We start from the raw sequence: 107,858 nt of genomic DNA on the forward strand, positions 1-107,858 counted from the left end.
TATGTAAAGACAATGACCATTGTTAAAAATGCCATCTAAATAGAACTGAATTGAACTGAATTACAAGGCCATAATCAAAGTTAATAGCAGTCAATGAAATATGAATAAAGTTTGCAACTTTTTTGACAAGACAAGGTAAAGTATATGGCTTAAAGTTTATGGATACCCCCACCATCACACCTTTATCTACTTGTTGAACATTCCATTTCAAAACTATGTGTACTTATATGGACTGTGTCCCTCTTTTGCTCTTATAGAAACCTCCAGTCTTTATTTGGGGATCTCCACAAATTTATAGCTATTCGTCCACAAAAGTATGAATGATTCTGTTCACTGATGTCGGGTGAGGAGCCCTGGCATGTAGTCAGAGTAAAAAAAATTGTCCCAAAAGTGGTTAGTAAATTTTAGGCCAGAGGTCTGTGCAACGGATTTAAATTTCTTCCACACCAGCCTTGCCAAACCATGACTTTATGAACTGCAGCATTGTCATGTTGGAACAGGTCTGGGTCTCTTAGTTCCAGTAAAGGGAATTTCTAATGCATCGCCATTGTCTGCTTCCAACTTTGTGGCCACAGTTTGGAAAAGGCCCACACATGGTGTGATGTTAAGGTGTCTATTGACTTTACGTAATAAAAAAAAAAACCTTGAGTGTACACATAACACAATTTTAAACTCTTTAATTCACTTCATCGGTGTCAATCCAATTTATTCCAGCTTTCGTATAATTTTCAGCATGTTATATTTGGTGTAGAATAATTTATAGACAGATCGCTTCTAAAAATACAGGTCATGATTACAGGGGACTCATTTTCTGAGAATGACTGTCTGGTGAATTTCATTATTGCAGGTTGAGGTGCCTTTTACCTACACACCATTTTCCAGGTCTATATCCCAGAACAGATATAGTTTGTTTAATTGTCAAATTACTTAATAAATTCCTTGACCACTCTGGTCCACTGTGACTATAGAGAATCATAGGAACATTTACTGTGGTTTGGTGTATTGGGTCTATTTTTCTTCTCTGTGGGTTTAACTTGTCTCACATGGGCTGTGGATCTGGCACTGTATCCACCACAATCACTGAAGTGGACTCAGCACAAACTGGCCCAATCCTGATGTCATACCACTTATGGAAGTAACTGGACTGCCTGTGGGTTTCACGAGTCTGGTCTTTCCTAAAAGGGCAGCGTTAGTGTTAAAGCGTAAGAGTACTATAAGATATCATCATCTCTACAGTGATACAGAAAAATACACAATGTGTGGTTTATCTTACATGAAGCTCTAGCGATTCATGGGCATGTAATTTCCCAGACTGCAGATGGCAGTGAGTTGATATGTGGTCAGGCTTTTGCTGGAAACACAAACAGTGTTGTGACCACGTTAAAACAAGCAAATGCTGCTCTTTGGACGTGAAATGTTTGTCTTGGTCTGGAAGGGCAGTGGGGTAAAGGCCCGTTTACAACCTTCTCTGGACTGAAGGAGAACTTACATAAGAAAAGGTGAGGTCAGGATGAAAGAAGAAGTTCTTTGTTAACCACAGTAACTTGCGATAGAGCATCCATTTAAAATGCACAGATGCTCCTTTGGGCCTTTGGATTTTGAGGCTTTTGTTTCATTGCTCGGTTTTTGGGGGGCATTTTGTTCAGAAATGGTGTGCAAATATGGACTAGAAATTTGTAAGTTAATGCTAAATTCCTTGTGGTTGCAAGGTCTATATATTAGTATCTTGTAATTGCTGAATATGATGGCTGATATGTTTTGCTTTGAGGCTTGATTTCAACCTCTGTCTCTCAGGAGCACTTTTGCTCTCAGACAAATCTTTCTCAGTGTCTCATTTCTGCTGTGCTCTGGGCCCATAAGGATGAAACTTCTCACGGTGCATGTTTGACACTGCGTATGCCAGATGTAAGTGCTCAATGTCAGGAACTTCTGCTACATCTCAATTAATTATCCGATTCTCTACCCACACATATCCAACGTTCCAAGAACAATATTCAATTCTCGGTCGATCTGCACTTGCTCAGAATTGATGGTGTTCAAATGATTCAGAGCTATAGATGTGCAGTTCCTCAGAGCTGGTGTAATAGTGTAATACTGTAGCTCAGGGCAGTGTAGGGTAACGCCACGTGCACTACATTACATTCTCCTGGATTAGGTTTAATGGCAGCCGTTCCTTCTCATTAAATTCAGTTTAAACAGGAGCTTTAACAACACCATGCTCGAGATGAGCTTCAAAGTCATGGCCGCTCGTGCCTTACATGTCTGCAGATGTGTTCACACTTGCAAGTAATCTCCTGAAATTAAGTCACCTAAGCCTTAAAACAAAACTTTACACTACACACTAAATAGAGGATGTTTAGTTGTCACTAATTATAAGATATGACTGGCAAGAGGTTTCTAAAGTTGAGTACATTTTATGCAATTTTTTATTAATATGCTTTTAAAATATAAATGCAGTATTTTAGTCATTATTATAAAGATGAATTATGTGCTTCCCTTTCAATCGATACAGAGCTGACTCCTTATGCTGACTCTAAAACTTTGTTTTAAAGTAAAAAAAAAAAATGGACCAGCTTTATTTTACGGGTGAAAAAGATACCATTGAGCTTTTTGTGAATGAATGAATGAATAAATGAATGAAGCTTAGCTAATAACATTGTCTTTCTAAACCCCATGCCATGTGCTCGAAAGATGTAAGACCGCAACCAGAAAAGCAGCTCATTTATGCTGACAGGCTGAAGACCTTTTTCCTGTTGTGAAACACTTTTTCGTCTCAGGATACTCCACATTAGTTCTTGTCTTCGCTTGGAACACGGGTTGTTTTGCGAATCTTTCTTCTGAGCCCGAATGGGACATGCCTTAGTTCCCGTCAATATGTGGGAGCAATAAAGCATGACCTACAGCTCATCCATGGCATTGAAATCACTTTCTGGACTCGGTTTGGTCACATCTTTGGCAAGGTTTTCCAGGATTTGGGGCTTGATAAGCGTCGGAATCAAATGTGTTACCATGCTAGTGAAATGATGCAGCAGTGAACTGTGCACTACTTGTCATAAGTAGTGAGCATGATTATCAGACAGCTATGACAAAAAATTTCATTTGTGCAGCTGTGGTTTATATAATGCTGCACTCAAAACGAGAGAAATATAGCAATCACAATATTTCTATCCAGAAAATCCCCTATGTCTTGGTGGTCTGGCCCACAACTCACAGCTATTATTGTAACTAAAAACATGGGAAGATATTATGTACTTAAGGGTTCCGCTGTATGCTCAGATTCCATAGCAAAAAACAGCTGATATCTATATCACTCTCAAATAAATATCTTGTTATTTTACTGTATACATTATGTTTTGTTTCTTTACAGACATGTAATTAAAACAGAATTTAGTTCTCCAATGATCTATTGTAACAAACAGAAAAAGAAACGTTTGTGTGTTCATAGCCACAAAGTGCCAAGACTATCATTCTTTATGTGTCTCTTAAATTTTGCTGAGTTATTAACAGTTTTTACTGTTGGGCTGTATTTTTAATCTTCAAATCATGCTTATTATAACTATTTTGCTTGTGGTATGTTTTAGACAAGTTTAGGTTGTCCTGCCCAACTAGGTTTATACAGCCAGAGACATGTCAAATTGAAGCTTTTAAATCATTAAAAGGTTGGAAATGTAGTTTCAGCTTCTCAGGGTGAGGTGTGTACTTTCTCTATGTGCCCTGCTCCATGTGCAGTGCAGATGTCTTTCAGTGTTTGCTGCAATGAGAGGCCCTGTCTGAGTTTGCATTGTTTGCTGGGCCACTTGGCTGAAGTGATAACCCAGGACCAATGACACAGAATACGATATGGCTAGAGTTAGCATTGTGCTCAGAATCAGCAGTTTTGTGATTTATAACCTGTCATGGCCAAGCGGGATGATGAATATCTTATGCAGTAAAAACAAATGTTTGAGTTCATCGCACTTGAAGTATCAAGCAAAGACGCATGTGTCCTGAGATACTGATATGAATTATTTTTCTCATTTTATCTTGGAATAAAAAGTGACTGGGGAGGTGTTTGGCAGTCTCTCTCTCTCTCTCTGTCTCTCTTCCTAAAACCTAGAATAAAGTTTTAGACTCTTCAGTCTTATTTCGGTGTACAATATTATATTGTTGTATAATAATGTAATAGAATATGAACTGAATCTAAATTAAAATATTGTTTGTTATAAACTGATATCAAGAATAGCCAGAATGATTCACAGGGCATTTTGGTGAGACCAGAGGTGTGTATTAGGACTGAGATCTCACTCAAGGCAAAAAAATAAAAATAAAATGTGTATATGTAAGCATGTAGTCAGATACAAGACTCTTAGGACAAAGGAACACCATGTTTATTAACATATTTATCCTGTACGTTTATCACATTTATTAACATAAACACGATACATTCAGAGGATTAATTCATTCATTTGGTAAATAAACTGCCGCTCAGGGATATGTTGGTTTACATTAAGCTAATAAGTTTTTTTATATTTGTGAAAAATGCAACAAGTTTTTAAGAAAGTCTTGCACCGCTAGGTTCTATGCTCGATTTCCGCATTGGGTCTGTTTGCATGATCTCCCTGTGCTTGGTGGGTTTCCTCTGGAATCTCCAGTTTCGTCCCACATTCCAAAGACATGCAGATTAAGCTAATTGGTGCCATAGATGGTCCTCTGGAAAAGGAATTGGCAATCCATTCCAGTTTCCCTTCCAGGAAAACCCCACGGACAGCATCTAGGAAGGCCTGGCGTGCTATAGTTCATGAAGTCATGAATAGTCGGACACGACTGAACGGCTAAACAAACAAATAAACATAATAAAGGTACAGGTAATATTTAAAAACAGGATTTAAAAAACAGTCCCTCACATCTGTAGCTGAGAACAATTATGCAATGAAGTGATGTTGGTCAGGGCAAAAGCCAGAATTCATATTGCATGCTGATGATGAAATTTCTACATCTGGTGTTGGGGACACAGTCATTAATAAGTCAAATAATAATGAAAATGATAGAATATCCAGTTGGGCCACCATCACTTTTCATTACACTCTCACACAGAATTTAGAATCTTTTAAAGTTAAAAAAGGACTGGCAATACAGAAATTTCCAACATCTAAAAAAAGTATGTTCATCTATGAACTCAGTACTTAGTTTGGGATCCTTTAACACAAATTACTGTCTCAGGACGTGAAGGTGATCAGCCAGTGGCAGTGCTGAAGACCAGGTTGCTTTGATATCAGCTTTCAGTTCACTTTGTTCAGGAGTGGCTTGATACTAGGTACATAACAGTTGTAGCCCATTTCCTAAAGACATCTTTGCATAGTAGCCCATGAGACACTAGTTACAAACTCACTCTACTCCTTGTGAGTTCTTGAATTGGCTTTGCTTGATAATCTTAAGTTTGTGGCCCTCCTGTTTGCCTGTGCACTTGTGTTTTCTGACATTTTTAATTATTAACTAAAAATTTATAATATTCAGATTTTTCTAGATTTACTTTATATACAGTACTGTGCAAACATAATAAGCCATACATACTGAGCAATTTAATTAAATATACTGTATATGGTTCTACCCATGATATGTTCTGTGCATTAATTCTTTCAATTTAAAGTATTATTAATTCTTTTAATGCACAGAACATATCTAGGGTAAAACCAGCTTGAAAAATCACTCAGTTGGAAAGCTTTACAATCACTTGTCCAGATATTTGATGACTTTTTACATGAAAACCATCTTGTTATCAAACCGTAACAATTAAGGAAAAATAAAACGCCATGTTTACAGTTAAGTTTTTAGTGCAGTGTTTTACAAGCATCCACTCTGCATTAGTCCTAGCGGTACTGTGCCATGTTTCGGGCATTTTTTCCCTCTTATTCATAGTCTGGGTTGGGGCTCCTCGTTAAGGCTGTTTTTCGTCTCTCCCCGGTCACGGAGACTAGGGAACGCCTGGAAGCAAAAGGCCACACAAAGGTGCAGAGAAATTGGCCAGACATGACTGCTCTGCAGACCACCCTCCCACCACCCAACACACTTGGATGAGAAGCCGCAGGGGGTTCTCTTCTACATACCATTTAAGTATAACTCTTTACAGCAGAGGAGCTACCGCCAGACCTTTATAACAGTCATGAGGAATACATGATGCAAAGCATTTCCTTAACATATACTCATTTAATGTACAACTCTGTATTCATGCAACAGTGGGTTTCCTGTTGCCTACAATAGTATCATAGTTCAATTTAACTTTCAGTTCTGGTATACTTAGTAGATATGGGAATAAGTGTTAGATATAGTGACCAGTTTCTTTAAAAAGAGATTGCATGAAAACAGTATTGTTTTGAAATTTGTATATAGGGTGATGGGTTAAAAGAAATAATCATTAGGGCTAAATGAATTTACAAACACAAACTCAACCAAACATTTTAACTTAGTGAATGTGCTATTAAATGTCTCTGTTGTAAACATTAGAGATTCATTGGACAGTTATTTCACTTTTAATATTTTTCCTATTTGCATGTGTGTGCGTGTGTAATACTTCATTGCAAAAGTTATTATATTTGTTGTCACTCCCGCCATTTGCTCAGTCAGAATGGGTGGGGGAAAACAGAATTTTGTGAGTGTGAGTGTTTGTGTGTGAATGTGTGTGTATTTGTTCAGTGTGTTTAGGAGAATCTGCACAGTTAGGTTTCCAGACAGAACAGCAGTTAAAACAGAAAAGAAAAAAGAAAACAACAGCAACAACATCTGGGGTAATTAGAATTACTTTGGCAAATGTTTTATTGTCTCCCTCAACCATTTAAAGCATTCATTTCCATGTGCAAAAATCAAAATGTCTAAAAACATCAAAAATATTTTTACAATATTGTTGAATGTTTTTATATGAATTTCTGTCATGCTAACTTAAACCCTTACACCTGATCCATGAGCTCATTTAGCACTTTCGTACTCAAGCAAAGTTAAAATAAAAATTAGTTCTTCTTTCAAGAATTTGAATTTTGAAGGTCTAGAGGGTCCTGCGTTCATTATTTTACTGCCTTTGACGTCTAGACACAGACAGGTTTCCTATTCACTGTGACACTGTAAGTGTTTTTCTCAATCGAATGTCTACATGTTAATCACCTTAGCATTCACAGTTTCCCTCTGGAGCAAACCAAACCAAAATTAGGTATGATTCACTATTAAAAAAAAGGCTTCCTTCTTTTAAATGATGCAGTTAGAGGAGAAATGAGCTGCTATGAAAAATTATTGAAACTTAACGAATAGTCTTTTTGTATGCCAGTATTTTACTGGACTTGTGTCAGCGTTCGCCAATTCCGTCTTTTCTTGGGTTCCATGACTCCATCCTTAAATATGTTTGCAGTGACCTGTAATAATTATTGGATTTCATGTGCAGGTTGTGTCAGCATCTGTAACCACAAGCCGTAATATGCCCTGATTTATGTGTTATTAATCATTAGGTAATGTGTCAGTCTTACACATAGCAAGTTTTTTTAAGGAAAATCTGACACGGCAACTTTAAAAAAGCATAAAGTATATTAAAGCAGTTATTTTACACAGTATTATAACGACAAAATCACAAGGCTACTACAAAATGTGTTTTATATTTACATGTAATGGGAGATGCTTAAATTCAGAGTGACTTAATGTGAGGCAGAATGCACTTCAGGCATCTAGCTGTTGAAGAAGTTGACAGTGATAAACATGCTGCAAAGGCAAAAAAAATTTTACCAGACACAAGTGCAAGAAGAACAAAAAAGATTCACTTTTAATGCGGCTTGGAGTGTAAGCTACTCCTAGTGACACGAATGCTAGACAATGGCATCGCTGTCTTCTATATGGCAAGATTTGCTGGTTTGAATTTGTGGAAAATCCCTCCTGATGACACATCCTGGCACTTGAAGTCAATTCTGAAGCCACGTCTGTAAGCATTCTTTTCTCTGTAACTGCATTTCTCCAAATGGCACCCCCTGAACTCTGATTGGATAATAAATCTTGTTCACATGTCTAAATTCACTATACTACAGCACTTGCCTATGGTGTCAGTGGTGTCTGCATCAGGGGCAGAGTAAAACAAACCCAGCTTCAGTGACTACTGTGTGTTTATGACTCATTCCTACCTGAGGTCAGGGTTTAGAAAAGCAGTTCAGTGTAACAAGAGGGAAATTGTTGTGGGATTGTCTTACGACAGCGGCATGTGGCTGTCAGGAAAACATGGCACTGGTGGAACCTATTAGAGATGGACCATTTAAGAGCTGATATTGGCTCTTCCCTGCACAGTATGGCCAGCACATGGGCATCTTTATGAGACAGCTGCACAAACAAGAAATAAAATACTGTGTGTTTCATTTGCTTTTTTAAATCTTTAGTCTCCATTTTTGTCGATTTAGTAGAATACAAGACTGATGGATATTTTTTGCTGATGTATACAAGGGCTGTCCGGAAAGTTTCGAGCCATGTAATAATGGCTGGATTACATGTAATACACTTCAAAATCCAGCAGCACTGTCAATCCCCAATCTTTGCTGATTGCAACCCATACATCTTCTGCATTCACTGGTATTCTGCTTGTGGCAGACTGTCCAGAATGTGGATCACTTTCAGCTTTTCAACAGATTCTCAACCCTCTTCGAAGCATTTGTGCCACTTTTATTTGTGAGGTACTCATTGCATCGTCCTCAGAAGCCTTCTAAATGATCTGAATAGTTTCCGCGAAGGACATTCAAGCTTAACATTTAAGATTTGTTGCCCCACTCACTTAGTCATTTCGAATCCATAGCCACACAGTACACACGTTCGCTCAATAGCATCACACACTCCCGTGCATTTTTGTTGTTCACACATGTGCATTCCAGTCCACCATTCTCAATATATTAACAGTGGCTGGATTTGGTAAAAATACCTCAAATTGTTTAGTAATTGTAGGTTTTGCTTTGTTTTTTACCACAAAAATGCTTTTCGTATTAATTTTAATTTATATTTTTTATAGGTGATCTGTCAGGTGAAACCTGTATGTTAATTATTTATAACTATTATCCAGTCTGAAAAGGTTTATGTACCTAAAAACTAGTTAACATTTGTACAGTACATTCTCTGCTCTAAGGGCAAAACAACCACAGCTACAGATGGCTGTAACTTTGCTCGAGAATCAAACCTGTGATTTCCCAATGATGATGAATATGTTATCGCGGCACCATTTCATTATATCATATCATACAATCTCTTGACTAGTTACTGAAAAAAGTTTAGTAATTTGTTACTTTGGTTCCTAAATAAATAAGTTCTCCCTGAAAAACTATTTGTTTTTTTAGTCCTGCCTACCATAGTCCATAGTTTTTAGTCCCATTGTCATGCAAGATCACAACGCTCTTAGATAGCAGTACCGTGCTTAATCCGAAGTTAACTAATAAGAATCTTACTACAATGAGCACTGTTGATTGTTAAACCTCCTTCCTAAAATTTTAATCCTGATAATTAATATCAATATTAAATACTGGATCTTGGGAATCCCAGAAAACTGTAAGCATAATTTTTTCAGATGATGGATGACTTTTTACCTTTTTCTTGGTCGCAATTGATGAATTTTCAGACTCGTATTGATGAATCCAAGTCTTGTCTCCAGTAATAATTCTCTTTAAGAAATTTTTACCACCATTAGATGATTGGTCTAAATTTTCTTTAAACACTTTCTTCATACTGTGCACAGGTCTTTGATGAATAACGGCACAAGGTACACCCTCAGACCACAAAAAAACGAATCACTGCACGCTGCTGTTCTTCCGTGTAAATCAGAAGTGGAGAATTTCTTTTTGCTTGCACTACAGTTACATGTAAACTGATGTAACACATCCCCACCTGCACTGCAGTGACTGGGAGGAAGTAGCCTTAAATGGAAATTCAAGATGGATAAGATAGCCAACAGAAGTTTTAAAATAACCAGAGTGTGGATCATTTTTGACTCACCCTTGTACATATATGTTACTGTACAGTCAAACAAGAAACCACTGACAACAAAAGAAAAATAACAACAACAACAATTTTAAGAAAGCAAGGAAAATAAAGTATATGGAGCAAACCTGCTGTGGCATGGCTCCTCCCGCATACAGATTCTGATACCTGCATGCTACCTTACCTGCGAACAGAGAGTGCGGGGAACTAGCTGCCGCTTCACACGCTGTTTCAGCAGCCCTAACCACTTGTCTGTCGTATGCGCCAACACTCTGAACTGGGGTTTCAGTAGCTATGAGCCCATCTGATGTATTTTAACGCTGCCTACTGTTACATTCAGTGAGGAACACCTGTGACACGCTCACAATATATAACAAAAGTTGATGATGTATCTAAGCCTTCGAGTGGTGCAGTGGTAAAGGGCTCGCCCTATCATATGAAGATTGTGAATTCGCTGTAACCTTCTGCAGCCGGAGGTCTAGAGAGAGCTGATTGGCTGAGCTCTCTGAGAGGAAAGGGATGAGAGGTACTTAGTGCTCCCACATTAATCACGGTTCTACAGTCATTCAGGGGCGTCTGTGAGCTGGTGGTAGTAATAGCCTTAATGTGGGAGCCCCCTAGTGATGGGGAGGAATTGGACACCACTAAATTAGAAAGAAAATCAGGGAAAAAAAAAAGTTGATGATGATGATGCTGCCTACTGTTATGTCACATTATGACATTAAGGTGGGCCTACTGTTACATTCAGTGAGGAACACCTTGGACACATATGTGGTGGAACTACTTGTGCAAACACACAAAGCCACAAACAGAATTTCTGTTTTATATACTGTATTTGTATAAATAATAATGATAATAATAATAATAATAAATAGTAATAATAATAATAACCGATGCAGTGTGGTGGCTCAGCCCTCAAGGTTCTGGGTTAATGATCTGAAGGTCAGGGGTTCAAGCCTCAGCACCGCCAAACTGCTACTGTTGGGCCCCTGAGCAAGGCCCTTAAGCTGGAACAAGCAAAGAAAACAACTTCACTGAATAAGTGACAATAAAGTTCTTATTTTCACTAACAATATAGCTGTACATAAGTCAAAAGTAAAACCTTCAATCATTAAAACAGTATAAATGTACGTGTTGGCATGTAAAAATTACATAATGTGTGAATATTTATCAAAATTATAAAGAAAAAAATTCCTGACGTTGTCTGTGCTAACGGTTGCCATGTCACCCGCACGGTCGCTTTTGTTCTTCGCCTGACCTAATAAAGTTTTACTTCTTTGAACCGGATCCTTTTACGCGGCCAACATGGCGGAGTACGACCTGACTACAAAAATTGCCCACTTTTTGGACAGACATCTCGTTTTTCCTTTGTTGGAATTCTTGTCTGTTAAAGAGGTAGGTGTGGAATTTGTGTTTTGCGGCTGAAGTTGTTATACTCAAGAACTTATATGTCCAAAGAGTCGGTGTTTTAAGCACGTGTGCGTGGCTGCTGGATTAGCCGAACAGCTAGCGTTAGCAAACTAGCCGGCTAGCGAGCGCGATATAACTAGTTAACTAACTCAGACTTCGAATTGTTAATCCTAGCTATGCTTAATGACGCATATATTACTGAGTAAAACCCTAATTATCATTTTTTTATGTTTTGCTTGTATTGTGTGATAAACCAGGTAAAGTATGGCCCTTCCGGCTAGCCGCTAATTAGCCTCGGTGTTAGCGCGTGTGTCTGTGTGAGATTATCATCTACTGTTCATACATGTTGATTAAAACAGATCTACAATGAGACCGAGCTTCTTCACGGGAAACTCGATCTTCTCAGCGACACCAACATGGTGGACTTCGCCATGGACGTGTACAAGAGTTTGTATCCTGATAAAGATATTCCAAACTGTGAGTATCTTTACACACACACACACACACACACACACACACGTCACAGTCATGCGTTGTTGCTTTGTTGAAGTATATGGGTGTCTAACATCTGAATTACTCATTTCTCTTTGGATGAGTGATGAGTTATTTACTGTCACTACAATCAAAGATGACAAAAGTTTTGGCACTAAGTGTTTCCCACAGATGTAAAATATCCTTGCAGTAGACAGCGGAGAAGGCCCACCTTACCTGCTAGCACAAAAGGGGTCTACTACATACAACAAATACATATAACCGGTTATCCCAATATTTTTATTTATTTTATATTTCTATTAATTTCACATTTCAGAGATCCAACCGACAAACCCTCCACCCCATCTACCAGTATGTGAAGAGTAAGACGTATTAAATGTAAACATGTACAATATTGCCTCATCACTGGAAACGGTGTGTTTTTGATCATCTTTAAGTTTGTTACATAGCAACACAGAATTTAATGTAAAACATCAAACTTAGTTAGCTTTTACACATTTCGGTAAAATTTGAGATAATTTGAGTGAGAATTGTCTTTTTAGACTACGAAATATTTTTTTTTATACCATATGTAACACACACACACGCACGCGCACACACACATACATAGGGGGCCCAAAAAATTGTATATGAACTTCAATTTTGAAAATTTATGCTTCTCTTCTGATGGTCACATAATAGCATCATATCGATGACTACTGACATCTTTAGAGGAAACATAATACTGCACATTGATGTATTTAATTCATTTATATGAAAGGTTTTATCTGTACATTTGCCAGAACATTTCATACATTGGTGGAACTAAAACCAGTCTCTGAAAAATATCTGTCCGTTTGTCTGTCCAGGCAGATTTTGTTACAGCATCACGCAAAACTAGCCAAACAGAATTGAATGAGACTTTGCCATTAGTTGGCTATTTTCCTGAAGCTAAACCTGCGCCATAAATGAAATAAAAAATGTTGAGTAGAAGGGAAGTTATGAGCATTTATGTGCCAGATTATGTCACAGCATCACACAAAACTGGATGGACAGAAATTAATCAAACTTTTGCAGTTCTTAGATATCCACCTGAAGTTTAACCTGCACCATATGTGAAATCAAAATGTTGAGTAAATGCGATGTTATGAACAGTTATGTGCCGAATTTAATAATCTACCTAATAAAATACTAATAAGTTACCTGTTCAATGTAAACAAACACCTGCACCCACAGATATTAATTAGAAAAGCTAAACTGAATATTTTTACTGGGCTTACTTCTATTTTTATTGCTGAAATAACACGGCCGAAATGGTATAAGTGATTTTTAACACACAGGAGTTATTTTAAGACAATCTTTATCCGATCTACTTTTTCGATTTCTCGTCTGAGATTCACTGTCTGATTACCAGACAGGAAGTGTATTTAGCTGACGACGAAAGACGTACAACTAGGCACAAACAAGGCATAAGATCTTCAACCTTACATAATAGATTTTTTTTTTCTAAATAGGTTAGGCAGAGAGTTCTGCATTACAGAAAGACGGGCAGACAAGTACATGGGCTTAAACCTGAAATAATATCACTGATTACATTAAAGTTGTATATTAGAACTCTGAGAAACTTATTAATACAAAGAAATAAAATTTTGTAAGGTTAAGTGTCTTACACCTCGTTTACACAAAGTTGTGTTAGATTAGTTGTGCGCTGGATTAGTTCAGTCAATCTAACACACTGAGAACCGGGGCTGATGATCTACTGTTCACCATGTTAACTCAGAAATGTGTGAAAATGCGCAGCTCGATCATTAAATTTGTTGAAAACAAGACCATGGTGGGTCAGCGTACAGAAAAGTAGTCCATCTGGTAACATATACGGACCCATCAACCTGTCTTTGTAATAAGAGATGATTGTTGACTTCAGCAGAGGACAGAGCACCTTCCACCCACATCATCTGCATGTATACATCTTGGTGTATCACCACCTGTTTGGAAATCACAGTGACTCGGATCACAAAACCCTGCAAAGGGCAATTAAAACAGCTGAGAAGATCGCCAGTGTTTCTCTTCCCTCTGTTGTAGATATTTACACTACATGCAGAATTATTAAATCTGTGAGCACTCAGATGACCATGCACACCCCTCAAATAAACTTTTCCTCACTCTTCTGCCACAGGGAAGGTTTTAAACCAACTGGCCACCAATGTGCAGCCTGTGTATCAAAGCCATCAGTTCAAGCCACCAGACTCTGTTTTCTGTTACTGGACTGACACTGCTAACATGCGCATTGCTCTTTTAAAGTGCTGTTAATAGACTGTAAACAAAATACTCCACTGTAATGACCACCCACATTATTGCAGCTAAGTAGCATGCTTACACTTACGCTGTTTATTATATTGTAATGCGTTCTTGCACTTTAATCACACTAGAACTGCATACTGGTTGGCGGTAGTTATTATAGTCTAGTATAGTAGTTATTATACTCTCCTGCACTAATTGCACACCATGTGCTTTATGTAGTTTTATATGCCACTATAGTAATGGTAATCTACCAGCTCTATATGGTTAAAATTACTATTAAAATGAAACACTTGACTTGACCTGGGAGAAAAATCCTTTTTTTCCTTCTTCTCCCTCCATGTGCAGTTTGAGTAAACACTGTCACCAAATGCTAAGATTGTTTTCACGCTACAGTCCCAGGCACAGATCCAAGCACACTTCACCTCAAAGTCTTGTACATTTGTGTGTTTTGAACACACTGTTCTATGCATGGTTTAAATAAAATATGAAGGCACACCCTAATCTCATCCTTTGAACGACATGGCCATAGTTAATAATGAAGGAAGACATGCTACCTGGGTTGCTTTTGATTATTTTATCTGAAACAATAATAATAATGTTTCAATTCAATACAATATTCATAATTCATTACAATTATATAAAAAAAATCACTAATAAATTGCACAATTAACACCACATATGATGATGTGTTTAGAGTACACACCAGAGAGTGTGAATACCAGAACGCAACTGGGTACAGAACAATATTATCAATGTGAAAGCGGGGAAGGGGGTGCAGTCGTTTTTCGGACATAGTGCCAAGTAGTCACGCCTAGTGTGAAAGCACCTTAGCAAGCTCTGAACATCATGAGTCTACTTTTCACTTAAGTTGTGGTCAGGAGTTATTTTCGTAATTAGATTTGCCATATCAAATTAGAATAGAATGTAAATTACAAAAAAAAACAAATATTTTCACTAGTGTTCTCAGACTTTTGGACCACCCGGCGTATCCCTGTTTATAGGGGCAGATGACACATTGCCTACGTCCGTAACCGCATTCTTACATGCTAAATGCTGGGTTATATGACTTTAGTGATTTGGCTGAGCTTAGTTTCCTTTCCTTTGCTTTAGCGCTGAGAGAGAAGAGGAGTGCGGTTGTGGCCCAGCTGAAGCAGCTGCAGTCTGAGACGGAGCCGATTGTTAAAATGTTTGAGGATCCGGAGACCACCAGACAAATGCAGTCGACAAGGTGAGTTAGTGCTAGTACTCGTGCAGCTCTGCAAACAAACTCGCCCCCACTTGTAAAGAGACAGAGACAGCCACAACTGAGGGCTGGAGTAAGTACCAGTACTCCAAAGTGCTATAAACACCAGCAGTCCACAGAACAGTGGAAATGACAGTGTGGCAGATTTTTCCACCATCATCCAACGTTCCGTTTGCTTGCTTTTATACCAGATCAGCTTGCCAATACGTTCTGGGTTTTAATCCACTTTTCTAGACTTTTTCACAGTAATCAGGTTTTCTGCTGGATGGAATATAACACCTGGGTGAAGCTGGTCCCTTGACTTAAAGATGTACTAATAAATGTAATGCAATACACCTTCAGGTTTGTGCAGGTTTGGGTCGTGTCTGTTGCATGCAAGAGATCAGATTGGTCCAGAATCGATGTCCTAAAATAAGACTAGAGAATAAGCATTTTCACCTTTTTAGGTGCATTTTAGGTGACTCTGCAGTAATGGCAAGTAAATCCTAACAAAAAATAAATCAAGTAGAAGATTCAATGCAGATCAACAACAACAACATCAAGAAATGCGGTATGCAACCACAGATTTGACACTTTAGGGCACAACCTCAGCCTCAGTGCTTTAAGAAGCTGTACAGGGTCAGTAGGTTGTGATGGCTGGGTGAGAGCATCTTTAAAATGTCGGGTCTTATACCTAGGTAATACCTGCCCTAAGTGGTTTAACCAGCTTATTAATATCTGTGTGAACTGACCCAAGGGGCATCATCGGGTTTAAAAATGTGCTGTTTCTTACATGTGCCCTATGAGCTAGCTCCAAAACCAAATTCCCATTTATGGGGGCCAATTTATGGGGAGGTGAAATTTGTATGTAACTCATCAGTTAAAAAATGCCATAAGCCATAAAGTTTTGCATAATTATAGGCATGGAATATATAAGTGACTGCTGCATTGTAGGTGTCAAATCGTTAGCTGCCTGCTTTGCTAACCAGTCAGCTGGAATTGTTGTCCCATAAGAAATGTAATGTTTGACACAGGATGGCATGTAGGGTACGAGTAATGGAGATCAATCAAATGCAAAGAAACATTACAATATGGATTAACGTGGTTCACATTAGCATTTTACCTAAACTAACACTAGCTAGCTTGTGCTACTGAGGTATGTTCAACCAACTGCCAAAATGTTGATGACCAGAGCTCTAACGTTTGAGTTTCATAACTGCTCTTCAGCAAACTAGTAGAAAAGACGCAATACACAAAGTACATTGAAATGCTCTTGCTGTCCCGTGTTCACCACAGAAGGCAACTACAATGGACACATGAACATCAGAATTGGACCATAGAACAAATGTGCGTGTACAGCCCTTTCCTGTGGAAGACACGGCACCAGGTTGCGCTGTGGGGAGAAGGCAAGCCTGGCGGATACAGTAGGATGCTTTGGCTAGTGTGCTGTTGGGAAACCTTAGGCTCTGCCATACAGGTGGATGTCACTTGTACATCAGCCACTCCCATGAACATTGTTGCACACTAAGTAAACCCCATCATGACCAAGTTTAAGGTGTTGATGCAGCCTCTAAATTTCGAAAAACTTAATCTAATTGAACGTTTGTGGAATTTAGAATTAATTGATATCAATGTATTAAAAAAAAAAAACGTTTTCCCTACACTTAAGGAGCTAAACCTGCAGTCTAAGGTCAATCAAAGTATCAGTTAGGTTTGTGCTGTGCAACCTTTCCTAATAATGCAGCGCTTGTGTTCTTTCGCATCTGCTGTACAGTTAAAGGGATCCTGTTCTCAAGTAAACGTATATAATGGTGCTATGAAAATTGAGAGCACGTTTATTTTTGGTGAATAGATTATACCTGAGCTTTCCAGAGTTGCAGTGCTGAAGAACAACAGCAATCTGTTTCAGCCGTTTCTCCAGCAACACTCAAGAATGCAGACTGTGGTTTAGTGCAATTTACATCATGTAGCAGAGGTTCGAGTCGACACGATTAGTGTGATTGACGTGCAATATGCCAATGTAACAATGTTTATACATTCATAATTGAACATAATCAGTTCCTGGCTACTCGTCTTCCCCAAGAATTAAATTTGCACGTTTGCTTTGTGTGTAGTCGAAGAAGCCCAAGTTAGTAATATGGTTCTCCTATTATGCACGGTTTTAAAAAGTTTTTCTTAATGTAACTAAATGTAACACAAAATAACAAGACCACTGATTTAGGAACACTTAATGTGTCAGTGGTTGGTAACTGTGGTTGAAAGTTAAATTTTTTTCTTATGTTTCAGAGAGAGTAAAAGAAGCAATATGCTTAGATTAGGGTAGAGTCCAAGATTACTCTGAAGTTTTATTGGATGCCACATGATACGGTGGTGTCTCAGCATTAAGCATTTTCAATATGATAGGTTATAAAAGTGCAGTAGCTGAAACTTAATAATAGCACTGTTTGTGTGATCTGTTTACTCATAATAGAATATAATGAAACAAAAGCCGTACATTAGAGTATAACAAAGTTAAATATGACTACTCTGAGTGATGCGACTCGTAAGGGGAGGTGTCCGAAGATCAATGCTTCGACTTGTTTGGATTTAACCCGTCACAGCTCTCGGCGTGTTTTTGAATCCTGTGATCTCTACTGCCGAATAACAGCACCCCAGTCTCCATGCTAAATTTTTCAGCCTGCAAAGAAAGACATTCAAATGCAATGTAGTAGGACTGGACAATAATTCAATATCAATATATATCGCGATAGAATTTTTTTCAATAACGGTGATACGCTTTTTAAACACATTTCCGATATTTCGATATACATTTGAATATATTCCGAGTGACACAGTGGTAAAGCGCTCACCCCATTATATGGAGATAGCTGGTTTGAACCTTGGGTGATGCTATTTTCCTCTCACAACCGGAGGCACAGAGAGAGCTGATTGGCCGAGCTCTCTCAGGGGGGAGGGATGAGAGGTACTCGCGCTCCCACATCAATCACGGCTCTACAGCCAATCAGGGGCGTCTGTGAGCTTGTGCACGCGGAAGGAGTGGCTAGCGCTTTCCTCCGATTGTGTTACTTCGCCCCTAACGGTGCGTGAGCAAGCAGTTCGAAAAGATGTGGTCGGCTGACGTCACGCGGTTCGGAGGAAACACGTTATAGTCTTCGGCCCTCCCGGCTGAGTGGTAGTGGTAGGCTTAATGTGGGTGCCCCTAGTGACGGGGAGGAATTGGCCACGACTAAATTAGGGGAGAAAAATTTGAACCCCCCCCCAAAAAAATGCATTTGAATATATGAGCCAATGTTTTTTCTCTCTTTTGTGCTGCGGAATTGTAGGTAATTGTATCTCCTGCTGGGTCTTAGTACGCGTCTCTTACTAGTATAATTAACATCCGTGCACGTGTGTTCTGTTTACTATAACACTGTGACCACATGTGTAAAACATATTTAATTTTGTGTTTGTTAGCGTTGTACAGTGCGCGTATAAAGCAAATGCAAGTCTCATAGAGGGTAAAAATCCATTTTCCTCTCCTCTTGTGTTTCACGACAGAGCGGAGTTTGTGTGTAAGGCAGAAAGTGTGTGTGTCTGTGTGTGTGCGAAGCTGAAAAGTGTGTGTGCGCTTTTTTACCCAAAAGGAGTTGGGAATGAGAGGAGGGCTGTAAAGACAAACACACACACACACACACACACACACACACACACACATCGGAATTATATCGTATCAACCAGAATTAAGAAATATATTGTGATATAAATTTTTGCCATATCGTCCAGCCCTACTATGTCGGTATTTTGGGATCCTAAAAGTAGACAAAGGGTTGAATAAAGGATTTGTCAGATGCATTAGTGCATTCTTTGTTAAAGCTGTAAATGTCTTCACTGATGGGGAAAAAAAAACTCAAAATATGTGTTTTAGTATCTCTACTGTTCTTCAACACAGTACTGTTACATGTTGTTCATATCATCTTCTAAACATTATCCATCAGTCTTTAGTTACAGCTAAAATCCCATTAGGCTCAGACGTAGAGGCTTAGAGTCCTGCTGTGTAACCTGTACATGACATATGTTTCTGGAGCCACGATGGGGAAAGTATACAACATAATTCATAAGCCCATGCATGACACAGAAGGATGACATGAGACCCAATTACCCCACCCCCACCCCCCCCCAGAGTTCTCAGACAATGCCTGGATAAATGGCTTTTAGCTTTAATCGTCTGCCCCATGGTGTAGTTTGACCAAATGTATATGACATCATAACATTTATTTCTTTTAGGAGTTTTATTCATTTTTGCCCGATCCATCAATGATGATGGGAGAGTTGAAACAATCCTTAAATTATTCTCGAGCACATAAGAACTTTTATTGAGGTTAGGGTCAGGTCTCAGTGGTGGTTCATGTGTGGAAGTGATAAAAAATATTACCAATATTACCACTTTTTAACACTTCTGTTTTTGCTACTTTAACCTCACTTAACCTTAATTTATGATTTCTCTTTATGATTTGACAACAAATGCTTTATAAATGAAACTGAAAGTGGCTCCATTTGCTACTTGATACCGTCCTTGATAACATGTAGGGCCGGGGTTAGCTCAGTGGTTAAGGCATTGGACTACGGTTCAGAAGATCCCAGGTTCAAACCCCACAACCACCAAGTTGCCCCTGTTGGGCCCTTGAGCAAGGCCCTTAACCCTCAACTGCTCAGATATGTAATGAGATAAAAATGTAAGTCGCTCTGGATAAGAGCGTCTGCCAAATGACTGTAAATGTAAATGTAGCGCAACCACATAATGGGTTTTTCTAAAGCTGCAGATCATTTTTTTATATGGTGTTGTGTACCTTATCTGTTCCCATATGAGGTAAAAAGATTTTGCAGTGTTTCTGGGGGAATTCATTGCCATTTATTCTGTAGAGCATTTATGAGGTCAGACATTGATGTTGGATGAGATGGACTGGTTCACAATTTCGGTACCAGATCATCCCAAAGGTTCTCGATAAGGTTGAGGTCCGGGTTCTGTGAGGGTCACTCATAAGGGCCTGGTGAAACCTCTTTCTTTTACATCCATATACGGTAGTCGTAGTTTCCTCTGTTGATATTTTTATGATGCAACTTTAAAAGTTTAAGTCATCTCTGTTTCGTCAGAACACACGTCTTTCATAAAGTTGCCAGTCGAGCACCATCCTCCCAGACTTTTATACTGCGTCAGGCATTTCCTAACTAAATTTTGGTAACTCCACCAATATCTTTAGTTGTTTTACTTGATGTGGCCAAAAACTTTCTAAAACACAGTTCTTTCCACGACTAGGGGATATATTCATGAGTTTGTTTGTTTTTTTTGTTTTTTTTAAACAAACCAGACTTTTGATTTGAAGGATTTTTTAGTTCCTGCTTCCTGATTACCAAAAGCTATTTTCCCAAGATTGTATGCTAGTATCGAATCAGATGTTAAGCTCAGCTTAATTTTGAAGAATTAGAGGAAGCAGCTTTTTTCAGAGGAGACAGTATGAGCTTGATTTAAGTTTAAATGTTGATTTTGCCTCAATAATGGTAGGGGCATTTTAGGTGAAAAGGTTATTACACAGAGTGTTGGAGATATTACATTATACAATATACAGATGTATTAAGTTAAGAGCCTTGTATTAAATAACATATAATGTGCCATATTGTAGACTTTTAGTATGCATTAAGTGAGACTGACAGATTTAATGAACTGAACGGCTTGCTTTTCGCTCTTAGTCTTTTAGCACTTTAACTTTTTTATTTTCAGTGTTTTTTTTTTTTTTTTTAAGATTTTGCTCTAGTTTATATGTCATGACTACACATTGTTGGGACTTTGCTAAGTTATTTGGCAAGATATTATTTGGCTAATCACAGAAGGTTCTCTTCATAAGCTGATCAGATTTTTGTTTTGAACACATTTTTTTGATGAAGCGTAATTATTAACCAGACACAAATAATAAAAACTATTAAGTGACAAGGTCTTAACTTTTCCCATCTGTCAGACAGATTTTTCCAGTTATTCATGTCAATTTTATTAGACCTGATAGAATAATTTATTGTATTGTTGATTTTTTAGAAGTAATGAGTTTGAAGCTTTCTTAAAATGCCTCATGGTTATTTTCTGGATGTGTAAGGGTTGGAATGAGCTAGCCGTTATGCTAGTAGGAAGGTATAGGCTCAGTTTTGTGTGCGCCCATCTGTAACGTGATGCGGTCAGTCTTGGGCTGCTTTTCCCTGTATCAATGAAGTGCTTTGTTTCCACAAACTTGTGTTTTCTCAGGAAATCGTGCAGGATGGAAGTTTGCGGCCTCTCCGCCTCGTGTGAGAGCCCTTGATAGGTGGTAGACGTGTTGATTTGCTTTTTCGTTTCTCACACCAAAACACGTTTATCACAGTTGAGGATTAAGCTGTGGCAGTTTTAATTAAGCTACCCAGTGGCTCGTCTGCTCCTCATTAACGAGCGGCTTTGAAGTTTACTTATTCGATCTGAATATATAGGTTTCAAAGGACATTATTTGGTGTCTGGTGTTTTCACGAGTCGAAAACGCAACCAGGAAATGTGGCCTGGGACTTGTATTTATTTGTTCCTGTGCCGAATAGCTGTTTCTGCCTGTCTGCTAGAAGACCGATGCTGGTTAGCAGGTGACTGTCGGGCGGGTGACGATGCAGAGCGTAATGGATGAAGTGGATGCGGGGTTTGTTCGGCAATGCGTGTTAAACCGTTAATTGCAGAATGCGCATACGCGCAGATCCCAGCGGCAGCGGCTTCTCCTCCATAGGGTGTCCCGCTGTGGTCCGTTTGGAATGGACGACCGGGGAGGAGCTGCTATCGTCTGTACGTAGACGAACGTGTAAAGTAGTAATCACGAGCACACAGTAAGGGTAGTGATATTGAATGGAATGTAGAGGGCAGTTGAAAGCAAAGGTGCTCCCAGATTGAGGTTCTTTTTTTAAATGATCATTATGGGAGCGTGTTCTCCACCCGGCGCTGCAGCATGTGCTGGATGACAGTATAATGGCACAGAAGCGGCGCGACAGGAGAACGCCTTTATAAACAGCCTTTGAAGCTTCCCTCAAATAAAATAAACCGACGACCTCCTCTTTCTGTCTGGCTTGTTCAGAGACGCACGGTTTCGTGTGCTGGTTCTGCAGAAGCTAGCCACATTTGGCGGGGGCGGCGGTGCGGAAAACCTGGTTTCCAGTCCCCTCTACCTATTCATCTTTAAGTCACATGAGCAGCAACGAGTCCATGTGGCCAGATAGCGATACGGCCATTTTGTGGCATCGATTTTGATAATTTTTTGCCTTTTCCTCCATAAGCTCGACTTTAAGTGCGAAGTCCTTGGCTTTCCCTTATGGTTCAGATAAAGGGTTTGGCTTGCTTTCCACTTTTCTCCCCTCTCTCTCTTTCCGGCGTAATATCCTTAACAGAAACCATGAGTGTAGCACACTTCGTAAACTGATTACAACTGCAAAAGCATGTAGTATCCTTTAAAACCCTACTCACCACATTTTTATTTATTTATTTCCCTCTTCCAGGGACGGGCGTATGCTGTTCGACTATCTGGCTGAGAAGCACAGTGTAAGTAACTCCACCATCTCCTCTCTTGCTCCGAGCAGTTCTCATGACTCCTGTGTGAACTCGGCCTTGTTTCAGGGGGCCGGTGGGAGGGGCGGCGCGGAGCGCGGAGACGTTAAATGACTTCCCAAAACCTTAACTCATTTTCAGGGCTTTTTATGGCTTGCAGAAATTTTCTGCGGACATTTACATTCTGTGGCGAATTGTTAAGAATAAGCCGAACAGCTCCGAGACCCGTGGGGCTGGCCGCAAAAATGCTTGGGGCTTCTATATTCGTTGTGACGGCATTCCCCTCCCACCCGGCATCCCACTGACCCAGCGCCTGTCCTCAGTGCACCTCAGTTCACGAGCCCCGGTGCCTTTTAAAAAAATAATAATAATTTAAGTGCTCTAACGCAGGGGTTATTCACATTAACAGCCATTGAACGACACACACACTGCCCACACGCCCTACAGCTCTTCCAGCTTTCAAACTGACCTTCAGTTCTATGAGACTTCCTGTATTGTGAAACAGAGTGGTGTGTATGTGTGGGCTTCATTGTCAAAAATTCACATTGTGGGCTTCTCCAAAAACATGATCTTCAGAAGGTTCAAGAGTTCAGTGCCGTCTTCACCATTTTTTTTTTTTACTTGAAGGAAGGCCCTTAGAATAAATTTGAATTCAATGATGTCATTATATGCAGCAGTTAAGCTTTTCCATGCATGGCATTCTTCTTCTTAACCTCATTCATACATATTTACACGTGTGTATATATGTGTGTTATAATTTTTTTTCCATTGCAGTTCCGTCAGGAGTACTTGGACACGCTTTATAGATATGCCAAGTTCCAGTATGAGTGCGGGAATTACTCAGGTGCTGCTGAGTATCTCTACTTCTTCAGGGTCCTGGTAGGTATTTCACAACAGATACATTTTTAATTAATTTATTTATTTTTAAAAAGTATAAATAAATAAATGATGTATGTTGTTTTTCTTTTGTATGTTATCTGTCAGGACATCTGTTTGATTTTGCGTGATGAATGAATGGAAGTTACTTTTGTGTGCTCACTTATGACTGAGTAGTTTGGCGTTTTATTGTCGCCGCTAGTTAAGTTTAGTCTGTCCCACTGTCCTCTCCTTTCTTTACATTGTACCATTTCAGCACTGGACAGTGCCAAGTTATGACTTATTCATGAACTTAGACGTCCATTTTTATGAATGAAGTCATTGCTAAATGGTTTTATTTCTTTTACAGCTTGATGTACTGAACTCATCAATGCTTTATTCTTTTACTGTTTTTGATAGTCATTTAATCCATTATTCGTAGGTTGTTTTTAAACTAAGAAGAGGTTAATTATATTGTTTTAAAATTAACAAGGCTGTGTTAACATTGCTGCGGTTCCTCAGCGCTGGAGAAACCTGTTGTCCAACTTGGCCAAGCAGCTCTGGGGCAGCCTCGATCATGCAACCTCAGTCTTGCAACTAAGAGAATCGCTCTTCATGGGTTTTCCATCAACGTCCAGATCACACTTCATCAGGATTCCCTAACCTTGGAGTACTTAAACGCTGTGTGGTGTTCCACTCGTTTATTACTAGTCTGAAATAGTTGTGTCCAGAAATTTCTATAGATTATAAACTTAAACTTTTTTTCTTTTTTTTTTTTAAATCATGTACATGTGTTTCTCTGGCTTTGTGTTTTGTTAGAGTTGAAAATCCCCAGCTGGACTGGACCCCTTTTGTTTTTGTCTGGTGTAAGATTGAGACAGAGGTGCGCTGAGGACTTCGGATTAAATAATTTTCACCAGCGGAATACTTTGGAAATCAGATAATACCAAAGTAGGTTTGCGGGGGAAGATAATTGCAGTTCACCAAGAGTACTGGCAGTATCCGCGTTACACATGCGTACTTCTTATTTCCTCTATAAACAAAGGGCTCATTGCTCGGGCTCTGGCGTTTGTGGCTTCTCTCCCACCGCTCGGAGAAACGAGTGAAAGATGAACTCGCGCACGAGAGTGGCCGAAACGTATGGCTGCATGCAATTCTGTCTGGTGAACGTGTGTGTGTGTGTGTGTGTGTGTGTGGTGGTGGTGGGGTGGGGGTAGAGCCTGGGAATAGTCAGACTCTGACCTGCTATGAGGGCTTGGGGGCTTGGCTGAAGAGAGATGCCCATTGTCAGAGGTGCTCTAGCTGGGAGTGTGTGAGACCCTGCATGCATCACTGAGTTATCACACTCCCCCCCCCCTCCCCCCCGAAGCAGTGCGTTTCTCCTAGTGCCATTTCGCTTGCCTTCTCACATGTAATGCCCTCATTATACAGACTGCCCATTATCCAGGCCCACACTCGGGGATGATTCATTAGTGCTAAACTACAGAAAATTGTCCTTACATCATGAGCAAATTCAAATAACAAATACTACAATTATTAAAACAAACATATGACCCAGCCGCACGCCTGTATTTATTTGACTTATAATAGATCCTGATTTGTTTAGTTATTTGTTTGCCTATGAGACGGGGGGGGAACACTAGACGAGCCACTAGGCAAGCCTTTGACAGCAGCACAGAGCATTACAGTTTGCTTGCAACATTTGAAAGAGTTGCTTTGTGATACTTTTTCCAATTGGGAAAAGTGATACAGGCTTGTCATTACAATCTGGCTCGGTCTGCCTTCTTGAGGCAAGATAAGTGCACAAAACTGCCAGGTTAACTCTCCTATCTAGTTATCCAATTGTGCATTCTAATAAGCAAAAGATTACATTAGATTTTAAAGCTACCTACCACTTAAGTGCATTGGAAACTCGACACTTGCACTCTGCCTAACGTGCCTCGCTTTCGTGTTGTGCCCCGAGTGGATTGGCACGAGCGCAGACGTCTTCCGTAAACAGTAGTGTGTGTGTATGTATATATATATATTTTTTTTTCCCTTGTTGGATTTCGGGAACAGTACAGTGAGAGGCGTTTTTCATTTGCTCCATGTGAACGTGAGAAGTTGTGGACATAACGAGACCGAACCCCCGTCTAAAGAGAACTTGAAAAATGGCATCAATTTCCATTTAACACACATCAAACGCTTTGAGTAGATGAGACCCCAGTACAGACCAGCCAGACTTGTTTATGGCATTGCAGCTCAGTGTAAATAGACCCAAATTGCTCTAAAGCATACTTCCTTCAACGGCATGATTTTAAGCCCTTCTCGACCCTCATTTACAATTGTAGAACAAAGAGCGTGGAACACCCATGGACACGGCATGTAAAACTGGAGTTAATCACCCCGACCCTCTCTCACTAAATACCTGCCTCAGCTTTACCCCTGCTCTCTCTCGCTCTCTTGTTCTTAGCTGGACCTCCCATGTCCTCGGATGGGTGCTACTATAGGAGAGGTTAGGCTCTGAGAACTCCTTTTAACGTGGGAAACGCGGTCATTTAACGAAGGAAGCCAGGCTTGCAAAATCCAGAGCTGAGGTCCTGTTACAGTGCGAAAAGAGCAACTTATTCATATCATCTCCTAATGCTAGGATTGAATGTTGAGAATAAAGATTGAGTGTCCCGTCGGATCGGCAGCACAGTAAATTTATTGTTGCTGGTCACTGAGTGAAAATGTGCCCGTTTGGGGAAGCAGTGGAAACTTAAGGTAACTGCTGGAAAAACCCAGGTATTGAAACTATTTTCTCATGGCAGGCCCTGAAAGCCAGGCAGTGTACAGAAAGCTGCCATAATGACATGGAGCCTCGCCAGATGTAGCAGGCAGTTTCTTCCAAAAAAAAAAAGGGAAAAAAGAAAACAAACATTTTTAGAAACGAAGTGTTGACCTTTTATATTGGAAACACAGCTGTAGTTTTCAACCTCTCTAAGGTTCTCTATTCTGAAAGGCGGTTGTCACGGTGAGACTTGTGCCTGCCGATGCATACGTTAAATAGATCGAGGTGATTTTAGCTACAAGTGAGAACAGACTCGGTGACAAGTCAATCGGAGGGAGTGAAGGTCCCCCCCCCCCCCTCCCCCAACAACTGGAAAAGATCATTCATGTTTTTGGTTCCATGTTTTCATTCCTACTCATCCCAAGTAACCTCGCAGAGCCGTACTGATTTATTTTCCCCTAAACACAATAGCACAAGTGTTTAAGCTGTTCGACTTTTGTACACAGTATCCTTTATACAGATTAGAAGATGCAGGAGTTTTTAATTTTTTTTTATTTAACATTCTATATTCACACTCCAGTCCAGTAGGTGGCGGTACTAGAGCAAGTGCCCATTAACTTAAAAGAAGAAAAGGCAATAGGAATATTTGCAAAAGATGAAAGCAGTTTGTCTCGTCTGCAAAAGCTACAGTGTAATTTAACGCGAGTCGTCACATTTTGACCGAATACCAGTTGTAAGTTTGCGCAAATAGATAGATAAATTTTTTTTTACTCAATTTAAATTGAAAACAGATTGAATTGTTTTATTACCTCATTCGACTGACTGACTTGATTAGGTTGCATAATCAATTAAAGCGCACAACTCTGATTAGCTCAGCATGAAAGTTTTGTACAGATAAGTAGCTAGAGTCAAACAAAAATCAAGACATGCCATGATGAACACCAGATTTAGTGTAAACAGGAAGCCTTGCGTGAGCAGACACCTGAGCGGAAACCACACTGGTGAGAGTATGTGTGAGCGCACCGTCAGTTAAGTAGACTAGCATTAACAGTCCGTAAAAACAAACCATTACAACTTTTTACAAGTTTCTCCTCATTTGGACCCTTCGGTTCAAAACAACATACTTCCTCATTCATAAGCAGGAAGGTTATTTCTGAATGATTCGAAAGCTGAAAAGGCTGAACTGATTCTTAAAAGGGCTCCTCTTTTACATGTCAAGCCTGTCGGATGTTCTTCATGGCGTGCAACCACAGGACTGGTTCATGTCAACGGATCCGCACGATTCATGTTCCCATGTCCCCATCACAACAGAGCACACATGCTTTTAGAGGTTTGTCTTCCATGGCAGGAATTTGGTTAATTGAAAATGCCATCAGTTTTGTCATGAGGTTTTGAAACCTTATCGTCATGCCCAGTCAGTGCAGTGCAGCCACAGGACCAGCTCCTATAGTGAAAATTTTAATTCGCTTGGACCTGGCTGTAGCTTTGGCCTTGTGGAAATTAAGGGACTTCCAGAAGTGGGATGTCACCCTCCGTCTAAGCTCCAAATACCCCAGGCAGTCATTTTCTCATTTTAGCAGGAGGGAAACAAGCTCTCAGCAAGGCTTTTCTTACAAAAACAAGCGTTGCTTGAGAGTAGTGCCTCATGTGCGCGTGTTGAGGTTTGTGGCGACACAGTTGATCTGCACAGACACCTGCACTGACCTGCTTGAGTCACAGGTTCTCAGCAGTGTGACATTATCACAGCTTCCTCTGTCTCAAAGTCTAGCATTCGGTCTCTTGGCAGTGTGACGTGTCTGCAGTCGATTATCTGCTGCCGTTTTGTTTCCCTTTTGTCTCTTTTGACATAATTAAGAACAGAAGTTTAAATGCCTTTGAAGTTGATTGTGTCTTTAGAGATGAGCCTAGTTAACAAGAGTTTACATTTCAGTAGCTTAGGGAAGTGGCTCTGAATGAGATCGAAACGTGATTTAACAGGAAGCTTTCTCTTCGTGTTAAATTGATAACAGATTATCACAGCTATCAGTCACCCTTACTGTTTAGATTGAATCTTTTTGAAGTGTAGATTTTCAAGACCGGACCTAATGGAAGCTAGATGGTGTCACATGAAATCTTGGTGTTGGTTATGGGATGTGATGTGACCAGTGAAAGGCCTCCTATTAGCTGACTAGGTGAGTGGCCCTGTCATTGTCAAAGCAGCAGTCCACACATGGGGGATTTAAGTAGCTCGTTGAACGTAAACGGTCCTGGCCAGACAGCAGCTCCCCCGACTTGACGTCTGGAGTTAGTCTTTCTATAGCGGAGACGTTGATTAGTGTTCTACTGCTCGCTCAGGCCTTGTTGCAATGCTGATCAAAGCTTTTGCACATGTGTTTAGGCCAGCAGTAGCAGCACACTTCATTAAGGAGACTAAGTGAAGGGATTGTTCTGTGGCCTTCCACTGACCTCAGCACTTCAGAGAGTTTTAGCTTCACTAAAGCTCAAACCTGCACTCTGGATACCTGAACGAGTGTCACTGGGCGATCGTACATATTCTGACTGGTATTGTTTTAATGTAGGCTTATGGACATGCCTTGTGTTTTAAACACGTACAGTGGAACCAGATCAAGTCTTGACTTTAAAAATCTTGTAATTTTTAAAAGTTTAAAGTTTTGTCTTCATGTATTTGTGACTTTTTTTTGTTTGTTGTTGAGTGGTCCTTAACCCTTTGCTGACCCTCTAAACCCTTTTCTGATAATTTGATCTGCTTAACTGAACACTTCCCCTGACTTAACTAGCATTTAACCCTGAGCTTTTTCAGCACTCACTTGTTTAATGCTCGTCACTCCAGACAAGCTGGTCCTTCACCTTTCACCTTGGGGGACCTTTTCAACTTAACCTCGTGCCAGGGAGACTGTTTGGAGTGAAATCAATCCACCATGAGGCCAATCGGATTCTGTCTTGACTAAGTGCTGTGACTCATGATAAATTAAAGTTGAAGTCTTCCACATTTAGAAACCTTTGTGTTCTCCGTCTTGTTTGCAAGTTAAAACACCAAGTAAACAAGAAAACGCACACACACGGATCAAATGTGCTTTCAGTTAACCCAGTAATCTGGATGGATGGTCGAACGGTTGTCCGTGACACAGCGGTTGCTTTATCACAAAGTGCAGCAAATGAGGCTTCATAAGAGGCTAAACGGCCTTTCATGATTCATTTCTCTCCCCGTCAGGCTGCGTTCGCTGAAGATGACTTAATTGAATCTGTTTGTCCACTGCAAATGAATAAATGCTATTATATCCAGAAGTGGTTTCAATTCAGCCAAGTATCAGGGTTTTGTTTTCAGCTATTGCAGGAAGGCATGCTTTTGAAGTTCTCCTGCATTCCAACTAGGCGGCTTCCAAGAATTTCTAACAATGTTTTGTGAAAACTTGAGTCGTATCTGGTGAAAGAATTTCTGCATCAAATTCTGGGTAGGACTGCAAGCGCTCATTTATTTTATTTATTTTTTGCCCTTGAGCAGGGGACTTTACCCCACTTGCTACAGAGGTTTTATAGCATTAGCCCCATCCTCCGTGGTGGCCTTGAAGAGCACTGACCACTCACCTTGACCAGATAAAATCTGTGTGTTTTCTATTAAGCTGCCTCGTTCCTTGTGTATTAAGTGTGTATTGTGTTGTTTGTGCAGGTTCCTGCAACTGATAGAAACGCGCTGAACTCCCTGTGGGGAAAGCTGGCCTCTGAGATTCTGATGCAGAACTGGGAGGCTGCTATGGAGGACCTTACCCGCCTGAGAGAGACTATCGATAACAACGTAATGCCCCACCGCTCAGAATTCAATACTGCACTCAGATTCCCTTACATAGGCCATGATATTGACTGCCTCACATTTCAGCAAAACACTATCACCACTACTATTGCTGAGCTTTGTCTGTCTCTTCCTCATGCTCTCTCTTTCTCACTCTCTTTTTCTAACATGTTCCTTCATGCTTATTCTGCCTTATCTTACTCCGTACCCCCCCCCTAACACCCCGAGCTACAGTAGCACAGTCACAATAATCGAGTTTGATTTTTAACTGGAGCAGCAGATAAGGGGATGCTGTACTGGGGTTGGGCTTGTAGAGAAACGCCTTTTCTCTGACCTCTTAAATGCCCATTTTTAACTTACACTGACAACATAAGTCCAGTTGAAGAAGGTCAGCGGTTCAGCATGTGACTTGAACAAAACAATTAGTCAAACATATCACAGGATCTTATAACCGTAACATGTTTCTCTGGTTTGTCCTTTCATCTTTCTCCCTCTCGCTGTGTGTGTCTTTTCCATCAGACGGTGAGCTCTCCTCTCCAGTCTCTTCAGCAGAGGACATGGCTGATCCACTGGTCTCTCTTCGTGTTCTTCAACCACCCCAAAGGCAGAGACAACATTATCGAGCTGTTCCTGTACCAGCCACAGTAAGCACCTTCAGCAGCTTCACATTGTCATCTGGGGATTTTATTTGGCTTTGCTTCTAATAAAACCGGATGGGGTGAGATGGTTCTCTGTGTGTGTGTGTGTGTGTGTGTGTGTGTGTGTGTGTGTGTGTGGGTCCAGGTTGGAAAGCCCACCACAATCCGCAAATGAAACTGCTGATGTTGTGCCGACTGGTCCAGTGCCTCAGACCACTGCTCCAGGCACTGATACATATACACACGCGCACGCTTGTGTGTGAGCGCACACACATTCAAACAAACATGCACGACCCCAGGGGCCAAAGTGAAAACAAGCGATTGAATTTCTCAGATGAGCCCTGAAAATAATAGATGCCTTAGTAGACGAGCCGTCTTGGACTGGGAATAGGAGCTCTGACTCAGCTGAGGGCTGCATATGAAAAATCAATAGTTTTTACAGCACGGTTCATTATGCAAACAAAACGAAGACTACGTGAAGAAAGAAGTCTTTTTTTTTTTCTTCTGTTATTCCACCTAGCACTTTTGAATTTAGACCTATTGTTTAAAATATATATATATTTTTTTTTTATTGCAATTGAGAAACCTTATCTACCCAAGTTAGACATACACTCTTCCTATTTTAAAAAATATTTCAATGTGTTTATTTTTTCATTGTAAAGCCTGTTGTTGACCCACACAAGATGGGGTTATCTTCCTTTCAGCAACTTTTTTTTTTCCAGCTCAGATGACTGGAAGGCCAGACCAGTAATTAGTAATAAGTGCTTCACCATAGTGGCCGTAGTAAGGATAGCTTGAGGTTACTTGTTGTGCTGTTGTAGGCTGGAAAACCTATGTGAGGCTTGGCCTTTTTCTCCCGATGGTGACCGCTTGCTTCCCTTGGGCCGGGTCCAGTGGGCCGGTGACCTGTGGTTGTTTGACCCGCTGGCTGAGGCCACAGCGACATGCTCCATCAGACCTTATCCACTAACAGCAGCTCCATTCCAAGACGGCTGGCTGTACTACAGCACTTTGGACTTAGATGCTCATTATAACCGTGGACTCATTATACTACAGTAAACGTCTTTAAATAGGTTCTTTTAATTTGTGGTTTGAGTCTTCAAGTCATGCATCTCTGTGTCCCAGCCAGATTCTTTATAGCAGTAAAAAGTTCTCGCGCCTTTCCTGCTATACTCTTGTCGTGTGTGTGTGTATATATTTATATGTATATATATATATATATATATATATATATATAGTATATATATATTTATATGTATATATATATATATATATATATACACACACACACACACACAACCGGTCAAAAGTTTGGGGTCACTTTCTAACTTCATGATCGTTCCTGATTTTTATTTCTTTCTACATTGTAAAGGAATGCTACAGGCGTCCAAAAAATGCATTAATCTCCTTTGAACAGTTAATGGTGAAATATTTCTGCTACTTATGCTCTGTAAAGACTTCACAACGCCTCTAATCTGACGTGCTGTTAATTGGTCATTTTTCGGGCTTATAACTCTAAATGAATGCGACAGAGGTAGGGTTTGGTCTCGCCCTCCTGGGACGGCCTTTATGAGAGCCAGTTTCATTATGGTGCTTGACGGATTTTGCAAATGCACTTGACGATACTGTTCTTGCAAGAACTATTACAGAAAGGCTGACCTCTGTGTAACTGTTGTTTTTGTTGTTATGTAATTACCTAATTCCATATGTGTTATTTTATAGTTTTGAAATCCCCAGGATTGTTGTAGAATGTAAAAAATAAATCACTAAACAAAAACAAAGAAATTTGCAAGTGACCCCAAACTTTTGAACGATAGTGTATGTGGATATAATATAAAATATTAAACTTTCAAAAAAACAAAGCGGTTTTAATGGGCAGTTCATTGCACTTGGATACATTGCTTTTTTTAAATTGTGCTCATATTGATTGGTAATGTTAATTTAGCAAAGAGCAACATCATGCATGATGTAATCTTATAATGACATTTAAATAAGAAATGTTGTGTTCTAAATTGTTTTAACTAGCAAATGTTAAGAGCTCTTGATGATAAAAAAAAAAAATAATGACGAGTTGCACACCTGAAGAGATGGAAACAAACCCAAAGATTATCCAGAAGATTGACTGTCATGTGTGCTCGTTTTATCTCCGGCCTGCTCGAGTAAGAATATTGCTGAAAGATGACCTATGATGTAGGTGCAAACAGGAAATATAATACACAAGTAGATTCTGTGTTGATTTACGTCTAAACCCAGCCCCCCACATGCGTTGTGAAATTGGAACCACGCAGCCATTGGCTTCTCTGCGCTTCCTTCCTTACACCTCGGAGGAGTCTTGCTTTCTTCGACTCCGTTAGTGACAAAGTTGATAGAAACATGCACCCTAAATCTTTCCGTGTTCTCTTTTTTACATGATTTATTGGCCTATTAAGGCGCATTACAGAATGTGAATGCCAGAAATAGCATTGTGACTCATGCGAGCAGACTGGTGATCAGTACCCCCTCTGGAGAGGGAGTAGGTGTAAGTTAATCACAAACACAGTACAAAGTGTTGCGGTTTGCTACGGACTCACGCCACTACAAAGGATGGAGAGAGATGAGGGATAGGGCTTACGCCACTGCTGTTTTTACCCCCGACATCTGAAGTGCCACAGTCCCCTCATCCCTTTAATTGCTTTGACTAATTAAACCATCCGCTAGTCCTCCACCTCTTCAGAACATGTGTTTCTCCGTTCTGACTCGTAAGAGCTTTAGGGGCTGGCCTAGACCGAGTTACTCGACTTCCTCTTTGAAATTTAATTTGATCCTCAGAAGAGAAGGTGGGGGAGGAAGCCGGAGGTCAAAGATGTTGGTTCAGATACTACAGACACGGATATTGTCCTTTGAATCGACTCGATATGTTGAGTGCACCTTAAAAGGAGCTTTTAGGCTTATGAGATGGCATTTCTTGTTTCTTTTTATGAGAGAAGAATACGGTCTGTCCTCAGGCTGGATAGAAGGAACCGTGTTGGATTGTAATAGCAGTGCTTCTCAACGCTCTGTTTCGCACTCAGCCTACTGCCAGTTGACCTGTAGCTTAAAAACAAGCCCCTTGTGGGTAGTATTTCAGCTACTGGCCAGGCCTGTGGCCAGTGATCTGTATCTAGACTGGGGTTTTCCTTGTCTTTCCACCACTGAACAGTGATGCTTTCACCATTGCTCTTTTTTTCCCCCTTTCTTTCTTTTTCCTCCAATACCCATAAAGGGCAGATGACTCTCAATGTGTTTGACCCCTTTTGCTTTTTTTTTTTTTTTTTTTTTTTTTCAGGTATCTAAATGCCATTCAGACCATGTGCCCACACATTCTGCGCTACCTGACCACAGCTGTCATCACTAACAAGGACGTGCGCAAGCGTCGGCAGGTCCTCAAGGACCTGGTCAAAGTTATCCAGCAGGTACTGCACTCTGGACTCTTCCTCCTCTACAGTTAACTCATGATTACTGAACTTAAAGCTTCTTACTTAAATAGCGAGCACCATGCGTCAGATTCATGTAGTTGCTTATTTGTGAGCAACTACATGAATCTGGGAGTGCAGTGTGGACATCGATGTAATCAAGTGTTTTTGTTTCCTTTATATCTAAAATCAATCAGGCTATGGTTTAACAAATACACAAAATCCTGAATTTTATTTCAGGCACAAACACCCATTCCCTTGTACACATACCCTTGTGTGTGTTAAAAATCTCGGTTCATGAGTTCCCACAGATGCTTTTGTCTTTTCTGTAGCTTTGAGCTGGTAAGATTTGATAAATGGAGGTGAATGGCTTGGGTCTAGCTTTGTCATCCATTAGCAGTAGCTTCATTAGTGATCAGTAGCACTAAAATCTGAATATATGAGCCTTTTCCAGCTGTGTAATCTCTTTAACATCTGGCCCAGTGCACTCACCGGGCTGCTCATTGGTTTCTCAAGCATTTCTGGTATTTATATCCAGAGAAGGTCCAAACCTGTATCGCATATCTCATCACTGCTCATCTGCTCGACACATTGGTCTAATCCTTTCATCTTAGACATAGTTGTAGGTTAGGAAGGTATAAAGTGCCTCTCTAAGAATCACTGATGCTGGATAAATGCATCGAGGCACAAAATCATTCAGAATAAACATGTTATCTTTTTTTCTTTCTCTCTGCCTTTTTAAGGAGTCGTACACCTACAAGGACCCCATCACAGAGTTTGTGGAATGCCTGTATGTGAACTTTGATTTTGACGGCGCTCAGAAGAAACTCCGAGAGTGCGAGTCGGTAAGTTTCAAATGCACCATCTTATTTAGTAGCTTGTTTACAAGGTCACTTTTCCAAAGCTGTCATGCTCCTAGGAGATTCTGCAACGCTATAATGTCGCGAGATCTTTTACAGCCTCGGTGGTGCTTAAAACAGATTCTGTTTCCAAAAAGTCTCACAGCCTCTTAACCAGTTGAGTACATGCAGCTTGACTTTTCTGACCACAGAAAGCCTGCAACTTTTCAATTTACTTCCATGACGCCTCGGCTTTAACCTTATGACGAGTCGTAATGAAACCACACACAGCCCAGAGCTGCGGCTGGTCAGTGGAGTCCTGTGAACTTTCCCAAGCTGCGGTGAGAGTCATTACTGATGCTGTATCATGAGCAATGCTGGCCCGCAGATGGTCTTTTCTTTAGCTGGGGTCCTGAAAGGGCTCTGAAAGTGCTCTCTCTCTCTCTCTCTCTCTCTCTCTCTCTCTCTCTCTCTCTCTCTCTCTCTCTCTTTTGTGGCCCACTGTTCTAAAAGAGAGTAGGGGGAAGAGAGAGAGAGGATGCCTGACGGAAAGCCTCTGACTCACCGTCTCTTAACTTTACGATGCCCAGTAATCGTCCATCAATGGCATGGGTAACAAAAAGGCACTTTTGCTGTGTTGAGGTCGACCCATGCGCTGAAAGGAGCCTGCTGTGGTTCAGACGTTTATATTTTCGCTCGGGTTTATAATGGGCCAGCGTGGTGATCTCCTCCACATTAGATTTCGTCCCCTGATTTGCTGCGTCATACACATCTGTGTTTACGGTCAAAGGGGCGTCTTTTAGTGGCAGCAAAACAATTGTAAGGAAAAACCTGATAGCAATGTATAGTGTACAAATAAAAAATCCAAAAACAAATACAACAGAATATCATGTGACATTTTACTCACAGGCACCTTCACACTTTCCAGGGAAGTTTGCTTACATTATATTTTCCCCTCATATTTTGGTTTATCATCGTGTTCATGGAACAGTCTGTAAGTAATAGCTCTTGGCTGCATTTGTTTGGGGTCATGAGCCAGCCTGGCACGTTCACAGTGCTGCACTGACCCTGGAAAACATTACTTTTAAACCTAAATTTGTTTAGTAATGTGCTACATTAAAACTCTGTGGCCAAAATCCTAAATAGGATCACATTCATATATGTCCTTGGAGAATGTTGCTATGACTAAGTCCAGAAACGTTCATGGAAACTCTCGGGTGAAGTAAAGACAACAGCTTTGCAGGCCCGAGGATTCATTTTACTAGACTAGTTAATTTGATCAAGTGCTCATTCTGATTCGTGTTCAAACATTCCTGAAACAACACTGATTATGCTGCCTGCTCACTGCATAATCAATGGCTCTGTTCAATGTTTTTCAACAGTTTTTCAATCTTAGGATCTAGTTAATGCCTTAGGCATATTTAATCAGAGTCATGACTTGTTGCACGTTCGCGCAGCGGCCGGCCTGAACTCTTCACTGTAGGAAAAGTGAGCAAAGCTGGTCCGGGGAAGTGCACTAGCCAGAGGGCTGTGTTACTCCGAAATCAGGCAGGTGTGCTAATTATGGCTATTCTCAGAAGACTTGTCCTGTTAGCATGCAGAGCATAATAGAGATTTCCCTAATGGTTTGATCATTGGACGTGCATGGACATAAAAGGCTTGACTGTGGGTGATTTTAGTCTCATTTTCATCCCCGCTTCTTGACGATAAACGCTTGGAATGAAAAACATCTGGCGTGATTGCATGGGCTTCCTCACAGAAGTAAATGTTTATAAATCATGTCACTGGTTTAGTGAGGGTCTCATTTCTTCATTAAGTTGGGCTATTCGTTTTTATTTATGTATGAAAAAGCCCTTCAGTTTTCCTTGGTTGACTTTTAACAGATGAGGTGCTAGATGCCATGGCAGTTTTCAGAGTTTATTTCAAGCTCAGTAGTACGGCAATCCTGACTCGTCAGCGTGTTTTCTTCTTTGACTGTTAACTGATGGGGTGTTTGATGTTGGGGTGGATTTAAATCGTTATATTTTAAGCTCATTAATACACAAGCTTTGAATAGCCAATTCTTCAAAACAAATCGGCTGAGGGGGGGAAGAAGAACTATATCAAATACCCCCGATTCTTCTTGTACTAATTACTGCTAACAGACTGTGGTTTGGGACTGACCACCTAGAACATAGATTTATAGTTTTTGTTCTCCAAGTTGACTAGTAACACCAGTAGACTGTTCAGTGAACGTGTACGTTTTTTTTTTTTCTTTCTTCTTCTTCTTCTTCTTCTTCCCTCCTCCGCTTAACCTACTTGATCCGGGTCATCAGCTCATTATAAAACTTCTCATGAGCTTGATCGGTGTTGGAGAGAACTCGATGCTGTTCTACAGTATTAAAGCCTGACGTTAAGGACCCCAGCTCTATAAGTCAAAGCAAATTTCCCTCTAGGGCGAGTCTAAAGGACATTTTATGCCTTTAAAAAAATCACTTTGAGGGTCTTTCCTGAAAAACAGATGACAGTAATTATGGCACTTAAGCCATCTGGGGTTCTTTCAGGTTAAGATAAGCATTGATGACAGTAAAACACGCGCCGGCTCATATGGCCATGTAGTTGGGACTTCTTCAGTCAGAACAGCAGAGATAGCAGAGAGCGGAGCCTAAGCAAACAGAACTGGAGGACGAGGACTGTACATGAACCATGCGGCGACAGCAGGAGCTCTTGCATGCCTTTACCGCTGTGGAATGCACGGCACTGAACTGTCAGCGATGCGTCAAAAAATCATATCACGGTTACAAATGGTATACAAGTACTGATGGAAGCAGCAACGAGACCAAAAGAGACTGCTTTAGTGTAGTTTAATGTAACATTTGCATTGTCGTCATGGTTCACACTCTTCTCTGAAGGTCCATGCATGAGTCTTTATCAGAAAAGAGGACACTAAAGCTAATGCATAGAAGCAGGCGGCATACTGTCAGCATACGTGTGCTGATCGGAGTCTGGCTAGTGCGTCTCTCTGGAACGTGGTCACATAGCAGAGGGTCCGTGTGAACGCAGTGGCAGTGTAAATTGGTTCCACCATGAAGCTTGCTGGACCCTGCGGCAGCGGCCGATATGTGCAGTGATAAGTTAAAGCCGCTGTGGCTGATTGGGTGGCTGGCTTTGTTCCTGTTCTGTTTCATGTGGAGACTCTGTGGAATTCCAAGATTTGTGGTTGATTTGGCGTGGTGAGAATGGCCCTAAATCGTTCTTTTATTTCTTTTCCTTTTTTTTTTTAAAACTCCACATGCAAATGGGACTTTCTTCCTTCATAGCAACTGCCAAAGCAAACTTTCTGAGTGAACTTCAGCATAGATGTGTTAAACTGAACCACAGGGGTCTACTTCTATCCGGATACACTCGCATTAATTCTTTATATTTGACTCTCCTTCATTAGCAGTAATTTTCATTAATATCTACACTGCTGTGTACCTGTTGGGCAATGTAAGGGGGCAAAAAAATGCAAAAGCCCAAATTTGATTTTTGTAGTGAGTTACTGTTCTGTTTCTATAAGATGTGCCCTGCTCTTTGTCTGCGTTTATCTTTAAGTGTTTACTTGCACAATCTCTAACTTTGAGGTCAGGTAAAGCTTTCCATCTTTTCTGAACTCCCGCCTTCTGCGTTAGAGTTGGTTACAAGAATTCGGTCTCATTTATGACTTGGTTAGATGTGAAATTGTGAGCAGTCAATGTACCTTCCTTAGCCAAAGATGAACGTCTGAAGTAAAGAATGGAGGGAGAGTTTTTGTTCTCAAAGAGTTTACTAATCAGTAATGGAATTAAAATTACCCTCCCAGAAACTCAAAAAATGTAATGTTACCTCACTTGGGGAGAGAAACGATTAGATAAAGTGATTGAGTTATCAGGTTTACACAACCACTCTTGTTCCAATTGCACCAGATCGGCTTAGACTGTTCTGACTGAGGTGGTTATTTATTATTCCGATTGGATTATTACTTCAGTTATTACTGCAGTATTAGGGTTCATGTAAACATGCCTATAGGTGACGTGTAAAGTTGCTTTATTCTCTCACTTCTGTAGCAGTTTAACCATTTTCCTAATTTGATTGATTTATCCCCCAAAGGTGTTGGTGAATGATTTCTTCCTGGTGGCGTGCCTCGAGGATTTCATTGAAAATGCTCGCTTGTTCATCTTTGAGACCTTCTGCCGAATTCACCAGTGCATCAGCATAAGGTAAGACTCTTAATCTGGCTAGAGTCACCAGCTCATCAATAAATATCTGCTTTCCTGAAGGTGCATTAAGACCAGAACTAGTCTATAAATATATAGACACATCAGCCATTTTTAATTCTTTTTTTTTTTTTTTTTTAAATACCACCCCCTGGAATTTTTCCAGATTTTCTCCGAAATTCAGTTGTACTCATTTCCTACTAGTCATTAGGCCATCAAGGTTACATCTATGAATAAGGGAGGGTGAAGGCTATGTCGCCAGCCAACTGAATCATTTCAAACTGCTTCGCCACACCTCGTCAGGAGCAGCCTAAAACACGCTGAGGATAGAGCTATCCACTACTTCAGTTCCCTTGACTTCCACGATTGACTTGAGCCGCGATTTGATATGAGAACACCAGAGTGCCTCCCATCCCTTCCCCCTGAGAGAGCACAGCCAATCGGGAGCTTGTTACCGCTGTGCCAGTCAGGGGACACATGTCAATTTTTTTTTTATATCTACTGGTTTTACCTCTCCCAACCTCAGAAGCACTTAAAAGTCCAGGCAATGTAGTCCGGTTTCTGTGAACCTGTGTCCACTGTAGCCTCAGAGACCATACTTGGTATTTTGCTGTACCAGCCCAGGCACTTGAATGTTAAATGTGTCGAGATCTTTTTCTTCTTAGCATGCTTGTTAGAGTTACCATAGTCATGGTGGATTGGACCAGTCTGGCTGTTTTCCTTAGGCTGGTCTCATTAACAAGTCATTTGTCTCTGGAGAACAGCCTCTCATTTAGTTTTGTTTTGTTTTGTTTGCATCATATTGTGTAAAGTCCAGAGACAAATCCCAGAATCAACATTTTCTAAAATTCTCAAACAGAGAGCATTTAACAAGCTCATCATTAAAGTCGCCAAGATCCCATTTATCCTGTTCTGTTGTTACAGTAACTGAAGCTCTTGATCTCATTCTGTATAGTTTTATTCATTGCACTGCTGCAGCTTATTGAGCTGATGGGACAAGGGCATAAAAGAGCAGGTAAAGTGACCTAGTCTATAGAAGTTAGTCTGCTTCACCATAGACGTTGAAAGGAAAATATCAGGTCTCTAAATGTGTCCACAATGTGCAACTGCCTGCTGTTTATTCTCAGACCTCCTGCTCCCGTCAGAACCCTTTTTATTAGCCAGTATGCTGGTGGAGGTATGACCAAGAGACTGGCTGCTAGCACGTAGGCCACACATGCACGCAGAACCAGACAACACACACAACTCATCTGTAAGGGTTTGCATAATATCCTCCAGAGGCCTGGTGCTGCTTCCGGACCACTCCTGATACCAAAAGTTCAGCAGTTTAGTCTCTTGTCTTTCAGTACATTCTCTCTGTTTTTTTTTCCCCCCTCTCTTTTTATCTTCTTGAATTCTCTTTAAATAAATTTACAGCCTGGAACTCGGTCCTGAATAGTGCTTGGTTTTAGTCATGGTTCTCGCTGAGTCATGTTTTGTAGACAGCTCACAGGCCTATCCTACATTTGGTTGAGTGTGGCAGGTGTTTTATTGCCACTTTACTCTATTTACTCTGCTTTATTGCTCTTTTTTATGGTATATACACAGCATTGTAGGTTTCCAGTGGAGACATGCAATGGTTTTGGATGCCCATGTTTTTCCATTGGTGGAAAAGAAGCAGTTGGAACGAGAGGGAGGTTTGGGCGGTTGTCATTGGTTTCTCTCCGCCTGGTTCTTATTAGTGCTTCAGTGACAGAATACAGAGCAGGGAAGCAGCTCTACATGCTGGACTGTTTAACAAGCAATTCATAACTAGTAGTCTACGAGCATCTGTCCAGTTTTGCTCTCTTTTTTTTTCTTTTCTTTTTTTTGTCTCTTTTTGTATGTAACGGCAGAAATCACTTGACTTTTTCATTGGCTTTGGCTAACAGTCTGTAAATATCGAAAGAGATTTTACCAGGTCAGCTATAGCGCGTACACGTATAGTGACTCAGTTGTAGGTGTTTAGTCTCCCATACGAAAGGCCCAGGTTTGATTCCCAAACAATGCCAAAACCACAGCCACTGGATGCAGTGCTGGATGGTCTGCTGTGGAGACCCCTTGCCAAGAGCAGCTATAGCTCAGACACACACACAGCTCATAAAAAGTAAGCAACAGAATTAAACAGGTAAATTAAAGCGTGTTCATAATTATAATCGGGTTGACTATCATAGCGTCCTGTATTATATTATCTCACAAATCCAAAGACCTTGTTAGCAACTGCTTGGGACACCTTGATTCCTCCCTCTGATAATTCTGTAAACTCAAGCAAGGTTTGTAGTCAAGGTTGAAGCATGGAATCTGATCAGTCCTTGTCCAAACCTCGAGTTGTCAATAGTCTGGGATTGATTCATAGTCCTGGCTCTTTTTAGCAGCTTTGTTCCAGGAGGATCTGTTTACTTGTTAAAGACCGCAAAGGTTAACGGTAAAGCTCTACTAGAAGTGGAAAGTAGAACCATGATTTACTGTGATCATGCGTGTTCTTTTAGGATCAAAACAGTATGGCTTGGAAGCCGCCGTGGGTTTTAGTGTCTATTGAATGAGATTTGTCGAGAAGCTGAGATTTTCTATTTTTGATTTACGATGTGTGTCCTTAGCACATTATCCAGAAGCCTTTTTCAACAGAGCATGGATTCGTATGAATCTGAGGCTTGTATTATAATGAAGACATTTTTATAGCTGCTGAACATAATAAAACATTTTGCTCGTTTTCACCCTCAGCATTGGCTGAAAGCAGAACGTGTTTAAGAATAGAGGAGTAACTTTATGCAGAAAGGCTCAACGGACGTGTGATGCCACGCTTTATTATTAAGATTGATAATCACAGCCATATACCCCATTTGTTTAGACTTGTGAAATCACCAGTGTTACCTTGTACCCATGGATTTTTTTTTCTTCGCTTTTTGTTTCTCATTTTGTACTTGGTTATCTGATAAGATTATATTACTCAGGGGAATATGAACAGTACTTCATGTTAAATGTACCGGTTATGCGAACTGGATACAAATATTGTTGCATCATCTCTATAAACTTGTCAGCACATGCTTTTCAAGCACCCTTAATTGAAAAGCCCAGCATTTCAATGCGGCCCACGAGTCATTTGGGGTTTTTTCAACAAAAAAAAAAAATCTGAATCAATTCCACAGCATGATCAATTCCACACATATCTCTCGAATGGCCTGGAATCTATTAATGCCTTCATATAGAAGTGTTTATCAATGCATTTGTTAGGTTGAGCCACGTTAAAAAGAAGGCACTTGCATGAAGTTTATCATTCTTCCCGGACCAAGTCTGTTCTCTGCTTAATGCCTGACCTCTCGGCTAAGTGTGAGACTCCCGGGGGGGGGGGGGGGGGAAGGGTCACCTCGGTTCCACCAGCCCACAATTGGAATTGGATAAATCAGGGCTTAGGAGCCAGAGTGGGGAAGGGGGTCAAAATGAAAATGATCCTTACAGCCGCCCCCTTCCATTGCACCCCCCCCCCCCCCCCCCTCTCGAGGATCTGGGTTAGAGCTGCGTAAAATGAGACTACGGCAGGAGAGGGCAGTCAGACTCCAGCAGCTATGTCTGCTACTTGGCACTAAAGGTTTATAAATCCGTTTTGCTTTCTGTTTGTGTGTTCCTGGTTTTCAGTCCCAGCCTACCTTCTATCCCATCTGTTTTGGCGATTCACACTGAAATATGTTTATAATAAGTTCAAGCAGAACCTTGTCTAATAAAGCTGTTTTTTGGTGCGTTCCGCTGGTTCAAATTAGATCAGTGCGTGCTGGATCTCTCCGTGGCTAAACGCAGGGCCTGACCTGGATCTCCGCGCATTCTCTTGCTTTCAGAAGACACGCATTGGTGTTTATTTTGATCCAATCTCTTTCTCTGACTTTGCTGATCAAATGGCTAGGGACATGTTTGCTTCCTTTTCCCGTAATCAGGCATCTCTGAAATGAATTGGAGGTATTTTTAAGGAATCCTTTGAAGCGTACTATTCCGCGTCTGAGAAGGACCAGAGTTTAGATCAGCTTTTTTTTTTTTGACAAAGTTACAGCAAGCTTCATGAACAAAGGTTCGGTCTGGTTTTCTGCACTTTTTGGTATGCGGCTGGTATTTGGGTTGTAATGTGCTATGCCATGATTTTCGGAGCCTGGCTTTCAGCTCTGGATTTGACAACTCCTCCTCTTTTCAGTGTCAGTAGGGTCTCGGCTTAATTTTGGTCATGTGTTAACCATCACTACCAGGGCCCTTGTGATTATGACAGCTGACACTTTTGCTGGTGGTTAAGTCCTAAATAATGAGCTCTATGAACAACCTGCTTTGTCGTATGCCATTTTGTTTTGGTTGGAGCAGGAGTGAATTATGTCAGTTGCCAGGCTCAGCCCAGGCTGCATAAAAACACTGTTTTATAGAAGGAATGTGGATTTAATCTGTCCCTGCAGTTTGGATTGTAGATGAGTGATCCATGATTTTACCTCCTGCAGCTTCAGAAGCGTTTTGCTTGCACCGCTGTGTGAAACATCATCTTTCTTAAGAAACTTTGTTTGTACAGTCAGTATTGCAGCACTACTTTATAGTAACGCACCAAAAGAAAGGAAATTAGAGAAACCTTAACAACCCCCATCCCCCCAAGGTTTTTCTATTTTGTTAAAAAAAAAAATTGTCTTCGCCCTACTCTAGTCGTAGCCAATTCCCACACCTACACACCGTAGGAAACTACTTGGAATATGGCGCTATTTCTCTTGCATGAGCTCACAGACGCCTCTGATTGGCTTGAGCCGCGATTGATGTGAGAACGCTAGAGTGCGTCACCCTTCCTTCACTCCGAGAGAGCTCAGCTCAATCAGCTTTCTCAAGGGTCCCTGGTTGCAGGAGACTCCAGCATCACTTGGGAGCATGTTTCAGGGGTGAACCCTCTGAAGGACAACGTAAGGGGTATATTGAAGGTTTAAATAAAAGTGATTGAGTTGGCTGTGGCAACTTATTGCATAAATAACATCTTCGAGAGCAAGCCTAGGAGTTCACTCATTGGCCTATTTATTATGTACACTGATCAGGTAGTTCATAGTGGATGTATGCAACATAATACTGCTAACTGCAGTTTAATACATCTCATCTCCAGCACAATCTCATATCATGAGGTGAGAAATTTTGTGAGCAAAAGGATATTGACTTCAAGTGGGAAAAGATGTGTTAAATCTTTCTCTTTTTTTTCTTTTCTCTCCCTCCTTATCTGGATGAGGGCCTCATCCTGGCCTCCAAGCTTCGGAACTGAACCCTGGCTTACGTTCCTTCGCTTAGGGACAGTTTGACTCTGACATGCCAGAGGAGTGAGTTAGGGGCCAGTAGAGGATCTCAAAGATGGTCCGATGATTCAAGGGCCGGCGTATCGGCCCATCTCTAATGAACTTGCTCTCGAGACTCACTTCATCTCTTCTCTACTTTTGGAAGGGCATTTTCATTTGTCTGTCACCATTACCTCGCCCTCACTCCATCTCCTCTCAGTGATGTAATTGTATTCCTTTTTATGGGCTTCTTAGTATTGGCGTGAATCATCATTATTGCCTTGCTTACATAATGAAAGGCATTTGTCACTCTACAAGGCTGATCCAAATGCTTAATTTTGACACGACTCTCTTTTCTCCAGTGTGCATATCATAGCAGGTCATCTATATTTCTTTTATTTGCATTTACTCATTTGCTTGGGTACACATATGAGAAACATAAAGTTAATACAAAGCACATAATAGTCTCTGTTTCTGTGCAGCATGCTGGCAGACAAGCTGAACATGACTCCCGAGGAGGCAGAACGATGGATTGTTAACCTCATTCGTAATGCTAGACTGGATGCTAAAATTGACTCCAAACTGGTAAGAGGCTCTCTGTTCATATTTATTTACTCTGCATCAAATTCCCTCGAGTGTTTTTATGACTGCTCTGTTTATTTTTTCTCCCCATTGTCCCCCCCTCCCCCCCCAGACACCTGTAGTACCTGTTTGTCAGAACATTTCCTATGTTTCATTTAAAAAAAAAAAAATTGTATAGTAAGTTACTAAAGTACAATCAACCAATCATTACATTGTACAATTGGCTGAATGAAAGGTTCCACCTCAGACATACTCCTCCACCTTAGCTGGAAAGCTATACTATTACAGCCTTTCTGAATGTCATAACAAACCCACCATGGGACGGGCCCTCTGTAATCTCCTTAAATCACACAGCCTTAGACTGGTATGGCCTAGAATTACCCCCCCCCCTTAATGTTTGGTGAGACGGTGGGTAGTAATGGTAGTGTGTATTTGGGAACCAGAAACAGATTGATGTTTAGATGTGTGAATTTATTTATTTATTATTATTTTGTCAGGGTCATGTGGTGATGGGGAACAACGCTGTGTCTCCGTATCAGCAAGTGATTGAGAAGACCAAGAGCTTGTCGTTCCGTAGCCAGATGCTGGCCATGAACATCGAAAAGAAGCTGAGCCACAGCAACAGGAATGAGGTCAGAGCTCCTCTCATTCTCATTCTCTCCCACGCACACACGCGCTCTGTCCGACTTTTATCTGGTCTCATCTCGCGCTTTTTAACTCAAGCCCTGTAGTTTACACACGCAAATGATCTTGTCCAGAGAACAGAGCCTGAAGAATGTTGAACAGCCATCAACCTTGAGCAATCGTTACACGGTATAAACCAGTAAGAGCAAGTTTAACAGAGCGAGTGCTTTCATCATGCCATTCTTCTTCAAAGCACTAATAACAAGGTAGATGGCAGCGCAGCCGTAAAGAAAAGGGCCCGAGTCCAGTGACTCAGCTCTCTACAGAGTAAATAACACACACTCTCACACACCAAGCTCTCTGTGAACTTCGAGCTGAAGCTCTCTGCACTTAGGAGTCACCACAGATGTTTTGCTTGGGGTCCAGGCAGTCACTGTTTGATCTTTGTGTGTGTGTGTGTGTGTGTGTCAAGTGGCCTGCTTAGACGCTAAAAGAATTCACCTTACATTCTCTGCGGCTTTGATTCACAGAGATTACAATTGAGCTTACATTTTAAAAAATTGGGCGAAGAAATAATAGTTTTAAATCTTCGCTAAATGGACACATTAATACACATCGTCAAGGGCCAAGGGATATGAAGTAACCCCTCTTAGCACAAAAGGACATTTTTCAGAGGTGGAAATGCTGCCAAATACAACATCCAGGGCTTTGAACAACAAAGTTGTCGTACTCACAAGATGATGTCAAGCACTCAGAGAGAGAGATTTGTCGTACAGCTGGGTGAAATATCTATCTATCTTTATCCATCTGTATAGATATGTATATATATAGATATGTAGAATTATGGACAGATAATCAGATATTCATAAAATGATTTTTGATTTATTATTTTATTCAATATAAAAGACTCTTTATTATTAATCCAAGTAAAAGCAGGTGGTTTTATTTATGTATTTATTTATTTATTTATTATTATTTTTAATGCATTCGAAAAAATATGAACGATTATTGTTGAGGTTTGTGTCATCATGTTTTAGAAACCCTAAGCATTGTGCATTGTGAAATATCAGGGTGGCCAGATGGTCTGGATCCATGCTGAGAAAAAAAATAAAAAAGATTTAAGATTTTTTATACTTCTCGTTCCACAACTACACTTTGCACATTCTGTAAATCCTGTGTAATGTATATAAATGTTTGTTTCTGCTTAAATTCTATTTTATTTTGTAACATTTGTAAATTTGTATGTTCCAAACGTAATTTTTATTGTATTTTTTAGGGATGCACCGAAATTTCGGCCGCCGAAAATTTTCGGCCGAAATAGCATTATCGGTTTCGGCCGAAACGTAAGAAAGCGCCGAAAATAAAAGCCGAAATTGTCGCGACGCCTCTCCCATCCTCCCGTCTCGTTCGCGCTGTCATTACGCATCAAACACGGAACGGAGTATGTCGGCGGTTTGGAAGCACTTCAAAGTTTCAGATGAGGACAGCAAAGTTGCAATAATTTTAATTAATTTGTAGTTTTTTTAATACAAACAAAAAGAAAATATTTTAAACATGTTTTTTTTAATGAAGCCATTTTCGGTTTCGGTATCGGTTTTCGGCCAAGTGCATCCAAAAATTTCGGTTTCGTTTTCGGCCCAGAAATTTCATTTCGGTGCATCCCTAGTATTTTTATTTTATATTTTTATTGTATATCTTTCAGTTTTTATTCTCGTGTGCAGTTTTTTTTTATTGTAGTGAAATCTTTCTATTCTGTTCCATCTTTGTATTTTATGTCTCGTTTAACATTTCACTAAATCATACCGTGTGTGGAATAGAATTTGTGTATTTATTTATTTCTTTGTTTGTTTGTTTCATATAGAGACTTCACACCCCAGATAAAAAAAAGTTGGGTGGTCTGTTTTCTTGTTTTCGTGTGGTTCTGTTCTGCTGTTAAGTTCAAGCTAAAATAACTTGGGTCTGAAATGGAAAGAAAAATATAAAAATGAAAAATGTGTATGGATCCAGCTAATTTTTGAGCACAGTGTATATTGTAGCCAGTGAAACTTTATCCTGTATCTTGTACCCACTGATCAGTGAGCTATAGTATCACAAACTCTACAACCAGTCTTAAACACTTTACTTGACCTCTGCGAATCATATAATTAACACGGGCTCTGTTTTCTCTCTTCCTGCAGACTCCGAACTGGGCCGCTCAAGACTCGGGCTTCTATTGAGCAGCAGTGTGAGCAGACGGTGTGCTGCCATATTAACTTCCTGTTACTCTCCAGCATTCCCTTTCTGCTCCTGAACACATTGTTTTTCCTTTTTGTGCACCCCAAAGTCACAAAAGCAATCTTTATTTAACCCCAGGTCCTTCCATATGGTGTTCAATAATAAAAAATGATCTTACAAAACCCTTTTCACCCCGTACTACTTGCCTTTTATTTCTGGACATTACAAATGGTGGTTGAGGCTGAAGTGGTCAAACTCTTTTGTGTGTAATAGATGAAGTTTTAATGAGCATGCTGACTCATCGAGTGGGACGTGGTTCTAGGCCGCGTTTTCTCGAAACGCCACGTCCGTGCATCATAATGATGAACGAGTGTTTAGTCTGCTGAGTTTTATGGCCCTGTACCATAGCGAGCCACCGCTCGCTCGCCGGAGAGACGTCACAAAGGAGGCATAAAGAGGTGATGTCAACTTGCTCAATACCAATTCAATGCCAGTTCTGCCTTCTGTATGCACAGGGTGATGCTCAGGACTCATCAGGCTGCTTTAGCCAACAACACAATCAGCTTAATGCCCCCTCCTCTTCTACCGCCCTCCCTTCCTTCTTATCTCATCCTCTCTGCATCACAACAGCTGCAGTTTGCCCTCTCTGGTTCCTAACTATCTTTTATTTTCTCTCTCTCAAACTCTTACACACATACACACTGTGGTGCCTAAGACACCGGTACATGTCTTTGTCTATTTTGGCCTCTCCATCAGCTGACACATTTACGAGCGCTGTCTTTCTGGATGAGTGAAGGGGAGGGGGGGTGGGGAGTTCACAGCTGCCATAGTGTTCAGGCATGTAGCCAGAAAACTAAAACGCTGACATCACCTTTGCTTCCACAGTCTGCGTGAGCAAGAGAGAGTAAGCGAGAGGCGGCCAGCCACGAAACAAGGAGGTGGATAAAGTAATTGGTTTGCCGGTTCTTTTGCCGGTCCTGTGCCATGACACATTACAAAAATACAACTCATGCACCCCTTAATTATCACATGAACCTTAGGAGTGCTGTATCAAATGTTGTTTTAGTACAAAGTCCAAACCAACATTAGACATGTGGTGAGCAAACCTCGCCACCACAAAGCCTGACACTTTGCTCAGAATAAATAAATAAACAAACAGGCAAAAGGTCAACTAAGTTTTTTGGTCCATACCACTACATGACCTTTTTGTTTGGCGTTGCTCACTGAAAAGGTCGAACTTTTGGCTAAATGCGCTGTGTAATTGCAATAGGTACACACTGTTCTGTTGTTTGTTCTGGTCATTTTTCCTTTACTAGATTTCTGTAATTTAGGAAAGTTTTTCCCCCTTTTTTTGGAAAGTGGTTTAGAAGGGTACAGTAACATTTACAGGGCACTTATTTACTCTACCACCATGCATTAGTTTTTGTAATTGTGATAGAAGGTTGTGGGAGCTCAGGGAGTAATGGTCTGCAAGAATGACCAGAGGATCATAAGTTCATGTCCTAGAGTTGGCCGAGGTTAACAAAGCGGGCCTGTATCCTGTGCAATGTTGTTCTACTGTTTGGTCTTACCAGCCCTTGAGCAAAGCCTTTAATCCTAAAACACTCTGGGGGTTCGCAAGAAGCTGACCTTGCGCCCAGACCGAGTTCTTATTATCCGACAGAAAATTCTATCCAAATAAGGTTTCTATTATTGCAATATGGCAATTATCACACTAAACAGTACAAGTCATATAAGGGAGCATGAATGTCCAGATCAATGTAAATAACACCAGTTACTTTTCCCAGTCTAATCAGTAGTCCATCGATAGGATTGGAAATGCTGGTTAAAGGTTCAAAACCATAAAACTGTCTTTACTTTTACCCGGTAGTGGACGGGACACAGTGATGCTGCGGGTGGGGGACATTCTGTGTAGCATGTACGCTGTGGGCATCTGTAAAGAATTTGGCTGACCATAATTCTTTCAATCACATGTCAAATGTTAGTTTCTTTCAGCTTTAAGCATTAAACCTGATCCTTGGGCAAGGGACTTTCATACAATGCCCCGAGACCAACATCTAGTGAAAAAATATGGAATGTGTTAAAGCTAAGGTAGTCTTGGAGTAGCTATGGGTTTACTTCAATAATTTGTAATAAAAACCTTGAAAGTCATGGTTTAGAGAGATCTGATGACAAATAAATTGGATTTTTTTTTTGCTTACCTTAGATGGAACTTAAGTCATGACCAAACTTGCTTAAGGATTGTATTGGAGTGGTATTTGTCTGTATTGTAATTGAATTTACTGTTAAATGTGTAGAAAAGAAAACTAAATCCACAATATAACAGTGGATATGAAAGATATTATTGTAACAAATGTTGTTTGAGGTAAGTTTGATATTTGCACATTAACCTATATATGCAAACTACTCAGCTACATTTTAGATAGACATTAAATTTGTCTTCGATTCTATTAAGTTTTTCCTTTAACCTAACTCAACTTTTCATTAGTTTACTCTAAATAGTTAAGATGTGTGAAAATATGAACCCAGAAATGTTGACTTTAGTCAAACCCTTTCTTTCTTAATCAAGAAATTATAGAAACAAAAAAATGCTAAATACAAAGGGCGTTCGGATCAAACTGGGACTTCTGATAGTTTCTCATCAATGAAGGCACAAAACTGACATTTGCAGAAAACTTCAACACCAGTGACTACAAGAGGTGTTCAAGTCAAAACAGGACTTGTGATGAAATGTCTCATAAAAATAGAGGCGTAAAACCAATTCACATTTACAAAAGACCTCAAGCACGGAACAGTGATGAGACGCTTTCCTGAAGAAAAAAGATCTGAATGGTAAAATGTTTTAAAGAAGGCCATAAATCCGTGAACAACTATCCCGGCCGTGGTAGCTTGGCGTCCACTGCAGTAAACATTCAATAAGTGGAACACTTGATCCTTGAACACTTGATGGATAATTTGTAGCCAACTTGTGGAGAAGGCACATGTGTCTATGGGAACATGTGCCATAACAGGAACTTGGCTATAAGTTATTGCTACATCTTCCATATAGTCCTGACCTCACTCCAAACCATTTCTACATGTTTGGTCCATTAAAGGAGTTCCTGGGAGGCCAGTGTTTCAAACGTGAAGAAGGCAGTCTAATTGATCAAGGCTCTGGCTTACTGAGAAAACATTCTACCTTGAGGGAATCCAAGCACTAGGATCAGTGCATTAGTGTAGCATGGGGATTACATATAGAGAGAAATACAGGTTGTTGTTTTTTAAACTTTAATAATGGTGTTTTGTTATTCAGCACATTCAAAAGTCCAGGTTTAATTTGAACGCCCGTGGAGCGTTTGACCAATCCTTGATCACTGTTATACCTCACCAGCCATGAGTTATTCATCTATAACTGTTCCATCGCATCTTTAGTGTGTAGTATTTTGTCGATAGATAGATAGATATAAAGTTATAACCTGTTCTTAATAATAACTTCCACTTAATTAGCTTCATACGTGTTTCTAACGGTTCAATGAAACGCAATTAAGTCTATGACGTCATCTGGAGACTTCTGAGTGTAAACTGAGTCCACACTTTCTCCTGCAGACTTGGCAACTGCTGCATGGAAAAGAACAAGGCAGAGTTTCTGGGATTTGACGTCCACGCTGATGATGGACTGACGTCAAATTCCTGTCCTCTTCCCATTGGACAGGTAGTGCAGTAATCAGCGCGTGCAAGGCATTCTTTTTATAGCTCGTGTAAGGTACCTACTTATATAGGGAGTGCATTTAGGATGCGGCCTAGAACTTTTTCCATGGTCTGTGGGAGAATTGCAGTGTGACTTAATGGTGGTTGAGTCTGACCTCATCCCAGAGGCTTTCTCTATCACACTGGAAAAGAAACACATCCGCGAAAAGTGGGAAACATAAAAAAGGACAAATAAATAGAAGATTAAGTGCCACACCTAGTGGTCAAGCAGGGTAAAAACATTTGTGTTTAATTGAAGATACTGCAGAAAGCCTGTGCTGACCGGAGTAATGGAGGTGCACGCATGCTCACAAGTGACCTACTGGACATTTGACCTTATGCGCGTGCGGACGCGTCGTTTATAACGCTGTATAACAAGCATATGACACTTTCGTTCCATAATAAAACAAGGCCTAAAGAATGTTTTATTATATTTCGATTAAATAGCAATTTCTAAGTGCGTTTGAAAGTTTATATATATATATATATATATATATATATATATATATATATATATATATATATATATTTTTTTTTTTTATCCAGGATGCAAATGAAATATGACCAACTATGTAACAGCTTCTCTCAAAGTTGGGTTAATTTTTTCAGAAACAATCAGTTTATTCCCCTCAAGTGAGACGGAGCACATGGAGTCGTATTAGATGCTTTACCAAAAAAAAAAAAAAAAAGGGAGGGAAAGAAAAAAAACATATATGACCTGCGCTAGGACCCAGAGTTTGCTTATTAAGTCATTTCTATTAGCGGCTTTAATTGTTTGCATCATCTTGGATTTTTTTTAAAGTGAAAAACACCCATGTGGAATGTGGAGCTTAAAAAAAAAAGTGAAAAAAAAAAAAAGCCCCACCAAGATGTTGGGAGTCTCCACGTGACAGCAGCGCCGAGCTTATATAGCTAGTTAAAGCGGCCCAAGCATCAGCACCACTACACTTCAGCTCTTCATCAGCACAGCACTCTGTATAGAGCAGAGCAGGCGGAGAGAGAGAGAGAGAGAGAGAGACATACACACACACACACACTCACGCGCGGCGGCTTCACGATCGCTAACAAGCTTCAGGTGTTCGACATAACTGTCGCTCCGTTCTTTCTGTTGTTTTCTCTTTTTTCTTTTTGCGGAGGACCAGAGCCGAAGCGCGTCCCCATCCAGCCCGCGGAGCAGCACGTGAAGAGCGGGTGTAAGAGCTGCGTCCGAGTGTGTGATGAGCTGGGTGTAACGGACCGGGGGTTTGCAGTGACAAAACTTTTTCTCTCTATATATATATCTATCTATCTATCTATCTCTCTCTCTCGGCGACAGGGATGCTCTGTGCCGCATCTCCACTGTGGAACTTTTGCAACCGGATCGGATTTTTGTTCTCTTTCGGTCTCTTTTTTTGTTGCAGGTAGTCGTTATGTCATCTCGTGTGTGAGAGAGAGCGAGAGCGTGTGAGTGTCTGCGTGCCACAGCGCGTGTGTGTGTGTGTATATCTGTGTGTAGCTCATATTAAAGGTATCATCCTGTTTTGAGCGTTTTGCCGAACATGTCGGTCGGCGATTTGCGCTGCGTTACGACTCAACACTTCCACCAGAAAACGTTGATGTATTCTAACCTGCGCTGTGTGCTCTAGATGACTGTTCTGCTGAGGAGTCCTGCGCTATAGGCTGTGCCGCACCGCTGTAAGCTTTATGTCCTTTATATCAGCTCATCGGGACTCTTTCCATAGGGTAGAGGATATAGGGGCTCCCAGCCTATGATCGTGCGCTTTTTTTTTTTTTTTTTAAACAAGCGTTATAAACATGACATTAGTCGCTGATGAGACACTCTTTCCCGTCTGAGGTATGGACTTCTAAACTTCACGGTCCCCTGTAGGAACAATCTGTAAGCGACGTCAGAAGCTTAAACACGGACCTTGAGGACTGTGGACGGAAAAGGAGAAAAACTTCAAACTGACTTTGGCACTTCTGACTGAGTCGGGAGAACGAACAGCCGCCCAGATGCAGTTTCGACTCTTCTCCTTTGCTTTGATCGTGTTGAACTGCATGGACTACAGTCACTGTCAGACGCAGGCGCATCGCTGGAGGAGGAACAAAAGAGGTAAAGCAGATTAACAATCATACTCCTGGTAAGATCTTGGAGATGAACAAGTATTCACTTTAGGCAAATATAAAAGTCTCTGGGCAACGACAGCGCATTTCAATACAGGTTATCCCTATGGATATTTATGGCTTGTTTTTTTTTGCATTTGTGTGTAATGTGGAAAAAACGCACAGCAAAACTTAAAATAAATGCGTGTGTTAAAACTTGTATCTCCTCCACTGCAGACCTGCGCGCCCGTGCGCGTAAACGTGCGTAAAGATACGAGCAGAGCCTGACATCGCGCGCACAGCCTGAGCTCACTTCAACATCCCTTTACCTGACATTCCATTCTTTTAAACAGTGTTAGAATTTCCTTACTTAGGGTAGAGCAGTTTTATAGGATTACCATTGTGGAGAAATATTTGGCATCAACACTTTTTGCACACACTTGTAGCTAACCAGTGAACACCACATTCCCAAATCTGAGTAGATCTATACTAATCTATACAATTGTTTTATAATGTAAAATTGTTCCCTGCTTGGACAGTTAAGTGTGTATCCAAGTGTATTCACTTGTCAGCTTTGCCACAAACACACGGTTTCTCCACGGATTAGTAGATGTTGTGTTATTTTGGTTGTAAAGTCAAATAGAACATATCTTCTCGAGGTTTTTAACAACATTACAATCTTTTCAAAATGTCTTAATTACAATCTACATTCAGTTTCTTATGCAGTGGGGTGCAGGAACTTTTGCTTTTATATTACATAACTTTAATACAATTCGCAATATCACACTGAAGGTAGAGGTTATTAAAATTCATTTCAGGTTAAAGAAACTGTTTTTTTTATTCAACTTTTAAAATGTCAATTATTTTGACTTTATAGATTTAAATTGAAAAAGACTTTGACAATGTTGCCTGTACCTTGGTTTCGTACCTAGTAGGCACTTCTCAAGTGACTCAGGGATTCGACTCTGTATAAGGGAAAACCTGGTTGATTAATTATACCTGAGTCTACGGTACTCAGAAAGCAAATGGCGCAGGCCGATAAACTGTAAGATGGATTTAACCGCCGTAGACATGTTGAATTGGAAGCCAATCAAAGAACCGGAAGTCGTTTTTCCGCCACCCTGCCCCCACCACGACCACCACTCAAAAAGCCGAACTACTCATACCATTAAGGGCTACAAACACATTAACGTCTGTCTGCCAGCTGGGTATCAAACCATGTTCAGGATTGTTTTTTTATCTCCATAAATCCTAAATGTAAAAAAAACTATTCGATCTGTTGAGATACTGGACAGTGCACCTCTCGCCGTTATCAGTGGAGGTTTAATTTGTGTTGCATCCACATCTCCTCTAGATGCTGCTGGTGGATTCATCTGGAAAAAAAATCTTAAATGTGAATTTACTCACTATCTTACACATATCAACTAAGAACAATTGTAACTTTGCTTCATTTAAGATATTCTGTATTTATTAACATTCAATAACGGGAGCTGTAATATTCTGACTTGTTAGTGGTAGCCAAAATCTAGGATAACTAATGAGCGTTATAAATAGCTCTCCGCCGATCAGATGGGTCTATCAGAACAGGTCATAAATCATAAATAAATATGATAATCATGGATAATAATATCTGCCTACAGTACACATGATTTGTATTTCTTTAAACATTGCATCTGATTAATAAGTTTCAAATCAGCCTTTCCAGGTCATTAAGTTCAAAATGAAGCTAGAGCTGAGCAATCAGTTCCTTCACTGTGATGCCGCGTTCATAGCTAGTCTATTTGCTGGTGTTATAAACAAATGGAAATGAGTAGCTCTCTCCGTATGGTTGAGAGGAATAATGGATTTTAAAAAAGTAAAAAAAAGTCCTTTTTTTAAAAGAAAATTAACGAGCCGCATATAGTGTTGTTCCAACATATTTAAATTACTAATATAAAAAAGAAATGGAAATAACTTCAACTTTAATCTTAGGTGTAAGCATACGCATGGCATGCTGGGGGGGGCCTTTATTTCGGCTGCAAGTCTTCTCCACCATCCATCTGCAAATAATCAGGCCATCACTGCAGGGTACTGGCACACACACATCTTCTGCTCTCCTGTTTTTCTGTGGGACTTGTGCGATCTCAAATACTGAGTAATATCATTTTCTTAATGGGATCAAAGTTGGAAATATAGTGTATTTTCATTGCATGCATGCGTGTGTGTTTCAGTCAGATCATCCATACCTGTCTGTCTGTCTGTCTGTATGTATGTATGTATGTATGCCTCTGTAGAAGGCAATCTGATTGCATCTGAAGACTTAAAAATGAGTAGGTTTAGTTGTTTTAATGCACATGAGGCCAGGAGTGACACACAAAATGCTGTGGCAGCTATCCAAGCTTTAAACATCCTTCCTTATTTTATTTATCATGCTTATTGAGAGTACCATGGGGGAGAAATCATGGTTCAATAGACTCTGAAGCAGTCAAATATTTCTCTTGCCCTGCGGGTTTCTATGACAGCTTTATACTCAGTATTTTCTGGCTCGCTCTTGTACAGCGGTATCCGAGTCATTCCAGAGACTCCAGTCATGCGCTACGATTAGACTCGGCCATACACTTATTAGCATCTGCTATAAAATGCCAATATACAGTGTCTAAGGTGTACTTAGCCTCGTATTCATGACTTCAATGACCCCTCTCTGGTGAGTATTTGGCATGTTCCAAACTAATCATCGTAATATATTAAAGGTATTAAAAGACGTTCTGCAGCGCACAGCCGTTCTCCCCGTGCCTAAAAGCCAACACATCGTTTTCATTCTGTGCAAATAAAACTAAACCAACAGTAAGAAACATCCAATTTACACCTCCTTACCCCCTATAATGCACGCTACAGAGACCAGACGGGGGGGAGTTTTTTGGGGGGGTGGGGAGGACGGGGGGTGTTGGGAGGGTTATCAAGCCCTGCTATGATATCATTGCTAGACTCTGGGGTATTTGTTTTCATTTTATTCCCTGCCTAATGATGCCACCTGCTGACTACATAAAAACCCAAAAGGCTCATGTGCCAGCGTAGCCCAGGGGAAGAGGGAAGAAATCAGGCGTGCAGATCTGTAAAAGGGACGGCGTTAACTCCTGTGTCGCTAATTAATTAATTCCAAATGCCTTTAAGAAAGAAAGTCTCTGTAGCATTGATATTCCTATGTTTATACACTTTTTCAATGTGTATATTCCTGTGTCATAATCATATTATGGTCATTACACATGGATTAACGTTCTTAGGAGCTCCTTGTACAAGCTCCTAAACACCGTGTCCCTAACCACGAGCCAGGTGTTAAGTAGAAAACGTTTGTAGAAGTAGTTTTCACAGCAAGTACCTATTTTTCCTATCAAATTTTAAGTGCATGCAGTTTTCTTCTTTTTTTTTTCTTTTCTAAAGCACATAAATATGAAGGACATATGCTTTGTTGTGGATTTGAAATGTGCACTTTTATTCCTAACACTAAAAAGCCTTGATGATGTCAATATTTTTTACCTTCATTGTTTTTGATTTTGGTTCTGATTCCATGTGGAATGCAAGCATGAGATATTACATTATATTATTTAACAAACTTTATTTAACCATTTTCTATAAAAACACTACGACCTCAGTAAGTTTGCATGCTTGAAAGCACAGATTGCTCTGTGTGTGTGTGTGTGTGTGCGTGTGTGTGTCTAGTGGGTCTTAGACCATTACCATGACTTTGGCCTCTCTTTGTCTCTCTTTGTGAAGCATAGAAAGTGCTCGTTCTGATTAGTGCTGTGATTATGATAATGGACCTAATAGGAGCATATAGTCAGACAATCCTGCTCTGTAAGCCATTAAAAGGTGGATATCTCCAAGGAAAGGCTTATTTGGGAGTTCCTGAGCTGTGTTTCATCTAAAGCGCCGTGAAGCTGTAACGACACTGAGACGTCATCACAGAATCTGTTGTTGCTGGAATTGAGACCAAAGCATATGAAGGTGGTGGAGAGAACAGTCAGCTTGATCGAGGATACGAACGACCTGATTTAAAACAAAAGCGAGAAGTTAATAACTCGCTTTGGTGCACTTTTGGTGCGTATTCCTTAAGTTTACATTCGTTCGGTTTGCTAAATCCTAACTAACACGGAAAGGCATGAGGGGGAGAAGCTGGGAAATGTAGCGCTATGTTTGCGGAAAGCTTAAACAAGGTCCCAGGTCAATGGGTGGACACGTTAATGTTGGCTCCTGGTATGTTCGTGCCATATACGTCGTTGATTAAGTGCCTGACAGCGAAGGAGAGCGATCCAAAAGCTTTTTTTTTCTCCCCCTCTGTTTAACTGTAGGCCACTCACCGTTTGGAAAAAGTGAAAAAGCTGCAGATGTCACGTCTTTTAACAAGAGCTTTTCACGTGTTGCCTCCCTAATCCAGGAGATGGATGTTCTTCATCGAGTCAACAAGTTTATGTGTGCGAGTCCCCAGTCTCCTCTTGTCCAGTAGCTGTGCTGCTTTTCAGTTGCACTGGCCCTCAGGCCTTGGACAGCGGACAGCAGCTCTATTGGTGTGCTGTGTCTTGTACTCCTACAGCAGGGTGTGATTGTTTTACCAAGTTTGTTGAAAACGAGTGGAGAATGTTTGTAGCCTGGTCCAGCACACAGGACGAAGCGTTTCTTGATAAAGGAGGGCATCGAAGGCTGCGTGAGAAAGAGTGAGACAGGGAGAGGGGAGTAGGAGGTTGAGGGGGAACATATCTGAGGAGATCATTTAGAGAAGGTTTCATCTGAGCTCCATCACCTGAAAGGGATTAAAGGTTCAAGGGTGGCACCAAACCAATGGGAACATGTTCCAGGTCTGATTTTGTCAAACTGTGGATGGAAATACAGCTTATACTTATACTAGTCTATTGGTTAAAGATTTGACTTCAGGTTGAGTATACTGCTGTATCCGGAGTCCTTCAAAAAGAAGGAAGCTGCTGTCTTCACTTTCTCTTCCACCAAAAAAAAAGATTTGTGGTCTGATTTGTTTTGTTTTTTTTTCTCACTCAGATCAAGCTCCTGCAGTTTATTGTGTTTCCGCCGCACTCTGATGCAGAACATCCTTAAGCAGTTGCTCACTAATGAAGCCCTGTCACTTCTGCTTAACTTGATTTATTAGTTTAATGACAATTTGACAGCCTTAATCAATGTGTTATTGGCTCTGGCTGTTGTGTCAAGGCAGAGGATGTGTATCGTGCGGGGATCGTGCGGCAATGCTATGGCACCCCATTAGCTTTCTTTACAACGGAATGGCAATAGCATGAACTCACAATGGCGCAGATACCTCAAGCTCCATGTGAGCCTCTGTGGCAGATTCTCTTTGTATATATTAGCCACAAAAACACCCACATGCTCTTTCCTCAACAACGTCAGTTAGCGTCATTTTATTTATCCAGACTGATAGACTCCTGATTTGGATTTGGAGTGGTGTGTTTCCTCCACCAACAGCCCATGTCTCCGTTTTCGTGAGCTGTTGCTTCATTTAAGAAGCAGAATGGAGACGCTTTCAGTTCATGCAAATGGAAGGGTGCGTTTTGCAATACCATTTTACACCACCCATTCGTCATCTTATACTACTTTGCGGGTGAAACATTCATGCGTTAAAATTTCATCGATTTTTGATCCGTTATGCACAAGGAGATTCCCTCTTTTCCTTTCAATCACTGTCATTAGAGGATCCCTTGTGCTGGCAGTGCTAAATGCCAAACAGATGGTTCTCTTTCGGGACACATTTTACCGCACTGTAAAAGTTAATTTTCGGAAATGAAGTAAAATAAAAGGGACTTATTATATAATTCTTGTAATATACTCCATATTTCTTTATAGTGATTGGAAACTGTGGAGCTGCGGACAAAAGGTCCAGTGTCCCATAAGCGAGTGAGGTTGCTAGCTTTCACCTTTTGTTAGTCCCTCAACAGCTTAGCCAAAGCAATTATACCTTAATGTGGTTCCTTTTAAAACTACTAAATATTGTAATATTGCTAGCTGGGTACAATTCCTTTTAGTTTACTGACCAATAAAATTTCTGAATATGGAACCTATTTTGAAAAAAAAAAAGCATGCATGAAACAACCTTGCAGATGTTTTTTCAAATAGCTTCTTGAGTCACACCATGGCATGAAAGGTAAAGACCTTTTTAAAGACGTTTTTTTTTTCAAAAAAACCCTCTTCTTAGATGTGTTGGACTAATGGTACTTGGTTATTAACCTAGTTAACCCAGTGTAAGTATGTATCCAATGTTGTAAACATTAAAGCACTTTTTGTAAGTCGCTCTGGATAAGAGCGTCTGCCAAATGCCTAAATGTAAATGTAAATGTAAAGATGTTACTCAGTAATAAGGCATGTATGATTGCACTGCACTTATTTTGCTATTCAAAAGACTCGTTGCGTTTTTTCAGTACTTTAAGTAACGAGGCCAGTTGCAGTTGTGGCAGCTACATCATGCCATGGGTTGCCGCATGAGACAAATGAAAAGCTAGATTTTCCCTCGTTTGTTGAGTGTGTTTCATTTTTGTTTATTACCTTGGACTTCGACTAAATGCTGAAGTAAAGAAAACCATGTGACAGTAATGTTAGCGTCTGAGAGGAACGCCAGTGAGGTTAACCGCTGTCATAACTTTCATGTACCAGTACTCCATATCAGCAAGCCTTCTTATTCCCTCAATCATGCTTGTCGTTGATCCTTTATGATGATCCAGCCTCCCACAAGATAGATGCCACATCCTCAACCCCCTCCTTAACACCTGGGCTGGAAGGTCTGCAAGCATGACTGGCTAATGGGGTGTCAGCTGAGTGTTTGGGACAGTTCAAAGGTTTAAATTGCTCTTTTAAAGTGCCCCTGTTGAGCTTGAGGAACTTGACTTGCTCTCATCTTGGCCACCCCACAACTCTTACATACGGTGTCTGTGTTAGTGCAGACTGTGGCTATGTCCTACCCAACCCTACAGCAAAGTCTTGTCAATTTCTTTTCCAGGGCAGAGCGGAAGCATACTGTACATGTGTGTGTCCTGGTGTGACATTGAGGGTTCCTGGAGGGTTTCTTGAACATCTCACTGTAGCCAGCTTTGTTATTTCTAAGTGATGAGACTTAACCAAAAAACACGAAGAAACAATAATAATGAGCTCTGCCCTTGGTTTTCCATTGACCCACACTTCAAAGACTGGCAGATTGAGGGGTCAAATTTCCTGTTTGGAATTGGAGGTGAAGGGAAAATCAAAGCCCCTTCAGTACGTCCTCTTCCATTAAAGTGAACATTCTTTTTGACAGGTGGGTATCGTGCACATCCAGTGCGACCACTGATTAATCGATCTGTGAGGCTGTGCCAAAACACAAGCCCTGGCAGCGATGCCCATGTTGGGACTAGTCTCCAATTCTGATTGATATTTTCAATCAAACCTTCAGGGCAGTGTGATCCTTCCATCCCTCCTCTCCAGAATTCCATTATCCAACAGATGTACTGGCTTCCTCTGTTACTCTGTATGTTATGGGGCCTCTAATTACACGTACTCTCCACATCAAACCCCTACTCTTAACATGCCTTCTCTTTGCAATGGGCTGGACGTGGGCTGGTCAGTTGAAATAGAGGAACTCATGGCATGTGCTTGTGGTTGTGCAGAGGATGGGGACAGTGTCGGGGTCTCGTCTCGACTCCTTGCCCTTTCATAACCTCTTGCAGCAATTTTGTCCTTCTAGCCAAAGGGGATGCATGTCAATTTGAGAAAAGCAGAGTGCAGAAGAATAGTGGAGTGCCTGGCTTGGCCCCTGCTTGTGGAACTAAGAAGCACTGGTGTGGTTTCAATCAGGCATGGAAGTCAGGCATGGAAGTTATTAGAGAGTTGTGGTGCTGAGCTCATTGTCTCTCCATTCTCTCGCTCCCTGTCTTCTCATTCACTCTTTTTGCTCTCCCTCATACACACTGTCTGAAGACGTTGCTCAAATATGGATGAGGTCTTTGAGGGTCATGAGGTCTTTGAATGGTAATGGTGTGTTAATACTTTTTTCGGTGTCAGTTTATTTCTCTGTTTAGGCCCAGTCAAACAAAGGAACTCCATGTTTCCTTGACAGGGATTTATTCTGGTCTGTAAAATGAACTGTCTTGCAGTAACAAGAGTTCATGAAATGTGTTATTGCTACAGATATAAAACACTCAAATAGTTGTCTCACTGTCACAGAAATGTTTCATAAGCTGTCTCAGACTCAATAAGAACCCTGGAGTACATGCCTGCAATATATGGATTGGCTTTGTGTTGGTATGGTTGATATTATTGACGGTGTCTCTTGTGTAGTTTCATTTATTATATATCTTCAAAAACTTTTTGACACCGAATGACAGTTTAAATGAAGAGCTTTATTGTCACAACAAACTTTGACTTGTGTCAACCTCCACAAAGTGGTCTACAAAGTCCTTGTACATATTTACTAAAAAATACATACATGCCACATCAACACTAAAAATCACATAATGTAAGTAATATACATAATATACATAAGTAATATATATAAAATATACATATGTCCGAGGGTAAGTCAAAAATAATCAGCACTCTGCCTATAATAAAACTTTTATTGGTCACTCTGTCTTATCAGCGCTTTCCGTTCCAGGCTACTGTCCCCCAGTCACGCTGCTCTTCTTTCTTGCAAATCATAACGTGTTACATCTGACATGTTACATCAGTACATTTGTAACTGCGGCGTGAGTAAAAAATAAATGCCTCACCTATGATTTGCATGAAAGAAGAGCAGCGTGCTGTGATTTTTTTTTTTTTTTTTTTGTGTACCTGGTGCTGAAACAAGAGCATTAACAGAAGCGTTTGGATATTTGCAAACAAAATTTGGATATACAGTACTCTAAGGAAGGTGGGAGTTTCTTAAAGAGCATCATTACTGGATTCACGAGCCTGAGAGTTAAAGATGCTTATTAAAGAGCGGATGCCTAAACTTTGGATTAAATGCAGGGGACTGCTATCTAAGGGCATTGTGATCTAGCATGGCGATGCACGTCCGCACACATTTGCAAAAACTCTTTAAGTCTTTAAGTTTTAAGGCGTTAAAGCATCTTCCCAGCAGTCCTGATCTTGCTTTATCAGACTTTCACCTGTTTGGTACTTTGACAGCAGCCCTATGAGGACAATAATTCACTTCTGATAAAGAAGTAAAGACAGCAGTGCATTCATGGCTCCCAGCTCAGCCTAAACTGAGCATTTTTTAATGAGGGAATAAGAAAGATAGTATATAAGAGTGTTAAATAGCACTCAGTGATTAAAATGACATGTTAGGAAAGATTGCCACACAGCAGTATATCCAGGGGGCAAGGCAGTGTAGTTGTTAGCACCTTCGCCTTGCCCCTCCAGGGTCCTGGTTCGAGTCCCCCTGTGTGCCTGTTTTCTTCCCGTGCTTGGTGGGTTTCCTCCGGGTACTCCAGTTTCCTCCCACAGTCCGAAGACCTGCGGATTAGGCTAATTGGCGTTCCCAAACTGCCTGTAGAGTGTCTGAGTGCGTGTACATGTGCCCTGTGATGGACTGACTCCCTGTCCGGAGTGTACCCTGCCTCATGCCATAAGTCTCCTGTGATAGACTCCAGCCCTCTGCAACCCTGAATTTAGGATAAAGCGATATAGACGGTGAGTGAGTAGTATATTCACGCCACTTCCCACCATATTCTTTGGGACATGGGAAGAAACCAGAGGTCCCAGAGGCAAATAAGGAACTTCATTTAGTATGTAAGTAACCCAAACTCAGAATGAAATTTAAGACTAGGAAGCTGTGAGCCGGCGTCACTGCTGTGAATTTTAGGATGTTTTATTCGATTGCTAATTTGCCTCGTTGTTCATACTCTAGTAGAATTAAGAATCTCATTCTTCTGTTTCTAAATGCTTTGTTGTAGACAGCCTCAGTTGTGGTCCGTTTATAAATTGTGGGATTTGGACACTCTTTTTATCCCTCCGTTCCCTCTCTTAGTAACTGGGTTGCACAGCAGGGATCAGTCTGCGGTAAAGAGCACGGTAAAGAATATGTGTGGGGCGGAGAAAAATATCCACCAACATTTTTCAGATTCTTGTTTTTTTCTTTCTCTGTTATCCACTTGTATTACATGTTGGCCGACTTTTTCTTCAGCACAGTGTTATTTCATTTGGAGCCGAGCCAGGCCTCAGGAGCAGGACTGTCTTCTTTAGCATAAACAGCTGTCACAGGCAGGGGTGGCAAGGAAATGGTGCGCACACGCAGAGGTCGCATGTAGTTTACATGTTTACACCCCAGTGGCTTTGGTAATGTCACTGCCTGGCCACACGTACCAGCCACTAAGACCAAGCAAATGTCATCTGTTAGGGCAGTGCATGCTGAAACTGACTATCAGATAAATAAAAGCTCTGTGTAAAATCAGGCAGCAGAACTGTTTGGGTAAGACGGAGAGAAGAGGATGAAAGCAGTAGTGTTTATCTCTATGATCTCTCTGGTGTAAGCAGTGCCAAGGAACAGGAGATAGGAAATGCACTTGCACAAAAAAATAGAGGACGCGTCGGGATTCATCTGTATTTGCATGACGTGCGGCGTGTCTTTACCTGGAAGGTTGGCTTTAGTTCTGAAATCTGAGATCATTCGGATACTGGATGGGATCAGTAAGTTCCAACATTATAGCTATATACTTGCTTTGATTTTGGATACTAAGTTAGGTTTAGGTTTAAGTTTGGGTTTAGGCGGGCTTAGTAATTAGCTGCTTTAATAATTATGTCAGTAGATGGATACGGTGTCTGGACAGATGTTTTGTCGTACCTTCTTCTTTGATACATTAACACACAAATTTAAGAAGGTTTGTATTCACAATTCATTAGCCCACATTTTGTTAGTAATAGAAAATAGAACAAAAAAAGTGTAGCCCTCAAGGAGTTAACGTCAAATTTGACTTTTTTTTCAATGAGAAATGCTGAGTTTAAATTACCTTGAAATCAGTAAATATAGTAACTCACATAGAAGAGAAAATAGGAAACCCTCAAATAAAAAACTGAAAACTGTGACCACATTTCCAGCTGTGCTCGAAGGGGGGATCAGTGGGGGCTCAAATGTACAAGCATGTCTGTTCTAGTCGGATGTGCGCATGATTGTAACACCACTAAATCACTGAATCATCAGGATTACCCACAGTGTCCTCTGCCTGCCCCAGTCACCCCACACGTGTCCCTTGTTGATACAGAAACTCATCTTCACATCAGAAAAACAAGCAGGACGAATCTGCGCTTCGGTATCTGGATCTGCCTCTGCAGTCTGTATGGCTTTCTCTTCCCTAGCCAGCCTTGGCAGAAAGTGCTGACGAGGCTTTTGCAAAGACCCGAAGCTCAGGCTAGGTGCTGACTCTCACTGGCAGTGCTGCTGGTAACCACTGGACGCAGGTTATGGCCAAAGCAATTTAGCCACAGCCAACCTAAGCTCCTTACAGCAGCCACAATGTTTGCGCCGTTGTCTATTCTTATGCATAACAACTTTGCTTCCTTGAGCAACCACTCCACAAGCACATTTTTTCAGCCTCTCGGCAAGACTGCTGTGTGGTTGTCTGGGATAAATGCAGTTTAAGGACAATGAGACTTGGGCAAGCAGTCAGAAATGCAGCGAACTGTGATGCTCATGAATGGGATCACGTCTCCACTCGACCGCTTACGTTCTTAGAGGAAAATATCTGACATCTGTTAGTGCTTGATTTTTTTTTCTTTGTGTCCTCATATAGTTTTGGAACAGTTATTGGATAGCAGCAGCTCGTACTGCTGAAATTCAGCATTTTTTTTTTTCACTTCCTAAAAGTTGAGCAACACACTTCAACACTTATCACTTATCAGTGTTTACCAGCATTAGCTTTATCTCTTAAAGTGCTGTTGAGATCTAAGACGGGAAATCCACGTCTGTGTGTGCAGAAGGTTCTGTAAACTTCCCATAGTGAGTGGTTCGATGGTGCAGTCTATGGTTTTGAAGGTATGGTAATGTTTGACCTACACTGTCTTGAAGTGGGGTGGCCTGCTATGTCCCGGTGTTTATCCTTCTACACCCCAAACACCTGCCACTAGCTGCATTGTCTATACTAAATTGCCCCTAGATGTGAATGTATGAGTGACTGTTATCTTATCAGGCTCGATTCCCGTCTCTGTGTGCATTGAGTTTGCATGTTCTCCCCACGTTTGATGGGTTTCCTCTGAGTACTGCGGTTTCCTTCTACAGTCCAAAGATATGCAGGTTTGGCTAATTGGCATCCCCAAATTGCCTGTAGTGTGAATGAGTGTGTGAGTGTATGTGTGTGTGCCCTGCTGATTAGCACCCCTCGTGCTCTAAGTCTCCTGGGATAGGCTCCAGGCCCCCGCGACCCTGAATACATGATTCAGCGTGATTAAGAGTGCTTTAATTCATATAATCTCAAATTGATAATATCCAGATTTGATTTGGATAATCTGTAATTAAAGCATTTGTTTCTCATCACAGTCTGTAGAGCTCAAGCAAGGTGCCCTTAGTCTCTAGTAATGATGATTTGTGATGTTTCATGCTCGAGTCCCTGTCTTTGGGATCAGGCTTTTGAAGTGGCCAGGACCATATGCAAGTGTGTGTGTGTGCGTGACTCGCCATGGGCACCCTGTGGTTTTCCATACTTTTGACCCTGTGAACTTTTTTTTCCCGCTCTGGGCTGTGTGCATGGGGTTGAGTAAGGCTAGGGTGTGAGCTGGAGGTGGGCCTCATCAAAGAGATAATGATATACAACCGGGCAGCAGTATTTGCATTTTCTATGATGCCAAAGGTGACACAGAAATCTTACGGGCTCAGAGGAGCATTCATACTGGTTCATTTGTGCCTGCCTGTCTATGTGGTATAGCCAGGGATTTATTGAGATAATATGCTAAATAAAAATCACTGCATGATCTGTGCAATTAAATTAATACACGTGGCATGCTTGTGCATTTAGCATGGATGTCAGACAGCACCAGAAGTGTTGGTGGAATTTGGAATTTCCCATTAAATATTTAAAACTTAATCCAATGGATTGGCACCCTGTCCAGAGTGTACCCCGTCGCGTGCCCCAAGTCCCTGGGGATAGGCTTAACAAATCAAGCTATATGAATAATGTTAATAGGTGTGGGAAATAAAGTACCTTTTATTATTGCTTGACAGAAAAAGATAGTGACATGACATCATCCAACACCTACTTCTCTTATCCTGTTGAGGAGCCTAAGACACCCTGGATAGGGTGCCAACCATCACACAACACACACATGTGTCAGGATGGCCGAGTGGTGCCACGTGTCTAAGGTGCCAGAGTCAAGGTGCATACCTTCCCGTAGTGAGGATTCTGGTCTCAACATGGAGATATGGGTTTGACAAAAACTTTTTAAGCTTATCATGCTGTGTATGTGACAAAAAGAATTGGAATTAGATTTGATGCACTCTAAGAAATATGGAAATCTTAATCACCCTACAGAACATATTTTGAAGAATAGAAAAGCTCTTTGATCTTTTTCCTTTTCCAAAATTTTGCCCTGCAGTCACCTTGATATCCTTATGCTTAGAGTTTAACTGGCTGGCTAATAGCTTTCAGACAGAAACTAGACAATGCGTAATCCTGATTGGCTCAACCTGCATTTTACTAGAGCAACCTGTAGCCAATAAACTGTAATGAAACAAAACAAGATGTATTTTCATTTGACATCTGTTGTGGTCAAATATGGAGTATAGCGCAATTGCGCAATTATACAGTATGTGACATTTAACTAACAGTCAGTGCTATAACAGTTTACATTAAATGCTCATGAATAAGCATTTGAAACTGAAACCGTCATACAATATGGCAGAGAGGCTTAAATCCGAAGTCTCTACAGCTCAGCTAAGCCTCAGCTTCATCTCTGTGTGTTTGTAAGCCGTCAGGGGGCATGAGTCCTGGTTTGTGTGAGGTTTCGGGTGCCGATGTGTTGGCTGGAGTATTATTTGATCGTGTGGGTACACTTGTATGTGCAGAAATAGTAGACAGGAGCTTTGCTACATTGGGTGATAAAATTGGAAGGAGTTTCATTGATCTGCGGCTGTGGTAACTGCACCTCTCGGAGCAGGGAGCACAAAGCCGTTCCTGAAGGATAACACGTGGGAGTGAGAGCATCCAGCTACAGGTGTGAAAATTGGGTGTGAGATTTATGTGGGATAAATTGCCAACAGGTGTGCTAATTAGATCCATTCCACTTCCCACCCATTCCTAACCAGTACTCTCTTCTCTTCTTCTGTTTTTCTGGCGGTCTTTTTCTGTTCTTTTTTTTTTTTGGATTACTTTGTATCTCTGTCAGTGTTGGATAAAGCGTCCATATTTTTCTTCGTAGAGAACAAAAATATTTCAAAATGCTAACGGCCCATATTTAATTTGATTTATTTAATTAACACTATAGTTATTCCTTTAATGTTAGTTATTTCATCATTGTTATTTATTATTAATTCAGGATATGTTGTTGTTGGTCTTTCAGCTGCACTTGGTCCGCACATACAAGTTTAGCACCAGTTTTATGCCGGATGCACTTCCTGACCCAACCTACCCATTTTAACCGTGCTTGGGACCGGCACTGCGTTCAGTGGCTGGGGTTTTGGCACTGGCTGGGAACCGAACCCGGGCCTTTAGCACAAATTTTACAATTTTTTTTCTAGTTTCTCTCAAGCAACTTTATTGGTTACAGTTTGTAAGGTATTAAAAACTACTAAAATTATGTAATGAACATTGAATTAATGTTTACTGTGTTGTTCCTGTTTGCATGTCATGTCATGTTATCAAGCTATGTTTATTTTTTCTCTACCAAACTTCAGCTACACACTCCAGTCTAGTAGGTGGCGGTAATGCATCAACTGTCCATAACTTTATAGAAGAAGCCCTAAACTTGTAACTTGTAACAAGTGTATTTTGCGGGTATTTTGGTTTTGGTCGAATTATTGGACAAAGCAAAGAAAACAACTATGTGGGTTTGAATTCACTGGAAGTGTGCTAGTAAACTTCCAAAACGCTATCAAAATCTGGAAGGATAGCGCTGACCCATCAACTTTGGTAATCGCTTAAACACGTATCATCACTATGTTTAATAGTGAAAGTAAGAGCATCTCCATACACACAACATTGTGAAGAGAACGTTGGACTAAACAGCTGAAAACCACTAGACTAACACAAGCCGTACTCAACTTACCAGGGAGCATATTGGACTTAGGACTATTGGTAAAAGGTCATGAAGTCTGATGAGTTCGCATTGACCCTATTCCAGAGTGATGGGTACATTAGAGTAAAAATGGACGTTCATGAAGGTACAGTATGCATGATGGATGCACTACTTCATGCACGTCCATTCTTACCCTAATGTACCCATCACTCTGAAATAGAGTTCAATGTGAACTCATCAGACTTCATGACCTTTTACCAAAAGCTCATGAAGAAGCCTCTGTACAAGCCTGTGGAGGCAGTGTTGTGATTTCGGGTTGCTTCAGACGGTCAGGTCTAGGCTCAGCAACATTATGTGGCAATAAAATAAAATCAGCTGTATGTACTGAATGGCCAGATTATCACATCGTTTTCCGTCCCTGATGGCACAGGCATATTCCAGGACTCAAATTGTGAAAGAGTGGTTCTGGAAGCATGAGGATTCATTTTTACACATGAACTGGCCACCACATTGTGTGCAGTAAGCAAATCAAACGGCGATCGAATGTAACCTGAGCCTTTTTTCTTGGCCGTGCACTGTATATTCTTCTCCTTTTTCTTAATGGAATGAAACATTACAGAAACATATGTTTCTAAGGATATTTTATGCAGTAAAAATATCCATTAGCTTTGAAAATGGAAAGAAGCAAAAGATTTTGTTACTCTATTCCCCTGTTCCGTTCTCCCTCTCCTCCACACGATCGCCTCCATCTTTCGCTCTTGTGTTTAGTGAGGATAACATGATCTTACAGCCCTGTGGGGTATTCCAGAAGTTGGAATGGTTAAACTTTTCTTCCAAAAGACAGAAACCTAAAACACATGTTAGTGTGTGCCTGGGCACGCTCCTCCAGAGAGGACAGCTCTCGTGCCGAATTGCTGATTGCACTGCCTGCTGTTCTAGGATGCTCTGAGCACCTGTGTACTTTATTTTGGCCTGTCTTGCGTGTCTGAAGAGAATAAGCAGAGATCAGGCAGCCTGCCCCACTGCTGTTTCACTACATACCTGAAAGTGGGGTCTGACCCTCTGTGTTTGTGTTGTTGTTCTTGGATAAGCTAATAGTCATAACATAATGGGCCTCAGGACATCAGGTGCTAATTGGGAACATCTGCCGGTTTGTGGATTGTAGTACTTGGCACCATTCGTTTGTCTTAGTGACCAGTTTTTACTGCAGCTAGAAGGCTGGCTATAGCTTAGATACTGTATGCATTTCAATTCAATTTATACTTGATTCAATATTTATAAAGTTATCTCTAGTGAGCAAGCCAGAGGCGATGGTGACAAGGATGGAAGAAACCTTGAGAGGGACCAGACGAACCACCAGGTGTGGGTGTGACACTATCCAATAAGCGATTATAATATAAACACTCACTCACTCACTCACTCATCGTCTATACCGCTTTAATCTGTATTCAGGGTCACGGGGGGCTGGCGCCTATCCCAGGAGACTTAGGGCAGGAGGCGGGGTACACCCAGTCCATCGCAGGGCACAGTAATATAAACAATATACAGTATGATTTCACTAAGATCATGTACAAGGAACTCATTTTCTTTTTTAGCACCAGCAGTGTTGTGAGCTAGATCCACAGACTCTACATTATCTCTCACTGTGGATTGGAAGGTATTCCCGCCAGCTCCTGATTCTTGCCGGATACATTTATATATCAAATCCGCCATTTAAGCACGGAGATTCGATCTACAAATTTACCAATGTCTGGCATGCCCGCTAAGCCTGAAGCACAGGAACTTCTCCAGTTGAGCTAATGATATGGCAAAATAAAAAGCATTTATTCAGGCACATGCTGCTAAAGCAGTATAAGCACTGAGATTGCTCTAAATTGTAAACATATGTATACAGTGCGAAATGTGAAAGTAAACTTGGAAAAAAGGCTCGAATCTCCAACTCCCGACCGTTTCCAGCTGTAGTACTTTTAAATGAGGGCCAACATATTTGCTGATAAACTGAAACAGAAAAGCATTTTGGAACATAAAGTGCCATATCCCCCTTTACCATGGGTGTTCTTTTTTTTTTTTTACAAAGAGAGTCATCGACATGGATAATGAAGAAAGTCATGTGTAGGTGATTTGATGTAATTTTCCATGTACCGATCTTAACATTGTGGTAGAGCGTGTAGCCTTTCATGGGTTGGTTTGCGCTTTGGGGATCTTCTGAAAGCTTTATTACAAGGACACGACTCCCAATTTCCAAGACAAGTGGCTAGAAATGTTGGCAGCCTCTTCCATTCGTCTGTATTTTGCTCTAGACACTTAGCAAGGACGCCGTGAACTTGATAGCTCTAAAAGTCGGAGAAACTGAAGTGTATTTCTCCTGTGGAGCACTACGGTTTTAATAGACTTGCTTTTAGGAGTGCATTACCCAAGGACTTTGAGGATGTTATATTACAAGTGCATGGTTCTGTTGGCAAACATCATTTTCACCACAGAGCAGAGACCTCATAAGAAGGCTTGGGTTTAGCTTCTGAGGGCTGAGGTTTACCCAGAGCTCTGGCTGTTTATGTCCAAAATATTGCTTTGCATGATTGAACGGTTCCTCTTTTTAAAAACAATATTAAAAAAAAAAATTCAGTTTATTTTTTTATAATCAACAGGTGCACATTTATAGGTAAGTTCATGCAAACATCCATCTGATAACCAGAGTTACATTTTTTATTGTTTTATTGTTTTGTGTTTCTTGGAAGAGAAATATCTCTGGAGTTGATTCTCAGACTTTTGAATCCTGCATGAATCTAATATACTGTAGATAAGAAAAGGAAATGTGATCCATCAGTTTGTTTGTAAAGCACCGAGGTGGTTGTAGTAGTGGTGGGGGACTCGGTTGTTTTTTACCAGCTTACTCTAATGACGCCTCACATCTGTCTTTTACACAACTCTCACTAATTGGATGAACACAAAATTACCCTTAGTGATGTGGGTAGTTTACTTTCTAGGGTTTGGAATCAAAGCTTGTAATCAAGTTGCAGTGTTTTTATGGTTTGAGAAGTGCAGAAGCATTTAATGATTCACTGTACAGTATGATGTAATGAAGAGCAGTGAGGGATGGAGTGTGTGTCTCTGATGGAGAGGGAATATAGGAGGTCTGCTTGAGCCTATAGCTGTTACATACGTTTAGCATTCATTAAATGCACCTGAGATGGAGCAGCATTCAGCTGGATCTCCCTTCCGTCCTAATTGCTCTTGATCACAGTTCAAGACCAACCTTCTCTGGCCGAACAAATGCAGCGCAGGCCAAAAATGGCGTCATTCCTCATGCTACGGGCTCTCGATTTGCATGAGCGATGGAACACTTCAACGATTTGCATGGAACTTACCTGAAGGAACCCACATTATCACCGCGACATCTGGCCAGACGTTAATGTAGAATTAATAAGAAAGGAAATTTTACCTCGTACAAATTTGATTTCATTTCTCATTGTGTCTCACTGGCAGGAAGACGGAAATGGTTGCTCTGCTTGTCTGGATTAATGTTTTACCCAGTGTTCCTGTGCGGTGACGGCTTCAGGGGGTTAAGGCACACTATTGTTAGTTATAAGAAGGAAAGTAAGTATTGCTTTTGTGACAGAAGTTGTAAATTCTAAAACCAGGGAGAAAGACTGAGCGAGTATGGGAAAGAAATAAAAACATGGCTAAGAATAAAATAACATCTTCAAAAGAATAATGATCTGCAGTCTTTTTGTCCAAAAATATCCAGACATGTACCTTTAATCAGTTAGTCCAGACACTTTGTCTTCTCTGTCAAGGGCTCCTTCCAAGCTGACGAGCGATGTGGTGATGGTTTGGCTGATCGATAATTTTGGTTTCCCTTTATAACATCGTGACACTGGAAATGGTTAGGTCTCAGTCTTTCGATATGCACAGCCATTTTTTATCATTTGTAGTCAAAAAGAGGCAGTTGATTTTGTACAGCAGCTCTGAGAGTCATTATGGATGCAGGTTTATATTGAGGCTCTTACATTAAGGCTCTGATTCTCAGACTCGGTAGGCATTTTAGACGAATTGATTTAAAAACATACATAGTTCCTCTGAGTGGCGCAGTGGTGAAGTGCTAGCCCTATCATCCTGAGATCGCTGGTGATGCTGTCACCCCTCGCAGCTGGAGGTCTAGAGAGAGCTGATTGGCCGAGCTCTCTCAGAGGGGAGGGATGAGAAGTAGGGAGGTACTTATGCTCCCACATTAATCAATCAGGGGCGTCTGTGAGCTCGCGCAAGTGGAAGTGGAAGTGATAGCGCTGTCCTCCGAGTGTGTTACGCCGCCCCCAACGGTTCGTGAGTGAGCAGTTCGAAAAGATGAGGTCAGCGGGCGTCACGTAGTTCGAAGGAAACACGTGATGGTCTTCGGCCCTCCCGACTGAGTGTAGTAGTAGCCTTAATGTTGGAGCCCCCTAGTGACGGGGAGGAATTGCACACGACTGAATTAGGGAGAAAATTGGGGGGAATAAATAAATAAATAAATAAAACCACACATTGTTGACAACAGTTCCATATGTTTGGGCCATTGAAGGAGTTCCAGGGAGGCCACCATTCAGACGCAAAAAAGAAGGCAGTCGGATTATGGACCTGAAGTACTCAGAAAACCTTCTACCTTGAGGTTATCCAAGCACTAGTGAAATGCTGGGAAAAGTGCGTTAGTGTTGCAGGCAGTTATATGGAGAAATAAAGGTAGTTTCTACACTCCTAACTGCATCGTGTTATGTACCTTGTTTTTAGTTATCTCGCTACGACATCATGTCTGTTTGTATTTTATTCCTTTCGGTCAGGAAATGCGTGATATTATTCTTGGACTATCATTTACAGAGATGTAAAAATGTAAATTCTACACTCATGCCGTGCGCTATAGCATTCCCTCACAGCTGAATTAGCTTCATTCACTGCAATTTACACAGAGCCTGGAATTTCTTGAAACCCATGCACTTTGATCGTTAGCATCCGGCTGTGACTTAAAACATTGGCAGAGAAGCTGTTTGTATATAAAGTGCAGATTGTAGCTCTCAGATCTTGGATGCAACATAGCGTGTGAACGGTGAAGGCTGATGTCTTTATGACTGGAGGCTTCAGCCACTAAAACCAGTCAAGTCAGACTAGAAGGTTTATCTCATGTTAAACACCAATCTGTATCGAGCGCTCAGTATGAATTAGGTGCTGTATGGGCTCGTTTAGTTGTTTCCTCTCATGTGATGTGTGTGCTGAATGTGAAAGGGCTGTCTTCGAAGGTGATACTGAAAGCTAGTTGTAATTTCTGGTTTAGAACCTTTAACGTGAGTCCCTTGAGCGACTGCTGAAAATATTAGGTGGGATATGAGAATTCAACCATAGTTGTTAAAGCCTCAGGTATAAATCAACCAGCGGTGAAAAAGATTTCCATAAAACGTGGAAGCCCTGGGTCCTCGAGGACAGCAGTTAGACACCCCTGTCTGAAATCCACTGAATCTCAGCCTGCTATTTGCCATACTTGTGGTTTGAACCGGAGTGTAGACTGGTCCTTGATCCAAAGGCTCATCATCATAGCAAAGGCTAATCTCCTCAGCCATCCGCCGAAACCCTCACTTTCGAGTTTTCCGTGTGCAGAAAGCACGAGCTCTAATGCACATTCTGAGTAGGATGTTACACAACGCAGCGAGCAAAACAATTCCTCGCAAAACACAAGCCCAGAAAGAAAAAACCCGCACAGGTCGAGAACATATGCTGACAGCACTCGAGCGTTTAAAGTAAGGGCCGTTAATGTGAGCTTTGCCGAAACAACTCCGAACGATTTCCCAACTACTAATAGGTGTTGTTGAAATGGATGACTGAGCTGCCGGTTGGATGTAGTTAAAATGGGACAGAGATGAGGAAATAAAGCAACAGTTTGCAATACCACCCACCAACTACCTAACTGATTGAATGCTCCAATGGTTGTCTGCTTTTTTATACTTCCAATTCTCCACGGTACAATAGCAATCAGGGTGTAGGCTTGTGGGGGAGGAGAGCGCACAAATGTCAGGTTAGAGTAAACACGTCAAAACTGTATACCATATGTCTCTGAGAATGCGCAATGTGGTCGCATAAAAATGTGCCTACTTATCCCTCGTTTTTACCAATTGTGAGGAATACGGAATACGAAACCCAGCTAAACAGAAATTTGATACGGAATTTTGTTAACCTGAAGATGGCCATCTGTGAAATTCACAGTATATTATATCCCAGCCATATTCACAATGGGAGAGCAGCTTTGGAATTTATTTAGGTTTAGTTTTCCAGGCGGCAAACACAGAAACGTTGGGTTTTATCTTAACAAAATATGTAACGACAGAACGTGATGCACTATTTACTTTGGTCAAGAGTTTATCAAATGCAGTATATACAAGGCATGTCTGGAAAGAGCCACATGGCATGCGGATGGTTTGATAGTATGGATTGTTTTACGTTACATCCTGTTGAATTTTTGTTCCCATAAATCTTTCTCTTTTTTTTTTTCTCAAGCCAAAGGCAGTAGACCTGGAGCAGGGATAGCAGTAAGATGCAGACTGTACGCTCAAACTAAGATCAATATAGACTTTATTAGGAGTCTATAAAGGAGTCAGTTGAACTGAATTGAAATAAATGGCATATCTGCTTTTAATCCATGAAGGATTTTTCTTAGGAGGCTTATCATCCATCATTGTCAAAGTAATAATGAACGATGTACGTATATAAAATAAGTATCATGTGAATCAATCAGTCTATAAATAAATTGAGTGACGTTAGCCCTGATTTTCTAGATTCTGACACCCATACAGGACTTTGTTCTCTCTAATTACAAATAAAATAAACTCATTAATAAATTCATTAACAATGGCTTTTTCTGCTGGATTTCCCCAGTAATTAAAACGGCACATTAACACATGTTTTTAATAGTTACTCAAAAATCGCTTAGAACTCCACAGGCCAGTACTGGACCTCTCTAGTCTGCTCCGTCTCCCACAGCATGATATTTGCTACAGCACTGTGGTAGGTCATACAGTTAGAACAGTTACTCTATCTTGGCAAGTGATATTTAAAACTTGGCTCCAATCAATAGTGCTGTCTCTTGTTTGCAGCTATTGTGTGCAACCGAGGATATTTTCCTGTAAACTGGACACTAAGAAGTTACAGTAGGAGGAACCGTCTCGTTATTACTGGCTCCTTTGTCTTCAAAATCTGGCTCGCAGTCCCTGCTGTTTTGGCTTTCTCCTCGCCGAGTTTAGCAGTTACGATCCGAACCAAATCAGCATAATGTTTGCATTCACAGCGGTTTTTACTGCGAATATGATAAGGGCAGCAAAGCTTTACATGAATTTCTTTCATTTCGTTTCATTGAGATTTTTAATGACTTGCAGCACTGCACTCTGGCGTTTACAAATTGCCCGTAGTGTCTGGGTGTGGATGTGGGTGTGTGTGTGTATGTGTGCTTGTGGGTTGCAAGAGATTGTGGTCCTCAGCAATGTAACTCGCTCTTACAGCAGCGACTGCTGGCGTAAAATCATGGCCAGTCATCAGTTGTAATGATGCTTTGAATGTATGAATGAAAAGTTTGCTTTTGTTAAAAAGTGTAACAGATGATGTGTTGCAATAGATGCTGTGTTACAGTTTGGTAAAACAATTTGTACGTTCTGTCTTGTGTTCCAGCTAGCTATGTTTACCCAATCTGCAAAGGCTGCTCGGTGTGTTCGAAGGACAATGGTTGTATGACGTGCCAGCCCAAGCTCTTCCTTTTCCTGAGGAGGGAGAGGATGAGGCAGTACGGCGAGTGTCTCCACGTCTGCCCCTCTGGATACTACGGCACCCGTGGGCCGGAGATCAACATGTGCTCCAGTAAGACCCTTTACCCTGTTAGCACTGCATGTGCATGGCATGCACCCATACACACGCACACACACACACACACACACACACACACACACACACACACACAGACTCACTAATCTAGAGCACACGTATAGAGACTTGTGTTTAGAAAAGTTGTTGATCTTTGAGAGTCAGGCAAGTTGGATGGGAACCAAATGTTTTTCAGCTCCATAAGTTGTAGCCATTTTGTGTATTCCACAAAGACACAGTTTTGCCAATCTTTGCATTGGGGTTCAAAAAGATTGCACACTAAAACGAAGTGGTTGGATTTTGGGTCGCCTGTCTGCCATCATGTGCTCTGTAAAGACATCTGGATCCAATGCAGTTCACTGTGGAATCAATGGACGTGAAATATGATTGGTTACATATACAGATGGAAACAACTGAATGACAGCACTATATTCCCATAACCATTCATAACAGATCCACGTCTGGTGGTTATATGATTTATTCAAAGTACTAGCTAACTTCCTTTTGAAACTTCCTGTCTCATCTGTTCTGTCAAGTGCGTTGTGGTAGACGAATATGTGAAGCCATGCTGATGAAATTACTAGAATAATTTCTTAAGCCACTGTTTACCACATTTATTAAGCTTGTAGTGCTGATTAGGGAGCAACATCTGCATTTTATATCTGAACACGGCCAGGCCAACACATATCCGATAAAGAATTTATCCAAACAGACACCAGGACTGTATGCGGATTGGGACACGACCCAAGTTTTATGGATCGTTTTAAAGCTTTATATCAACAAACATAGAGTAATACAAGTGGAAGAGCAAATCTTGCAGCACGCCTACTGCTGTATATAGGCCTACCACTATCTGCGTTCGAAATGTTCCCAACGGAGCTAGCCCGCTATCTCTAGCTAGATGAAATAAAGTTTAAAGAACAAATAATATTATGTCTGGTTACTGTCTTTGTGTATTTTATTTTATAATATGTGTATTTAGTTCCCTCTGAGCCACATAGTAATCTAGCTAAAACACAGTGCATGAGAATATACACTGTAATCAGACACTGTAACACTTTCTCTGAAAGTATTGGCTGCCTGTCATTGGGGGTCATCTCTAAAGTTCTGGGTTGAATCCCGAATAGGGTTAACTGGAAAGCCAGGGTAGCCAGTTAGAATCATTTGTTCCACAGAGCAAGTAGTGCCCTCGATCAGGGGTTAGCGATTGCTTTGGGACCCAGCCTTGTTTTAGACGCTAGTTAGCTTTGTATCCACAAATTGAGTGAACACAGACAGTCCAGTGTCAAGCGACACCCTCTCTCTCATAGATCTTGCGCCCTCCTATTCACAGCTCTTCCTTCCAAATTATGCGTTCACCGTGTTTTAACAGCGTCATATGCACATTGACGTCTGATGCAGATCTACTGGAAATGAAATCCTAATTACAGTGATTTGAGAAGTTAATCCGCAGATCTTCTCCCAGATCAAAAATATTACAGTCACATACCATTAGATCTCAAGAGAAAGCTTACTTTGATCCCAGTGTAACTCCAATTTAAGTCATAATCCAATCTTACATTTGAGCCTCTTTTATGAGGGAATTTTTTTCTCTCCATCATCCTCGGGTAAATCGTCCTTATAGATCAGGCCTAATAGGATGTTCTAACAAGACTAGTGAAAAAAAGTGGAATTATAGGGAAATGGCAATAGGATCACTATAAGACTGCAAATATGGAACCTGGGACACTGTAACACTTTTTTTGAAATTATTGGCTGCCTGTCACCGTGGACCATCTCTAAAGTTCTGAGTTGAATCCCAAATCGTGTTTACTAAGAGGGCAGTGCACTATGTAGGGTACAATTTAGAATTGCTCATTTCATAGAGCAAGTAGTGCCCTTGATCAGCGGCTAACGAAGGCTTTGGGATTCAGCCTCGTTTTAGAAGCTAGTTAGCTTCGTATCCATGAATTAGGTGAACACATACGTACAGTTCAGTGGCATAGAAGCAATTACTAAAGAGACAAAGTGTTATTAAAGATCTTTCTTACATCTTTAATATGCAATTATTTTAATGATCGGTTTTGACTGTGGATTTTGGCAAGCAGTTGCTCTCTCCTCTTTCCAGTTCTATAGAGTGATACATAGTTAAAAGTCTCAGTGCTGTTACCATCTATTATTCGTATTATAATATCCTTTTATCCAATCAGATTGCTCGGGTTGGAACTAACTGTTGTATACAAAAAAATGACCTGGACAAATTTTGATTGTACAGGATTATCAGAGCAACTCTTAACAGCTCAGGTGCTATAATACAAGAACCTAAATGATAATGTGTATGCTATAAAACACTACCTACAGTTCCCTGACTCATTCATTTCCTACATAAAAAAACATATACTCTATAGTACTATAGTAATGCTGTCAATATAACTATTTTAACTTTAGAACAATATGCATTCTAAATATTGCAATTTCTTAGCAGCCTGTATGTCTCTTCCAGGTGCCTTTTTTGTTCATTTTCCAATAATAAATAGACCGAAAGAGCATGAAATTGTGACCATAAAAATCTTTCTATATAACCTTATGGTTTAAGACTATTTTTGTTTCACTATATAAAAAGTGGAAATGGATGCTAGCGATATTTTGTGCTGTTAAAGGATCTGTTAAAGGAATACAAAAATCATATTAACAAATACTGTCCCTTTCCTCCCCAAACACTGGCCAGCATCATAACATTATATTAACATTTGAATCTGTCTAGAGACATTCTGGAGCTTTAGTAGGAGGGTTAGAGAAAAGCCTGAGGTGTTGGCTGAGTTTGTCATGTGAAAACAGAATGGAACTTGAACCCAGTAGGTTGTGGGAGCCAAGCTTCCGACAGACGTGGCTGAAACAGCTCCTCAGAGGACCATGTCAGGACCTCCAGGCCCAATAATGTAGACACACCGCAGACACCTCAGGAAAAAAAGCCACTTCCTTGCCCAAGACCAAGAATTTTTTTTTTTCTCCAATTTTAGTGAGCACTGAAATATAGATGGTACAAGTGACTGAGATAAATCTCTTGTTATAGACTAGTGGTAAAAATCCTGGATCTTCTGAGCCATCTCTGTCATCTGTGAATATTGATCTTAAACCAGACTGATGTATGGCAAGTTAATCCACATTCCCTTAAAAGCAGATCTTCTCCCAGATCAAAATATTACAGTCACATACCATTAGATCTCAACAGAAAGCTTACTTTGATCCCACTGTAACCCCAATTTCAGCCATAATCCAATCTTACATTTGAGCCTTCTCTATAAGTTACATTTTTTTTTCTCTACTTCAGCCTCGGATAAGCTGTTCTTATAGATCAGGCCTAATAGGATGTTCTAACAAGAATAGCACACAAAAAAAGAAGAGTTACAGTAATTGTAAGGAAATGGCAATGGGATCACTGCAAGACTGCAAGCGTGGAAGGTAACATTACAACCGTTACATTTTTAAAAGCCGGGTCTGTATTCACTTAAGGAGCTGCGTGTTATTATACTCGAGTGTGTCTGCGTGATGTTATCTTCTTGAAAAATGCCTAGCGGAGTCTGAGGGGGGGGACAACAAAGGCAAAAGAGCGACAGGTTGACACTCTGTCAGACAGCCTTTCTCAGGGGCGAGAGGGTCAGGTGGGGCTTCCAGACATCCACCAGACTGCAGTCCCGCTAAACACTCTCTGGTGAGCATCATGTCAGTGACCCTAACCTACAGGTGCACACTTTAGTCACGAGGGAAAAGAAAAAAAAAAGGGCCATTCCACCACAGTGTTCCTCCTTACGTGGGAAGATGGGCCAGAGAGTTTAAAATAGAATTAGATGGGAAAAAGAGGGGCAAAAGATAAAAATGGAAAAAACAGGTTCTGTGGACACAAACAGTGTGTAGGTACCATCAGTTTTTCCACAACATTATCAAGTCTCATCTATCTCGCAGCCGCCCGTTTTTCTTCTTTTCCTCCCGAAAAGTTTTAATCGCGTCGTATCCACATTGACAGCTGATGCAGATCTACTGGAAATTAGATCTTAACTACAGTAAATTGCGAATTTGATAACAGCAATAACTAGCCATTTACCAGCTATTACCAAGACACTGAGTGGGATAGTCCAACCCATGTATCTTTATAGGTGTAGCACTTCCCTGTGATAGAGGAACAGGAGAAGGCCATGGACAATGAATAATGTAATATGTTTAACCATCATTGTGTCTTTACAACACTCTGTTTTCAGTGCAAGTCATAAAACATTCCAAAAGATTCTTTTTAAATTGGCGAAAGATGAATTATTAATATCAATACAAACAGTGCTGCTTCTTCATATGGGTCACAACACAGAGCGGCCCTAAGATGTGGGTAACTACACATGATTTTGACTTTCTGGATCCTGCAAGTATGGTAGACATATCTAAATGACTTTTACCTATTTTAAAAATGCATTTCTTCTTTTTTTCCGAGATTTACTCCCTAATTTAGTCGTGTGCAATTCCTCCCCGTCACTAGGGGGCTCCCACATTAAGGCTACTATTGCCGCTCAGTTGGAAGGGCCGAAGACTATCACGTGTTTCCTCCAAACCACATGACGCCAGCCGCCCACATCTTATCGAACCGCTCGCTTACGATTGTTGGGGACGGCATAACACACTCGGAGGACAACGCTATCCGCTCCTTCGCTTGAGCGGGCTCACAGACGCCCCTGATTGATTAATGTGGGAGCACTAAGTATCTTTTATCCCTTCCCTCTGAGAAAGCTCGGCCAATCAGCTCCCTCTATACCTTCGGTTGCGAGAGGTTACAGAATCACCTGGGAATCGAACTGTCAGTCTACGCATGATAGGAGCAAGCACTTAACCACTGCGCCACTCAGAGACCGTGCATTTTCAAAAAAGAAAAGAAAACTGTAATATAAAAGATTTAATGTCATATATCCTTTTATTAATTCTTTAAAATCCGTCACAGTCTATTATATCTGGTGTAAAATATTTACAATTTACCTCTTTTTGTTGAACAAGCCTTTAGAAGCATCCAGTTAATATTTAATTCCATATCATTTCAATACATTTAGTACTGTGTGATGTTTCTCTGTATGACTGGATATTTTATGTGTACACAATCCTACTATCTGGGGCATTGGTGGCTCGGATGTATGCTTCCTGCTTGCTTTGCAGAAAGCCTGGGATCGTTTCCCAGCCAGTGTCCCAAACAGTCATTGCGAATGCAAATCACCCTTAGTACTGGTCCCAGCAGGATGATAAAATGTGCTACTCTCCGATAGGAGTCTCTGAAAGAGGAATAACAAGTCTGGATACAATAGTAATATAGAACATTCTACTTATTGATTGATTTTTGCCTGTAATGTAATGGATATGGCACATGGGAGTCATTTTATCCTACATATTTTTTTTTTTATTCCTGCATTTTAAGATATGTCCTAAATACCATACTTATAATTTGTTCCACATTAAAGAATGCAGACATCTAAACCAGTCATATCCACTACCTTTATTCTGTCTTAGGCCTTAGCATATTTAAAGGAAATTTGGGGGGGAAATTTTGTGTTGGTGGGTTGGAAGTTACACAATATGGCCAATGCCCAGAGTGGTACCCAAAAACCATTAAGGACTCAGCACAACCCAGCAAAATGCTGGTGTAAAGCTGCCAGAGCTCTATATCCCTTGGTTATGAATGGGCTGTTCCATTTACAGTGACGTCATTTGGGACCTGCAAAACAGTGGTTGCATTTGGCCCCAGTGCCTGCACAGACCGCATAATGCAGCCTCGGCCAGACAGTGTGAAAGGCGTCTGTCCCTGATCTGTCAGCAGCTCTGTGCAGAAGCACCGCTAAATGGGTTTGGTGCATGCTGCTGATCTGCAGATCACTGAGACTATCTAGTGCATCTAATCCTTTTCTGTCCTGGCTGGATGCGAGCTTCCTCTATTTCTGTAGTAGAAGAACATTCAAGATGATCTTTTCTTCTTCAGAAGTGATAGCCAGGAACATTGTGATTTTTGTAATTTATTCTGTTTGTAACTGAATCTTGGTGATAGATGGGAACACCAATATGGCTCTCATGTGCAGAACTGCCTGTGTAACCGCCAGCACTGTCCCTGTCAGAGCCCCGGGGGAAACCGCAAAAAGGCTTGGCTTACCATTCAGCATTACTAGATGACATGGCTGGGTGTGAGCAAGAAGTCTCTGATATGCCTTCACCAGCAGAAGGTCAGAACAGTCAGGCTGCCTCTGCTGGGTCTGCTGAAGGAGAAATGGAAAAATGTGGCTGGATTTTTTCCCCCACCTCGGCATAGTGGTTAGAGGCTGGTTGAGGGCGGCCATCCCTGCTGCACTAAGCATCTACTGAAAGCTTCACAGGGATTTGGGCCAACTTCAACTTTTGTCCACTTTATAAAAAAAGAACTGACCTGTGGGTGTCTAGTCTACTTGTTTTTTTTTTTTTAAAGCAGGATTTATGTGCCTGACAAACTTTGCTCTAAATCTGCTTAAAACTTTACAATGCCATATACTGTATATAAAGTACTGTGCAAAAGTCTTAGGCACCATATTATATGCTGTAACAATTTTGTTATATATGTTTATCATTTCTGCAACATAATTATGTACAAAATCATTCAGTATTTCCAAATATAACTTAAAAATGTATAAATAAATAACATGTAATACATGAATGTATGCATGGCTGTAAAGAAGGATCAGTAAACTTAACAACTTGGACACATACAAAAATAAGCAAAAGATGATTTTAAAAACATCTCTGCATAAAAGAAACGTCTATAAAGAGCAATAAAGATAAAAAAAATAAAGAGTGAATATTTGAAGTGAAAACTAATTTCTTAAAATTAGGAGTTTTAGACACAGCTTTTTTTTATAAGAAAACAGCTGTTAGGTTTTACTGAGCATGCTGGAGAATATGAGTTCCTCTGGTAACTTTGTCAACCTCGCTCCTTTCTATTTTTATGCTAATTAAGTCTGGTAACTCTAAATGAACTTTTCCTTTGCAGTAGAGTGTTTTTCACGAGAGCCAGTTTCATCATGGTGCTTAATGGATTTTTCAAATGCACTTAACCAGACTGTTCTTGCATGAACTATTCCAGAAAACCTGATCTCCATGTCTTAAAATAATAACTGACTGTTATTGTTGTTACATAATTACCTAATTCCATTTGTGTTATTTCATAGTTTTGAAATCCACAGTATTCTTGTAAAATGTGGAAAACAAAGTAAAAAAGTCATGCATTATAGTCATGTGCTCACTAATTACTACGATCAGACTCTTATGCGAGGTTGCCAAATTAGTTGACCCCATTATTTCTCATTATTCTTTCAATGAACCTGAAAATGTGGCAGATAATTAATCTTACATTAACATGCAACCAAAGAGGTGTTTGCACTTGTGTTCAGTGATGCTACTATTAAAGCTTTTTATCTCCCACAAATGAAAGCATGAAGAAAATGCTGACTACTGTGCTTAGGGAAAGAGGACCACTGAAAAGTATCATGGAAGCCTTTAAAAAGCAGGAGTAAGGTTTTATATGGAGTGTGAGGGGAGAGGAAAGCCAGTCTAGCTCATAAAGCATTGAAGTTAAAACTATTTCAGTATTAGTGAGATCTTTAGTGACTAAGGCCTATATGTGTGTGCGTGCGTGTATAGTTACTTTTATGAGTGCCGTTCAAGTCAAAATGGGAAGATTTCTCATAAACAAAGGCGTAAAACCAATTCATATATAAAAAGGCTTCAAGCACAGTACAGTGATGAGATGCTTACCCGCGGTAAAACATTTAAATAGTGCAAACGCCTTAAACAAGGCTGCAATTCTGTAAATGACGATTTCTGGCAAGATGCCTCAGAGCCCACTGCACTCAATCCCATGAACATTCAGCGAGTGTAACTCCTGATCCTTGAAAATTGACATAACTTGAAAAAACTTTCTACCTTAATGCTATCCAAGCATTAGTAAAACATTGCGATAAGCGCATTAGTGTAGCCGGGGATAATATAGAGAAATAAAGGTAGTTTGTGCACTCACACCAGTGTTTTTTTTTTATTCTGCATAATTAAAAGTCCCAGTTTGATTTGAACCCCTCCCTCTCCTGCAGTAGATATGCTTCTAATGAGGGAGTTACTTTTTTTTTTATAATGTACTAGAGATTCAGCATATTGGGATTCAGCAAAAGGCGAGCAGTATTAAATTAACGTAAAAAAAAAAAAAAAAACGTGAGTATTCTAATGTGAGGTTCAGCTGTTATGACAAAAGTTCTGTGGCAAATAAATGATAGTCTTGGGTCTTTTCCTAGTAGTTTTTATGCTCTTTAGTTGAAGTTTTATTAAAGTCGAGTAAAGCGTTCATGAAAAAGCTTTCATGAAATGTGATATTTCTTCTTGGCCTCTATGGCAATGTTGAGTATTTCAGATTCTGGCCTGCTGTTTACAGACAGTTGTTCAGGAAGCTGCTGTCTGAGCTTTATGCCAGATTTAAGTTTTTTTGTTCACCTGTTTTCCCCTTGTTTTTTTGCATTTTCTGTGGCGTAAAAGATGTGATCAGGTGATGACAGGCTCACCATGTCTAATGTTTAATGGACAGGGGGGCTGTTGTCCAATTACAGATATGATTTATTAGCTGCTGGTTCCTGTCATGTGCCGGACATGTAGGGACATCGAACTGCTCAGGGCTCTTATTACACAGGCAACAAAAGCACGCCACATCCCCCTGTGTGGCCTTTGCCTCCATGCCAGGAACTCAACAGTACATTGAAACTCGACCAGCTAAAGCACATGTTTATCAAACAGGGCTGAGCTGTTGTGGTGTCTGCTGGTGGCACGGTGTGAAGACAGTATGCTGGAGAGAGATATAAGGAAGAGATTTGTTTACACTGATTACACAGTCCATCATTGATGCACCATAGTGAAACTATGTGAGGTATTTAAGGATGGTCTTATTATTCCTCATATCAAATGAAATGCTCATTGTATTCTATCAAGAAGCTTCTTAAAGCCTCAAATATGCTCTGTCCTGCACAGGCAGGAACTTCCCACTCAGAATCTGCTTATGTTTTACTGGTCCGTTACACCACAGCTGGAGTGTGTGATGGTTAGATAATAGCGTTAGTAAAGGTTCAGGACTGTAGCTCAGGTGAGTGTTATGTCAAAAAGGACGTCAGTGGTCTGCAATCAAAATGTAGGATTCTTTTTAGACCTACTGTATGTACTTTGTTTAAAGCTTTTTGTTTGAGCTAAAACATATTGGGATTTCTTTGGTGTTGGCTAAAATCCCTAGTTTGCTAAAAAGGTTTGCAGAAATAGTTAAAATGTCAAAACCTAAAATTAGCTTTAATGTAATCAGTAATATTATTATTTCAGGTTGAAGCCCATGTACATGTCTGTCTGGCCATTTGTACAACAGAACTTAATAATACAAAGAAATAAAATTTTGTAAGGTTGAGTGCCTTGCGCCTTGTTTACGATTTATATAAAAAAAAAAGTAGTAAGTTTTGTATTAAAAATTACTTTAGCGCATTACATTTTACCTATACCACTTCAGCGCTGTTACTTCAGCTGTGAAAATATTAAGTGAGTCTAAATAAGGTTAGATTTTTTAATTAATATCTATTGGTGCAGGTGAAAACAAAAAAAACGCTAGATACTGTGATGCAAGCTGGCTTATAACTGCTCACAATGTCCCTTCTACTTATTTTCATTTTAATTTCATTTATACTGCAGATTTAACTTAAGGCAAATACCTAACGAATGGCAAAGTTTTATTAAATTCTGTCCAGCCAGTTTTGCATGATGCTGTGACCAAACCTGTCTGGACAGACATACGGATATACAGACATTAAGACAGAATTTTTTTCTGCGACTAGTTTTGGGGCCCTCAAATGTATGAAACGTAAAAAGATGTGATTGAAAAAATGAGTTCTGACCAATCTACAGACAATGTACCCTGGTAGACTGTCCAGTTGGTCAAGCCAATGTAATCCGACAGAGAATCATATATTATTTGTCATGGCTAAGCTTGCTGGTGTGGTGCTGTTAGGCTGAGACAGCGGGGGCCGTGAGAGCCTTGGACAATGGCTCACGAATGTCTTTTTTAATTTAAGGACTCAAGCCAGAGCTGGATTTAAGCACAATATGGAGAATTTCACAACTTGGTGTTTAGAGCATCATTTATCATGTCCTATCTATCTGGCTATGATTAAATGATACATAACAGACTGTTAACAAATAGGGCATGTTTCAGATACATGCAAAAGACTAATCTTCGAAGATAAACCTCTTGGTTTTGTGCTTCCCTCCCTTGTTAAAAGGGGTCATGATGAGGTAACCATTATTATTTTATTTTTTTTACCTCTAGTAGTGTCTCAAAGCACATACTCACAGACCACAGTCAAGCATGTCCGTCAGGGATAAGGAGTTTTCTGCGATTTAACACTGCCCCAAGGAGACATTTACAATCATCAAACCCACTTTTTCATCATTTTATAGTCCCTCACTCAGGCTTGATAAGATACAGATGATTCGACAGTGTTTTTGTGCTCACCACCTTTTTATCTCTCTTTCTTGCAGGATGCAGGATAGAGAACTGTGAGACCTGTTTCAGCAAAGAGCATTGTACAAAGTGCAAGCCTGGTTTCTACTTGCACAAAACCCGCTGCTATGAGAAGTGTCCCGAGGGCTTTGCTCCACTGGATGACAGCATGGAGTGTGGAGGTGAGGAGAGCCTGCACAACAGGAAAAAAAGGAAATAAATAGCTGGTCGCACTGTTAGAGTAAAACAACAACAACAAAAGTTGTATTATAAGGGCGTATATGTATTATATTATGGATGATTGAATTGTCATGCTTGGAATGATGCTTTTTAATCATTTAGAGTAGGGTTTCATTTTATTTAACATCTGTGAGACTAGGTTCTGTATTACTTATGCTACAACAGTCATTCTCTCAGCACAATATAAAAACCAAAAAGCAAAAAAGTCGTGGAGCTGCCCTGCAGACTCTCTCATGGTAGAGACCCTAATGACTTACACCTTTCATAAAGATTGATTTAATGTCTCCTTATGGGAAACTTCACCATAACAAGTTTAGACATTAATTTGTTAACTTCAATCATGGTTTTTAATCTGTTTATTATGATATTTAGATTATACGGCACATCCAGTGTAAACTCCGAATAAACGAGCCATCATTAAATATACCATTATGCAATGAAATGTGCACATTAATACAAAACTCACTTTTAAATTACAGTCTGAGCTGCAGTCACAGCTTTGTTTGTTGTATTCAATCAGCATCTTCTGACCGATCCAATTTGAGAATTCAACATTGCTGTGGGAAAATAAACAGTTATGAATGGTACACTTCTCTAATGGAAACTGCTGTAAGGAATGGCTGCATTGCTGTGCGTTACCTCTGAAGTGGTTTCCAAATGCTTATCCTTTTCTTCCTTCAGAGGGCTGTGAGGTGGGCCAGTGGAGCGAGTGGGGGACGTGCACCAGGAGAAACAAAACATGTGGCTTCAAGTGGGGTTTGGAGACTCGCACAAGGCATATTGTGAAGAAACCGCCAAGAGACACGATACCATGTCCTACGATTGCTGAGTCCAGGAGGTGCAAAATGCCTATGCGACACTGCAGGAAAGGTGAGAAGGTCCTACACAAAGAAGGTTTACACAAATCTTTCAATGAAAGCCTGTAAAGCTCTTGCTGCCAACTTGGTGATATTGCTGCTAGACAACTTTTTAGACCACTTTATTGACTTAAAAAAGGGCCAAAAACAAGCAGCATGTTGAGCAGATGCCAGTGACTGTCCTTTACTCGATACGACTCTGTAGCTCACGTCACAGCTCTGGGTTCTGTTGAGAGAGCAGGTTTGTTAGACTTGCCATCCATGTGTAAAGATGAACAGAGTTGCTTTTGAATCTTATATCTTTAGAAAATCTTTCTTTGTCTTGGATAAACAAATTATAATGACAATTTAAGGAATTGTCTAGGGGTTTTCACTGTTGCCTTTGGTCTCCAGCCCTCTGGGTTTGAATCTCCAGTTCTTGCTGTGCACCCTCCTGTGCTTGTTGCTTGGTGGGTTTCCTCCGGGTAGTTCAGTTTCCTTCCACAGTCCAAAGACATGCAGATTAGGTTAACTGGCAATTACAGAATTGCCTGTAGTGTGTGAATATGCATGTGTACGTGTGTGTGCCCTACGATGTACGTATTGGCACCTCGTGCCCTAAGTCTCCTTGGTTAGGCTTCAGGCCACCCCGCGACCTTGCATACAGGATAAAGCAGTATAGATGATAAGTGAATGAGTGAGTGAGTGGACCTATATACATACTCTACACTCTTGATTCAACACTCGAGATTTTGCTGTAAGGCCATCTTGTATATTTCCTCCTGACGAGAGAAGCCATAATACAGGCCCTTTGCATTGTCTAAGAGAAGTACGATTGTGCCGCACTTTCAGATTCACCTGTTTCACCATAATCATTTTTTTTTCTTCTTGATGCTGTCTTCTCTAACCTCAGTCCTTTTATTTGAATTGTAAGTGGCTGGTGAGTTGTTTCCATGCATGATAAATGAGTGTTTTTCCATGCTCACTTTAGTCTGCCTGCTATGTTTTGCCGCAGTATATTTTCTCTTGGCTTCTACGATTCTCTTCATAGTGGAATCGCTCAGTATATAAAGTGCAGTGGCACTCTGTTTCCTCTCGTCTACTCAAGACTTATTTGCGGTGCTTGCTGCACGCTGTTTCACTATTAATAGCGAGGTCCAGTCTGGAGGAAACTATTTCCACTCTAAACACAGCCATAGAAGCGCTTCGTTTAACATAGATAGGCCGACCCTGCTAATGAAAATAATTGGGGAAATATTATTAGCCAGCATGGATAGTAAGAATTCGGGTCTAACCTCTGTATCCCTTGATTTATGCTCCTGTTCACTATGTACACACATGCAAAGTAAGTTTACCATAAAAACAGCACTTTCATGTAACTCTAGACATTTCCATATTGAATACGTTGAGTGTGCTTTTCCCTTTTTTTAGATGGACATTTAACTAAGTGTCCACGGTTCACATAGATTTTGTTCATTTGTTCAAATATCAATATTTATTTAACAGTTTCTTGGCACCCAGTGAGACAGCTAAAAAAAATCACTAAAAACCTTTATTCACTCCTCAGACCGATGTGTGTTTCAGCAAACAGAGACCCTAAACTTTGGCTACTTCCACGAAAATAGCCTAAAGCAAACTAAAAGCTGAGCATGGTGGTTAGATGAGATGTGAGAAGCGCATTGAGGTGCGTAGTATCGGATTAAATCGGAAATTGCCTGTTCTGTTTCCTTGTTCATGAGCAGTACTGTGTAGAAAAATCTGTTAGAGATAATAATATAATTATTTTTCTTCTGGCACATCTTGAGGCACAGGGTTCATTCCTCCTGCATGACATTTTGCAAATTACTGTAATAGCCTTAATTATTATAAAGCACTGGGACTCATGCTTATTGGCATATTTAGTATGATCCAGTATAAGGTCAGTGATTGGGGACATTGTTAAAGTGTTAATCGAATGCACTGAATAATCATTCTTTTGTCAGTTCACTAAGATTTATTTCAGTCAGAGACAGCAAGTCTGTACATTTTGTGTGTTTAGATTATTATTATTATTATTATTATTATATTATGTCTTTGGAAATATATATATTAAAATACTAAAAATGTTACCCAATGTGTCCCTGAATGAAGGGAGGCTCAAAATCAAAAGTACCAGTCAGTATCTGGTGGCCACCAGCTGCTTGAAGTACTGCAGTGTATCTCCTCCTCATGGACTGCCTATTGCGGACAGTCTGAGCACTAATGGAGGGATTGTGTGTTCCTGGTGTGACTCGGGTAGTTGTTGTGGCCATCCTGTACCTGTCACGCAGGTGTGATATTCGGATCTACCGATCCTGTGCAGGTGTTGTTACACGTGGTCTTCCACTGCAAGGATCAGCTGTCCCTCCTGTCTCCCTGTAGCGCTGTCTTAGGCGTCTCACATGGCAATTTATTGCCCTAGCCACATCAGCAGTCCTCATGCCTCCCTGCAGCATGCCTAATGCACGTTCACGCAGATGAGCAGGGACCCTGGGCATCTTTCTTTGGGTGTTTTTCACAGTCGGTAGACAAGTCTCTTTAGGGTCCTGCGTTTTAGAACTGTGACCTTAAATGCCTACTTTCTGTAAGCTGTTAAGGTCTTAACGACCATTCCACAAGTGCATGTTAATTAACTGATTATGGTTAATTGAACATGCATGGAAAAGATTGTTTAAACCCTTTACAATGAAGATCTGCAAAGTTATTTGGATTTTTACAACATTATTGTTGAAATACACAGTCCTGAAAAAAGGACGTTTCTTTTTTGCTGGGTATACATATATAGAGTATATATGGCTTAAACAGCACATCCTATCATATTTTAATCCCTACTTAACTTACATGCATGCTATTTGCATTTTGCCCCATAGCTGTAATAACAGATGAGCATTATCTCACCCAGAACTCATTCCTCCTGACATCTCTGTTCTTAATCTGCCTGGCAAATCAGAGTCCTTTCTTCTTAATGTATGTGTTACAACATTGCCATCTGTCATGCTCCGCCTTCTTTAAATCAGTGTTGAAGGTTAAGGAGTTTGGTGCCTAAACTATTGTTTTTTTTTTTGCTTAAGGTGTTTGTCTCTTTGTTGCAGGCTCATTCAAATCGTCAATGTGTAAAACATTTTTATTTCATGTATTTAATATTTGCACCATGAGAGCATAGAGCTGCTCAGTATTTTTATTGCTCTCGCTGAGCTGTTATTCTCTGTATTAGTGTGTATCATGTTACTGTGTTTCATTTAGTGTCTTGTATTTTGCATCAAAGGCCTTTAGAACAACATCATCCCACTGTGTATGAGAGCCTGGCTGTGATAACTACTAAAAGCTCCATGTCATCAATGCCATCGATGGCAAAGTCAATTTCCTAGCAGTAGTAGAAATTTGACTTGATACTCCGATAGCTGTCTGCGCCAGTTAGTAAAATGTCTTGTGCAGATGACCAGGAAAGGGCCAAAGCTCTTGAATTAGGGTTTGAGAGCATTTCTTAATCCATTAAAACAGTGGACTGGATAGAATTCATCCCAGCTGACCTCTTAAATTACACCAGATTCCAAGGGCTTTGTAAATAAGTCCCTGAATGCTACCTAATAAGACAGCTTTACTACTCGCTACAACAAATTACATTGAGGGACCTAAATAGGATTATGGTCAGACTATAAACATGTATATTTAAACATATGTCACCGTTCCCAAGCAGACCACACAGCACTAGTGAAGAGAAGAAGCAGAAGGAGATGGAGGAGACGTGCACTGGGCAATATCACTATTACCATAATATGCCTAGGAGCAGACACTATACACCAGGCTTGGGTTACATAAGAAAAGAACTTCTATACAGTTATGGATTAAGATGATACTGAATATCGGAGAATGGGAGAAGGAAAAATAAAGCCTAATAATATGAAGGCTCACTATTTCTGGCATTGGATATCTGATCATCTTGTTTCTATCTCTCTCAGTTGAAATACCACTACGAATTCTTTTACAGATTTTACAGATATCCAAGCTTCACACTTGATCTGACCAACCGGATTTATGCTACCCTTAGGGTACCAGTGAAAACATGGCAAATGCTTATAATTATTTGCTTTAGTGAAACGTTCTGATGATGGTGTAGTTATTCTACAGGATTCCGCAACAGCCATCAGCCGTGGAAATTTCAGTGTTGCTTGGCTGCTCAGAGTTGGAGCTTGGGAGTCGGTTGCTGTGCCAACGCTCCCTACAGGCACTTCAGCCTTTTGTGGCAGTGTGTGGCGGGACTCCCTGGGGTGGGCTACTGCGTGGCCCATAAACACTGTTTATTAATAGGCGCTTGACTGCTTTCGAAAATGAAACGCCTGCTGAGCGCCATTCTGCGCCTTCCTCTGCACCGTCATCAAACAGAGAAAAAACGCTAGAGAGAAGGTAGAGAAGTGAAGAAAAGAGAAGAGAACAGATGAGAAGAGATATGCTGAAGGTAAAAGTTCTTAATGGTTGTATCTCTGTGAAGAGTCCTGTCAGCACTATTAAGTAATCTTCCAGCTTGTGACTGACGTTTCCAGCACTCCAGCTCAGCTCACTCTACACAGCATGAAGCTGCATGCTTCACCATCTCCACATCACCAATATTAACTGTTGCATAAACAGTTTACAGTGGTATTGCTCAAACTAGCTTAATCGCTCAGTAATTCCTTGAAAATAAATTAAGGACTTACACAGACATGCCACTGAATTCAGTCACTGATGGTAGTAAAGCAATCAGCAAAGACAAGAAAAAGAAAGGAGATTATTGCACGAGAAGATGACAGAAGAAGAGAAAAACAAACAAGTCTTGGTTTACGAGTACTGAGTATCATGTATCACGCATGCGCTTCTTGTTTTGACGTGACCGTCACGTGATCACAACTGTGCCAACGGTTTTTCTCTCTCTCTTGCGCTGTGGAATTGTGCGTGATCGTCTCCCCTGCTGGGTCTTAGTGCACATTTCAGTGGTATAATCAACATCTGTACGTGTGTGTACTGTTTACTATAACACTATGACCACGTGTGTGCGCATAAACAGCTTTTATTTTGTGTTTGTATGCATGTGTGTACAGCGCATGTGTACTCTTTATTGTAACACGTGTGTGCGTGCGTATAAAACAAAAGACAGTCTCATTACACATGGTAAAAATCCCGTTTCTTTCTCTTCCTCAGCATTCTATTTTGTGTGCGCGCATGTAATTTGACACCGTGCCCCTTCACATACACCCCTCTCAACTCAAATAAGCGAGGAAGAAGGGTTACTGTGTAAGACGAGAAGAGGGGAGGGGCTGATTCCTCCTCTCCTCTTACTTTAGCTTCACATACACACACACACACACACACACAGCGCCTGTGCGCATAAACAGTAAACACTGTAAAAATCTGTCGGGATTTATTTGTACTTATTTTTTACTAAAGTTAAAAGTGCAGGTTAATTTGTTTTATTTTTACTTAATATTTTGTGTTAATTATTTTTATGTATTTATTTTTTGGGGCAGTGGAACGAATAATTTGAGTTTCCATTATTTCTTATGGGAAAATTTGCTTTTATTTGCGAGTGTTTTACGAGTGTAATCCAAGGTTCCACTGTATATTCAAATGTCTCCCAGATTCATTTTCAATCTGAAGCACCTGGTGTGATGCCATCGATTTCTTGTTTTCATAAAAAGGTGCAACGTTCTTCATTCATCACCTGCACTCAAATGATTTACTCCCCTACTATAGGTTGTAACGATTTATTACATGCTAGACTAATTCATCAAAAGCACCTCAGTCAAAATGTCTTTGAACGTTACAACCTATGCTAACTTTGCAGCGTGTAGACAGAGAGAAAAAAACGACCCAGACCACAACCTATAACAGCCATTCAGATCGGAACCACACCAGCAAACAAAACAGAATGGATCTGATGTCTTCATCACTTCCAGACCTCTGAACCGGGGTTTACACACAGATGGTTTGCACTTAAGAGTTTGCCTCTGTGGACATCTGCCAGTGCCTCCACACCTGGCTCAGAGTGCTCACCCTGCTGTGTTTGCTTGCACACATCTGTCTATGTGTTAGTAAGAATGGATGGACAAGTCTGAAGCTGGGAATAATTCGAATCTCATGCCAGGTGAGTCTGGGAGCCAGTAAGAGAGATGATAGAGATGAGTAATTGCCCTTAATCTGTCATGGATTGGGCTTTCCATGACATAGACCATCTGATTTCCTGTTCATACAGTCTCGCCTGAAATGATCTGCGTTAACCATTGGATCCCGTGACAAAGAGATCTCATTCTCATCCTTGTGCAGCGATTCGGCACCTGACTCGCCGCTCACGTTTGGTTTGGAAAACCATCCATTTCTGAGCATCTTTGTGTCAAACATGCTCGATTTTGTCCCGCTGTCAAGCCAGCACAGACGCATGCTTCCACAGACAGCTAATTTACTTCTTTTGGCACGTATACTCATTCCTGTCTGCAAAGCAGCACGCTGGGCCGACTCATCCAAAACAAATAGCAAGCGCTGCACTTTTGCCATCACTTGAGCGAAACCTCTTGGATGCACTTAGTAAAGAGAGGCCGAGGGAAACGGCGAGAGAGACGCTACCTTAGCTTATTTATTTGATTACTGTCTGGCTGCTTGGCATTCTTCACACGAGCAAGTGGCTTGTCGTAGGAGAAAGTGGTCTGTCGACAATGACTCCCAATGAGGTCTGGCGCTGAAACTCAGGAGTGATTAATATTGAATTATGTCTAGGTATTATCAGAGACGAGTGCTGAACAGAAGATGACAGCCAGCAGGAGCATGGGACATGTCGCTTTTCCCCAGGACAAGTGGTGCTCACTAACTGGCTGGTGTTGGATCATGGGTAATTATTCATGGCTAATGCCAAGTCTGTTGTGACTGCTGGGTCTGTGGCCTAATCTTCCTTTAATTATCTCAATCTGTAGTGCTCACAGAGCGCCAACTCTGTGTGATCGGACTCAGTGTGGCCGTGCATGTGTTAACACCACAATCTTCTTGCCACAAAAAAAACCCAGAATGTATGAGGTCATCCAGAGGTTACCAAATGTTTTTTTTTTTTGTCAGCGATTATAAATAATCTTTAAGTCAGTTAAATAATGTGAATATTTTGATTCAGAAATCAAAAATATATTTTTGTCAGCATTTTTTCCATCCAGAAACCTAAATGCAGTTCAAACAGACAGTGGGTTTGTGGCTGATATGTTGGGGTTAAAGCCCAGTGCACTGATTGGGACTTACCCTCTAGGTTTATCCACTGGCAACACTCATGGTTCCTGGTTACAAAAAAAACAAAAAAACACTTCTTCTTTGAGTCAGCGTGAAAAGAATCCCTGCCCCTTTCCTAATAGGCAAAAACTGGTTTTAAATCTGATGTTGGACAAATAAGGCTATGGTCTTGTCTTCAACTCAAGCATACGTTTTAAAGGAAATGAAAAGTGAAGCTTTTTTCCTGATTTGTTTTTTTTTACTAAATTCTGATGTCTTTTGTTATGGCTTGACAGCTTTTTAGTCCCTATCCTGTGAATTCTCATCACGCTGTACTGTATGTGTGGGACTCCACTATCCACTATGTGGTTTTGTACCATGCGAATTTCCCCTTTCTTTTTTCTCGCTAATATCAATATCATATATATATATATATATATATATATATATATATATATATATATATATATATATATATTAATATATTAAGCAGCGTCTTTCTTCAATAGTTAATCATCTAGTCTTCTACTGTACCACTTCAAATTCTCACCTGTTTTATACATCTCAGTCACGCTGTGCTAATTTCACAAGGCCTCCAGTAAATCTTCCAACGTAAGAAGACAAGAGACACAAGTTCTCACTCTCTTTTTCACACAACACTATTGCGAAAGTATTTTTCTCTCACACATACAGTGTATCTCTCTCTCTATCTTTTTTTGCTATGGTTACATTCCTTATGGGGTGAGGGGTGGAGGGGAGGTGGGGGGGTCTGGGAGCCTCTGATTAACTCCCCACAAAGTGCCCTACTCCCTGACCAAAATAAATATGGACGCTGTCATTCTGTCAGCAACTGTTTTCGGAGAGCAATATTTGAATCACCCAACAATCCTGCCTGCGTTTATATGGAGAAATCATCGTCATACCACAGGCATGAACCATAAACACAGGGACTCCTGTGGAAGAGGGCTCTCCTCTCCACATCTCCGTCATCTGGATCATTTGCAGGACAGATTTTTGTTGTTGTTGTTGTTGTTGTTGCTTCATATCTGGCAATGGTTTTACTGAAATATAGGCACCTTGGGAGTCCTTGTTTATGAGAGAAAGAAATCCTTTTTGGAATATAGTCTATATACAGGATATGGTGTCCAGGCTGGTTCCATGAGTATTAGTCATAGTTAAGAGATGATCTGACTTTTCTGCCAGCAAATTCCTCACCCCTTCCATAGAACCCCACATAGACTTTTATCTCTATACATTTCACATGGCAAGCCACACACTTCCTCCCGGGTCCTCAGTAAACATGTATATCCGTGCGTACACACACATCATTGGGTGCCTATATGTGTATACTGTACATGATTGACATTGTTCCAGCTGAGCATTGCCATGACCCAGAGTGCCTTCTGCAGAGAGAGCATGGCCGTCCACATCTGGAGCACAGTTGCACTAGTACAAGTTCTAGAAACCTCTCTTTTTTCCCTTGCCCCTGTCTGTTCTCTCCCTCCTCTCGGCCATCTTCATTGAGACATCACAGTTTGTAATCAGAACATGATGATGTGCCTGTGGAGGGAAGTGGTGGTGTGTCTGACCCACTCATGTCCAGAGGGCTGGACCACTCAAAATAGATACCTAGTCAAAACAAAGTCCTGTTTTCTGGGTGTTTAAGTGAGGATATAAGCTTTGGAGTTCGCCCTGTGTCACTTTAATCATGCACACTCCGGCAGAGCGCAAAATTACAGACGAGACACCTCTGCTCTTACACGCATGTGGGCATGAGACGACCGCCAGGGTTTGAAGTTTTATCAGGGAATATTTGCACCAGATGATTCACTCCAAATGGTTAAGTTTTTCACTAAGTGTAGATTTATTCATTTATTTTCATGCAGGCTTCTAAACAATGTCCAATTACAGTGCTATCGAATAAATTCCTGAACTTAATTATTGGTAATTTTCTCAGGTTATTATACATATTTGTTGTTTTGCATTATTTCTTCCTAACGTCTCTTCAACTCCCCGGCCTCCATCCATGCATATTTATGCCATGACTTTAGAAAAAATTAAAATCAGCTTTACCCAACGATTCCAGTAGAATCTTACCCTGAAACTGTTACTTCAGTCTCTGGAGCTATAAGAGCAATATACTCACACTCACCATGTTGCATCTCTTAACAGCTTCATGCGAATTTGTCTTTTCGTTAACCGAAACACTCTCCTTTTTTGAATTACATAGCAATCAAAATTAGAGAAAGTGCCCACAAATAGTCGAAAATGTTTTAGCACATGGTGTGAAAGTGTTTTGTGGAGGGGGTTTTGCTTCAGAGCTCATGTTGCTCCACAGGTACATGATAAAAGCTGTCTGTTTCACTCAGATATCCACATGAGTGGTGTCCAGCGGTAAGTGTGTCTCATCTCGGAGAGCAGTGCTCACTCCAGACTCTCCTTCTTCGGGCGTGACATCAAAAACAGCGGAATGCACATTTTCGACCACAGCCCGTACAGATGCACAGAATTTATTTCCTCTGTTTCGGTCTCAGGAGGATATGGCTCTGAGCAGGCTGACATATGAAAGGTGTTTGCAGAGATTCTAAAATGTAAGGACGTTAAAAAGAGCAGACATGTTTGCATCAACTTCAAGCGTTTCCCATGTAGCGTTCCCTTCTCATCTTTAGCGTGTAAGCCTGGCGATTTGCAGAGGCCCCTTGGCCTCCCGGGCCACTTCCTCTCTTTTACTGTTAAAATCTGCTCCTTCTGCAGATATAAGGCAGATTTCCCCCTGCTAGTCTCTCATCAATGACAAGTATGAAGGGCCTGACAAATAAAGAACAAATCAAGCTAGTGCACTGACTTCTCCATCCTCCTCCACAACAGCTCTTTTGGGGCAAAAGATGAAAACCAGAGCATGTAAGAAAAAAAAAAAATCTATAGGAGCTAAATAGCACAGGTACATATTCGATACCATAGCTCATAGTACAATTATGACTGTTTTCCTGTTTGTGTGTTTGTGCATGTGTGTGTTTGTGTGTTCTCTTAGAAGTGTACAAACAATAAGAAAATCCTCTTCTGTCACGCTCAGCACACATGCTCACAACCGTTCCTCCACCCAGGTTGTCTTCATTCCTATAAAGCGAAATGCTTTGGAGCATGGAGACACAACGGTCTGTGCTGTTTTAGCACCTCTCAGATGGTTACACTGATATTTTCAGTGGAAAACAGACCCCTAGTTTCTCTGAAAGGAGAAAAATGTAGTGCTCTTATTGGCACACACCACTCACACACACACACACAGTATATATGCTTTTCATCACCTATATCATGCACAGGAAATGCAGCTTTAGGGATAAAATAGAAAACAAATGTTCCTTTAAATGGATTGTGTAATATAAGTGTAAAAAGACGCCTTCTTTTTTTTACGACAACCATCAAGAGGAGGTCTAGAATTTACCGTTATTTACAGTAGATGTTATTATTATTGTTATTATTATTATTATGATATTTTTCAGATATTCCTATTTTTGTAAGATCATAAAAACATGGTAAAAAAAAAAAACATGAAAAAAGTCTTTAATAAATCAGACACAGATTTATATGTCACTCATCGGAAATGCAGCATAACACATATGCAGTAGTTAAACAAAATATAGCTAATTATGTCTTATTCGCTAAGTGACACAGGACTGGAGCTCCATCTGTTTAGGCCCAGATGTGAACCAGACAGGAATCAACCTCTTCATGAGAGTCTGATGTAACTCTATGATGACATGTTGGTGGAGCTCAGGGAAAACTCATAAAAATGTTTAGTTGTTTGGGTGGAAAACATCTAAATGTTGCTTAGGTACAAAGGTGATCAGGCGTGACCTAATGGAACTTCTAAAAGGTGAAAGTGACTTCATGTCACCTTCTTTTTTTTTTGTTTGTTGTAAGAAGTTGGTCCAGGAAGTTCCTCGACATTTCTGAAACTTCTGATAGCTGTGAGGGATCATGTTGTTAAGCAATGGGAATGGAGCGCTAAACTAACTTCACTAGGTGATGATGTCGGACCAGGTTTTAACAGAGTCTTGGCTGCTGTGATCTCGTCTAAGAAAGGCAACTAAACTACAAATTACAGGAAAACTGACTCCTTAAACCATGACTGTCCTCCTGTGTTAGGAAAATGAAAGGCTGTAGCATTTATCACTATTCTGTAACAAGATTAAAAATAGTTTAACCCCTTTTCAATCTCCTTGAGAAAATGCTGCAGCCTCCCTTGGTTATGGACATCTGTCTTTTGGTGTCCTGTCCTTCCAAACTGCCTCATTTTTCTCTTCTGACATCCCATCGGTATGAAGAATCTTCAGAGAGCTCGGCTTTTACCTGCTGCCTAATCTCCTGACAGAACAGCTGACATTATATAGAATGAGGAAATAATGACACACCTAATCTCACCATCGGCAATTATTCATCTCAGATCCATGTGTTTCAAGTCATACCATGTGATACTAAGCAGAGCACAGTGATGAAAGAGAGAGTGGGATAAGTAGTATGCAGTACAATCTTGTTAAGCTAAGTGAAGCTTTGCAGAAAAGGCTCTCGTCAGCCGGCTGGCAAGATGAACTTAGATCATCCTCTGTCTTTGCATTTCATCAATCGTCTTCATCTTCATGCTTTTCATGGCTTTTTTTTTACTATACATTCCCTATACTTGGTTTATGGATTGTAGAGATAACGTGTGAGATTTTGTTATGTGCATATGATGCAACTCCAACCTGCTCTAGCACAAGTTAAATGACTGAACAGAAAAGGTTTGTCTTGATGCAGAGTAATCGTTGGGGGAAAAAAAACCTTGCATCAAACAGGATCTTCTAAATCTTCTATGACCTACAATTTCTGTACATGTATTATTCTCTTTTGTACGTATTATTGACCTTAAATCAAGTGGATCCTCATCAAGTCTAAATCAACAAAACATATAATATAAGGAATCACACTATATAAGAAAGAAATGCATGGGCACATTTTGTTTATTTATTTATTTATTTATTTATTAATTATTAAAAAAAAACATTTTTTACTATCACACATATACACGTTCCCAGTGCTTTGCGAGTGTTACGAGGAGTTTTTTAGATAGAGAAGTCCGTAGTGTGAGATGTGGGAAGCAGGCTCTAACTACGCTCTCCTTCACAGCATTATAAATGTATGTGTGAGGAGGCCCTTAATGGCTGCTAATCCAATTTCTGCTACTGGAATCAAATCTCACTGGCGCCAGTAGACCTCTCCTTCGTGCTCAAATAATGGTCTTTGCATTGGTGTGTTTATAAAAATCAAGCTTTTCCAAAAACCTCCGATTTACTGTCTTGGTACACCTGAACGTTTGAAACATTATTCAATACACGTCCATGCTCTCTCTCACACTCTTACTTCACTGCTCGGCACTTTTCCGAACGAGCAGGAGAGGAGAGGAGAAAATAATTATTAATTGTTGGTCCCCTGAAAGATGAGAAGGTTTTGAACAGAAGGAGCAGAGAGTCTTTGCAGAGAGGCCCATTTACCGCTCTCTCGCGTAATGCCTTCCTGAGGTCAGCCATCGATTTGCTTTAAACCACATGCTGCACTGATAAGATTAGGCCTGTCGATTCCTGAACTACTTGACTCATCCAGATGAAGTCACTTTGGGTTGAACAGCAGACCAGATATCTCTCTGGAGCAGAAAAGATAGTTCTCTTTTCATTAGGTCATGTCCTCACTCAAAACAAGTTGACTTTTGCTTCTATTTCTTGCTGTCTTTCTGTGTACTTGAGCCTGCCATAAACAACACCACTAGGTGCAGTATGCATAATTTGTGTTTCAGTTCGATAGGAATAGAAAGAAAGATGGCGCTCCACAAGGCATGATGTGTTGATATACAAGAAGATAACGACAAATTAGAGGAGTGAGATTTGACCTCTTATGCAACTGCAAGTGAATTTCATAAAGTCTGACAGAGACTATTTAATAGTACAATGGAACAGCAGGCCGGCGCATAGTATCAGGATTGTCGGTTTAGTCCTTAGCTTGGGTTACTATGTATCTTGTCTTTGATCCTGAGACATCGGCTGGTAGATCTGGTAGTCCTCTTGGCCAATATGCCGCTGTGGGTGCTGGTGGATTCCGAATGTAATTAACGATCCTCTACCACTCTTGCCGGTCTGCAGATTTGCACTTCAACCCGCATCAATTGTCAGTCATTGGTTCTGCAGATCTTCTTTCGATTTTGTTTGATCTAAATTTTCTTTGGTGCTGCTCGTTGGGCCCTCCAGTGATGTGGCCGCTTTCTCAACATGATCTTGTATGGCAACCTATTAGTGTTCATTCTGCAAATGTGGCCAAACCACTGAAGTCTAGGTGTCCGGGTTTGGTCTTTGACTGCCAGTTTTATTTGCATTGATCTTCAGGCTCTAAGACTTTGCGATGGTGGGCTGCGGAATAGGATGCCAGCAGCGTACGTTTCTGTGTTGGCAAGGATGGAGCTGTCATCAGCGAACATTAGGGCTGTAAGGAAGTCATTCTGCTCGTACTGGACTCCACGCTTGCCCTCAAATGCTTTCCTTATGATGACATCAATCACGATGTGAAAATCAACACAACATCACCCTAAAATGTTTAGCATGTCCTTCCTGTATCAACCTATGTCTGGTTTTCTTGCACTTCCTAAAGAATGTTGGGTAATATGTGTAGTAAGCTGTGAATGTAGTGTGGATGGATGTGTTCATGGTCCCAACTTATGGGATGGCACCAATCTAGAGTGTATTTCTACTTTATATCCCAGGATAGGATCTGGATCCACGGTGACCCTGACCAAGATAAAGTTCTTCGATTGGATAAGGCCATTGGATAGATGGATGGATGGATGAATGGATGGATGAATGGATGGATGGGTGGATGGATGGGTGGATGGATGGGTGGATGACTATTATTCATAAGTAAAAAGTGTTACAAAAGCAAAACAATTGAAAAAATGCAGGGGGGCAGGGGGATCCCATGAAAATCATTCACATTTTCAGTGTCTCACAAGTATGAAAAGTACAAACTAAGCATACCGCTGTAGAGCCAAAAGCCAACTTTGCCACATGATTATGCTTCTATTTCAGACACGGCACACAATAGTTGTAGGACATTAAAAAGGAAACTTGAGCGCGATGCCAATAACTACAAAAACCTTGGAGCACAATACAAGTCAACGATATATAACAAGAAGAAGAAAATTCTCTTATAATTCAGCAAACAGTTTCAAGTAACATCATAATAAAATAAGTATAAAAGAAACTTCATGCACAGTACAGTAAATGTCAATGCATATTTAAAGCCTGCAAGTACAATAAAGAGAAAAGAAACCAAGAATCACACAATATTCAACTTTAACATTATAATAATAAAAATAAAAAACAATCTAGAGAGTGTTGTTTCTCCCACACACATGCACACCAACACACAGATTTACACGTTAAACAGCAAACCCACACTCTCCAGCCAGTGAATTGTAACTGATTTCCCATGTGACCATGGACGACTGAGCAAGATGAGAGTAATAAGCTAATGTAGAATATATGAATATGCTGAATATGTTTGCCCTGAATTGTTTGTTTGAATAAGTGCAGATGTTAACATCTCTGTGCAAATGAAACCCATTAAGACAGTCTGTAAGAAGTTTTGTAAATAGTGAGGTCACCACACTATTTACTTCAGAACTAATCCGACGAACTTCATACAGGTCTCTTTTTTGCTCCATCCATTTTTAAAGAGTAATTTTCTTCTCACACTTTATGTCTACTGATTGTAAAATTACACCAGTCTGGGGAGGGGGGGCATGGGGGGTATCCTGAGAATAGATGTTGGCAGTTAATAGGACATAACTTTCAAATTGTTGTTTATGTATTCATTATTGTGCGTGACTGAGACGAAGAACAAGTCCAATTAAATCCTCTGGACATCGTGATATGATTTTCCATATTTACTGGTTTGGCCAAATAGTGATAAAGCAGTCAGCTGGTGTGGGTTGCCCTCTAGCTGCCAGTTATGAAATATTATGACATCAGTACATACATCAGGAGACTATAAAGATCTGTGAGTCTGAGTGCAACTTGTATTATCCATATTGAGTGCACACCACAATAGACTATAATAGAGGTATATACAGTATATATATATATATATATATATATATATATATATATATATATATATATATATATATATATATAATGTATCTTGACTTAATATTATATATTGAGACAATATAATATAATATTTAATCAGAGCTAAATGAAACTGGTCACTTATCATAAAAAGTGTCTTGCTGTAAGTCTTGAGGAAAGAGACGTATGTTCAGTTTTGATCCAGTGAAAACAGAACTGTGTCCTTTATCGCCATCAAAGGTAATTCCTTTGGAGTTGATTGCAGCAAAGGTCTGTTTACAAAGTCCATAGCAACACTGCTTTAAATGAAAAGGACCTCTTTAAATAGCAATTAGTGAGAAAACAAGCCTATGGTCCAGATGTTCCCGTACAGTACGCTGTGCTTGTGTAGAATCATAACCTTGCAGTAACTCACTTGACTAAAAAGGGACATTTGTGAAACATGCTCAGCAGCTTATGTGTTTTTAAAGGAAGTTCATGGAAACCTTCACGTCTGTCTGAACAGTATAAGCTGAAGCGGGGAACCATAATGCTGTGGGAGCCAAAGTTTTTGGAGGCCTCTCTGGACGAATAATAAGCAATTGCGTGAAGACAACATTTTTTAAAATCCTGCCAAATTTGCTAAACTGGAAGATTTTTCGTCCCAAAAATAGTGTGATTGGAGTAATAACAGGAAATTGCCCTTGGAACATTACATGAAACCGTTACATTTTAGTCCCACTGCAAAGAGCTAAAACAGCCGCGCTCTATTCTCAGGGTTGTTTCCACTTAAGAAAATCATTTTCAGAGAATTTACAGTGCTGTGCTGGGAAGGGCAATGGGGCAGCTGCCTGAGCCAAAGCGCCCAGCCATGGGTGAGAGAGTCTCATTTCAGATAAACACACCACACATTACTCAGGCCTCGTTTCGCTGCACTAAACGGCTCGAACAAGTGCAATAAAGAGATATTAAGCCGAGCACTGAAACCCGACTACAGCAGGGATCATTTTCAGTAGCTTTCTTCCCTGCACTCTCTCTGAGTGTGAACTATAGAAAGTGCTCATCGGCTCAATATCCATTTATTTTTCCAGCGTTCTAGTTTTCCAAATATTGGCCGTTAAACTCTACTTCATCAAAAATGCTCGGTCAGCCGTCCAAACACAGAACTACTTTGCACTGATACATTAATTTGAACGGATCGCTGTTGACTTCAGTCGTCACTGTGCACGCATTACACCATTATTTGCTGTGCCATGGAGCACCCTGCAAAGTCCTTGCTTTCTCAACATGCCTTGCAGTCTTGTTCTCACACCTGGGCTGCATTAAGTCTGGTTTAAGTGTAGCTTAGAGGTTATTAAGCTTCTCTCACTTCACTTCATTTGCACTGGTGTGAGAACATGTGAGAGATGGAGGGGTTGGGGGCCCAGGGGTTGGGGGGAGTTGATTAAGTTTGAGGTTCTTCTGCAAAAGCTGGCGTTTAAAAAAAACAACTGTATTTTGTTGTCTGTGTTTGTTACAGGGGGATCAGGGAAGCACAAGCCCAAAGATCAGAAGAAGAAGTCCAACAAGCAGAGGCTGCGCTTCCGGGCTCAGAACCACCACAGTGACCACCTGGCCTCACTGAGGGCCAGCCAGTAAAGACTGAGATTTCCACATGGAACGAAGATCAGAAAGCTGCTACCCGCTGCATCAACACACACACATACACACACACACACACACACACACACACACACACACACACACACACACACACACACACACACTCATACATACATGTACACACTCATACACACAAACACAAATGCAGTTCCTCACAGTCTCTTAAGCTGTACACACACATTCACACATGCGCTGTGTATTTGTACCTCCTGCTGCTTCCGTCGTGCCAGTGCCCCAACGCGTGACCCTTCTCGACGTCATTGAGCCGTACAGCAGCTGTTTGGTACCTAGTCTGAGCTGGAGGATGAGGAGAACAGAGCTAAATGAGGACTGAAGGAGTCATGAACTTTAAGGTTGGAGGATGAGCAACGAGCAAGCTAGAGAGAGAGTGAGAGAGAGAGGAAGAGAGAAAGATCAGGAGGAGTGTGGATAAAAATAGGGTGGATGGGGAGAATAATGTCTTGAAAAGAAAGAGACTTGTCTATATTTATGTAAAATGATGTGTGCATTGATGGAGGCAAAGTGCTCCATGTAATGCCTTTTTGGTTGGCTCTGTACATTTCTGAGAGTAATCCAATATAATGTGTAGTGGCAAAGTATTTTATTCTCGGCACAAGATGTTTACGTCCAAACTGCTTTATGCTCTAACTGTATATTGTGGATAATAATAATAATAATAAAACAAAAAATAGGTCGTTCACCTAGCATGGCCACAAGCTCATGTGTACATAGTTGGTGAGTTAAACTAATGATATTATTAAAATAAAACATTACTGTATTTTCAGTATTGAGCTCCTTCACCATTAAATGTGTTAGTTAAAGGTTATAATACCAGCTACGAGATTTAAGATTAAAAAAAAGAACAAAAAAGAGATCAATAAAACATAGCCTTCACATAGCTATTACATTTATATGGTATATATTTGATTTATTTATTGATTTTTTTTTTATTTACTTTTTGTTTTATTTTTTACTTTTTTGTGTTCGGTGACAGTTTTGTCTCTGTATCTGTTCCTACTCTGTGCTGAAATATTCTTTGAACACTTATAACAATACAGATATCTCCACCAGTGGAACCAGTCTCTGTCAGATGTGTCTAATAACTGTTCTTTAGAAGAACTTTCCATGCTTTAAGCTTTAAACTGACCCATAATAGAGCAGCTGAAATATTATAGGCAAATGAATGACCATGTATATATGATGTTCTATTAAAAATGCAATTCATGCCACTTATGTGATTCTGTTTTGTATTTCTGTTAAATTAAAGTGATTTGTTATCCAGGGTTATGACACAACATCTGTAAGCACTATTATATTCATAATTTTTATGGCGCACACAGAGTAGAACATTGCGTATGTAGATAACAATAAATTTGGAGAACATATGTGATTTTAAGTTTTTCTCATACAGATGTGTGTATCATTCATCAGGAGGGTCACATGACGTCTGTGTCACATTTGCCTGAACAAATTGCATCTCTGTATAGGAACCCTTCTCAGACGGCTGGAGGAGTTTACTGTGAGTCACGGCAAATGGAGTCGGCATAGTGTACTTTATACAGTAATCACATCCTACACAAAAAGAAAAAAGAATCCTTCAGATCTAATGTCACACAGCTTAAAAATGCACACTAGTAAGTAAACCACCTGCTTAAAGACAAAGTTTAACAATAGATTTTCATCCTCTTATGTCTAGAATGAAAGGGAGTCAAGAAATATCAAAAAGAAGAAAGCGTCTGTTGTCTAGAGCAGTTGTTCCTGTAGGTAGACAGTGTGACAGGTTGTGTTTATGTTTTGCCCTGTCCCAGCTGCCGCGCAGAATGATCATGAGCAAAATGAGATATGATTAAATATTTATAAAAACATGTATATGTTCATTATATATTAGTGACCTGGTGTGTGAGTAATAAAGTTCTATACAGTAGGTATGCGGTAGGTACTGTAGCACTGCTGCCTCACGGCTCCCACAGTCCGATTCTGAGCCTGGAGTCTCTGTGAGATTATATTTTCACAACTTCTTCCCATGTCAGCACTGGTTTTCTCAAGAATCTCCAGTTTCCATCCAGCTTACAAAAACATGTCCTTAGGTGTCAATGAATGTGCGTAAAAAAGGATCCTGTAGCTAAAATACATTAAGTTTATAATGTATAAAACTGTATTTAATAATTTTTTTGTTTTTTACCATTATTACATTTACATTTCGTTTAACATG

At 40.6% G+C, this 107,858-nt stretch overlaps 2 protein-coding genes across 3 annotated transcripts; both read left to right on the forward strand.

Moving 5' to 3' along the window:
- Positions 1-11,223: 11,223 nt before the first annotated feature.
- On the forward strand, positions 11,224-48,352 carry eif3ea (eukaryotic translation initiation factor 3, subunit E, a). The gene is made up of 13 exons (XM_053494688.1): positions 11,224-11,352; positions 11,727-11,844; positions 15,250-15,367; positions 22,889-22,931; positions 23,712-23,816; positions 30,212-30,337; positions 30,851-30,975; positions 34,274-34,400; positions 35,144-35,245; positions 39,347-39,456; positions 45,224-45,326; positions 45,821-45,955; positions 48,125-48,352. Exons 1-13 carry the CDS (start codon positions 11,263-11,265, stop codon positions 48,161-48,163), a joined length of 1,341 nt encoding a protein of 446 aa, XP_053350663.1. The 5' UTR covers positions 11,224-11,262; the 3' UTR covers positions 48,164-48,352.
- Positions 48,353-52,673: 4,321 nt separating this feature from the next.
- rspo2 (R-spondin 2) lies at positions 52,674-106,879 on the forward strand. 2 transcript variants are annotated; one of them, XM_053493906.1, is made up of 5 exons: positions 52,674-53,979; positions 76,812-76,997; positions 87,582-87,725; positions 88,465-88,653; positions 105,504-106,879. In XM_053493906.1, exons 1-5 carry the CDS (start codon positions 53,880-53,882, stop codon positions 105,620-105,622), a joined length of 738 nt encoding a protein of 245 aa, XP_053349881.1. In that variant the 5' UTR covers positions 52,674-53,879; the 3' UTR covers positions 105,623-106,879. The 2 variants fall into 2 exon arrangements, with proteins under 2 accessions (XP_053349881.1, XP_053349882.1); XM_053493907.1 differs by lacking the exon at positions 52,674-53,979 and adding an exon at positions 68,076-68,114 and having other exon boundaries at positions 76,816-76,997.
- The last annotated feature ends 979 nt before the right edge of the window (positions 106,880-107,858 follow it).

This window comes from Clarias gariepinus, chromosome 4 (genome assembly GCF_024256425.1).
Source record: "Clarias gariepinus isolate MV-2021 ecotype Netherlands chromosome 4, CGAR_prim_01v2, whole genome shotgun sequence".
NCBI classification, from domain to species: Eukaryota; Metazoa; Chordata; class Actinopteri; order Siluriformes; family Clariidae; genus Clarias; species Clarias gariepinus.

Bases quoted from the DNA above. Each gene is read 5' to 3' on its own strand.
- rspo2 (XM_053493906.1), top strand. From the start codon at position 53,880: ATGCAGTTTCGACTCTTCTCCTTTGCTTTGATCGTGTTGAACTGCATG. The intron at 76,998-87,581 runs GTAAGACCCTTT...TCTTTCTTGCAG, and splicing joins GGAGATCAACATGTGCTCCA to GATGCAGGATAGAGAACTGT. The intron at 88,654-105,503 runs GTGAGAAGGTCC...TGTTTGTTACAG, and splicing joins TATGCGACACTGCAGGAAAG to GGGGATCAGGGAAGCACAAG.
- eif3ea (XM_053494688.1), top strand. From the start codon at position 11,263: ATGGCGGAGTACGACCTGACTACAAAAATTGCCCACTTTTTGGACAGA. The intron at 22,932-23,711 runs GTAAGTAACTCC...TTTCCATTGCAG, and splicing joins ATCTGGCTGAGAAGCACAGT to TTCCGTCAGGAGTACTTGGA. The intron at 30,976-34,273 runs GTAAGCACCTTC...TTTTTTTTTCAG, and splicing joins CTGTTCCTGTACCAGCCACA to GTATCTAAATGCCATTCAGA.